We start from the raw sequence: 144,179 nt of genomic DNA, 5'->3' as shown, positions 1-144,179 counted from the left end.
TGTTGACAGTTTACCTGGCGGGTCTGATACACGTTCTGTGTTACTGGCATCTCAGCGCTTGGCAGTGGTCCCAGTGACTCTCGAAACTCAGTTTGTGTTTAACAAGACAAAAACAAATTGAAGGCCGCAGGGACACCTCTTCAGATTCTACCTTTCTCATCCGCTCTGTGCTGACACTAACACACTCCTTATTTTTCTTTGTTGTTTTTAATATGCCAACCTGAAGTCTCTGAGGTCCCTCTTTCTGTATTTGATTTCCTAAACTATTTAAATTCAATTCAATAGCAATATAACACTAAATCACAACAACAGTCATCTCAAGGCACTTTATATTGTAATGCAAAAATAAAATTATGTAGACACTAAATTGCAAGTTAGAATCAGGCTGTCTTCTTTGACTTTGACTGCTGACTGTCTTTCCTCTGAACTCAAGCCCCTTTCACACCTTATCTGCCAATCCTCCTTGGCTCAGAGATACGCCAGGAGGAAAAGGAGAGTAGAGAACGTGATGGCGTGTCTTCATGTGACCCCGCAGATGGCATGTGACAGCCAGCTCAGCCTCATGCCCTGCTCTCTTCTACTCTTGGCAAACAGACCACTGAGCCTTTGTGGAGCGGAGGGAAAGGGAGGAGTAAGACAGGGAAGTGAAGGAGAAAACAGGTGGGGAAGAAAAACATTCAAAGATAAAAGATGACAGATAAGGATAAAATGTGGTTATAGAGCCACAAAGCCTCACAGATGTTTGTGAAACAGTGATTGTTTCCACAGATTTGTGTTTCTGGACAAAAGTTTTCTTTTGTTTTCATATCCTGAACACAAATTTTCATCAGACTGGTCTCATCAATTAATATACAAGGGAAGAATTTGGACCATTTAAGAAGAATTTTTCCATTAAAATACATCAGTTTCAAAGTCCTGCTCAGTTTCTCTTAACGGAAACTGTCTCGCTAAGAGATTCTAAAAAATGTAAACTAAAATAGCCATGCAGCTCAGACTGAGGCAGACTCATCCACACCTCCAGATCCAAGCAAATGATGACACAGTGCGAGTGGCAACAGCTCATATTCACACACAGTCAAAAACCTGGCCGTGTATCAGATGCATGCTCGCTTATTTACTGACACAGAAGCTCACAGAAACAAAGCGATGTGGTGAACTGCATCATCAAATAACCATGCAGCCCATGCTAGCATGTTTTTGTTAGAGAAACCATAACCAGTACAATTCCACACAAACCAATGAGGCAAACATTTGGTGAACATGTACAAAACACTTTCTTGGATGGGGAAAAAATGAGTCATGCACATGCTTTTTTGCACTGTATACATACAGACGGGCAGAATTGAGCTGAAGCAATCGAATTCCACACTAGCTCGGCACACTAAGTCATCGGGGCCGTGTGGTTGACCTTCTGAAAGCACAGACGGGAAGTGAGTTGGGGAAAAGCTTTCATTATCTGCTCATATGAACATAGCGATGCATCACTCAGCGTCCCTGGGTGAAGCTCTGAGACTGAACCAAATGTAAAAACCTTAAAAGTCAGACTAAAACTGTACAGAGGCTCATGCACTACTTTGCTGTTCTATTTTGCTTCTTATGACATGATTGAACTCAAAGTAGGTTACCTGAAACAGTTCAGCTTCAGTTAATTAGTAAAGCATTTCCAATTTGGCTCATTGAGGTTTTAGAAAGATTTCTTTTAGGCGAGCTGGGCTTACATGGACTAACTATGGCGAGTTCTGCTGTGTTTACAACTTCAAGAGACTATGCTTGGCATGAAAGACGCACAAGCCCGGTTGGTTCATAAGAAATAATAATCACCTTAAGTCTTATGATAACAGCTTGCATTCTTAGAAAAGATTCCTTCTTTCCCCACCCTACACAGAAGATCAGGCTCAAGGTATTTCATTGTTGACTTTCAGTTCTACTTCATAAATTGGCAGTGAAAGGGCAACAAAGCATACAATGATATTGTTTTCCTGAAACCCTACACTTACACGATCATAACCACAATAAATGATCAGGAACATGATCTGCAGCATGTAACCAGATCTCTCCTGACCAGGTTAATAAAGAAAAAACAATTTCAGTGACTGCATTTCTTTCACTGAGCATTTTCACAAACACACACTGTCCTCTCTGGTGCTGGCAAAGGGCAACGACTGAAGCGATGAGATGTCACAGGTTAAGTCTTAATATTTAACAAGTCTTTGACATCATTATATTCTCTCTATTGAAAACAGACAGGCTGCCAGAACATAGATGTGTTCGCTGAGCAGAGCAGGGCTTAGGCTAATGGCAATGAAAGCTAGAATACGTTCTCCTCTGCCATATGGAGCTAAAGTGGATTACAAGACAGAGGTATTTTGCAGTGACTCTTACCCTTACCCTTACCCTTTGGACCTGGAAGCAAACACCGACTGGCCAAGCTTTTACAGGTATTATCCCTCACCAGTGCAGCAAAAATTGTTCCTGTTTACAGAGAACATTCACAGTGGCCACATCTTTTTATCCATGTGAATAGCAATGATAAAACCCAGGATATTAAAGGGTCTACCACTACAGTACACAAAACTGTAGACACACGGGCAATGCTAGTCTAAAGTGATGGATTGAAAGAGATTTTTTTTCCTTAACTTGAAAACCAACAGCAAAAAGCATTAATCCTGTTTTATTTTGGTTTGTTAAATTTAATATATTTTACTGTACTGATTTCAAATACTCATACTTGTTTTGACATATTGTGTTCCACTTTACTGAGCTGTATTCTACTTATTTAAGGTATTTTGTGATAGGGAATGCTTAACATAATTGCTAACTGCTACAACAAGGGAATGACGCCACAGGTAATTAACCAACTATGTCCTTTTTTTTTTGAAGGGGGATAGACTCTACGTACCCCGCCCCCCAAAAAAGAACTCGTTAGGCTTGTTATTAAATGGCCTCTCACTACAAACATTTACAATGCAGCTGCATTAAGTAGAGCCTAAGTAATACTGTGTAAAGCAATGAAAACACTGATCCACCCTTAATAACTAAATTAACGCTGAAATCAATATTTAAAATGTAAACAAGTAACTTATTAAAAATTGTTTTTGCTGGAACTGCTCATGTTGTTGTGGTTTGTTGTGTCCTAAAGTAATGTAGTGCTGTTTTAACTAAAATCCAGGAAGACTAGGACAGGTTTGTGGGACTACTAATCGGGCTCATAATAAATAAACAAATAATACTGAAGCACCAAGGATCTGTTTGAGGTGATTTGGAAAGTGTCTACATAGTTTATCTATAACTGAACACAGGACCTGCAGTTTTTAGATGAAGCCTAAAATATCCTCCTCAACACATATCATTACCACAAACTCAGGGACCCAATATATTCCAATATTAGATTTTATAAACTGTCTAAAAATAGTATAGGCAGAAAACGCTTAAAACATGAACAAAAACATACTGCTACCATAATATGCAGCGATTAAAATTAGGGGAATCCACGCTTTGTATAGGCTCAGGCTCTCAGCTGCACGTGAGGCGGAAAACGCCCATAGTAACAGGTTCAGAGACCCTAGCAACCAGAAACCCTTTATAAGCGAATGAAATATAAAAATTGCACAAAGCTCTAGAAATATTTTCAATAAAGACAGCCTTTTGTGTAGGATAAGACTTGTGTTTTAACCAGAAAAAAATATCACCGTGCTTGCCAAACTAGAAAAAAGGGGGGTAGGTGGCTAAGTGGAAACAAAGCATCGCGTCCAACAAATAAAACCGGTTTCCTTACCTGTGAAAATGCAGTCGACGCCCCCGGTGTCCGAAGGCTCGACCGAGCGTGGAAAGAATGTGTTTCCATGTAGTCCAGCAGCAGCAGTGAGTCTTTCTGTGAGTGATAATGACAACAGGCAGATGGGACGGGATGAGATGAGCGAGACTACACTCTCCTCCGCTTTCAGTCCACGTTATCCTTCTCACCTTGCGGCTGACGTCACTCCGCCGGGCTCATCAGCAGCGACCACATGACGTGCAGTTGTACCTCAATCTGCTCCTCTGGCGATTTTTAGCTTAAACCTCAAAAACTAGCGTTAACATCAAAAACACCAGGGAAAGGTGCAGTTTTTTGCAGTTTCTCGGTAAAAGGATGATAATTATTATTATTATTTTTTTAAGTGAAATGTTAGCATGAATATCAAGATAAACAAGTTAGGGGAAGAACATTTATACATATAACTATTTGCGTACTTGACATACATATAAAATATAAATTTATATTAAGAAAACAAATATTTTCTTTACTGATTGCTCACACGTGAGGAAACTTCAAGATTTTATATCGCTTAATAGACAAATAGGCTAATTTGATAAGAGCCAAAATGATCAGTAACACCGAGAACCGTGATAATAAAATGATGTTTATTTTTGCTATTTGTTTTAATTATTACAACAATGAATGTTAGATTTCAGAGCTTTTCCCATCTTTTCATTTAACTCTCTCCAAATAGTGAAGCTTATCAGATAAAAGATATATATGTTTTTATGTAAACTAACCTTTTGCTCTTTCATCCCCTTTATTCATGTGGATTCTTACAATAGTGTAGTGTTTCTTTGTAAAACTGTATCATATTATAAAATAAATATATTGTTTCTGTCACCTTGGTTCAACTTTTAATAAGCTCTGGAGGGGAGATTCTGCTGGTATCCGCCCAAATGACCTTAGCTATTAAAAAGAATATAGGGCTTTTATAGCTAAGGCACCATTTGTCTAAGCTTTTATGATGCAGAAGTACATTTGGAGAGCAGCCTAACCTCTAATAGCTTATTATTAGTCTCTAGGGTAAAAAGCAACCCATAAAGATGACTATACTGGCCCCACTGACTATGAAAAGTTGTGTGACTATATGCAAACTCTGCATAGATAAAGTATATCATATTTTCAGATTTACAAGAAATCCTTTTTACTTGTCAGTTTACTATACCCACATGGTTTTAGTACTCACAAAAAATAAGTTTCATAAGATTGTAAACAGCTGAACTTCTGCAGCTGTCACAATGAATAGCAGCATTGAATATGAAGAGTCTGACTCTGGATGACTAAGCAACAAAGCAATGTTGAAATAAATCTCACAAGCATCAGCTTACTGGACATTTCAGCCCTCTTTCCCTGTTGAAGGCCATAAGATGCAGCTAAAAATATAAGCATTTCCGGTAAGTGTTACTTATGCCACTAGTTTTTGTCAGACTGCCATTTGCGAGGTCAATAACCAACCTTCATGCTCACATTAAACAATGAATCAGCTGTGTAAAATAGCACATTCACATCCAAAGTACCATCTGTCTAAAATTTAGACCACTACTTCCTGAGATACATTCACAGCTGTGTGAAAATGCTACATTATGGGTTATTTTCAGCTTCAGCTGGTCAAGACTGTAATATCTGAACACCTGCTGCGTGAACTGAGATGAAAATTTGTACAGGCATCCATGCTGCCCACAGGATGACTGGTTTATGAGCAAGCACCCATTGAACTAATGGCATTTCCATCTTTCTCACCTGGGTTTTGGGTGCTAACTGATCCACTTTTGTTTAGCTCAAAGCACCACTGTGACTAAGCCTATCTTTCATTCTGCCCTCTCACTGCAATCTTATGTGAAATTCATCACGCTTCGTGCACACACTAAGGCACAAGGAATGACTTACTTCCAGATATCTCATTTCAAACATACTGTAAAGCCTGGTATGACTCATTCACTCCAACCCTGCAGCAGTCTGCTCACAGCATATAGGTGGAAAAGATCCATCCTCCTGGACAGATAAATTCCTTGTGACATCCTGTTATTGTTTTTACTGACCTCTCAGCTTTCCTACAGACAGTCTGGATCATTGCAAGTCTCCCTCTCTTTGTATTTCTGCTTGTGTGTGCGTGTATTTCAGATATACTGAGGAAAAAAAGCTGGCAGAGAGCGCCCCACAGCAATAGAGGGCACGGAGGGCCAGTAGAGCTGTCTGCTCTCTTCCTGCTATTGTTTCAAGGACCCAGATGAGACTATGCAAGGTTACGCCTCCTGGACATCAGCTTGCTAACCCTCCTGTTGGCACGCTCCTCCTACGGCTGCTGTGCGTTTCCATGGAGATTGAGAATTTGGCTGCAGATGACTGCATCACCTGCTGAAAGGCAAATTGCAGACAGTAATAAACAATAATCTAACCTGAAATTTAAAATCTGCCCATTAAAAAAACACAAGAAAATGTCAGTGGTAACTCATAAAAAGAAATGTAGTTCCAAGATGGTGTATTTCATTTATGTGATTTATTTGATAATACTGAGGGTTTTTGTTTGTTTCCGTGTTTGTTTTTAGCTGTGATAATCACATGGCTGTGGTAATTGTAGTTTCTTTCCATCTCCTCCTTCTTCTCCTCCTCTGTGTCCAAACTGAAATATCTCAGCATACAAATTGCATATAACTACATATGGATTTCCTAAAAATGCATATAGGCATCTATGGTGCCCAGAGGATGGATCCTAAATATGTTACATTTTCTCATATCCATAACATTAAATATATTTCAGGCCAATATGTCATGTATGAACTAAGATTAAATTAGCATTTGATCCATAGCAACACTTTGGGTTTTTTGAGTTTTCACTATCATTAATTAAAAATATGGCATTTGTCCAATATCTTTGCTCATAAATTACAACAATCTCACCAGGTTCAGTGGTGCAACACATCAGGGAGCAAGTGTTGTGAGCATGGACTCAAAAAACATTATGGCCTATTATATATTTCAATTTAATTTAATTTATATAGAACCAAATCCCCTCAAGGTGTTTTGGACTGTAAGGTAAAGCTCCTACAATAATATAGAGAAACCCCAAAAATAAGACAACCCCTATGAGCAAACACTTGGCAATAGGGGGAAGGAAAAACTCTCTTTTAACAGGAAGAAACCTCTGGCAGAACCAGGCTTAGGAATGGGCAGCCATGCGCATTTATGGGTTACACCAGGGAGTCAAGCACTTCTGATTTAGAAGTTTTTCTTTTCTATTTGAGATGCAAACAAATTGTCCTTCCATTTGGAAAGTGAGCTGTAAAAGTCACAGATAAAACTGTAAAACAAATCCTTTGACTTTACTGTTTCACTGACGATTGGTAAACATTTATGCATTATTAATACATTTAAAAATCATACAGAATTAGAAAAAATCTTGGGCTAATTCTTTAAGCATGCTATGCTTCCATTAGCTTGAGCTGACTAAGTAAAGCCCTGCAGATCTGCTAATACACTGCATCAGGGTTTTGTGTGCATTGATGTGTCTGTGTGTGAGGGAGTGAAAGCTCTTTCACATGTTAGAACTCCAGAAGTGTGCATTTTTATTACTTGCATGTTTAAATTCCCTTTCTTGTTGGGTGTATGCATCCATGACCTCATAACAAGCAAGGCCAACGACTGAAACTCGATCTGGAGTGAGGAACTCTACCTGTGCTGACGATCAGGTTTGCATTCTTTAGCTGCCAAATTTCCTTCACTGAGTCATGCGTCACATTCGATGTTGTTACTTGGTTCATGCTAACAAAAAAGGCTTATTAATAGGGAAATTGTTGATGCACGGGATTTTCATTAGCTTACACTGACATGTGTGCATTAAGCTGGATTGCTAAATCCCTCAGGCCTTCAGCTTTACAGTAGTAGCCCTGGGAAAAGGGCCAGACATCTGCTGCCTAGCTCACGTCAAGCACGTGAAGCCTGCCCTTCTTATGTGGCATACTGTACAATGGATTCTCGTGTGAATGACCTGCAAAATCTCCTGATTCTTGGTGTGAAGGGACAATTTGTGGATTTTTATCAAGTGTATGAACTTGGTTTTCATATTGCATATTAATATTGAAGTAATGAAATGATCTTTAATAACAAATTTCTCTTTGCCAAATCTAATGCAGTGTGCTTTTTTAGGAAAAATAATAATGTTATGCCAAAACAATTTAAAGTTATTCATCAGTTTCTCACTTTATTTATCACGGTCATGCTTTAATGTCATGAATGTGGTTTAATGTGCTCAGACATATCAGACTTTCATTTGCATAAAATTATGGACTTTTTCTGTTGTTACTTTACAAGTGAGAGATTTAGCAGGAGTGTGGAGATTACATAAATTTTCAGACAATAGAAACTATTCAAGCTGGGCTGCACTTGCTATATTTAACCAACTCGCCTTTCATTCAGATTAATATCCTGCTTTGGGATTAACCCTCACTTGAACACTTTGAACAAAGTAGCCTTGGTGAAATGTGAGCTCAGCAGCGAGTTGCAGTGTAATTTGACAGGGGAATTAAATATGTCAAAGGGGATGGGGAGAGGAAATAACAGGCAAATAAAAGTGTGCTTTTTTCTTCTGAAGTTACAGCTCAGAATGAACTCAGTGGAAAAACTCAGTGGAATGGGAAAAGTGATGACCAGTCTGTCTGTTGCTCTCCTTCTCGCACATTGGCCTCATGAACAGACACTTAGATGATTCAAAAATATTTAGTAAAAAGTATATATTCTCTCTTATCACTTTATTATTTGCACCTTATTAGTGTTCAGCTGGACCTTCTTTTACCTTTAGACCCATGTTATTCTTTGTGGCATGGGTTCAACAAAGTGCTGGAAACATTCCTCAGAGATTTTGCCGATACTGACATGATAGCATCATTCACTTACTGTAAATCTGTTGGCTGTAGATCTACGATGTGAATCTCCCATATTCCAAAGATGTTTTATTAGACTGAAATCTGGTGATTATGGAGTGAACCCATTTTCATGTTCAAGACACAACTTTGAAATGATTTGAGCTTCGTGACATTGGAAGGTGAGCAAGAATACTCAGGTAGGCTTTGGTGTTTAACAGTGCTCAACTTGGGCCACAAAGTGTGCTGAGAAAACATCCCCCACACCATTACACCACCACCATCAGCCTGAACTGATGCTACACGGCACTCTGGCTTCATTCTTCCATGTTGTTCATGCCAAAATCCGACTCTACAAATGATGCAGCAGAAATGGATTTCAGACCAATCTTCTATTGCGACACTTTGATAAGTTGCATCATCAGTTTTCCATTCATATTCAACAGCAGTGGCACCTATCAACAGACCTGAAGTACTCAGACCAGCCTGCCTGGCACCAGCAACCACGCCATTTTCAAAGTCACTTAACTTAACCTCCACAATTTTGCTGTACATGTACAATGACAATAAAGGGCTGTTCTATTCTAATCTATTCTGGCTCAGTTGGAACTTCAGCAGGTCAGTTTGACAATGTCTACGTGCCTAAATGCACTGTGACGTGTAGCATCACATGGCAGCATTTCAACTGCTGCCACGTGATTTACTGATTAAATAGCAGTTGCTAATAATAATGATGATGGTAATAATCATAATTAACTAATAAAATTATTTTGTAGGTTTTATGCTATTCAGTCACGAGACCACAAGATCAATATCAAGTCGTCTGCTTATAACTTTAGCATTTTTCCCCCACTTTGTTCACAAATGGAATGAGAAAGTGTTATGTATGTTCAGTTTTCAATCTTCAGTTAGTATACACGCAAATTTTAATGCATTACTGCAGCGCCATCTCATTCCTACACCAACTACTTGTTCAGCAGCTTGTAAAACTATTGCTCAGTTGCTGAGGTAAGTAGAAAGTGTAAGGAGGCATTGCTTCCATCAGCATCACTTTGCCGTTCGGGAAATGCAGTGCAACACCACACCAGCACCCCTCTGTGTCACAATGTGGGTACTACAGTTGAATCATAAATAAAATGTGATATCCTTCTCCACTTAAAAGGTTCTCCGAGGGCATACAGATACACAGCGTGTGAAAGTTATATTCCATTTCTCACATATTGGTAACATAAGCATTTTTGTGCTTCTTTTAGCAGCGTGACAATAATTATTGAATTGCTTCTACATGTAACTTCTTGAATAAGCCACTAGAAGGAGCCCTTGCCTTTCTGTATCTCTACATAAAGCCGCAGGCTGAAGTCAAAGAGCAATTGAGGGTGAAAGGAACGCTTTCATCATTCCTTTTTACTAATTGCTGGCAGTTCCCTGAAGATTTTTAACTTGTATAGGCATGAACTGTCACTATTGAGCTGTGAATAGCAGTAATATATGTAAAGCAAAGGAGCAGAGTATCTGTCTTGGTTGAAGAGTCAGTTGTCCAGGGAATAAGCAGAGATTCTTTCTTTTACTGCACACTCTTACTTTGTAACCTTTGTATATGATCCGGTTAACTGTGTTCACAAGTGTTACTTCTTCAAATTTCAGTCAGAATCTCCAAAGGAAGCTTTACTGCAGGGCAGACAGCAGCACGGCTCCAGCTGAGAGAAAATTACCCCTCTGCTGTTATTGCTGTTATGTGTTTTAAGATTTGGAAAGGTGCTATGTCATTTTTGTGCCTATTCAAACAGGAAGAGCAGCTTTCGTACAGTCATTGCCAGAAATGAAAGGACGTCTCGGCCAAATTCTAAACATAGGTTTACATTTAAAGCTTTAACAGTTACTGGCATAGCATACAAAGAACAGCAATACAAAGCCGAGAAGAAAAAGAAGCCAGAGGAGAAAATTTTTTTATTGTTGCCAATGCAGACGAGAGAGAATGACACAATGTTGAATCACAACATAATCTGGTTAAGTGTCAAATCTGCCAAAAGAATGCTTAGACCTTCAGATCTTTCTTCAGAGACGGAATATTGTTCCTCTCAGCATGTGCGTGATGATCACTGATTGCATTGGCAGGGTGGAGAGGAGCTCAATATTCAGTTCAAGTGCCAGAATCTGACACAGAGTGAAGATGGAGCCTGCAGCCAGTGGTGGGCAGCAAGTACTTCACTTATCTTAATTTTATGCCGCCACCTCTACTTCACTATATTAAAGGGTGAAATATCATACATTTTACCCCTACTACATTTATCTAACAATCATTGTTACTAGATATGGTTAACATCATGGTTTTATATTAAAAACCCCATCTTGAGCCAATAAAGTGTAAAATGTTGTTAAAGAACAATTCTGGGCCTCTCTGTCTCAATTCCTTATAAAACACTTTTTCATTGAGGTCTGTTGTCATATTTCACTTGTCTGTGTGTTCTTAGCAGTACTACCAAAGAGACCCTTCAAAGTAACTCTTTAGGCATTAACGATCTCATTTTTTCCCTCTTTTCATACATCATTAATCAGCTCACAACCCGTCTAATTTCTCACTTGCAATTCCCAGTAGATCAGCCGCTCTCAGCACTGGTCCTGCTAAGTGTCCTTTCCATACTATTCCATTCTATTGTTTTTTTTCCTTTTCTTAATTTTTACTGCTCTTATCTTGTACTTTCTGCCGTGACCAAAAAATTTCCCGCGTGTGGGACTAATAAAGGTTTGTCTTATCTCATCTTATCATACATCGCACATAGTGCACATTAGATACATATATCTGCGAGCCACTTTGGAACTCGACCTCAACCGCACCTCCACCTTTCATATTGTGTCTACTTAAATCAGTGTCAGGTCTGTTATCACTGATTGCACTGATACAGGGGTCTTGCTGCTCACCTCCTGAACTCATGCTTCCCACATTTGTGCATGGAGGGGTGGGGAGGTCAAGGAATGAACTATGTCTCCGAATGCAAAATCCTGCAGTTTGATATGACTGTCATTTTTTAACTATAGTGGAACTTAATGAACAAATTTTAAGCCATTCTAAATCTGTGGATGACAATAAGGTCTTACAGTAAATTACAACAACAGCAACAACAACAAAACCAGATAAAAAAAAAAACCAATCTGTCTAAAACCAATGCACCACTTTCCTTGTGCTTGGAAGTCTTTGTTTTGTTTGCTTAAGTCGATGTTACACATCAGCAATATGCAAATAGCCATAGTATAAGTGCACTCAGGAAATACAGTCTTGTGTGAATTCTCTTTCCTGGGGCCATAATAATGACACTGTGTTTTCTGTACTCAGAAGAATCGCTGGTACAGCATAATTTCTGCAGAAAAAAAGTCCTGGTATTTCTAACAAAAAAAAAGAAAAAAGTCATGGGTGTACTAGTTGTAATTTTTCTAGAACAAAATGTGTGTGGTGAAACGTCTGTCCAAAAAGTAAAAGTCTGCATAAAGTGGTCATTTGTTTTCACACAGAGATAATTTTTATATTTTGTTTAAGTCATTGTAACCAGATGAGTCTGTACTTGAGAGGTAATAAAAAAGTTTGTGAAAGTAACCATAAATATAAAGTCAATTGTGTGCAGTCATTTCTCTGTTCATTAATCTCCATCCATAACTTAATTTGGTGCATTCACAGTTCATTTCACCTTTAAAAGTCTCTGCCTGCAGGAGATGTTCCCCTCCTTTGGCGCTAAGGGACAACATGTGTCATTTGCAGCTGTCACTCACACACTCTTGCTTTTGCTTTGAGACTCTATGCAGGCTGTAGAAGTCCCCTCTTAGTTTTTTTTTTTTAAGCGCTTTGCATACTGTTACTTCATCTCGATGTTTTAGCTTCAATGTGCAGAATGATGCATGTGCAGAATTTGACACCAGACGCTGAATCTGAATTTCAAAATGTGTATATGAGCATAATTTTGTGACATAATGACTAGTTTGGAAATCTAACTTGTCAGTGAAGAAGAAGATGTCTTGCATAAAGTATTGTTGCATATTTAAACTGTAAAAAACTATAGTATGATTTTAAAGCCTGTGACTAATAGCGTTAACAAAACACTTTGTATGCTGAAGTTATTGATCAGGTAGCAGACAGAGATTAGATGGCATACTTCAGCGCACCTATCATGACAGAGATGAGGGGTGGCTGAATCTGGGTGAGGGGTGGTTTGGGGTGATTCAATCATACTCACACAGCTCAGACACACACTACGTTAAAGCTGGCAGCACTCAGACACCGATTCTGGATTTGTAATTTTACTCAAGATGATACAGAAAGAAGAGAATGACAACAATTACTTTTTGCACTCAGCTTCTGCAGTCATGCTTTATGATGGTATATTTAAACCTCAGCATGGGATAATTTTTACTGTCTGAAATGTTGTTTAAAAATTGTTTTAAAAACCACCTTGGCTTTACATGTCTTTCTTAATGTGTTTCCCCTCATTATTTATCAGTTTAAGATCACAAAATAAGCAAGAATCAAATGTTGATGAAAACTCTCTTTCAGCTACAAATATATTTACAAAGAGATTACATTAGTTTGAGTTGCAAAAATAATTAGCACGGTTGATACTTGGATATGGATCAAGCAATGTAGCTGGGTCAAAAAAAGAAGTCTTTATGGACCTTGCTAGGTTATGTTCTTCCAAAGGTTCTTTCAAAAGTTATCTTATTTTTATAAAGGATAATCAGGTCAATTATGACAATTAGAGCCAAAATTTACCTTCTTCCAAAGATGCAAGAAGCATAGAGATGTTCATGCCACGATATGTGCAATCAAAATCTTACTTAAACAGAAGAATACAAGCATAGGGTACCAGGGTGGGGAAGTGGTGCACACCGTTACCTCACAGCAAGAAGGTCCTGGGTTCAAATCCAAACTGGGGTTTTTCTGTGTGGAGTCAGTGCGCGTTCTCGCTGAGTATATCAGCTTCCTCTCGCAGTCGTACATTGGGGTAAGTTAATTGGAGATTCTGAGTTGGCTGTAGGAGTAAATGTGAGCTTGAAAGGTTGCCTGTCTCTGTGTGTTCTCCCAGAGACAGACTGACAACCTGTCCAGGGTGTAGCCTGCCTCTCACCAGCTGTGACAGGTTCCAGCACACTCTCCAACTCTGAATTGGACAAGTGGAAGAAAATGGATGGATGTACATGCAAATACAAAGTAAGAATTTGATATGTTGTGCCACTATGTGTAATAATATTTTGGGTGGCACAGTGGTTAGCACCTTCGCCAGACAGCAGAAAGGTCCTGAGTTCCTGGTCTAAGAACTTGTATGTTCTCTCCACTACTCCAGCTTCCTCCCACAGTCCAGAAACATGCATGTCGTTAGGTTTAGTCATTCTAAATTGGCTGTAGGTGTGAGTGTAAATGGTTGGCTATCAGCCTGTCCATGGTTTGCCCTGCCTCTCAGCCTATGATAGCTGGGACAGGCTCCAGTGGAGAAAAGCAGTACCTTGAGAACACTTTGAGAAATATTACATTCACTTCAATACTCAGTGTAAAGCCCATTATGACACTGACAGTCCTGTTTGTTCACTCTGTTGTAAACCACACGAAGCAGCTCGATAATATATGCTGCAGCGCCCTGCAAGAAAGGACAGTATGTGACTGTATACATTACATTATGATTAATAACGGTCTGATTCATATACAATTGATTGAAAAAAATTAAGTGGTTGATAATAAGAGCACACTCCATCCTCACTGATGTATTAATATCTTAATGGGGGAGTTAACAATATGGACTCATTGCTCGTGGCAGCTTCTTGGCGCCAATCCAGTCTTCACAACAGAGCGAGAAGACAAAGATATGGAGATGCATAAAAGAGAGGGTGGATCACTGCGGGGCAGAAAGACGTGCTGTGTACTGATTTATAATACAGTTTTAATAGCATCACACAAAGAAAAATGATCTTCCCCGAGTTGCTCTTCCAAGAAGAGTTCAGCCATAGCATTGGGTATTATCTGTCTGTCTTCTGGTTTCATTAGTCAAGCAGTTTGTCTTTTTTGTCCTCTGCCTGCTTTTTTAAGCTATGAAACCAATGAGTATGGAGAGCTTCTGACTGCAAACTTACTTTCAATTCCATTGCTTAATGATCAGATTAATCATTTTTAAACATGCCACCATAAGCAGCTCCATGCTCTCCTCAACAAGGTTAAAGAAATCAGCTCCACATGACTTTCATGTCTGTCTACTGAACTTAAAGCTGGAGCCAGAAGATGGTGAGCCTAGCTTAGCACGGACGCTTAAAACAGGGGGGAACGAAACCTCTTTCTCTGCCTATACTTGCGGGCTTTGTTTTTGGGCTATCAACAAAACAACTACCCCTTTCTGTTCCTTGGGAGAAGTGGGCCAAGTGCAAATCCATTAAATATGTAGAGTAAAGTCTTAAGCTTGCACAACATTTACAGCCACCATGGGACCTGGAAGATTGGGGTTAAGAGGCAAAAGGGGGGCACATAGGTATGAACAAATACTTAACTCCATCAGCCATTGCTGACCCAGATTCTCAGCTAGGGTGTGTGGTGTAAACACTTTTACAGTTTACATCTTTAGGCACAGACGTATCAATAAAGTCTTTTGATTATCATGTTTGCGAAGATGCAAATTAATTTCACATTAAATATGTAAGTGCCTGTTAGCAGTTCTTACCGTAATACTGAGATCATTTCATTTTTCATCAGGTGAAACATCTCGCTGAAATAATACAACCTGTTTGACAGTACTGTCCATAGAAGCCAGTTGGGTAGCAATAGTAAAAGAATAGTAAAATTTTTGGAATTTTCCCTTTCAGATTGCACAGAGAAGCATGGATGAAGAATGGCTTCACATATTTGTGGAAGGCCTCATTTTGTGCAATGACACTCATAAAAAAAGAAGCCATTTAGACTTTGCCTGGAAAAGAGTGATCGCTGCAGTTGCCCCCGTGCCACTGAGAATGAAAAAGGAGCCTCAGCGAAGCACAGGCCATGTTTCTCAGTAAATTTTAAGTACAGCCTATCCTAGCGATGCAGTTCGATGAAGCTGCAATCAATTTAATGTGGCTGCATAATGATAAAAAAATGATTTGCCATGAATTTAGTGATGGATGGTGAGCATTTCAAATGTGACACTTAAGTGTTTTCTAATTACAAGTGTGCTGGTAAGTAAATCATACAGTGTATCGTCCTGTTTGGTTATATTGTTGCTTTTATATACACATATTTCCATGAAAGACGTTAAAAGTTTGAAAACCCACTTCAGTCTGCGAGAGATTGTTTGAGGTGTATAACCAGAGATAGATATGAGACAGAGGAGAGAGAAAAGATATGTGCAAGAATCGAAGATACAGAAATAAAAAGAGTGACACAGGAATCACAGTGGCTCGTTTCCTTCTTCATATGCATCACATCTCTTCCAAGGTCGACTTTTTGAGTAGAGAGACGAGGTGTCAAAGACAAAGTCAATTTCCTATTCAGCTTCAGACTGTTACTGACAACTCCTGAGCCTTAAGATGAGTAAGAATACTGGCAATTAATAAATGTAATGTAAAGCTTACAATAAATATTCTCTCATTTGGATAAAAGGTTTAAATCTAAATTAAATGTAGCTGGAAAAGAAACATTAGTGTTATTAGAGCTACAAGGCTGATGTGTAGGGAGGGGCGAGAATTAGAAACAGCTTTATTGGTCAATTATTTTGACTGCAATAAAGATAAAGACCAGTAGTGGTTTACACATTCACCTAATAAATAAAACATTCTCAGTTTAATCCCACACTGTAAAATGTAATTCTAGCTGTTTGTTATTTCAACATATTATTCTATATCAGTTTGACGATAGATGACTGAAGTTGTTGTTATAACATAGAATTACAAGTTAAAAACGTCCCAATTACACCAAAAAAAGCTAACTTGAAAACTCATGTCCAGCTAAATCAGAAACTTATGTGAACTTGACAATGCGGGTAAGTTGAGCACAGCAGGATTCAAAACTGCCTCACGTGACTGCTACCGAGGTGCATCATGGGGAATTGGCGGTTAACGACATGCTCGCTTTACTTGGACGTTTTCTAATCGTCTTCTTTGGAATATGCTTTCAAGGTGAGTAACATTGGTTATAACTATAAGGAAAGAGAGCTACAAAAGTTGGAACATGTTTTGAATTTATGGCATGACGTGTGTTTTTCTCTTTTACCGAAATGTTTGCTTTAGCTAATGTAACTTTAGCCAACAAGGTCCAGCTTGTGTGTCATGACCAAACTTGACCTAATAAACTGACATATGGCCTTTTTTATGGGTTTAATGTGGCGCTGACCAAATCACAAGTATTGTGCCGCTAGCTTTAAGGTTGTGCACTCAACCACTGTTGCGATATTAGCAAGCTAACTCAGCTAATTAATAAAGCTTATTTCATATTGTCTCTGTACTTGTAAATTTCTTTCAAGTTCACAGGCTGTTGTATTTTGGTGGAAGTTCATTTTGGCAATATTTCCAATAACTGGCTGGGTTCAAAAAGACCTTTTTGGCAGGACTCGGATGCTTGTTGTCATCTGTTTATCCCTATGTAATCACTTAAGGTGTTATTAACTGCTGCATGCTAAGCTGCAAGAGTGCACTGAGGACTGAGACAAAATATGGTCTACAAACCAGCATTATATTAGTTTTTATCAGATAGTCCTCCAGTGTGCTTATTTTTTGCTTTAATTATATTGTGCAGTTATTTGTTACCCTGAAATGCTTTATGCTTAACAACAGTTCACTATTTTGACTTATTTTTGAACTCTTGTGATCAGTATGACTAGATTGTGTGAGTTTCCATACTAAACGAGCTGTAGTGATAAAATAATTGGCATCAGAGACACTGATTTTTGGCATGGTATACTGCAGAAGTTTTTTTTTTTTTTTGCATAATTTACCTTTTAATTAAACTGCATTCTCTGTATTGTAACAAAACTAACATTGTTTATATGTCAGAAAATTAGCAAACATGAATAAATGGCGAAAACAATATAATTATAACATATATTTTTATTTTACTTATTTTAGGTCTGTGAAGCCAAACTTGATGCTGGGGATTTATTTTTGTCAGTGGAGTCAAATGGTAAGTTACAATTTGTGCATTTTGTCATACTGGAAACACCTCAGATTATATTGTAATTTAATAGCTCTGTAGAACAAATGATATAAAGATTGTAGTGTCAGGGTACTTCTTAAGAAGTAATATGGCACTATTGATGATCACATGCAGGTGGCATAAACTAAATATTCAGACGTGTTACCAACAAATGATTCATTAACAAAAGCAATGGAGCAGACTGTTTAGGTTCTTGTGGTTGTAATAACATCCATAACTGCAAGTTTGTCATTAATTTATTTTCACAGGTCTAGATGATCACATTTGACTTTGTCATTTAAATGAGGTGGACTTGCAAACTTTGCGCTCTTTGGGGTAAATTGCTGTCCACTACATATACACAGAATCTGCACAGTATTTCAGATCTAAAAAGGGAGTATGTAATGGACTTGCTGGCTTTAATGTAAAAAGCCTGTTGTGTAACTTTAATGAGGCAGTTGGACTAAAACAGTATTGCTTATCAAGGTAAACATCTGAGGAATAAGGAAACTGTTACTTGTCCTTTTACTCAGTGTTCTTTTAATCGCACGTTTACTAAAGTTTTACATCACATAAGTCATTTTCACAATCATTCTACTTTAAAAGATTTCAAGACAGAGCTTATTGTTCTCTGAACTTCCTTGTTTGCTGAACGGCAGGTAAAGTGCATCTTTTTGTTTGTTTGCTTTTGTGTGTTTGTGTTTTCTCTAATGAGCCTCAGATGATGGTTTGCTTAAATTTGGGTCTCAAAGAATCTTTTTTTAATTCTGCCTGTACTCTCCACCCCTCTTCTTCTATTGCTCAGGTTGAAGCAGAATTTGCCCGTCTTACATCTGTTGACCTGAAAGGGTTCCTTTTTGCTGTGCTTGACCATTATGGAGAGGTTCGTGGAGCTGTACAAAATCAAGAGCGGCATAGAAAGGCTAACTAGGCTCATAAGATGCTTCGGAGATGATGTAAGTGTTCAACTGCGAAATCTAATCCTTTGTTTAAGTTTTAGGTTATCCAGTTCAACTGATGAACTCATTGAAAGAAAGCTGATAAGTAAAGTCTGTCATCATATTTCACAACTGGACATTTAGTGTGGTAACTTTTACAGAATCTATGTATATTGGTGGTAGGTTGGATATCATATTCTACTTGAATGTCCTGATAAGCCTGATTCAAAATCTCCAATGATAATCATATATTGATGGAATTATGTATCAAAAAGCTGTGAATTTGGAGCTGTCTACATGCTTCATAAACACTGTTTAAAAAGTGTTTTTGTTTTCTTTTTGACTTCTTTGACCAGAGCCCTACACAAAGGAAGAGGACAGAGGACCTCATTTTCTAAAGGAAGATCCCTCACACACTTTCAAGACTGTGAAGGTTAGCATTGTTTCTTTTAGTAAATTTAATAATGACAGCACCACAGTGGATTTTAAATTAAAAAGTACATGTGTACTTTTTCCTCACCAAATGTATTATTACAAGATCTTTGACACTGGATTTGGTCTGGGTTTCAGAGAAACTAACTGGCAAGCTAGCATTGATATTATTAGTGTCTTGTGTTTATTCATGTCTTCACCAGGGTCTTTGACATTTCGCTGCTGTACTGTTCACTTCAGCTTTACGTTTGATTTCTCACATTGTATATTGTAATGGCAGAGATATTAGGATATTTAAGGGGCTGCAGTGGCTGCTACAGCTGTGGGGGGCAATACTTTGGTGAAATGTCCTGGACCCTGGAAAAGAGACTGTGTAGACTGGGTAAGCAATTAAAGGTTACTGGCCGAGAGTCATTGGGCAGCTGGGTAAAGGTGGATGTTGATATTCAGTGCCAATTATGCAACCTGTTCAGCCATGTCTATATGCTCTTTTTTCATGCTGTTAATATAGGGGGAAAAAATAAACTTTAATCAATAAACTGATTAAAGAAGCATTGTCTATGGAGCCATAATCTGATCCTGTAGTGTAGCTGCAGTTTGCACATTTCATGTATTCTCAGCCAGATTTGGTTTAGAGCACAGCCAATATTTAGCATAAATAGATTTAAATTCACACACTGGTGATGGCAAGCTACATTGTAGCCACAGCCACCCTGGGGCGCACTGACAGAGGCGAGGCTGCCGGACACTGGCACCACCGGGCCCTCTGACCACCACCAGTAGGCAACAGGTGAAGTGTCTTGCCCAAGGACACAACGACTGAAACTGTCGGAGCCGGGGCTCGAACCGGCAACCTTCCAATTATAAGACGAACTGTCAACTCTTGAGTCACGATTCAGTCATCCACCCATGTGTGTGAATGACTGAATGTGTAAAGCACTTTGGAGTCCTTAGGGGACTAGTAAAGCACTATACAAATACAGGCCATTTACCATTTAAATTGAAAATTTTGTTTGAATTCTGCAATTGAAGACATGCTCAGTTATTTATGAACATGGTCTTTGTTTAAAGCAAGAAATGGATTTGTAACATGGGGGTGCATATCTCATTCTGAAAAAACTTTAACAACTAATAAGTGTTACCCAAAGCCAATCACCATCATCCAAAGCATCAGTATGGCTCTTCTTTGGAAAGACATGAATTGTTAAGCACACGGGATATTGTGTAATTGTAATTGTGTAATTTTTTTTTTTTTTTTGTCTTTGAACCCTTTTATAGCCGACAGGTATTGAAGACACGTTTTCTAAGAGGATGAAAGTTGGCATTGCGATGGTGAAAGAAGAAGACATCGATGTGTTGGTTGTCCTTGAGGCAGCAGTAATCCTGTCTAATCTGAGGGATGTCTCAAGTGCCATTTCCATGCTGATGGGCCTTCTTTTTGCCCTCAACATACACTATCCAAAGGAACTTAAGGACATCTTTGAAGTCATTCAGAACATCCTAATGAACATTGGTGGAAGGCAGTGCATCTCACTAGTGCATGGTCTAAGAAACAGACTCTTGCAGAAAGCCATGCAGAACTGTAATTGTATGATCCTTAGTGTTAAGGACAGTTTTTATTTTACTGTTTGTTTTTTTATTCTTGCAAGTTCTCATTCTCACTTTTGTATGTCACTAAATGACTACACTTTACATTCCAGATTAGACAATTACTCATTTGTTCATGGTTTAAGAAACTTATGTGAACAACAATATAATGCTGGACTTTGCAGATGCTTATCTCATGCAAGTCAGTAGTTTTTCCTTTGTTTTGCAATTGAGCAGACTCAAACTAATGTTTCTGAAATATCCATATTATCAAATGTTTCAGAAGCATGCAGTCATTTTCAGAGATATTGGTTCTGTGGAATTTGTTGCAATTGTAAACGAAGACAAATACAAGAGTTTGATGTCTTAGTTGTTATAAACTGATCTTTACTGTCACTTATCAAAGGTTTTGTACTATTTTAATATTTCAAGTTTTATGCTAACAGGTGTGACTGAGCACAATGAAGTTTAAAAATTTTGTAAATGTAAAGAATAACTTTTCTAAAATAGCAAGTGTCCCGTTGATACATTACATTAATGCAGACTTTATGTTGTTACTTCACAAGAATCACTACTGCTCCTAGAGTATTGGTCAGAATTTCATCTTCACCCAAACTGGGCTCAAGACCAAGTTCAAATTTATTGTTTCACAGGGAGCAGCCTTTGAGTTTTGATGGATTGTGAGCCTGATGAGCTACGTCACTGATTTTTCTGTTTCTCAGATGACTAAGATGGCACAATAAATGGTGAATGTTGGGTGCTCATGAGTAATTGTCTTGTCATGTTCTTAAAACAAACTTTCTGTATGAAATGATCAGATAGACTTTAATGGAATCTGTGGGGTTTTATTTTTTTTCTGTAAACAACAGAAAATTAATTTAAAGGAATGTAGATATTTAAACCTGAGATCTAAGATAAACCTAACAGGTAGTTTTGCTGAAATGGATGTTAGAAAGCCAAAAAAAAACAAAACAAAACTTAAGATGTTTAATACACATTTTTCTTTACATCCAGTCAATCAACTCTGATAATTAAAATGAAACTGATTTACAAGTTCACTCAGCTACCTTAAGGAGCTCAGTTAATTAATAAACTTAAATCAACTTAGCTAACAGATTATGTTAGTTAAGCTAAAATAGATTCCTAAGTTAAAAGAACTACTAAAGTATTTGAATTAACTAAAAAACCCAAGTCAACTGAACTAGGACAAGAGTTTAAACAATAGATTATTTTAATTTAGCTGAAAGGGTTTTCCCAAGTAAAGATGACAATTAAAGGAGTTGAACTGACTAATAAATCTCAGTCAACTAAACTAAGATGAAAGTTTAGACAACATGTGATTTTTCATTGAGATAACAATTGGTTGTGTTATAAGAACAAACTCTATTTCTTGACTTAACTTAAAATTTTAAGGCAGCCCTTTACCTCATATTTTTAAGTTGAAACAACAAGTTATATTTTACAGTGCAGGAGGAAATACAAATCCCTCTGGGGTTACATGAGGAAGGGTAACGCGGCGCTGAAAAGGCTTACCTCTCTGCTGCGTTACCCCTACACTCTTATTGTGTAAAGCGGCTTCAGGCGACTGCTGTTGTGATTCGGTTTTATATAAATAGAATTGCATTCAACTGAATTGAACTGTCTGAGCTCTCAGGACGTCTGACCAGTTGCTCCTACATATACAAAAACCACAGAGCATTCTCCATGGTTGTCCCTAAGTTGTGGAATAAATTTCCTTTACATGTTAGACAGCTGTCTACAATGTCCATTTTTAAAACTCATCTTAAAATGCATTTATACTCTTGGGCTTTTGATCCAGAATCAGGCACTGATCTTACTTGTTATTTTTATATTTTAGTTCTTTCTATCAGTGTTGTTTTTATTTATTTTTATCATTCAATGTATTTATTCCCTTTCTTTGTACAGAAAAAAAGGGTATTCCTGTGGCTGTTTTAAAGTGCTTTATAATTAAAGTTGTATGGCATGATACTCGCTGTGGTGACTCCTGTGAATAAGGGAGCAAAGCCACCAAAAGTAGCTTTAATGTAGTTATTTCAGGTTTACAGGCTGCAAAAGTAGTGCAAATGAGTGAACCCAAGAATATAGATAACATAATTTTATGCGTACCTCTAAATGTAGTGATTTAATGTCATGGAAAAGTAAATAGCCTATAACATAATCTGCACCCAAGACCATTCTGAAATCTTTGAGGTTTTTCTCTAATCATATCTGAAAAAGCAGATGTGCAGACATCACCTGGAGAAGAAATTGCAGCCATAGTGCTAAAAGATGGCGCACAGTTCTTAATGTGGGACAGCTCAGGCTGAAATCTGGGACACTCATTAGAAGCCTTTTCTAAAGGCCTAAATCAACGCATGAAATCTTGTGGTAAAAAACGTCTCTGGTCTCATTAAAAAAATTAAAACAAAAATCAAAAACCTGTTAGGCCTATGTGTGAGACATTTGAATCAACAGGCAACCAGAGGGCTGTGTCAAACTGCAGAGTGTTACACTGTTTTACGTCACATCGAATCATGAGATAATCTAAGCTACTGGCACTTTAGAATCACCGGATAAGCTAATGTGTCCAACTTTGAGCTCTGCGGGGACAATCGTGCCACCTACTATTGTGAACAGGAAGCAATATAGTTCAATTCAGTTCAGTTGGTCTGTCTGTCTGTCAGCCACCCACCAAATAAATATTCAGTATATGAAGATGAATACTACTGATTATCTGTATGTAGATATATGTTTTGTGTCCATTTATGTGATTAAAGACATCTCCAATCTAAGAATGGCCCTTAAAGAAAGAAGTAAAAAAAATAAAAGCATATTTTACATGAATTATCATAGCAGCTTGGCTTGTGAAAGATTTAGTTCCTCGGAATCCACCTTTGAACACACTTGTGATTAAATTGTTGCCTGTCAGCATTTACATAAACGGAACTCACAACAGTCTACAGTTTCCAGCTGTTACTAACACATCCATGACGTCACGCTTGCAACTTCCTGTATGAAGACTGTCCCATTTTTATAGAACCACATGTGTAAAGTCGAATAGTTTCATGACTAATCTTGACACCCAACAACACAGACTGTTAAAAGACTCTAATTCAGTGATCTCACTTGAAAACTGTAGTCAACTGTCTTAGTGTGCAGTGGGTTTATTGAGTATAATAATAATAATAATAATAATAATAATAATGCTTCACAGGACAAGATCAGAAACAAACAATAAATGAAACATTTAAGAGATCAAAGTGAAACAATAAATAAGGTATAGAAATTCTGCCATAACAAAAAGATAAAAGGGAGAAATGAAGATAATTAAAATGAAAAACAGGTAATTAAAGAAAATATAAATCATCACTAGGAGAGGGTGATCAAACAAATCTAAAACATGACATAATTCAACATGGTGTCAGGACCCGGGCTCCCCAGTGGATTCTCTGTTTCTGTGTGTGTGTGTGTGTCTCTCTCTCTCTATGCTTTGTGTTCAAGATTGTCCATAGGCAGGGCTCCTCTTGAGTCTCCACCCAACTCACCTGTGGCTGGTTCCCCACATGTGGAAGATGAGCAATTAGGGGCTCCTACTTAAGGCGTGGGTAGACGCCCAGTCATCACTGGAACATTGATCTGGATTGTGTGGAATGGCTGCTGGCTTGGTTTGCAAGTTGGACTCCCTCCTGTGTGGACCCCCCTGAGTCCTCTTGGACCCTTCCCCTTCCTGGATGTCCCCCTCGCCAGTCTGTGTATTTTCACTATACTGATCTACCTGTAAATAAAAACTTCAGTCTGCCTTTGTGAGCTCTGCCTTTGAGTCCATTCACCTAGTGCCTGACATGACATGTGGAGCTTTTTCAGTGGAGGCTGAAAAAGGCTGTCCATAAAACACATTTCTTTAAGAAATCCCAGTAGATGAGCAGTTTCTGAAATACTCAGACCAACCTATTTGCCATCAACAATCATGCCAAGCTCAAAGTCATTTAAATCACCTTCCCCATTCTGATGCTAAGTTTGAATTTCAGCAGGTCATCTTGACCATGTCTACATGCCTAGATGCACTGTGTTCCTGAAATTTGATTGGCTGGTTAGATATTTGCATTAACGTGCTATACACGTACTGTGCACTCTACAGTTGCCTGGAAAAGAGTGATATATATATATGTATATATATATATATATATATATATATACATATATATATATATATATATATATATATATATATATATATATATATATGTATATAGTCTCTTTTTTGATTAATATAGTTTCACAATGATCATTCTGCTTTTCTCACTTTCAGCAGTTTTAAAAAAAATCCTTCACATTTCATTTTTGCATCTGAACACTTTTTCTTCTACATTATTCCCACATTTTTGCAGTACTCTTTCCAAAGCCAGTAATGTTTTTCATAAAAGTATAAAACCATTTGGTGTCTAAATCTTGAAACAATGGTCTTAGTTTTTAAAACGTCTTGATGCATTCTCAATCATCCAGGAAAGCAAATCTCCAAAAGTTGATTCTGTTCATCTGGACGTAGCGTTTTGTGGGAGAAACGTTTCGTCACTCATCCAAGTGACTTCTTCAGTCTCAGCTGACTGCAGGTTTCCCCAATCTTATAAACAGTACATTTGCTTAATGACTGAAACCAGCCCAGTGAAGGAACAATGGGCTGGGAGGTCAGTTCCTTAATCATAATTATGCAAATTCTCATGACCATTGATCAACAACTACTGACCAAAACCCACTGATCAACAAAAAACATCTCTCTCTTACATCTCTCTTCACTTGCATCCCAGTCACGGAAGCGTTGGAGGTAGTCCGTAAGAGATTACAGGATGACACCAACCTCAGCAACAGGACCACTCTCAGCATCGACCAAGTGTGTTTGCTTTTGGAACTGTGTCTTCATTCCACCTACTTCACATACAAGGGTCAGTTCTACAGGCAGAAACATGGGTGTGCCATGGGCTCCCCAGTTTCACCCATCGTGGCCAATTTGTACATGGAAGAAGTGGAAAAGAGGGCTTTGCTATCCTACCCTGGAACACCACCAAGCCATTGGTTCAGATATGTGGATGACACCTGGGTGAAAATAAAATCTGAGGACGTACTACATTTCACGGATGACATTAACTCGGTGGACCGACACATCAAATTCACCAGGGAGGATATGAAAAGTGGCAGGTTAGCCTTCTTAGACTGGGAGATTTCCATCAGTAATGGGGGACATCTAAAAGCTGACGTGTACCGTAAACCTACACATACGGATCAGTATCTAAGGTTTGACTCTCATCATCCACTGGAGCACAAACTGGGTGTCATCAGGACGCTACAACACAGAGCGAACACCATCCCCACAGACACAGCGGCCAGGGAGGCAGAAGAACAGCACATCAAGAAGGCCCTGAGTAAATGTGGTTATCCTAGCTGGACTTTTGTCAAAGCTGGAAAGGCACTTAAAGAAAGCTCCAACCGATCCAGGAGAGAAGGACAACCGCTGCCCAAGCGAAAACCTGTAGTGATCCCATATGTGTCAGGAGTATCGAAGCAGTTGAGACGCATTTTTTCTAAACACCGGGTCTCTGTGGCTTTTAAACCCCAAAACATGCTGCGCCAAAAACTGGTCCACCCCAAGGATCGGGTCCCCCGACACAAACAGAGTAACATAGTGTACGCTGTTAAGTGCCAGGAGGATTGCCAGGATTTATACATCGGGGAAACCAAACAACCTCTGGCGAAGCAGATGGCACAACACAGAAGAGCTACCTCGTCAGGCCAGGACTCTGCAGTCTATTTACACCTACAGGCCAGTGGACACTCTTTCAATGATGAGGATGTACACATCCTGGACAGGGAGGAACGCTGGTTTGAGCGCGGAGTCAAGGAGGCCATTTACGTGAAAAGGGAAAGACCGTCTCTGAATCGAGGAGGGGGCCTAAGGGTACATCTTTCGCCATCTTACAATGCTGTGATTGCAGCCATTCCCCAACTCTCTGTGAATGGTACTCATGGCCATTGATCAGTGGTTGTTGATCAGTGGGTTTTGGTCAGTAGTTGTTGATCAATGGTCATGAGAATTTGCATAATTATGATTAAGGAACTGACCTCCCAGCCCATTGTTCCTTCAGTGGGCTGGTTTCAGTCATTATGCAAATGTACTGTTTATAAGGTTGGGGAAACCTGCAGTCAGCTGAGACTGAAGAAGTCACTTGGATGAGTGACGAAACGTTTCTCCCACAAAATGCTACGTCCAGATGAACAGAATCAACTTTTGGAGGGTCTTAGTTTTTATTTACTGATCACAGATTTGGATTGATTAACTGCAGGGGTGTGTCTAGGAAGGGATAAGGGGTGGTATCGCTTCCCCTTGTGACTCCCCACCAAAACCGTTGCACTAGAGTACCGTTAATCTTACAATGCCCAACACCATTGGATGAAAGCACTGATTGGATGAGTAGGAATGTAGCTGAGTACATTCAATCAAGTACTTGAAGTAGTACTACACTGCTATCTGATTTTTCTCCACTGAATTCTGAATACAATTACTTCACTTTGTACTCTATACTATTTATTTTAAAGCTTTAGTTGCTTATTATTTCTGGATTGCACTATTATGGATCAAGTTACTTAGAAACTTGATCCAAATATTTAAGGTCTACAAATACTACAAATATTTAAGGTCATGAACATTACAAACATATATATATCTCAGCAATTCAATAATTATAACTTACTAATTTTGTGTATAGCAGCAGTCCCCAACCCCCGAGTCGTTTGGTACCGGGCTGTGAGAGTTGAGGCTCGGGTGTGAAATTTGTGGTCTTCAGGGTTTTTATCTGTTTTTAGCGTTATTTTTTTTAAATTGTTTTTATCGTTAACTCGGTTTCCCTGGGTCTTTTCCCGTGTCTTATGAATAAATCTTCTTTTTTTGGTACCGGTACTGGTCTTATTTTGTTATATTTATCCACACACCTTAAAGGCCAGTCTGTGAAAATATTGTCAGACCGACAAAGGCGCAAAAAAGGTTGGGGACCGCTGACGTATAGGATCCTAAAGTTGACTTTCACATGTATACATTTACTTTATGCACTTTAAATATATTTGAATATACAATCTGTGAACTATTAAGCTATTTAAATAGGATTATAACCTTTAAAGAAGTAAACAAATCTATTATTTATAAAACTGTTCATCACAAGGTTATGTTTAAATTCTCTTACAGCTCCACTTTTCGCATAATAAATCTGCTATAGGACGCTGGGCTGTGGAAGATCTTGAGAATTTGTGGTTTTTACAGCAGTTATCTACACTTATCAAATATTACTGACCCAACATTTTGGTTTCATGCTCCCTTCCTCCCCTTTCCGCTGTCTTCATGGTCTCCTCCTGTGCCACCCCATTTAGAAAATCCTGGAAACGCCCCTGATTGACTGCCCTTGCATAGTTGCACACATGTGAAAAACCTTTTAACTGTTCCTGCAGTGACATTTGCGCCAAAGCGATGGAGAAAACCCGTAATGTATGTGAAAGGGTGCCTCCGCGGGCCACCACTCCGTGCACCACTGCCATCCACCGTGGCTCCATCCGTGCTTCAGTCTCCGCCTCGTTCTTAGCGCCGCCCTCAAGGAGTGACTTGGTGTTGAAGCACAGAGAGAGAGCGAGAGAGAGGGACTCTGCAGACTCACACACACACAAACAGAGACACACACACTCTGAGCTCCTCACACCAGCTGCTGTGTCTTTACTAACGGGACAACTTTAAACCTCCTGGATACCACAGTGGACCCTCTGCTTTCCCCTCTGCTCAGTGTGAACACCCCGGACTGAGGTGAGTGCAAACATCCACACATGTTGCCAGCTCTCTTTTTAATTTCGGGTGTGTTTGCCGTGGACCGCTTGAAACTAAACCAGAAGATGGAAGAAGGGAATTTTTTTTCCCCCCGTGGAGGAAAAGGGGGCAGTAGACAGGCAGGAGGAGAGGCATGTCCGGCTTCTGTTGGAGCACTCCGAGCTAGCGCACTTTACCGCCTTTAGCGGGTCACCAGACGCTTTACTGAGCTGTAATTAAACCGGTGAAAAGCGTCGTTTCCGCTGCTGGCGCCAGTAAACACAACAACACGGGTTGAGCGGCTTTAACATCTCCTCATGGATGTTGGTGTAACAGCGCTGCGGTGACACACATGGCTCTCCCCCCTCCTTTAGTCCGGGAGTGCTGGCTGGCTGCTGCTGGGACACCGGGACTGTTTGCAGCGGGCGAAGCTGCAGATGTTTATTTTGCATTTACTTTGTGAGTTTGTGACTCCCACAATCCAGGCTGAACGGACTGATGTTCAGGCTTTACGTGCCGGCGAGCAGAGTCTTCGTCTTAACTTTTATATAGGACATTTACGTATGTGCACTCATACGGTTTCCGCTTTATTGTGACTGTAGCATGCTCACTTATTCCTCCCCTTTATGTGATTTGAAATGATTAGTCTTATATGTAACCCATATATGTATGAGTATAATAAAGATGTACTTAAAAAATGACCCTAAATGTTATATTAAATGTGCAAACTGCCCCTTTTTGTCCATCAGCAGTGCAAAATCCTGCAGAATAACCAGCAAATGCCAAAATCAGCCAACATTCCTGGCTCAAAGTCTTCAAAATATGGTGACTTAAAATCACTAACAGTTCTTTTCATTGCTCATTTGTTTGATAATCACTTTATCCATTAAAGGATTTGGTCAAATATATTCAACCAGGGTATGAACATTAGCTTATACTCCCCTAAATACTGCCTTTATCATGTCATATACACCCACCCACACCCCCAAATCCCTAAATTCATCCAACAGTCTAAAGAGATTCACTTCACAATGACCTCAAACAGAAAAGAGCTTGAAATTCTCATGTAAGCAGCTTTAACTGGCAAATATGTTGGCTTTTTTTTCTAACATAAGTGACTAAAACGTTTCAAAATGGCTGCTATTTTTATTTCATGACTACAACCCGTTCTGTGCTGGCTACAATGCACATCAGGCCACATTAAACATCTGTTTGACCCTCCCAGTGCTGTGATGACATCAGTAGTGTCCTAATGTGCTGCTTCCAGAGATGTGCACCAAACATCATCACCAGCGTTCATCTCGTTTTGTGCCAGGTGTACCCATTGCTAAGACAGGTGGGCTTCTTGCCTGGTTGTGTTACCTTTAAATCTTTGATGTGTGGAGACATCCTGAACGCTTTCCGCCTGCTGTTCCTCTCAGCATCTGCACCGGCTGTTGGCTCATGTTGGGGAGTGACGGTTCACTCTGCTATACTGCGTGCATGTCTGCTGTACATGCATGCGACAACACAAGAGCGACGAAGCGTGTCTGTACACGTGAAACATCAACACCCAAATCTTGGACTCCTGCAGGTGTGCATCACAAACAGGAGTCCGGATTGTGCTGCTGCTAAGTGTACTGTGCAAGTTGGTGCTTAACTAGATAACCACTGACTACCAGAGGTCAACTGTACCAGCTGAGCTCACTCTGCGATGGGATGCAGATAGAAATATAATAAACTTGAGGGTGCGACCCTTGTGTGACAGGTAGCAGGAAGGCCCCAGGAGGGATCAGAAATAAAGAGCAGTTAGACGGCATTCCTCTGCACAGTTTCATTGCTGGATCCGAAAGGATATCTGGATCCAGATTAGCTTGCAATATTTTCTTGAAGAAAAAAGTTTGTATTTGTGAATATATGAGGCGACTCCAAAAGTTTATCACTTCTAAATTGGGGGCAAGCTGTGCCTTTAATGCAAATTTGGCCACACTGTTTTGAGTAATAATGACGATAATCAATCGAACAGATAAACTCAACCCCCAGCTGTTGTTATTTCAGGTAACAGCGACTGTCATCCCATCAGTTGCTGATTAAAAGGTCACACATTAACAAGGTCAAAGGTTAAACTGGTTGAACTTTAAGCGAAGCGCTAAGATGTAAAGTCTATATCTTTGAAACATGTAACATGTGGCTGTGAACTGATTTTAGTGTAAAAGTTAAATTTTAGCTGTGAAAAACAAGCAACTGACAAATATTAGGGATAAATTAAATTGAAAACTGTATAAATCCATTTACAGTGAAACCCCCAGAAAAAGTTGAAGCCTTGTAAATGTACTGTAACTGCAAACTGCCTTTACGTTGGATTAGATCGAAATCGAAACTGTGCTGATAATGAATTTCTCTCTCTGAAGTTATGCGCGGTAACTGATGCCACATTTGAGCGTAATATTGCGATGTCTGCTTGCCGTTATTGTTTAGCTCACACACAAACCCACACAGGCACATTAACGTGGCACTCGTCCACATTACCAACAGCAGTTATACAGAGTAATGGCAAAATTATATTCCTGTGAGTGTCTGAGTGAGTCGTCTCTGATCTCTAAGGAACCCCATTGCTATGCTTCACTACTCCCTCCTCACTGAAGAGCTGCCTCCATATATTCTCTGCAGCTTTGTGCCCTAACTGATGTTTAATTATTCCAACACGGTGATTTGACTGCTGCTCATAAAATATTGAAACAGAATCAGCCCTGGAGGCACGCTGAAACACTGGCCTCGCTTGATACTTAAATAGGACCTGCAGTGAAACGGGGCATCAAAGCGGGTCAGCAGAAGCGTGAAATAAAACCTGTGTTTCTTTGTATGAATTGGAAATCTGTTTCTCAGCCACTTGCTGCTAAACAGGTCTTATCTGAGCTGCGCCCCAAACCAGTGCGCTTTCTTACTATGGATAAGCGATTATAGTAGATCAGCGCTCTGATTACAGCTAGGAGCAGGCACTGACTGCTAATCTGTGGTCTTAATACTAAGACAGGCAAATCGCAGGGCAGCTATCAAGCCTGCTTAGAGGCCCTCAAAGTCCACAGCCGTCTCCTAAGGTGTAGATTTGTTGATTTTTGTTGCTGTCTTCAGGTTGACTTGAAAGTGGGCTTGAGTGTGAATGCTTTTATTTTGCGGTCGGGTATAAATCACCAGGGAAGGAATGCTGGTCAGGTAAATTTGGTTTAAGTGCACTTTCAGACCTCTAATTTGTTTGCTCTGCTCTAAATCTGTAGGTGATTTTGTAAACTTGGAACTTTTCACTTTGCTATGGTTTCTTGTAAGGTAGGGAAAATCCAACAAGCCAAAATATACCAATGCAAACACTATGCTCACTGGTCAGAAGAGCAGAGTAAGATGTGAAGCAGAAGGTTCTGCGTTCATAGTGAGACCTTGGTTTATTATCTGCTTTGAGCTTACACATGACCTTTTTTGATTGATCAAACAGGTTGGCTTTAAAAAAAACTGCATGATTGCTTATTAGGTTCAGTATGATTTAGTAATCCTTCATCTGTCTTTCATCATTGCACATTTTCACTTGTGTGGCGTTTCTGCATGTATTCATCTAATTTATACTCTCCTCTGGACCGTCTGTGAAGTGGTGGGCTTCAGCTGAGTAAATACTTAAGTGATCAGTGGGAGTAATGGCGGATCCCCTGCTGACTGATGCTAGGATATCTTAACCCCCCCACCCCCCCATGCGACCGCTCACTGAGAGGATAAAACCACAAACATCAGTGCTTTGCAGAGATGCGCGTTAGCTTCTTTAGCACCACGCAGCCCTAATCAGTCTGCTCGGTGGGTGGAGGTTTGGCTGCAGAGCATTTAATCTGCAAATGGTCACTGTCCACTTACAAAAACCAGCAACTCCAAATGTGATTGTTTTTTTTGTTTTTTTAAGATGCCACCTGAATTGAACCAACCTTTTCATTCAATTTTGGTAATGGTAAAGTCGACACAGTTCAGGTGCAGAGAGCTGCGATGTGCCTCTAAGCTGCTGATCAATAAGACAGTTGCACACCGCTTAATGTCCCATCGTGGGGACAGCGGTGTAAATGGATTTGTATTTATACATCACTTTTCCATCCTTACTGAGAACTCAAATGGCGGTTGTACCGCCACCTTCTCGCTGCATTTAGCAATTTTTTTTCTTCTTCTCTCGCTCTCTCTCTCAGAAAAGGCTTCAGAGAAACATGTACTCCTTTGTACTGACATTACCTTTTTTTTTTCTCAACGAGGTCTTGCTCTCCCGGCGCAGGTACAGCTCTCCCTCTGACTCTGCTCTTTCCAGCAAGTGAGCGAACAGCGAGCTTTTACCTCTGACAGAGTGCACAACTGAATGGAAGAGAAAGTATGACACATTCTTTGGTGTCTACGTTTCTCTCTCAGTTATCATTGTACATCTGCAGCCACGGTCGTTAACTTGTTTTGTTGTGTAAGGTGATTTTGAGTCCCCGGCACTTGCACGAAGCTTCAAATATCCACTACTGAAAGTCCAAAGGCCGCAAAATGGCTTTCGGGACAGTGCTGCTCCCGCATAGTGAGCTTTTGAAAGGGCCATAATTGTGTTTCTAGTGACTGTCAAAGCTCAACCAGAGTCCCCTCACAGCGAGTCTGACAGCTTCTCATGGCTGGTTAGCTCTGAGTAGCAGCTCTACGTCTCTGCCCAGGCTACATTGTATCCCCTGACCCTCCCTCTGTCACACACTAACCACAGGGCCTCATCTCCTACACTTGTTGGTCTCGCTCCTCTGCTGTATTTTCTGAATATCATGGAGGGGGACCTGCATGACTTTGAAGAGGTAGATGCCCTTAACACTCGTCATTGATGTTCTTATAGCAGAGCTAAAGGTTCTATTTTGACTTTTCTGCTGTTGCTGTTAAAGCAAAAACAACACATCTTTATAGGTTTTCATGCTTATAGAGTGTCTGTAAGGATTTAGGGTTTTGACTTTTTTTTTTTTTTATAACCCCCCTGCTATAAATATACACCTTTCAGCCTATTTCTCTATGCGCTTTTTTTCTGCAGAGACAGACCCGCCAGAGTAGTCAGTCAAGCAAGCTAGTGAACAGGAAGTGAGCTCATAGAGTTTGAGGCTTGCACTGTGCTCAGGAAGGCATTTGACTGAGGGGGGATTGTAAAGGTTTTTTCCTCACATTGTTGTGTGAAGCACACTGAGCCTCTCTGGTCTTCTTTGAGTTCAACATATGCCTCTTTGTATACACATGAAATTCTTGGATTGTTTTGTACTCTATTGACGGTATTCTATCCATAACCTATAGATACCAGGCAGTAGTAAATAGACTCTCAGGTGAAGGCTGTGAAATAGTCGCTGTTCACAGAGTGTCGTGCTTTTATTCTGCTCTCCTGATGAGCAAAATGGCTCTTAGATTAGACGACCACAGCTGTTGCACTTCAAAGGGAAAATTCAGCCAACATTGAAAGTGTTGTTGAAACCGTCCTTGGGTCTGTGTGTGTGTGTGTGTGCATCCCTGCTTTTTGATGGCTTGTTTTTATGAATTCTCCCTGCACTGTTGGAGATGGTCCCTTTAATGTCTGCTTTGCTCTGTCTTGCTTCTCTGTCTGTGCCCTGCACCCATTGGTCTAAAATTGACCGCATGCTCTGGTGCTTGGTCGTGCCTGGTCGTGCCAAGGCTGCAGTTGCACAGTAATTGTGTGTGTGTGTGTGTGTGTGTGTGTGTGTGTGTGTGTGTGTGTGTGTGAGTGAGTTGTGGTTTGAACTCTTGCATGGTTTCTTCTGCATTGAGCTTGCATGACCGTAGATGCATCTCCAAGTTTCTCCTTTTTCTTTTTCCTTTTTTTTTTTTTTTTTTAAATTTTTTTTTATGAGCAACTGTGCTCAAATCACACATATATATTTTGCCTGTTGGTGTTCTGTGAGCTTAAAAATAGGGATAACTGATTCTCTGTAGCTTTGATTCCTTAACTGTAGGATATCTTCAAAATGTTTGCATCTGTATCTCTTTAAAAATTGATGAGTGAGCACAAGTTTATCTGAAAGCTTCCTTTTAGTAAACCTCACAAGAGACCAAATGTTTTAAAAGTGCATCAGTGTCTAGACATGATGTTGATGGTGATCTACATGTCCTTGCTGATACACAACACTTGCAGCATTAATCTACAGAAAGGACAGGGAGTAGAGCGGTACCACAGTTACAGTGATGTGGTCATTTCTCTTCTGCTGTGGTTCACAGTCGCTGCAGGGCTGTAGTCCTCCAGCTATCTAATTACCTCCTCTAAGGATGTTTTTATGTTTTCCTGCCTTATCTCGAAGTTGTCTCAAAGTGTCTTTGATTTGTGGTTCTTTTAAAATGATTTTTTTGATGTTGCAAACGTTGATTTTATTACCATTCTTCGTTCATTCTCATCTACTTTAATGTAAAGAGTGGCATGCTTATTCCATAATTATGTGGGGCTGTGTATTCTTTATTTTTACAGGTAAAAAGTTTCATTGAGATTAAAACAAATACAACACAAGTAAAAAAAACAGTTGCAATATTCCATACAGACAAGTGAGCGTGATTAAGAAAACACAACATTTTATAACATTAACGTGACAAATTTAGACTGCTAGTGTTATAATTGCTTTTTCTAAAAAAAAACAAAAAACCCAAAAACTCAGGGTCTGGTTGTTCAGCTGAATTGCTTCTGATGATCTGCCTTCCTACTTATTTGCTTTTGTTCCAGTCTGTGGTATCATTTACTCTTTCATAAAGGTTTTTACCTTTCTTATTTATCATAATGTAATAACGATTTCTATCTTTTCTTTTGTCTTGTGCTATGAATATAAGCAACTGAAATATATACCAACCCTCAGTATTGGTTGGTTGGTTGGTATTTGGGGCAGTGATCTAAGCAGAGATGCCCAGGCCTTCCTCTCCTCCAGCCACATCCTCTGGGTCTTTTGGGGAATACCAAGGTGTTTCCAAGTCAGCCGACAGAGAGATTTAATCTCTCTAGTGTGTCCTGGCTCTACCTTGGGGTCTCCTCTTGGTAGTAATTGTGGGAAACACTTCACCTAGGAGGTATCCAGGGGACATGTTCTTGAAATGCCTGAACCCACTCAGTGGCTCCTTTCAGCATTTAGGACTAGCTCTACTCTGAGTCTCTCCTGAATGACCAAACTCCTCACCCTGTCTCTAAGGGTGAGCCCAGACACCGGTCGAGGGAAGTGTACTTCTTCCGCTTGTATTTGCGTATTCATCTGGCCATGATGAACAGCTCATCGAGATGATCACTGTGGGAGTGAACTGCCCAGTACATTGGAAGCCTCCCTTGTGTGCTCAAGTTTCTCTTTACCACAATTACTACAGAGCAGACACTGCAGAGGTTCTGCTTCTGAAATATTTCTTATATAAGTCTTTTTTACTTTAAGGACCATTTTCATTTGTTCCTGTGAGATATTTTCTGTTTTTTTGACTCAGCTGCTGTGATTTCCTGTTGCTGCTCTAGCAACTAAATTTAATTTTACTTTACTTGACTTTAACTTCACTTTATAGTCTTTTTTCCATTATTATTTTTCTTTTTTAAAGTAATCAAAGTATCAGAGTGTAACTGTAACACAAAGAGTGGCCATAACAGGTCAAGAAGCAAGAACCCCTTCCACTATATCTCTATTCTCTCACCAAATACAACCTTAGCCCCTATCTCTAAGAAACACATTTAATATTCATATGTTGGTATTTTTCTATTTATCAAAAGCCATATTGTTATTGCCATAAAGAATAATATTGTTATCAATGTTACATTTTGTTGGTCAGATGTGTTATTTGCCTTCACGTTTCTGCAAATCTCCAGAGTAGGGGGGCAAAGTTGGCGTGAACCATTAGGCTAAAACATCCACATGAACAGGAAGTACACCGGGTGGAAATAAAGTGGAATTATCCTTTAGCAAACCCCCAAATGACGCATATGCTCATTCATCTTTCCCTCACGGAGGAGCATCAAATTGCCCAGCAGGAAGAACAGATTGTGGTGCTCCTCTCTTTTTCTGCTTTTCTGAATCTAACAAATACAGACGGATATTTGCTTTGTAGAAAAGTAAAATGAGAAATCAGCACGTAATCTCTGACTCTCGCTCTGCCCGCAGTTACTGGGACGGTGCAGGCTCACTGCGTACCCATCTTGGTTTAGTAGCGGATTAGAAGTGACACTTACTGCAGGCTGGCTGACTCTAACCCTTGTTTACTCTGGCTGGGTTTTAGCCGGGGACTCAAACCGTTATTAAGCAGTGAAATGACTCGAATGTAAGGCAGAGAGGAAAGAAAGAATAGGAGGGAAAATCTAGCAGCGACAAAAACCCAAAGAACAGAAGATATTTCCTGAATCTGCCTGGCGATAGAGCACACTGTATGACTGCAGCAGGGTGGGTTATAGACCCTCGAGGCCAGGGCGTGTCGTGGTCAAACCCTTATATAAATAAACAAAAAGATGGTTCTAAAACAAACACAAATTGCTCGTGTTAGTGTGCAGCGGATTGACGAGTAACTCCACCCAGGATCCGGAGCAGACAGCAGGCGCTAAACATGAGCTGCTGTTGTGTGGAGACGCTGCAGGTCAAGCTTTCCTTTGCTTTGGCGTGAGGCCTTTTGTGAGACGCCCCCACACTAGAAAAATGTGGTCCTACAGAAAGCACCCGTTTCAGATACGCGCCCAACTCAGAACTTGAGGGAAAGAGGAGCAGTGTGATGTTTTCTAAAGGAAAGTTAAAAACCCCAGGTGTAAGCTGTGGGTCTCTCTCTCTTTCTTTTTTAAAGCTCTAAACCTGCATGCTTTTATACTGATGTAACAGAAAGCAATGGGCTCGTGTGGGCAGGTGAAATAAAAGCTGTACATTTATACTAAAGGAGCGTCTCAAAGAATGAAAAGAGCCGTCACGCATTAACGAAGATGACAAGCAAATGCAGCCTACAGATGCACATAACAACAAAGCAGAGTAAGGAGAATAATTAAAGTGTTTTTTTTGGACGTGGCAGGGACATGAATCTTTACTGCAAAGTGCCCGCTGGTGAGAGGAGGTGAATTATACTCCTTCAAAGTTTGCTTAATGGACTATAAGACAGGAATACAGATGACTCACACTAGATCAGAGGACTTAAGCCTCTTATACGCAGGGAACTTGTAAAAAAATCTGTTAAATTACCTGCGAAAACCAGTAGTTCACACCTGCTGTAGGTCCCCCAGTGTATATAGAAATGACAGCTGTGTTAAATATATTAAGATATTTTTGTAGGACATGCCATATGTCTCGTCTGACAATAATGACAAAGTGAAATCGCATCCTGTGAAGTTTTTGACCACTCGTAGCCCTCCTGCCATTTATGTTCACTGTTTGTCTCTTGTGAATGAGGCAATGGAAATTCATGCTATTACGCTAATTGACTGCTGGTGCAAATGGACCTTCAATGGCCGACCCAGTAAAAGACCCCAAGCTTGTGCACTTTGGATGTAATGAGTACAGGACAACTTTCAAAACTGGCTTTACAAATATTTTATGAGGAAGGAAATGCATTTAGACATGAAAGGCTCGCTCCATTTATTGATTAGTGTCTTTAATTTGTGTTGATTAGCAGAAGACTCAGGATGATTTTTGATAATTGATTAATGGTATTTTCAAGCCAAAAATATATCAAACTGTCTTTGTGCGCAGCCTCTTGAATGTGGAGTTTTTTTTCTGTTTTAAATAGTTCTGTGCTTTATGGTAAGTCAAACAAATTAGCTTTTTTTAGTACTAATTTCATAGACCAAATGCTTCAAAATGATATCAGTCCAAGGTGAACAGAAGTTTGTGTTTGTGTACATAAAATCTGCCCTTCTCTATGCTATGACTGGAACCGTCACTGCTTTTGTCCTCATTAAAGCCATGGAGGAAGATTGCTGCTAATCTTAATACACCCCCAACCTTCAACCTTGTGTTCTAATGAACCCCTGCCTCTAAGTAAAGCAGATAACAAACTAAAGCACATACTACCAGATTAAAGTGGGCCAAGATGGCTTCTGGAAATTCGGGATTTCTCCTGCATGGAGGGATTTTGTGGCGTCCCTCCTTCAAAAAGTTTTAAAAATGGTCTTCTTGCTAAATATGTGCTATGCTGACACACTGGACACCTAGAATAGTCAGATCCACTTTAGTCAGATTGTATACGTTTCCCAGTGAAGTGACCAGAAGTCAGGAAGACTGACAGATCCTGGAAGCATTTCTCTGAGTGGCAGTCCAACCTCAAATGTAAACCAGTATAGCTGCTTGTGCACGGCAGAAGATTGTGCATAAACCAAAACTAAACAAATTTTTTTTGTATGTATAAATACTTCAAATGAACAAAAGGTTTGACTCCATCTTTCCCCAACATGTATCAAGCTTGCTTTATATTGTGAAGTAAACAAGGAGGGCTGGATTTATGACTAAAAAACAAACAACACATCGCATATTGTGCAATTTGGCTCATTGGTTAAACATGTCAGCATTTTTGCACAACTCTTATACTTCAACATAACTTTCCGTTGGTTATTCTTTTCATGTGTTCGTAGTACACCTGCTTTCAGTTTACCTGTTTATTTACATCATTTATTTACATCTTCTATTTTGGGTAAATACACAATTTAGAGAGGAAGACAAATGAGTTAGAAGTGAGAAAACTCATTCTCGATACCAACCACAAGAAACCCGTGAAGAGCAAACAAAATGTTTTTCTAGCTCTTCTTTCCTTCCACTTTTTATTCACATCACAAAAAGGAAAGAAAATGAATGGTACAACTCAGCCTGGCTGAAGTTTTGAGAGACTTCATGCCCATGCAGATTTTGTTGTACATTTAAGTTGTTGCTTTTTGAAGTTTAGGTGCAGTATTTGGATGCCTGTCTGAGTAATGACTGGTGACATCTGCGTGCTTCCTTAGAGAAGGCTGTCAAACCTTCACAGGCAGTATGGAGTGTAACGCGTCTTGTCCTGTTTAAACTTCTTTAAATTTTGGGATGAAGTAAAGAGCGTCTTCTCCCTTCACTCAAACCAAGAAAAAAACAGGAAGAAAAAAAAAAACAGACTACAAAGCCTTGTGGGAGCAACCAATGTAAAAGAAGTTTAAGGTAACATTTATTTAGTTTTTAAATATGTATAATGTTCTAAAAATCTATAAAATCTACATGTTACAAGGGGTTGGAACTCCTTTTTCCTTCAGAACTGTTGAACTGTTGCACTGAGACTGTACACTGTCCGTACATTACATTTTAAAATGCAAAAGCAAAATTATTTATTGTTCTCCTTGAAAATGATGCGAAGTGATGTGAGGCACGTCCCAGCTGCCGAAATGCAGAATTGAAGATGCTATAACCGTGGGACTGTTGATGCAGTGTTGAGCTAGCTTTTTCAGGCAGGACCATGAATTAAATTAACAGGACTTATACTCTGCACGACTGTAGGGCCAGCAGTGTTTTGATGCAGCCATAAATATGTTGGTCAGTAGGTCCCTGCAGGATCAGCTCTGCCAGAGAAACACAGATTTACTGCAAGATTGCTGGCTCGGTACTTACAAACATAAAGTAAACAGCTTATGTTGACATAAGCTATGTAACTGGTGTGCTTATGAGTTGACTTGAGCTTATTGCGTCACTTTCTTTTTTTTGAAGTGGGAAATCGAATTGCTTTTGAACACTAAAACCACAGGCACTAGAGAAGTTTTAATCTACTTCTGGGTGCAGACGGTCAGTTGAGGCATCCTGTGGCACATCAACTCCTTGCTTTTGTCGATATGCAGCGGGCTTTCTACCTCTGCCCTGGTTCATTACGGCAAGGGAGACAATGACCCAGAATCAAGTTGACCTGAGTGCTTTAAATCAAGGCTTCACCAGAGGAAATAAATTCTCTCCCCAGCAGCACGCCCAGCGCCAACTAGGACAAGTAATCCAGACAGAATAAAATCGTCCTTTTAGAGGGCGCTGAGGGAGAGAGGAATGAAGGAAGACACAATAGGCCAAGAATGGAAGAAAGGAAGAGAAAAAGAAAGAGGATGGAGAGGTATCACATGGGAAACCAGTCAGAGCACTCCCACAGAAACTAAAATAAATAAAACAACCATTTGATCTTTGTCTTCTTCACCTCTCTACAATTTGTTTTCCATATTTAGATTTTGTATTGAATGTTAGTTTTTAAGCTTCCACAGTGTGTCTTTAGTCCTCTCTCTCTCTCAGCTGGTCATGGCAGATGGCCGTCTCTCCCAGAGCCTGGTTCTTCCTGTTAAAAGGGAGTTTTTTCTTCCCACTCTCATCAAATGCTTGCTCATAGGGGTTTGTCTCATTGTAATATTACTGTAGGGTTGAAGCGACGGCTGTTGTGATTTGTCACTACATGAATACAATTGACTTTAGTTAAATTATCTAAAAGACCGACCATTAGAACGTTTGCAAGCATGTCTGATGGGATTAGCAGACTTGTTTACTTACTTTGATAGTTCTTAATTTACATCACCAGTTTTAGATGATATGTAAATGAAGAAATGTTCTTGTAGCCAAGCATGGCGTGTGAATTAATGGGCTTTAGAGGTGCTTATAGGAGCGATGGAGCGAAAATACCCTCAAAATTCTATGATGGGATATTTCAAGGAAATATTCTGTAATGATTTTTAGGATGAATTAGAAAAAATATTCAATGTTTTATCTGCGACTGCAGCTTCCAGACAGCAGCATTTATTGTGCAAACAAAGTGAAGGGCATTTTCTATCTGTCTATCCCAATGAGCTACTGTCACTGATGACAGAATGCTTAATTCAAAGTGTTAATCTACTGACACGAGGCGCCACCAGCAGCAGCATTAAAGTGCAATAGTAGTTACACAGTATAAGTCAAATGTAAGTGCAAAAATAGCCTTGGAAGTTTTAAGTAAAAATATAATAGAACTGCTTAACATTTCAGTTTAACAGTCACTAAAATAACTTAACTTATCAGGAGGATGCACAATATTGTCACATAGATGAATATATATCTGGTAGGTCTCTAAAGTCGCCACTAGGATCCAGTCACCTAGTGGTGCAGATCTGAAACTACACAGGCATTTAGGTGGTAAGGCATTTTGCTGATTTGCTGTCTATTGCTTTTGATGTCAAATCCTCTCCAGCCTTAGGTTTTTGTTTTTTTTTTCCAAAAAAAAGCTAAAAACAGTATTATTCGCTACTTCTTTTAACACAATCAGGTAGTCGTACCATTTAGCCACATCGGCACCGTTTGCTCTTTCTATCATATGGAGTGCAGGACGTGAGAGCTCCAGCGATGCTCTGTTGACTCATTTGTTTACAGTTGGGCCCCTCATCACCGGCTGCTGGTTATCTCCTCCTCGCGTGCCATCATATCCCGGTTGCTGATTGTGTGTTTGTGCCTCATCCAGTGAAACAAGTTTCTACTTTCCTCCTTCAACAGGAACAGTTTTTCTTGAATATTTTGCAAAGTACTCTGTTGAAGTTGTTCCCTTTTTTGTTACCAAATTATCATTGAAGGCTGACATTTCTGGGCTTGTGCTATTGTTTTGTTTTTTTTTCTGTTTTGTTGTTGTTGTGTGTGCTAGAAAAGATATGGCACATTCTAGCTTGTGGGCAGATTTTGTTCCTTTTAGACCAGGGTTGGGGAACTCCAGGCCTTGATGGCCGATGTCCTGCAGGTTTTGGATCTCACCCTGTGTCAACACACCTGAATCAAAAGATGAATTCATTATCAGGCCTCTGGAGAACTTCAAGACATTTTGAGGATGTAATTTAGCCTTATAAATCAGCTGTGTTTGATCAAGGACACATCTAAAACCTGCAGGACGCTGGCCCTTGAGGCCTGGAGTTCCCCCACCCCTGTTTTAGACAAACCTAGACTACCTGTTTTGGAGTCTGTGATAGGCTAAGCAACCAGCTGCTAGTTTAATGTAATATAAATGGCATCTCTTCAAACTGCTGACGGCAGTTTTAAAAAGGTAAACAACACTATTAAAATTAAAGGTTTTTGATGTTTTGTACTGAAAGACTTTAATATTCATCCAATTAGGGCATCAAACGAGAGACATTTTAGTAAATTATCCACTTATATGTTGAAAAAATATGAAATTACCCAGGTCTACTTATACAAAATGTCTTTTTTTGTGTGTTTTTCTATTCATGCATTTCTCTGATAAAACTTTATCAAAGGTGTCTCAGCTTTTAGTTGTCTCTTTGTGGTGTTTCAGCTCACCACTATAACCGAGAGAGACTACCTGTTTTCAGTATTTGACTCCAAACATCCATTAACATCAGCGTCTTAAACCACACGTGTGCGTGCGTGAGTGTGTTTGAGCGTGTGTGTGTGTGTGTATCTCACCAGTGCCTGTTCGGTTTTCTGTTTATCTGTTTACATACAGCAGCAGCTGCTACTCCTCTGCTCTCTCTTCTGCTGCTGAGTAACAAGGTTTCCTCTTTACTCTGTTTTCAGCGAAAAAAGGAAACTGCTGCTGTTGCTACTGAGCGAGTGGAGACTGGCGCCCAGAACATAACACAACATAAAACACGGACAGATCGGTTCATTGCATCAGAGCCCATAAAAACAAAATTTCCAAAAAGTGTTGGTCTTTGCGCCGCGTTTATTTCTACATCTGTGGGGAAGTGGAACGTCAGCACATTATAGACAGATCATATTCGTACTTGCACGGTTAATTGAAAACTGCAGTACGATACAGTGCCTGTCACTGCACTGAAGGTGTGATTGTGTGCGTGTGTTCCTGGCTCTGTCGAAATGCAGACCTGCCTTTTGTCAGTTTGACCACATAGACTTTAGTTTGACACATCCAGGGGTCGTGTTTCGGTTAATGAATGTGTTTTGTCAGAAAGGTCAGGTGTCGAATCTCGGTGTTGCAGTCAAAACTAACGGCTTCCTGTTTTAATTGCCGTGTGCTGTGTCATTAGACGTTTGCGCCGTGTTTCTTCAACACTAGATAAGGGCTCAGAATAATTGGTAGTGTGTGATAATGAGGCCTCTGGGGTAAAGCTTAAGTCTCTTTAAAATGCTGTCAGATGAGTTAAAAAGCTGGTGTCACTGTCTTGTAATTATCAGATGATGCCACCTCTTTTATTTAATAGTTTTTGGCTATCCCTTTCCATCATTAATGATAACACTGCAGTACTTAACTTGCAGAGAACAATCAAAGAAACAACACTGCTGAAGATGTCGGAAACGCGAGGTATCGTGCACCTCTATGAACCTCCCTGGCTGCACGCAGGTGTCTCAGCTGCACAGCGCTAACAAACCAGCGCTGTCCAAATCAGCAATTAATGGCTGCAAGACATCACAGCTCGACTTTCTCCAGACTTTATCAGACATGGAAGTACCCAGCCAGCTATGAATTACTTGTTGAAGTATTGCTGTTACAGTCTAGCAGTTTTACCTGCTTACGAAAAAGTGACAGTATACTGTTAGAAATAGAAAGTAATTATATTAAAAAGAGACTGTACAGTCCAGGGACTGCTCTGTGACAGGCTTATGGAATCTTCTAGCCTCCCAGCCTTTCAAACACAACATAATGATGGAGAGCATTTGAATTCCAAAGTCTGCGAGGACCAACTTCCTGGTTTAATTTTAACTGAGTGTACTTGCTGTAATTGTTTGGCCTCACAATTTAAATAAAAGATGTTAGATGTGTTTATTTTTGGATTTACCAAAAACTGATGATGTAACAGCCAGTATAATCTTCTGTTTTCTGCCTATATACACTAAGCTACCAGTCTCAGAAATTACTTTGTATGATTTTTAAGAAATGGTTCTTCAGACCAAGAAGTTAATAGGCCAACAGTTTGAAATTCATCACACAACAAGTCAGCTAATGCAGTTTTAGAGTGGGCCTACACTTCTGTTGTGATCTAGGTCTGTTTATACTGCCTTTCTGTCATTTCCCCATACCGTAGATACCTCTGACATGACCTCATAGTGTCACAAATTTCCCTCTCCATGATAGGGCTGACATGCTCCATCTTGTCATGGAGAGCAGATTGATAGCCCTTGTTCTGCTGTGTACCCTTAGTAGACTCCATGTTGTTTTCTTCATAACTTTATCAGCCTCTCACATCACTGTGGAGGAATTTTGCCCTAGTTTTCATTAGCGTTGCTTCAGTTCATTGAGATTTGTGGGCATTTGTTTGTGCACAGCTTTCTCAAGGTCCCGCCACAGCATTACAGTCAGATTGAGGTGTTTTTTGTTTTTTTTACTGGGCCATTGCAAAGCTTTGATTCTTTTTCTTTTTCATTCTGTTGCAGATTTGCTGCTGTGTGTTGGATCATTGTCTTGTTGCATGACATAATTTGGGGCAAGTTTTAGCTGTCGGAGACGCAGCGGCACATTTGAGTCTAGAATACTTTGGTATACAGAGGCTTTCATGGTCAGCTCAATTTCTGCAGAGTTCCCAGGTCCAAATCATCACTGTGATTGACAGTTTGTATAAATCAGCTTTTAATCTCAATAACAAACATGATTGAGCGATTTTGAACATTCCCAAACCAAAAGCCAATCAAGCGCCGTCTAAATCATTCAGCTTTTTTTTTTTTTTAATTACAGCTTTAAAAAAAAAAAAATCTCATAGGTTTTAGTTTATGTGAGGCACGTTCTGGTTTTGTACAGGTGACCACATTCCTGCATAGGCCAATCCCTGCTGTTCCTGCAGTGTGCAGCTTGAAGTGTCCTAGACTAGTCTGGATGAGTAACACTACGCTGAAACACAGAACAACAAAATTCAAATGTCGGGCACATCTGAGGGTGAAGAGCATGGCCTTCAAAGTTGATCATCCATCCACTTTTTGGTAATATTTCCCCTGGCAATCATTCCCAACAGGCCAAATTTGTTCAGTCTTTTTCTAATTGTACTCTTATGAATTTTAATATCTAATGTGCTAACTGAGTAGTGTAGAGTTTTTCTGAGCAGTGCGTGGTCTGACCTTGGGAGGAATTTGCTGGGATTTCCACTCCTGGGAAAATTAGCGACTGCTTTGATTGTTTTCCATTTGTGAATAATCGGCCTCACTGAAGAATGCCGAATTTCTAATTGTTATAAGCCTTACCGGACTGATGGACAGTAACAATAAGATCATTGCTCAACACTTGCTCATGATCAGGAAATCAAATGCATGTGATTAGCAGCACTCGGCTTTAACTTACCCTCTGAATTCTTATCAAAGCAGTAATGGTGTTTTTGGTTTTTCACTCACTGATTCTAAATTTTGGGTTAATGGTTGTTAAATAAATAAATAGTTGGTGTATGTCATGTTTGTGCGTAACTGATTTTAAGGCCCACTAGGGACCAGGCTACTTTCATTCTGATATGTAAAGCCTTATAACTGAAGGAGAGTGCTTTCTCCTTACCAGGACTATATATATCCTTATCAGTCTTCATTAGCACTTCCTTCCAGATTAATCCATTAATATATACCGCATACTTAATACCAAGTGTTCTGTTATGCAAAATGTCCGCTTTGCTCTCCTTGAGTGCAATATGTTATTTGAGGCCGTCACCTTCAGCAGTGCCAGTGAAAGGCACAGTATGCTGACAATTACTGTGCAGTCCTAATGGTATGGATTTGTTTTTTCTCTCTCTGATGCCATCAACACTTTTGTATGGCTCAGTAATGAACCCAGAGCTGGCATTCGCTTTGTAAAAGTCTTTGCCGTTCAGCTAAACTATGAAATAAGCAGGGAGTCATTTCTTTTTTTTCTTCTTCTTTTTTTTAACCAAGAAGCTATATTGCTCATTGTGGACATGAAATTGGATTGAGCTCTTACTGCGCAAATGTCCTCACAAAATAATCCCATTGTACTTTTCCAGAAGTGGCATAAAAAGTTGACATAGACTGAAAGAGGCGCTGTGCAGCGCTCAATCCTCCATTTCACACCAGAACCTCAGAGAAATCCTGTAATAAATTTCCCATTTTTACTGTAATTAATAGTGAAATTGTCTCCTCTGCCTCTCAGTCCTGACAGGCTTTCTGCGGGGAGTTAAATCCTCGTATCTCTGCAGTGAATGATGGTGTGTGTCACTTGTGCGACAGCTGTAACTCCCTCTACCGTCTTGCTGAACGGTTTCGGTGGTCTTTTTAATCTGCTTGGCCTGTCGATGGCATTAGCAGGTGATTAAATGAATTAGCCTGACCCGGAGACATTAGCACTGGGCTGGAACTCGGGGTGTGAGGGATTGAGGGAGCTGTGGTGGTGATCGGGGAGGGCGCAGGCTCTTTCTGCACACACAGTTTGTCATGACATAGAGGGATTTGTACAACTTGCATGAATGCGTGCACACGTATAGAAAACACACAGACACGCGCTCTGTCAGACACAATGGAGCATTGTATGTGTGACACTACCACTACTGTGTCTCCACGCAGTACGTCCTGACACAGCACACGCCCCCTCGCTGCTAAATGTCATGTGAAGTTACTGACATGATTAGTGTATCAAAGTGTGCCAAGTGTGTATACTCACGGTGACAGTTACGTGTTGCGAATGCTCCAGGGTTGGAATAATTAAACAAGATAACGTGTTTGATAATCATTTGAGTCACTTTTTGATAAAAAGATAACTTTGTAACTTGGGTTATCTTTGGCCTGCCCTAATTTTGAATCATTGCAAACGGAGCACCTTTGTGGTTCATTGTGCGTTATTTTTGGAAACAGTCCAAAATTCTGATGGAAACTGCTGTGCGTTAATGTTTCCGTCCTTTGATGAAATGCTTTGTTGTTGATGTTTTGCCGTCTGGTTGCACGATTTGTGTCTTTTGACCTTTCTGGCTTTACATCTGCTCGTGACAGGCAGAGACGGATCAGGGCATTGCAGCACATCATGTACAGAAGCGTCCACATTGAGAGAAAGCGGACACATGCATTGAGTGAGTTGCTGATTGACAGGGTCATGGCCGTTGTGGGTGGAGCCTTCTTATTTTGGCAACGGTGCTTTCAGGCTGAGAGGGCAGCTGTGAAACTTTATACCTTTTAATTGCCATCTGTTGAAGTAAGTGCTTGTTAAGGTGATCTATTCACTACTTGAAGAAAACTCTCATTGGAGTTACAAGAAGTGTATTTGTAATGCATTATGAGGCCATTTTATGATGATATTAGGCATTCACGATGGAATAAGTGACTGAATGTGAAGTCATTAAAAAGATAGTGGCTTCATTTGAGATATTATTAAAGTCTTTTATAAGCTGTTAAATAGAGAGGTGTGCATACTTGGCATATTAAAAAAACTTGTTTTCAGTGGGAAAAAAATGACCTCTATGCTGTTTTTAGTCAGCACTGATTCTACTTGAATGCTGACACTGCTTTTGTAGTCAGCCAGCATCCATTTAAGCTGAACACTAATCTCTATTAATTGTGTTAAAAACTTTCTTCGTCAAAAACATTTTAATGAGCTGCTGAGTGGGACAAAAGGGTGATATGAGGGGGAAACGGCCTTTAGGTGTGGGACCACTGGGCTTCGTTTTCAACTTCAAACCTGTTAATTTCTAATTATTTATTTATTTATTTTTTGTGAGCAAATGTGCATAAGGACACTGATGATGGTGCTCAGAGAAAAACATTCAAAATGAGTGACTGACTTGGAAATTCTAATAGATGAAATGCCATTTTGAAGCAACGAATAGAAAATCGTGCCTACCTTGCATTGCCTCAGTGCATGGGGGATTAACTCTGTGTTCATTTGTGCTGCTCCTCATAAGCCCTTTCTTACAGACTACACTGGGTGTATCTACGTGGGTGGAAGAGAAGGTCTTGCATTTTCATACAATTAGAGGAAGTCTTCTAATTACAGATAAAATGCTCAGTCGGTTCCAGCTTGGGCTGTGTTTGTATTATCGTAAAAATGTCTGTCCTGGTCGATCATGGTGTCCAGTGAAAACAGCAAGTAGAGTTCAAGTCTACAGTAACTGATTCCTGCGCAGATACCTCAGCAGCTGATGCATCAGTTCACAGCAGCGCAACAAAGCTGCCAGTTTGTTTTATTATAAACATCTAAAAGCAGGGGTGGGTTACTTTGTGGACAAATTAGAGGATAAAGCATAAAAAGTCTTTAATCTTTCATAAAAGGTGTTTAACCAGTCGAACACTTTTTAATATGAAGCATTTAGCGTGCATTAGCAGCAGCATAATGCAGGCTGTGTTGCAGACAAATGCTAGTCATTAGCTGTATCAAACTGACACGATTGATTTAAAGAGCCTTTCTGTCATTACCACCGAGGAAGTCCTGTGAGTCTGTCTGTCGGTTGGGATGCGTGAAAGAGATGCACACAGATATTCATCAGAGTTATATCAAAGGCTTTGGAGTAGATGATAAGGATCTAGTTTGGGGAATTTTTGGAATTGAATTGTTTTTTATCTTTGCACTGACATTTCACGCCATATCTTCTCAAAAACAGCTTGATGTTCTCAAGGAAAAAAACCATCACAAACCAATCTGGATTTCTTGGATATAAGAGGTTTTTGCACAGTGTGGGCTTAGCAGAGTTATGCACTCATGCTCGCCTCTTGTTATAAAATGAGAAATACACTGCATGTATTTGAACTACATCTTACTACCCCCCACAGTGCCCTGTCCTTTTCTTTTGTTGGTTGAACTCACAGTTTTCAAACTTTAGATTTTACTTCTGTGTTTTCATATTCCTGCTTCCATAGAAGCTGGGTTTGAACTAACCCAGCAGCACCTGCCTGTGTAGCAGACGTGAAGACGGCACAATACAGAGTTTTAGGAGTGACATGGATAAATGCACACAACTACTTTCCACCGCTGCCTCAGTGACCTGCACCCACAGATGGTGGCTGAATGTGTTTCCACCACATTGACAGTTTGGGTTTATGGCATACTTTCCTTTCCAGACCAGTTAAATGGTAATCTTAATTTCACAGATGGTCACAGAAATTCATTCATTTGTCTAAAATGTTCTCCATCGCTTACACATGGTGTAATTTGATCTCAAAGTACACAAACTCTCATTCTTGTGTGACAAAAGTATAATTTATTAGTTTATTTAATATTTAAATAACTTTCAGTCTCGATCTTGGATTGAATCATTTTTAGTCTATTTTGTTGCAGTTTTTGTCACAAAGTGGAAGAGTGTGAATTTGCCGTCGACCTTGAAATCAGTCGACCTTGAGTTGGATTCTCTTGCCAAATAAAGTATATTCCTCTCTGCTGCTGACGAACACGATTCAAACATTATCCGGCATTATTATCCGGCATTATATGGAGACAAAAATCCTGCCAGGCATTTAAGAGGTTTAGATGAAATCCTGCCAATGGAGTATTATGTCCTGTACTGTGGTGTGACACACTCACGCTGCCATTATCTATATGTCTATAACCCTTAGTGCCCATTCACCTTCATAATGATGATGGAAAGTCCCAAATGACCTCAGTTCAGCTGGTTTCTGGAGATGCTGGTGGCTTAAAGCTGATGTCAGTGCTGCTGCATACACACACACACACCAATGGATGAGGCCTTTGTTGGAAGCATTTATTCCTTGCTTAAGCATTTTAACACAATCCCAATAAATGAGCAAACTTACGAACACCCACTTTAACTGACCTGGATCATAGAGATGCGAGTGGTCAGTGAAAGAAAATACGTCTCTGTTTCTTTTTGAAGCTCGTCCTGCGCGAACAGTAGTAAACAGCTTAAAGCTAGAAAAAACCCAAACTTAATTTGTTAGGACATATTGCTTTTTGAGGCCCTGCCTTTGCCTTTCATGTTATACCTTTTCTTCTTAGACTTGAAACAGGAAAGTCAATTATGGGTTGAGACTAAAAGGTTAAATGGAAAGTCTACTTCGGAAGGATTTCCTGTCTATTACTTTATGAGGAAAGAGTGTGTTCCTAAAATCCAGGCTGCCTATGTTTTGTAGTGGCCTCGCCTGCAGTTCTGTGACATTGCAATCACAGCAAAACAGGGCTTTTGTTGTAGCAGCTGCCAATTTATGAAGACAACAACCTAGCCTGAATAAATTCAGACTGTTTATTACAAAACTGTTTGAAAAACTGTGTATAATTGCTCTGTTTTGGGAATTTGAAAAAGCAGGTCAGACACCGAACGTGAAGCAGCTGCTGCTGCTAGTAAAGTGTTTGTGCTTCACGTTCAGTGTCTGTCCTGCTTTTTCCCTTAATTGTTATCAAATGTATGCTGTGTCTTTTTCACAGAATGCGTGAGCATAGTGTAACATTCGTATCTGCAGCCAGGGAGCCGATTGAGGTCAATCTGTGATTTGCAGCCTTGGCCCCGGGCGCCAGCTGTGATATCACCAGAGGCTTTACAGTCACCAGAACACCCTGTGTTTTACATATCTTCACATGGTTTGTCTTTGCCTCCTGTGAGGCCATCGTATCAGGTACAACTGTTTGCCTTGTCTGATATTTAAGTCCTGCTGAAGCACCTAGTGGGCCAGACGGTCTCCCCTTGAGGCTGCGAATGATTTATTCTCTACTATCAGAAACTGTTTAATAAACACCAATCATCTTACAAAAACAAGTCGACATATCAGCGTGTGGGCATCTTTAAGTTTTAGAGGCTGAGTGAAATCATCCAGTGGAAATGCCTTTATATGCTCTGTGTCACTGCTCCCAGAATATAGCATGATAAAGAGCATGCTGTCAGCAGTTTTTCAGAAGATGTCGGCTTCAGAGATAAACTGTGCTTTTTATGGATTTTGATGTGCAAATTTCAAATGTAAAAAAATCTGATTGGCTACCATTTTTATTTCATGTCTTTTTACATGTTACACCATTTTCATCTGGTTATGGTCACTTTATATAATAATATTTCACCTTTATTCATTATGGAACAATTTAAAAATCAGAAAAAGGTCTAGAGAAGAGAGAAGACTTTATTTGAAACATTATATTAGAATACACCCCGGGGTTTTTCCACAGTTCACAGAAAAACTTAGTGACCAGTGTGTTAGCATGCTAGGATGTTGTGACACGGAGGAACGTCGGTTTCGTCAGTTACTCAGAATATTATGACATCCACAAATGTTCATTTCACCACTTGCATATCAGCCTTTGTATGTTTCCTAACCAAACTAATTTAGTTATTTAGTAATGTACGGTGCCAATAGAGGAAATGCAAAGGTTATAGATGTCTCACTGGTGCAACTTTGATGAGTCGCAGTACTATCAAACGCATATTGTGAAAGAAAAGTAAAAAGTTGAAGTGATTTACTACTAGAAGGAATTACAGAGCAGAAATCAAAAGTTTAAATCTGACAATTGCGTTTTACACGTCATGTAGAGCCCGATCTGAAAATTACCACCCACTTATACTACTGCCATTTGCTTTTTCAAGGGTCAAAACGTATTTTAGTCATTTCTGGTTCCTGCCAAGAACTTTTTGATTTACTAACATATCATGAAAACCAGAGCCAAATGACAGTTTTAAGCATCATTTTCATTTTCAGGGACCCAAAATGAGCAAAATCCAATGACATTTATTTTGGCTGTAGACCAGTGCAACATCTTCATGAACAATGAGAGTGCTGCATGGTTTAAGCACTGACTTTTACCATCTAACGAGAGAAAAATTCACTCCTTCACTCCTCACATCTCCTGCTTGTGCATGTTATTAAATAGCATAGTGTGTGTTTTGTGCCGTCTCCCTATATTCGCCTTCTTTTTCCTCTTACCTCCAAACTGGTTGCAGTAGACGGCTATCCCTCTCAGTCATCCTCTTAGGGAGTTCTTCATTCCCTCTGTTGTCAAGTGCTGCTCATTGGTTCTTTACATTATAGTATAAAGTGTCTCGCATTGACTTTATACTGTACATGACAGCAGGGTCACAAACTCAAGCAAGCGAAGCTTCTATTGCAAGTTGTTCCACTTTGACATCAAAATAGCAGCAAGTCTGTACATTCTGTAGCCCAGAAACCAGTGCACAACCAGCACACTGCCATACTTGAGAAACGTACAGAGGAGCTGGCAGACATTTTTCACTCCTGAGTACTTTAATAAAAGTTCCCCCAAAAGCTCCACCATATGGCTGCCTGAGAGGCAAATTAAAAAGTTCACATTTTGCTGCTTGTAAAGTTAATCACTGCTGATGCACAGTAACGTAAAAGGACAGCCTGGTTAAGCATGTGAACATTTTGATCAACTCAAAACTTCTGTCAGGGATTTTTCCTGGGATTTTGACAGCTGCACAGTTGGATTTTAGTCAGAAACTTTGTGAGCCATATGCGTGTTTATTCTGTGGCACAATCTGGACAACTGATTTAATTAAAATTAGTTCTGTTAAACAAGAGGAAGAACTAAAACTTTACAACAGATGGTATATACATATATGTGTTAAACTACATGTGAAGTAACACAAAGTTTAACATATCTCTCATCAACAGTTGGGTAGGTTTCTATCTTCCTGTCTTTTCTGTCACTTGGTGTGTGTATGTGTCTGTGCGTGCGTGTAACATCATTACCTCTGCTCTGATTCCCCTAACTTGATCAACAGTAGCTCCTGGGTTTCATATTTCCTGCACTAATGCCATTGAGCATCAAAGATAGCTAAGGAAAACAGTGGACGCTCTGTGTTTGTCACACATCCCTTCTGAAGTTAATTCGCTTTGCCTGCTGCCCTGACAAATCGCAGCGAAAGGGAGAGAGCATGGGGTCAGTTGGAGCTGAGACTAAATATCCACTCTCAGACCCACTCCACAGAAACACTGCTGTCTGAACACCAATCAAAGAAAGTCAATTATTAGACACTGGAAACCTGTTTGGAACTGTTGAAAGAAGAAATTAAAAGTTAAAGTAGATTAGATTTTTTCCCCCAGGTCCTAAAAAGAAAATAAATTGTCTACTGTAAGACATAAAAAGCAGAGACAGCTCTTAGCCAAGGACTTGCTCAGTGACCACAAACTGAAAAAGGAAGACTGTTGCCAAAAGTTGTGGAGAAGACCGACTATATGTCCAGTGATGAGGATGAGACACGGAATCACTTGCCCTCATTGATGACCTTCTTCCGCCTGTCGTGGGCTACGTGTTGAACTAGGCCTTAGTCATGTCTCTCAGCCTTGCCATTAGTGTTCGCTGCCATGTTGTTTTGGGGTGGTTTTGTTAGCATTTTTCCAGGTGGTGTCCATCTTAGAGCAGTTTACCTTTTACTGGGTGTCGGTATTCTGAGCCATAAAGGATATCCGGTTTGACAAAGCTGTTATAAAGCCTGACCTGTGTTCAGCAGCTGTATGGGCTGGAGTGTTGCAAATCCTCTGCATGCCTTGCCAGGCCTTGCACTGCTGTCATTTTGTGCTGAATTGTTCTCGCTGTCAAGGCTGTGAAGGTAGGCAAGGCCTTGACATAACACAGAGGACCACTTTTAACTGATGGGTGCACAACACCTTGGTTTTGGAGGTGTTGATGTTTAGAGCTGTTTGCCTGTTTCCTGGCAAAGGTTTCATTTTCCTCCTGCAGACTGCAGACAAACTGTTCTCTTTAACAGAAAAGTGTATTTCAAATGCATATTTCAAATTTAATGAATTCTTAAAGTTAAATTTACGCCTGTGAGAAGCTGACGAGATGATGCTGCTTAGCATGCACAAATATGCATTAACCTGAGTGACACATGCATTTATCTACGCTAACAGAGCATGCGAGCCAGCTTTTTCCTGTTCCGATCCGATACAGATACCTTAGCTCTAAATATTTGCAGATACGGAGCACTGATCCATTACCAGTTTTAAACAAGAAGCACTCTTGAGAGCACAAGTCTCCACCAAAAGAAATATATACTTATTCAGGAACATTGAACATGTATTCAAATTGCTGAATGAAATGCAAACAGGCAAATGCTACCAAAAAACCAACTTCCTTGGTGGAGGTGTTTAAGATGCTGTATTCCTCACTCTGAAGACGGGGTTGAGCTGTTCCTTCGTGTATAAGGAACTCAGGCTCGATTTAAATATTATTTACTTTCTAGATACAAAATGCAATATAGCAAATAAATGCATCCAGGAATATGTATGATACTGCAATACTGTACTCTCAGGCTAAAAAAGCCCATTTTGATCTGGACGGGCTCATTCACAGTACCTCAGAGGAAACTTTAACATTGTAAAATCCAATATGTTGTAAAATAAAACGACTTCATACATTTTTTTATTTTTTTTAAAAGAGGTTTTAGACCGAGTTTATTAATCGACATTTCCCTCATCTGCTTCATTTGAAAACTCGTGATGTTAGAGTTAAATCCCGAATCTCACACTCATTTCCCATGATTTGTGCATTAAATGGCCACTTTATTAGGTACATCTGTTCAAGTGCTTTCTAATGCAGATATCGAATCACGGTCCAGCACAGGCCAACACCTCAGTACGTTTAGAAATAGTAGAGACGAGCTGTTGAAGTTCAAGCCGAGCATCAGAACGGGGAAGAGAGGCGATTTAAGTGACTTTGGACGTGGCACGGTTCCACTTTCACGGATGATCAGAAATCTTTTTCCCCCTTTTGTAACCGAGCAGCAGTGTTGCAAGGGCGTGTGCATGTGTGAGTTTATTATCTCATCAGTTCGTTCGCTAAAATCAGCCCCTATAAACCAGAAACGGGCGGCCGTCTCTCTGGCTGCAGTTCAGCTGAGCAAACTTTCATTTCGCCTATAAAATAGGACAGTAAAAACTTTAATGCTCTTTGCTAAATATATAAAGTATAATATGAGCAAAACAGTGAAGTCTGCAGGTCGTTTACGCTTTCTACATATAAAAATAAAACTCATCGCAGATGAAGTTGTGTAGGCGCGCTGCTGTGTGTGACATTGTTTATAACCCTTGTCTGTAACCTTCCACATCATCCAAGCGGTGTCCTTATTACCCAGCATGGTGCATTTCCTGTGTTAGCAGTGATAGGCCTCGGGATGAGCTTCACGGTGTGTTTCATGTCCTTACTTGAATGCATGGGCCTCCTTGAGGAGGAGCAGGAACAGATGCTTCTGACAGAACAAACAGTATCACACAGTATTTATGCACCGAGTTGATACTATCACAGTACTGTGGGAGTAAGTAGTAGTCTGTCAGAGCATGCTCACAGGCAAAACATTAATAATTCTTTTAATGAAGTGTGTAGTTTTTTTCATGTATGTATGCACGGCATATCTGTGTAGCACTAATATATACTTAACAGTATACAGACCATCTTAAAAACCAACAAGTGAAACTGAGACAGGAATTCTGCGTTCACTGTCTGTTTCCTAAACGACCTCCGGTGCAAGAACTGCCAACAGCTTCGATTTTAAATTCCTGCAGAATAATCTGAGACCCTGCAGCTAATCCTCCTGCATCGACCTTTGAGTGATGACCCATTCTTTGCTAAGCATTTACTATCACGGCCCGTTGTCTCCATCTCCTCGGTTTTAAGAGAGAAGCTGTGAGAACCTGCTCACATCTTTGTGCTGGAAACTCTTATGCATCTAAGAATCAACGGTGCGTCAAGGTTTACTTTCATTTTTGTGCTGTGATGACATTTTTGCACCGCTCACTTGGCTGCCACTTGAGAATGTTAACGGAAAACTTCTGTTGAGCCAAGCGGAGACAGACGCGCTGTGCTGGTAAGCTGGCGACTGAAAGTGATGCTGTAGGAAGTGATTGTGCTCCTTGCTTCCTGTCCGTGTTTTTAGCACTTTGGTGCTGCAGAGGAAATGTAGAACGAGGTTGGTGGAGGCTGAATACATAAAGCAGCGATTTGCATTGTGGAGCCTTTCATCAGGGGATGCAGCCAGACTGCACAGGTTTCACTGGTGAACAGCTGCGGGCACAGGGAAATGCTTATCAGTGGTTATGTGATAGTAAGTAACAGAAAAGAAGCCAGCATGTGTCATGCACGCAGCATGCAGATGTTGACATTTCAAGCTATTTACTTAGTGTTGTTTGTTTTTGGTGTGCGTGTGTTTGTGTGATAAATGATCAACGATCGCGTGATAATCCTGCCAGACTTGATGAGAAGTTTTTCTGGCCGTGGCGTTAAAATGTCCGTACATTGTTGTGAGTGCTGTTCAAAGGAAGTAGCCTGACAAAACTCAATCACTGCACTTTCCACTTACTGTTCCTGCATGTTTATTCTTTATTTACTCAGCTTAACTTTTTGCAGCTGCTGATCTTTATACAATGACAAAAGTAAATTGTCTCCTTTTTCGGTTTCACCACACAGTTAGCTGTTTTTTCTGCATGTCCACAAAAATTACAAGAAACTGAAAAATGGGCTTTTGCTGGTTCACTCATGGTGCTGCTGTCAATTGTCAGAGAGAAAAGGAGAGATGCATTTTATTCATGTTTACATGAATGCAGCGCTGACATGAAAAGTCCCCGCGTCAACTCGCTGCTCCGGTGCTTTTTTTCTCTCTCTCATTGTGCTGGCGCTTGCTTGTAGTGTTCAGGAAGCGGTTTGCCTTGATGGAGGATGGTAGAAAAACCCGTTAACAGCTCACAAAGCAAGTGGATCACCAAGACTATGACCCATGCAGTTCAGTTAAACATTGAAACCGTGACCTCTCATTCTTGCTCTTGATTCTCTCTTAAGTGAAAATATGCAAGTTAGTGAAAGAAATGAAGCGGTCATGAAAAAAAATATTGATTTCATATTTGTTCATTTGTTCACAACAGACAAAAGAAAGTAGACTCAAACGGTGGTTCGGTGCCTTGTTAAATGGTAGCTTGTTCTGGGGTCTGTTTAACTAGGACACCAGAATGCAGCTCTTTGCACTTTGCTGTGGTGTGTCAGACCAGCACTTCTTTTAAATGTCACTGTGTCCCAATAGACTCTGCAATGTAGAGCTTTTACAACTTTAAAGTCCAGAGTCGGCTTGAATAACAAGCATCAAACAACTTTCACGTTTTATTTACTGGTGTATTAAAGTTCCAGATGATAAAAAGTTTATAGCTGGCATTTTGTGGCTCAGCTTTTCCCTCCGTCTCTTCTTCCAGGTCGTTCACTGCCGCTGAAAGGATGATAACGATCGTGGGAGGAGGCCACGGCCGGAGGTGCAGCCCTCGCTAGAATCCTACTTCTCTTCCAGTTTACCCCTTTACCATCGCCCAGTGTTGCTGTCCACCCCACCCCAACCCGGCACCATGGCCAACCACCTGGAGCTGATCCAAGAGCTGCAGCAGCTGGACAAGGTGCCCAGTCTGGAGAGACTGCGGGCGGCCCAGAAGCGACGCACCCAGCAGCTGAAGAGATGGGCTGTGTATGAGAAGGAGATGCAAAACAAGAAGCGAAAGGCTGACAAGAAGGGACGCATTGCCAACAGCCTCCAGCAATCAGAGCTCAAGAAACACGTGTCGTTTGCCGCCAGCGTGGCGCTCCTGGAGGCTTCGGCCAGGAATGATCCAGATGAAGGTAAGACCAGTACAGAATATTAATGATACATGCAGATCAGAAAATAAAAGGGTGGCTTATTTATTTCTGCTTGCCTAATTACAACTAGTTTGGATTCATTACATCAAGTATACTAAATATTTTGATTTAGCGATGAAATAAAGGTATTATTTACGGATGTGGCGCAGAGTGAGTACAGCTGGGGTTATTTCTTTCTTGCTTGCAAGATGACAGGAGGATGAACAGGCTGCACCGAGGCCGGGCGTTGCCCTTTTAATCTATTTATTTAACTTTAGTATTCCTTGCGCTCTGTGCTGTTTCAAAAATAAATAGTTCAAATAAAGTTTTGCTCATCTGAGCTCAGACTTACCCTCGACACCACGTTTGAATAATGACACTAATTTCGGCCTCACCACACTACTTCCCCTGGATATCAAAATGCCAAGGTCAGGAAAACGATTAGCTTGGCCTGCCCACTTAAACTGCCAGTGGAAGTCACTCCATTCCAATTGAATTTGTTCTGCTAGGAGACTGTTTTATCATTGAGAAATAATGGAGTTGTCACACTGAGATGAAACTCTGCCAGTCTTTTAATTAAAATTTCTACGGATGGGGCCCCCCTATTTGGAGATAATAATTGTTTTCCTCCAGTACCGGCAGCCCCGTGTTGCTGTGGCTGTGCTAACAGTGTGTCGGCGATGCAGGGATGATAACGGGCTGCTATCGCTTAGATTTTGCGTCTAATTTAACGTCACTGTAACTTGAAATTGGATTGAAGTCTGTTTTATTTATTTATTTAATCGTCACAAATGCAGCCCACAGCGGTGCTACTGTATATTCTTTGCTCATGCAAGCTGTCTTCACAGATAGGACATCCCTCTCAAGGCTGATGTATGTTCACAATAATTTTTACAAGGCTGAAGCTACTCTGCAGTGTCTGTACACACACATGCACATGGACTGTTCACTGGCACGTATAAGCTCCAGCTGGAGTGTGAGACACTAGAAGTCTTGTGATGTCTACAGGGGTCTGCTGGATTTTATCACGGCGTGTAGCCGAAATTAAGCTTTGGTGTAAGCAAAAGGAAGTTACTTAATTGGGTAAAACTGAAAAAGAAAATCTTTGATGTTGTTGTTGTTTCTGGTTTCATTGTTGTGTGTGATGTGAGAAATGGTTTGAGCATCATTTCGGGGCTTTTATTGCAAACTGCTGCGCTGTGTGTATTTCCCAGAAGGTCTGCTGAGGCACTTAGACTGCACCAGGATGTTGGGGCTGATCGTGTGATTCTTTAGATTGGTTTTGAGAAACCACACGAGGAAGCAAGGAACACACAATGTCTACTCATCAATACTGAAGGTTCCCTTTCGGAGATGGTTTAACAACAACAGACATTTGTCCACAGTCACACACTTACTCATGTCAGATCGAATGAGTATTTATACACCACTGATAGATTTCTTTGTTTTGACCTTTTCAGGTGTGTAGAAGCTTTTCTCAGTGTCCTCCATGTTAAGGATGCACACATACAAAATCCTTTATGACTGATTCTTGATCAATTTTTCAAGTGTAGAAAAAGGAGGTTTTTAATTTCAATACAGCTAGACGGGGGATACATTATTGCTTTGACTGTACACTGTGTCCCTTCTCCTTTTGATGCAGTTATCGATAAACTGGCTAATTAATTGAGCATTAATGCTTTGACTTGCCGGAGCTGCTATAATGTGACTCCTTGTGGTTGCAAATGGATTAGGATGAAGTTAGCAAAAGTGAAAAGACTTCATGTTCTTCGGTGACACAGTTGTGTCGTGACAGCGCTATACAACGAGCTGCGATTACCACCTCTAAGCACAAATTTATTATCTGAGTCTGAAGACTGTTTAGAAATAATAAAAGAGGGCTTGCATGTGTCTCAGGTGTACAAAAGCTCCACCATCGTGAGTCTGATGTCACTGTTTTGCACAACTATCAGAATAACATGCCAGCAGAGAGAAAAGGAATTTTCCAAATTTAGTGTGCATGATTTTGATGGTTCTCAGCTTTTGATTCCCTTTCCTTCTCCTTATGTCCTGCAGTACTTCCCTATAGAGATGTCTGCTATCACTGCTGTCTAATGAGAGTGACCATGAAAGAGGCAGGGAGGGAAAAAAAAAAAGGGAGACAGGATGTAGTGTTGCCCACACAGCTCCAGTGGCAGCTGGCTAGCTTAGGAGCTTGATAATCTCCTCTCTCATTCCCTCTGGTCCCCAAATGCTCGATCAGGCGTCATGAGTCCACACACTGTGCTGCTCCAGCACACAGCACCCTTTTTAAAGAAATGTTACATGACAGTATCATTTCAAAAAGGCTTACATATATATATAAAAAAGGAAATCGAAAGTAGATGAAATGATGGGAAAAGGTTGAGGCATTTTTAGAAATCGGGGCTGTTTATTGGACAGAAGTTAAACCCCCGGTCGGCCTTAACAATGACTACAAAGGCGGCGTTAGCAGGAGCGAGTTGACGATGAGGCTGGGAAGAAAAGTAGCCATCATCACCTCTTTTTCATGAAGAGGGCGGAAGGGAGAGAAGTAAATACAGAGAGACTAACTTTGACCCAGGAGTCGCTCTAACAGCCTCAAGGCCACAATAAGATGAGAGGCTGGGCTGACTCATGTTTAATCCCTGATTGGTTGGAGTAGGCGAGCTGCTTCCTGTGATTCTTTGCCTGCTCTTTTTTTCTCTCTCTGTGGTTTGGGTCAGAGCTTCAAAGTGCGTTGGCTGGAGGCGGCCTGTGATTGTGTGAGGACATGATGACCAATATTATGTGTGATAACTCCTATGCATGCTTTATAAATGATGTTTTTTTGTGTATTTTCAAGATTTATTATATTGACTGTTATTAAAATCTATGTAGATGCAGGTGTGCAGGTGTTATGCTTGCATTTAAGTGTGTGTGTGTGTGTGTGTGTGTGTGTGTATGTGTGCATCCGTGCGTATTCTTGTCATTATAACTTCCTGTCTGCTGAGAGAGGAAGCAGACTCACCAGACTGTGAGAGACACGGGACGGGTATGGTGAAACTGCAGAGGGTATGTTGTACATTTATGTTTAAGAATGTTTGTGTGTGTGCGCGCGTGTGTGTGTATGCAAAAAGTTTTTGTGTGGTTGTGACAGAGAGAGAAGAAAGAAAATTTGAGCTTACGTGAATGCAAATTTTGAGTGTCTGTCTCAAGATGTGTGAAAGCAGCAGTGAGTAGGAAAGTGCTGGATGCAAAGGGATGCATCCCGAGTGTGAGTCCATTTCTTCGCCCTGTGGTTCGCACCATCCTGAACCCACTGCCCTCTCACAGTGATGAAGGCTGATGACTGTGAAATTACTGTGAAGCACTTTGGTGTCTTTTATGCGCGCCTCTTCGGCAATTGAGATGGATGGGATTTCTCTTCTCCAGAGAACTGCCGTCCTGCAGAGGAGCAGCCAGTGGGGTCAGAAGGAACTGTCAACAAAACTCAAAGACAGTCAGCGTGGTATGACCTGACATTTCCTCCTAAAACCGCTGGGTAATCTGATGCGATGGCCCAGGAGTCAACAGTATTAATGGAAAGAGGGGAAAAAAGTAAAAGTAGAACTGTAGAGGGGGGAAAAATGTCTGACTTAAAGCCTTTAAACGCCGTCAGAAAGCAAAAATTGACAAAACAATGGAGGCATTTGGAGAAAACCAACTATAATAAGCGAGAGTGTAAGTGGGTGAAAGTAGTGTGAATGAACAGGACATTCAGTAACTGCTTTTCAGTATCTTGTGCTGTCTTTCTGTTTTCAATGTCTGTTTGTAAAAGCTGCTTTTTTGGAAAGAAAAGCTTAGCACTTCAAACCCCTGCTTATCTTTTATCTGTGCTGCTGCTCAATCGCAGTACAAACTTTTAGATATTTTGGTGCAACATCTCCCTCACCAAGCTATCATACATGCCAAGAAGGAAGCTGTAAAACGGATCTGAAAAGGGGAGGAAAGTCTTGTGAATGTGTAAAATGCACAAACATCTGTGGGGAGAAATAATCAACTTGTTCTACTTCTAAATTTGTGCCTCTTCTTCGTTCTGTGAGAGGGCTTCGGCTTTTCTGATCATGTGAACGGCAGCAGTGACAGAAGCAGTGGTGTTCTCTTGAACCCAGGTTGTGTTTTGCAGCTTCTTTGCCTTTCCCACCCCTGAGCTCTATTTATTTTTATACCCACTCACGTGGCAACACCCAGCACGCTAATTACCACTTATTCCCTACTGAAAATCATAACTTGTAACTCAGCGTTTGAAAAGCCACACTTAAAATCCACATTCCATTTTTAGCAATGCGGCTTTTGCTCTTGGTTCACAACCTTTTTTTCTTCTTCTGCCATATCATCATAAAAACAAAGAGGAGGAATAAATGTGGATTTCGGGATAGAAAAATACTCCTGTAGCGAGTAACGCCTCTTGGAAGGAGAATTCACATGTGGCTTTTCCCTCGTTTCTTTTTTCTTCATATTTATTTGTTTGCAAATTAGGTCTCAGAGGAGCTTTTGTCTTCTTCTGCTGTCTTATTAGACTCATAAGGCCTTCCCCTCAGAGGCCTCGGCCAGGCTTAGCTGCTCCCAGGCATATGGCAGCAATAGAGTGCCATTAAAAAAAGAAGGCAGCACACACATAAATACTTCACATCAGATGTCACCGCTTGTCAAGAGAAGAGTGACCTTTAACAGTAATATCTGTTCAGTCTCTTTCTTTCACACTCCTCAGTTCACTGTTTCCAGCTTTCTCTCATTCTTTATTTTTTATCTATAGGAGGAACAAACTACATACTGGTTCATCTCTACATCTGGTTTCACACACCAACCAACTCTTTCTATCGAAACACATAAGAAATTGAAGAGCCCAGATGGTTAAAAGAAGCTTTGTGTTGGATTTTCACATCCAATGACCTTCTGCTTATAGAAAATAAATCTGTTCTAAATGATTTAAGGTGGTTGAATGACTTTTGGCAGCACAGTGCTTGGATTCAAAATATTAGATGAACACATCGCAATGTAAAGGCATTTCAGACAGCAAGAGCAAATGGCCAGCATGGCTCTTTAGTTTTTTATTATAGGCTTTGATTTTATTAGCAATTTTCCTCTTCTAATCACTGCATTGTCTTGGAGTGAACCGTGGCTAAACAGATTTTATGTAGTCGGATTTACCGCTGCAGAAGCCTCGAGTGTTTCTGCACAACTTATATGATACAGTTTGGGTTTTTGTAAACTCTTTTGCCATGAAAATGATTGAAAACCATAATTAGTCACATTTAATTAAGAATATCTGCCATATGACTCAGTGACACTAGAGTAGAAATAGATCTAAAAAATATCTAATGTTAATAGGAAAAATGGCTTGGTGCCTAGTGATTGCTTAGAGGTTAAGAGTGTAAGTTCCTCAACTACTGGTTGACCACTTTAGCAACCTGTCTCCAAACAGTTGCAGTCCAACTTCAACCGATGCAGTTGCGGTCAGACAGCTGGACGAAGGTTCATAAATGATTGTCATATATTTTTATAAACACACACAGATTGCAATAAATCTGTATTAGTCTATGCTGTGAAATTATTCAATAGACTTGACTGGTTGCCAGTCAATACTGGTTGTATTCTGGTTATATTCCTATATAAACACACACACAGGTTACCAAACAGCTATACTGGACCGCATTCGATAGAAGACCGATAACAGACTGACTCGTCTTATTGCATTTCTGTCACCATCTTGATGCGACAAAGTTGCTTGAAGATGGTAATGGACTGCAAATGGTCACAAACCTGGTCCCTGTCTATGACACAACTGTTTTAAAGAGAACCTGATTGCACATGGTCGCATTAATTTCAGTCTCCTGCCACTATTTACCATAAATAACTCTACTCTTGAAAGCAGCTTGGTGTCTTGTGGGTTAAATGGACTGACTGTTTTGTCTTTTGTTGCCTCACTGCATGGATGCTCATGATCACACACAGTGGATGACTCTACTTCGTGTCACTCTCTTTAGAAAGAAAAAAAAAAACAATAAAAAAAGTTATTATAGTGCGAGGGAAGAAAAATAACCTCCAAACTAGCCAGACTAACTCTGATCTCACTCTGTTCATCAGATGGTGTCATTAACGTGTATTTTCGTCAAGATGAAAGAGTAATGAGCTGAGCAGATGAAGGGGAACCGCTCACAGGTCGTGCCATGAAAAAATAAATGTGCAGTGATGATGTAGGTCACTCTGTGAGATTAATGTCACTGCTCTGTGTTAGATTGCCGTGATAATGTCGGGCCAAGACAAAAGAGAATTGGTAAACTTCTGATGATTTGCTCTCACAGACATAAAAGGATGAACTTTTTTACCAGCCACTAAAAGCTGCCCGAGGCTTATTACCTATCCCTCCTTTCAAATGCTTTATAAACCACTAGGTGTGATATAAGACCAGTGATATGACAAGCGATTTAGCCGTCCATTAGAGGTATGTAGACTTTAATGTGTCCTGGATTTGCTTGTTCTTTTTTTCCCCTGGATTTCTTTTTATTTAATAGTAAGGCTGTTATTTGATGTTAAACACAAACTCTACTAAAAAAAAAAGAGAGAAAATTTTTGGATCTTTTGTTTTTCTACTCAGGACTAACTACTAACCCAGAACATGAGGTTGTTTACTCACATGTTCATTTAAGCCGGGGATGACCTGTGACATCTGTGGAGTAAGCCGGTGAGCCGGTGTCGTGCATCATGTGCTGAAACACAGGTCACTAAAAGGGTGAGCGGTCTGTTAGGACATGAGTGTTGCATGTATCCCTCAACAGTTACTGCTCTGTCCTGACGTCTGTTTGATATACTTGAGTTGCTTCATTGTAACCAATAATTTGAAAATCTGTGAATAAGTGTCTCTGTTGTGCAATATTTGTGTCTAATATTTGCTGATTTAGTGGACAGAAAAATAATTACTGCTAACTTCTTCTGTTTATTTTCTGTTTTATGATTTTATATTAGGTGGACTCTTTGATCAATTTGGTAGATTGGAAGCCTTATTATGAAACAGTCACTTTGTATTTGCTTTAAAGTTACAGTCCTAAAGGATAATAATTCATCTTGATGCAATAGAACAGTGTTGGCTGCGCTGTGAGACTTTTAATTAGTCATCACACGGTTAAATCTGTCAAGCAAAACTTCTGCATTCACTTCATCTAATCTGCATCATAAAGGTCCATATGGCACTTTTATGCTTTGTTCATTTATTCATTGACTGAGACGAGTTTTTTTTTTTTTTTTTTTTTTTAAACTATCCCTGCATCTTTGAAAATATGCTACTTTACTCGAGGCTAAATCAAGGCTCTTTCACCATCGGCTCTTTGCATTCCCCCCCCCCCCCCCCCCCCTTTTTGCCTCTTCATCCTCATAATCGTTGATTTTATGTGACATTGGAGTGGTTGATTACTCAAGTGGGATCTGGCATTTCATTTCCACGAGCAGAGCTGCGACAATGAGGCGTAGCCTTGCGAGGGTGGCATCTATCAAATGCTCCTGTGATTAGGAGGACTAGTTTCATTCGCCTGACTTCAGTGGATTCTAAGAAGCTGAATTTCTTTTTTCTTTTTTTAACATCTGAACTGCAGGACTGTTGAAATTTTGGATGTATTTTCCTCCTCCTTTTCTTTCCTGGTTGGCCTTTTGTGGTTAGGGTGGTTTCTCAGGCTACCTGCAGGTTAACAAAACTCTGATCTTTCTCTTATCGTTGTCATTATCTTTTGCTGCCCTTGTCTTTCTCTTTCCCTTGGATTTGTCTTCTTCGACTCGTCAGACGGAGCTCCTCGGGCATTGTGTGCCAGAGAGAGCAGCAACAGTGGCACTGCTGTCTCCTCTCTGTTCATGTGCCTCAGCCTGGCCGAAGCTTTTGGGCAGGGGGGGCTGAATCATCTTGGTCATGTGACATAATTTGGAATTCACAATGCTTGATACAAAAGTAGGAGCAACATTATGGTGCTGGACACATCAATGAGGCTGTGCTGAGGATGAATGTCTGTGATATGGTGTCAGGAATTGGTCCAGTCAGAAGGGAAGGATGCACTGAAGCGGGGAATTATCAGAATTTTGGCTTGTTTGGTCTCGTGTTCGGACACAGTTTTGTCTGTGTAACTGCTGCACAACAACAAAGGGTTATTGATTGGAACTGACCACTGAGTACCTCTGCTACATTGTGCCTGTTACTTTCACTACAGCACGCTTCTCTTCTGTTCACTTGGATTTCTTTCTCATGTGTGCACCTTTTTCCAAACTTGCATGCAAAATGTAATTATTATACGTGGTATTACATATTACATCATTGTTCTTTCCTATTTTAGGCACATCTTAACTGAACCGTGGTTATTAAGCGGTAGGCTGCCAATGGGCTCGCTAAGATCTCCCTCCTCTTCCCTCTTTCACATCAGTCAATTCTCTCGGGAGAGCCCCAACTCTCAAGTTAACTCTTATTTCCATGGTAACTGAGGCAGACAGAGAGGGCCACGCAGCCTTGGCCCCAAGCTACTCAGCTGCAAAGGCACAAATTTTGCATCATCACTGCTGCAGCTCCATGGCATAGCATGCAAGAGGCTGTCGGATGTGGTTGTGGCAACTAGGTTAACTTGACCTCAAGTATATCTGGCGTGGGTGGACTAAACCGTAGACAACACATGTTTGAGATTTATTGAAAGGAAAAGCTCACAGGCCACTTTTTTAGGTACACCTTGCTAATACCTAGTTTTGGCTTCAGAACTGCCGTAATTCTTTGCGGCATAGATCCATCAATGTGCTGGAAAACATTCCTCATAGATTTTGGTCCACATTGACATGATGGCATCACACAGTTGCTGTAGATTTGTCAGCTGTACATCTATCTCCTGTGCCACTTTGGCCATTTGAGTGTAGTACTTGTCATGTTCAAGAAATTACTTTGATGCGATGAGAGCTTTTTTTTGACATAGTATGTTATGCTGCCGGATGCAGCCATCAAAAGATGTGCACACTGTGTTCATAGAGCGATGGACATGGTCAGCAACAATACTCAGCTCGGCTGTGGCATTTAAACGATACTAAGGAGCACAAGGTGTGCCAAGAAAATATCCCCCACCTCATCACACCACCAGCACCAGGCTGAACTGCTGATAGAAGACGGGCTGGATGGTTTCATGTTGTTTACACAAAATTCTGATGGTACCATCTGAATGTCGCAGCAGAAATTGAGACTCATCACACCAGGAGATGTTTTCTATTCTTCTGTTGTCCAATCGTTGTGAGCCTGTGCAAATTGTGCCCCCAGTTTCCTGTTGTTAAGCTGGTGTGGTCTTTTGCTGCTGTCGCCCACCTGCTTCAAGTTTTTGCTCTTCTACCTTGGCTGTAACAACCGGTGATTAGAATTACTGTTGCTTTCCTCTTAGCTCAAAGCGCTCTTCTCTGAACAATTCTCCTCTCGTCTGACATCAACAAAGCATTTCCACGACTGCCGCTCACTGGATATTTTCTCTTTTTTCAGACCTTTTCTCTGTAAACACACAGATGGGTGTGTGCAAAATCCCAGTAGATCAGCAGTTTCTGCAATATTCAGACCAGCCTGTTTGGCACCAGCAATCACGCCACATTCAAAGTCACTTAAATTACCTTTCTTTCACAATCGGATGCTCGGTTTGGTCTTCAGCAGGTCGTCTTGACCACCTCTGCAGCCTGCAGGCATTGACGTGGCTGATTAGATATTTGTGTTAATGATCAGATGAACTGCTGTTTCATCATAGCCACGGTGTTACAGGTTTGGAAAGTGCACATGTGCTGTTGAGTGATAGTGTTGTCAGATCAGAATATTTAATCTGATATTAAAGAGTTGGAATAGCACTGCTGGTATTGTATTTGCTGAAGCCATCTTAATGGAAATATACCAGGAGATAACAGGAAGCACAGCTGGAAGAAAAATAGGGAAAATAAACATTGTAGGATCCTAAATGGTGAAATTGGAACCGAGCTACAAATAAATCCAGCAGCAGGATTGCATCTTATCAGTGGCTGTGATTGAAGCCCACCTGCCTGCACGGTGGCTCGCTGAAGGCGTTTAAGCATCAATGTGGATCGAGGTTGAGCCACCGTTGCCAATCCCCCGAGTGCTTGTTCAGCATCCCGCTGCTCCCCCGCTTCTTCTGAGCCACCTCATAATATCTTAGGTTGTCTCTCCACATGCCCACCTTCACAGTGAGTGAACAGCCCCCCACCATAAATCCTTCAATAGGATTCTGGATTATCCAACAAGGATTAGACCGCAACAAACCAAAAAGGGGCAGCCACATTAACAACACTTAGACTGATAATGTTAAATCCCAGAAACATTTTGAATAGCTTCTTAATTGCACGTGCTGAAAGTCAGAGGATGTTATCCATGCAGAAGGTAAAGTCTGATGTGTTTTTGAATCTAGACAGTATTTCACGTTTTTAAAAATTAAGCTAAACACATTTTGAAAGGTTTCAAGGAACACAGCCCACCTTCATGCCGTCTATATGAGGTATTACCGAAGCCATAAATCCAAACAGGAGAAATGGAGCTGAACTGCGATGAGTAAATGGCAACCGCTGCAGCTGTTTACAGCCTGAGGATGTGCCAATCAATACAGAGAAGAAGCCTCAGTGGAACAATAATCGTCAAGTGCCAAGTGTAACATTGGAAGTAAAATCAACTCTTGAGAATTGACTAATTCTATTCTTGTAGTAAAAAGTTTGAACCATTCAGTTCATTTCCAGGCTAGTTGGATGTTTGTGGGCACCACCCTTATGACTAGAGGTGGAGGAATGAGAAATTAAAAGGCTGATGATGCAAACCAATAATTAAGTCTCATCATCCATAAGGCTGGGAAGCCGTTAAGTTATTGTAAACTCATCTGCATGACTGAAGTCTGTGTTAAAATGAAACCAGTAATGAGACCGTATCTCATTTTGGACAATCTTGTGTAGGCTAAGAAAATGTTTAGACGAGTGCACGAGGGAGTGAACGTCTTTGTAGGTCATCCATCCTCTCCTGCTCGAGAGAAAGTGGAGCTGGTAAGTGTCCGTTTAAGCAATGGCACATGTGAAGTGTTATGAATAAACTTTAAACAATGTCTAGGTAAAGCACAGCAGCTATGGATAAAAAACAGAGCGCGTGGGGAAGCAGTCACAATTACAATTAGTGTGTGTAGATTTCTTTTTTCTTGTGTGTGTCATAAAGTCATCAGACCGTGGCATGTTTATCATATGAATTTGTGACCTCCACGTGTAAAATTTTTCTCAATTATGTCAGTGTGTTTGTATAAGCAGGAATGGTTGAGTAGAACTGAGTAGCAGTTGCTACTCAGTTATAGGAACTAATGTGGTGGTTTAGGGCAGCTTGGCTTGAGGTTGGGGATCTATCTGGAGATGGGAAGAGGATCAGTTGAAATGTTTTGGAAGCTTTTTAAATGATTGTGCCTCTCTCCCGTCTGTCTCTGCACTGGATGTGATGTGACTCACGATGAAGCCTCGTTTGGTTGGTTTTCTCGGTACATCATATGAGCTCTCACGGAGAAAGTGATCATTATGATTATCGTAGTTTAATCCGTTCTACCTCTACTTTGGCCCACATACCTGTAGATCTGTTATAGAATAACACAGCTTCCCCTCCTCCAGCTTTTTAAAAAATAATTTCTGACAAGGATGGTGGAGAAAAAGACAGGAAGTGTGTGATAGAGAGCAAAACTTGTCGTATACATTGACGTATACCACTGGTTTTGGCGAAACCATTAACTTGTCATTTAGTGCTTTCATTTCCAAAATGTAACTTAAAGAGCATGCTAATTCTTCAAAATAAGAAGGTGAAGATTGCAACTGTTACACTGTCATCAGTGCTGTTATTGCCTGCTGATGTTAGCAATTTGCTAAAGTACAGCGTTAAAGGGCAACAGTGATGCCTGTAAACCTTCATTTATGTGGACAAACACACGAACGGGGCAAAAGCTTATTGGGTTGTGTGTAATAAAAGCATCTCTTTCCCTTTTATCTTTGACTGTCTTCAGACTTAAAAGCCAGCCAGACTCTTGGCATTATCATATTAAAATGAACTGAAAAGCCTCAGCTATTTGAAACAGTGCTTATCACCTGTTTGCCTAGATGTGGACTTGATTTCATTATGTTTTTAGATATTTTTATAGCTCCAGCTAACATTTGCTAACCACAGGATGGGAGTGGGATTAAATTCTGGGTTCATCATGTTAGTGGACCACCTGAAGGATGTGTCTGTTAATCACATTATCGCATGCCTGTATTTGTCCAGCTTTTGAGTGCATTCAGTGCAGTGTTTCCAAAACCAAAACTTGAGGTCACTGGAGAATGATCTGTTTATTCTGCTCCAGCTTTAATTTGCTCACCGAGACCCTGCGAGCACCTTCTGCATCCCAATCCACAGTTTGTTTGGTCTTTCTGTTGCTTTCCCCGCGGTGCTATCTAACTACATCTGTTAAGGCAGCGTAACATACAATTAAAGTCGCTTTATAGCTCATCATGTGGAGGATAATTATAACACACAGCGGAATGCTAATTATATTAATGATCTTCTTTCCTAACGTCCTACTAAAACCAATGTCATTTAGCTGCTACTTATGGACACACAGAGTGGCCTACTTTTCTGCACAGCTGACAGGAAGACAGAAACGGCTACCTGGCTGCCTGAATGCCTGTGTTTGGAAAGTAACTGTTCATTTGCTGCACCGACATTGTTTGGGGCTATTTGGTTGCATTAAGATAAAAATATCTAATTTGTAAGAAATGATTCACTCTGGTGAGCATGTGCAATGCATCAGCCCCTTTTTCCATTCTCATTTTTAATGCAGCAAAGAAATGATTGAAATGGGGTGGTTGCAAAAACCTAACAAAGCTTATCAGCCGATCTCTAAAATGCTCCAAAAGACACCACGTGATTGCAGCTTTTTAGCAGTTAGCTAATGTTTATCATGACTTGAAATGTTTTCATGTTTTCTGTTAATTCAACTGAAAATGTATCATCAAGATGCACGTTAGCTGAGAAGCCGTAGTCACATTAGCTGATGAATGCTCCACTACGTTCATCTGATATTTCCTGACTTTTTGTATCCATAATTTGCAGCTTGGCTTATAAAATGGGTTCTTTGAGCCTTTTTCACTGAAATGCTGCAGCGCAGCTGAGGTGAGGGAATCAAAACAGTAAACTGAAGATCTGAAAGAAACTACACAACTTACTAAGTAAAGCCCCTTTCAGGCATGATGCATGATACATACTATAACTAACTTTATTGATCTTTTTAAATAACGCCATTCAGACCCGGGCGACAGTGACATGCACAACCATGATATTGGTGTTTGTTTCATAATGTATTATTCAATCTCAGTTGTCTTAAAACATAGTGAAAGGTTTTCCAATGTTTTAAAATAATCGCTTAATGTTGTCAGATAAATGGAATGTAAAGCACGCCTGAATGTTTATTTATATTTCACCTTTTACATTTAAGTTAAAACACATTTGCAAACGAATAAAGGGCCGAAATGCAGAAGTATAGAAAAAATTGTATCAAACAAAATCCAGTCTAATCATGCGGCCGCTTTTTAGAGGCGCCCACATATCTTAGTCCAGTGAGAGAAAGTTCCAAAGTTTAGAAGCTACATCCTTCAAAAGGATAATCTCCTTTTGACTTGAGCCTGGAGTGAAGAACAAAAAAACAGGCCCGACATCAGATTTTGGCCCGTGATGAAGGGCTGCAGTATTTTTTTCTTCTTCTGATTCTTTTTTTTGTCATGGCTGCTGCCTAAAAAATGAAAAGCTCTCAATGTGATGATGAATTTTGAACTGCATCCTGAAACTGGTGGCAGGCCCACGTAAAGAAATGTACGTTTGTGTTACATATGAAAGTTTGGAGATTGTAAGTGATTTCAACAACGACGGGATGAAATAAACCGCTGAGATGAAAACTTAAAGCCTAGCTCGAAGATGTTTACAGAGAGTAGAGTGAAACTCAAGGCAGATGTAACATTTCACAATTCTCTGGGTTCATCACTAGAAGTGATGTTTCACATACAAGTAGTGAAATCATAAATTGTTTATAGTGAGTGTATTGATTCTAAGTTGTTTGTATACATATGTTAAGATAACTGAAGATGGTTGTTTTGGTGGTTGGTTATTCAGATGGATGGTTGTAATTTATTTATTTCATTTGATTTATTTTGTTATTTTTTGTTTAAAAGAAAATCAAGCTGGGCATAAGTGCCTACATATTTGGTTTGGCTATGTGTTTGATTAGGATTAGTCGTCTAAATCAGTGCAGGAAGAGGCAAAAAATGTAAAAGTTAAACATTTTGGGAGGGGGCAGGGGATATGCTTATTTTGCACGGGGAATGTGAAGTGGAAATGGGGAAGTTGCTCACATTACTGGATGCTATTTCCTTAAAAAATCTGAGAGGTTTCCCATCCATTATTTTTCATTATTTTTTTTTTTAAGTTTTTGCAAAAAAACTTAAATACATTTTATTCATTTTAAATTTTAGTGGAAAAATGTCCTTTTTTGTTAATAGAGCCTCAAGAACCCCCTCATGGTATTTAATCTGAATCATTTTATAATGTTTTACAGTGCATTAAAATACCAGCCTAGCATTTTATATATTAGAACCGGCTTCCCCTCATATCACAGTTTTAGAGGGTTTATAAAGGGCTGTGAGATGGTGGGTATATTGGATAAAGCACTCTAATCGGTATCAGTGTGGTTTAAGAGATATTGTGGCAGCTATTATTGCAGCACAACAAATATTTGTCTCTTCAATATAAAAAGGGACACACTGGAAAGAAAATCAATTGTCCATTAGGAATCATCTCAGACCTGAACCTCAAGCAGGCTCTCTCATATCACAGTCTTTACTCGATCCTCACTTTACTGGTGATTCCCTCTTATCAGTGATCAATGGGTGTGAGATATGACCAGATTGACTGGATTGGTGGCAGTTAGGATCATCAGATAAACCCTTAAAGTAAGAATATCCATTCTAATAACTGTTCTTCTTTTGTTCTTTGAATGACATACAATAGAATTTAAAATAAAAGATAAGAGCATCTGTGCATCCGTTAACTTATCAGTGATCTACAGAGTTTTGTGAACTGAAATAAGTAGGGTCTTAAAATGAACCCAGAATGATCTACATCTGTATATCTGCATAAAGGGAAGGCTGTTCAGTAGATTCAGCATGCAATGAAATGATCAATGAGAACTCTGTATATTCAGATGAAAGTGCACAAACCTGGTGTGTAGAGACATGTATTTAAAATTTAATCTCAAAACTCCACACAGTGTTTAGAAATGACTGCTTGTTTTTGCATGAATGTTTAAAGGTAGCCATTTATTGCTTTAACAAACACATAAAATTTCAATACAGCTGCAAATGTAAAACTGAAATATGCTGCTGTATTGGAAAACTGAACAGTTGGTGCTGTAAACTGTGCAGTTTTAAATAGGTCTGTGTTGAAAAAGAGGTTTTCTACTGGATAATTGACAAAGAAGAAGATTGAACTGGACATTTTTGCAGTATTTTATGAATTACTGGTCTATCAGTTGTGAAACATGACTTAAAAGTGGCAAACAAAGTTTCAGAGCTCAAGTTGTCATCGAAGATCTCTTCTTTTATCTGATCAACGGTTCAAAATGTTTCAGTTTACAAATTATATATGACTAAGGGAAACCCGAGCACCAGTCTTTTTCTGATATTTGTTAAATGTTAACAGTTGTTTTTCTGTCAGTCGACTTTCTGCATTACTTAGACTATTATTCAAACAGCACCAACTGTCCGCTGTGTTGCCAGCTCTGTGAAAGCACCCCTTGGTAGACCTGTTGCTAAATGCTTTTATCACCTTAGTGAAATGCTCACAATAACAGTGCAAACACATTTTAGCACGTTGATTCGCTAACCAGCCATAAAAAAAATTTGCACACTCACTAGTTTTGCTTTATTTGTTCATAACGTCTTGAACCAAATTTACCATACAGTCCATCCTGTGGCACACCTGCCAGGTCTGAACGTCATGGAAATCCATCTAAGACTTCTTAAGAAAACCACAAATGTGGATCTTATGATGATGTTAAAGTGAAAGGTCCTTGAGACGTATTCTTTAGTGATAACCCCAATTTCACAGATATCCGCCCAAGATTCTGATCTGTGAAATATGTTCTTTGTTTGAAAAGAATAATGGAAGAAACGCCTCAAAAAGTAACTGTTTATTGATAATAACGTTGATTTTAAACAATTAAATATCAGTATCATGTAATGTCACATACAGTATATGGACAAACGTATTGCACACTATACTCTACACCTACAGGAACTGCTCAGACATTGAAACCCATGCTACGAAGCTCCTGGTGCACAGATTTTGTGCTGATTTAGAGAACAAGCTTTAGCTTTCACAAATGTTTGTAAAGCCAAAGTGCATGGTCAGGTGCTTGACTTTATACACCTGTGACAATGGGAGTGAAAAAACACTTAAAGAGGTGTGGCCCAATATTTTTGTCTATAAAGTAGATTTTTAACTATAAACTAAGGGTGACTACCATGTATTTATAATAACCATGATACATAAAAAATAAATATAGATGTTATGTTGTTAATTCACATATCATTGCAAATAGTAGCAGTGGTAAGTGAACTGGTTACTTACCACTCCAGTGCTACACTACTGGATCACTTTATACTGTAGTAATAGTTTGGTAATAATAGTACAACAGTTTGTTTACACCACTGTGGTACTAAAAATCAATGGAATTTGACCACATTGCTGCTATTTTCATATCATGAAAGCCCTGCTCTAAAGGAAGGAGTCTGGTTCTATGTGTGTGGCCACATTACACTTAGTGGGTGTATTGCTGTGGAAGGAAGTCGAGCATTGAGTGAGAATTTGTTTGCATGAGCATATGATGGTTTGCGCTCACCCTTTGCAATGGTGTGCTCTTAATGTTGAAGTCCTGCGTGAGCCTTTATCATCAGAAGGTGTTGGCCGGCGTATTTGAACAGGCACTGCAGTAATATGTATGTGTATTATGCACAGTGGAGTACTTAGGGCTTTAGTTTAGGCGTAGCCGGCTCATTTATTCCATCTCCTGTAGACCAGCGAGCCTTGTGATCTTTGCTGACTTGCTGTGTATTATTATCAGTGCATTATTATCATCTCGAAATCACCTACTGGAACTACTCCTTCAAAATGTCATTTTGCTAGCTTTAGGCAGTAAAGAGGAGTTATAGCTCTAATAAGAGAAGACTTGGAAAACTATAGAGTCCTTTTGGTCCTGTAGATATCTCATAGTTTACTTCAGAGCACGCGTCTTTGTTTGGAAATATCTTCTTATCAATAATCTGTGTTCAGGAAAGTTAGGACCTAAATAACTGGTGTAGGATTTTCCTCCATCTCCAACTCACATTTGAACACACACACACACACACACACACACACACACACACACACACACACACACACACACACACACTGTACTTGATGATAACAGGAAGGAAGGGTGGGTTTCTGTTCCTGCACCGTTATTTGTTGATGTATCTTTTATCTTTGGGGAAGCATCTCGTCCAACTCCGTCTACTCCCTCAGTGGGAATTTATGGGACCCACCCAGGAAGACGTGCATGGGATTTGTGTTAGTGGATTGTGCGGTTTGCAGATAATTGCCATGGTGATTCCTGCATGTAATGGATTGCTTTTTAAAGATTTTTCTGTTTGTGTGTTTGCTCCGTCCCACAGGGTACTGGTACAGACTGATAGGAATCACATTCATGGGTTGTCGCCAACTCAATCTTACTTTCTGCGCTTTTCTTTCCCTCCTGTGAATCTTTTGGTACTCCAGAATCTGTCTGTATAACTTATGACTGCATTTTACCCCTTATGGCCTCACTCTACGGTTTATATGTTATATATCCTCTGAAATTCCCCTCTCCCTTTGTCATAAAACGGCTGTGCCATCGGTGAGATAAGTCCATGTGCTGCTGATCAAAAGTAGAGCAGCCTTCTCAGTGTTCCAGTGTGATAATATGGTATATTCTTACATTTTTATCACTCGTGCTCTTGTATGTTCAGCATTTTAAGGCCAGCTGATTGGTATATGGATATGATGATGTGGTTCTTTCAAGAAATAAGAGAAAGATCTGCCTGTATAGTTAGATTATTGCAACTTCTTTCAGACAGAAAACGTCGATTCGAGTGTGAGATTTTTGAATAAAAGCCAGCTTTCCTTCATTTATCCAGGTAAAAGTCTTATTGTGATTGAGATCTTTTTTTCAGGAGAGACGTGACCAAACTGCTGAACTTTCTTTTTTCAAGCACAGTCGACTCACGTGTTTGAGTATTTGCACGAGGGTTAATCTGTCTCTGTGTTAAACCTGTGATCGACTGGTGATCTGTTCAGGGGTCACGACACTGGCTGGATAAGTGGTTAAGAAAATAGATACATTCAGTAACATTCAGTTCCTTTAAACTGCTACAATGTTTTCTGACAATTAGACACAGGAGACACAAGTTAACTAAAAAGTGAACTTGGAAAGTAAGTCAAGCGGTTCAGTTAAAAATAGATCAGTTGGTTATCGCCTGTTGTTTTTTGTTTTTGTTTTTTTTTGTTGAAGCTTACTAAAGCTGCTAATTGACTTTTTAACAGAGCTTGTAATTTTAATTATAGAGATAAAGTTTTGAGGTTTTGGTGTTATTTGTTTTTCGTCCCCTGTGAAAGCTAAAATGCTCACAAAGTTATCTGTTAATTACAGTATGGTAATTAGTTTATGGTGCTAAAAGGGTGTTATTTGTTGTGGGTTTTTTGATGATGTTTGCTTTCTGTGGTTTTTTATTTAAAAAGTGTTTCAGCGATCGATCTTTCAGCGGGGAGGGGGTTTCTTTTGAACTCTCGTTATTGCAAACCACATCACGGAGATTTGACCTCAGTGGAATTTTATTTGAAATGAGACGAGTCAGTCACCTCAGCATCACTAAGTCACATATACACAAAACAATATTGATGCAAATAAAATGTAGAAAATTTGATTCATTTCTTTTAAACAACAGCTGCATGTCTGTGCTACCTAAAGTGTGGAGACGCTTAACGAGAAAATAAAATGTGCTCCTGTTTGGTGAGACATTTCTATTTGTTGTTGTGTCTGTCTCTGAATTTTAGAAGGTCTATGGTCCTATACTTTATACACTCTCTGCCCTTTATATGCTTTATTGAAACTACAGTTTGCATAAATTGTAAAGAATCTGAATTTCATGAGCAATTTAATGAATTCTAACACAAATCGAGTCAGACAGGCCAAACACAACAACATAAAATACACATTAAATGATAGCTGAAATAAAATACCAATAGCATGGTTCATAAATATTAAGTGACAACACTCCTCCAGTGGATTACATCCATTGTTGCCTGACGTTTTATTTTTCACACCTCTCCTATCGTCGCACATCATAACTCCAAAACATATTCACCCTGTCACAGAGAGAGCAATTTTGCATCGATGCAGTTCAGGCTAAAAACCAATGGCACATTACGCTGTCTGATGTGTCTGAGTGTGTTTGCGCTGTCTGCATGCGCATTTGTGCATTTTCACGTATTTATAAAATGTATAATTTCCACAGCTATCAGACTTCTGCTGCCGACAAACACTATTAGAAAACTGGCACCTTCTGATTGCTTTTCCAGACTTAGACAATGAGAAAGACAATGTGTGTGTCGACAGTATGTTAATGCAGAGGATAACCTGCAAATAAAAAAGTGAAGGAGAAATTACATGCTCACAATCATTTCTCATAGGCATCGGTAAGGCGTAATTGTTTTTACACACCTATAGATGCAGGTATATGTCGATATATGTGGACAAATGTTTAATTAACTTATTAAAGAAATTAAAGATTAAAAAGATGTGGGGCTGCCAGGACAACTTCAGTGCGCCACGGCATGAATTCAACAAGTATCTGGTGAAGTAGTATTTACAGCAGAATGAGATCAAGTAAGATTAATAGCGGGGCCGGTGAAGAGTGATAGCTATTCTACCGATATGTTGAGCAACAACATATTTGAGACTTGCCTGAGGAGGTAAATGTATTCTGGTTTCCATTAATAGGAAATGAACGGCCAGTTAATGTAGTTTGTAAAGACGGGGCTGATATATTGGCTTACACACATGCCATTAATGTGTGTGCAAACAGTGGTACCGTGGGACCTTAAGCCTGTGATCTGGTTAGTGTGTTCGTCTGTGATGCAAAGCTGCATGAGAGGCATGTGGCTCTAGCAAATATTCTGTGGAATAAAACCTTTTATATGAAATGTACTATATGAACAAAAGTATTGGGTCACACCTCTTGCCTAATCATTTAATGGCCATATTCAACCAGAAAGCTGGTTATACCAAATCTGTGAGTATTTCCTTGTAGAAAATGCTGAGTACCTCCCAGCTGTAGTTTGGGACTAGATTGCAGCTGAACTCTAGCATCCCTGCATGTAAGAGAAGGTGAATAGCTACTTTGAAGAAAAAAAAAAATCAATATTCTTTCATGACCTCCTGAAGTCCTCTCATTACAGCTTTGCACTCATCACACTCAGTCGGTAACTCGTGGGTGTAGTGAAAAAGGGAAATGGACTTGTATTGTGCCTTTTTTCCCTTTTAGTCGTTCACAAAGTGCTTTACACATTTTGCCTCACACATACTCTCACATAGCACTGGCAACTGAGCTTTCATGCAAGGTGCTCGTCTACCATCCCGAACAACTTTGGGTTCACTTTCTTGCTCAAGGGCACTTTGGCATGGAGACAGGAGGAGGTGGGTGTTGTGTAGGCAACCCTCTCTTCCCCATACAGACAATTTAATTTGTAAAATAAGAATCAGGAAAGTGTAAATAAAGTCAGAACAGTGGATGAGGGTTCTATCCTGAATGCGTTTGCATCTTCGTCTGTCTTTATATTTTGCTTTCTTTCAGATGTCCTATGACCAAAATAGAGATATTAAAGTGAGTTTGTCGTAAGATTCTCAAATAATCTAATTATTTTAAATAGACAGTGTTTGTCTTTGATTGCCTTAGTGGCAATTTAAACGCAGTCTGAAAATTAGAAGAGACAGTGGGCATGTGTCGGCATTCAGTCGGTGCTTGATTTGTTACTTAGCAGAAATATTTAGCTATGAGGATGCTGTTATTCTGTGCTGTGGTCAATCACACTGAATCCTCAGGGACTCTAATATGACTAGACACATATTGAGGTACTCCATTTGTATAGTCTGACTCACACATTTCATCTCCTTAATATAAAGAAATTACCTGGAACCGGGGCCACTTTTTAACTTTGTGTGCTTGATGGATCCAATTTATATTCAGCTATAGTCTGCACACCTAGCCAAATGAAGGACCTTATTCAGAAGGACCTTTATATTTTGAAATCCAGGAAAACAAAATCCCTCTCTCATTATAAGAAAATAACAGAGGATGTAGCTGCAAAGTGATGCTAGTCCCATAGTTCCTCTGAGGCTTCGTGTTTACAATCCGGTTGTACACTGTAACAACACAGGGCTGCAAATTACAGAGCCCCCATGGCAACATAGGTGGGAAAAGATCAATAACTCATGGCCACAAGCTGGTAAGGTGTGGGCACATGATAACTCAATTGTGGCTACATGACACTGAATCTGTTGTTTACTGCACACTGGACGAGCTCCATGCATGAAGCATAGATACATTTGATTTGGATTTATCTTATTTTTGGGACGCATCATAATATCCCGCAATGTTTGTCACGCTTGTTGCCAGACGATTGCACCATTCACCTTATCGCTAATGTGCTAATCTCCATAAAGCTTTAGTCTGACACATATTTTAGTCTTTAGTGCCCAGGCACAGACTTTCAGAGTAAACAAAACTGTATTTATGAACAAAGCATTAATATTTACATTATTCTTTAAGTGGAGAGAGCTCTTAAGGCAATTGCTTTTTAAAAGCACTGATAGGAAGGGCTTCTGTTTGAGGGCAAGAAAGTAACCTGTTCAGTTTTTTATGATGTATTTATATTTATCTGTGACGTTTGATCAATGTCTGCTTTGGTGAAAAGCTGTCGATTCCACCTCACAACATTTTTCAAATTTATTGCTGCCCGATGTGTAAAAAATAGGCTTGTAATGTTTAGCGCGGTCAGTAAATAACATATTCTACATCTTGTGGTCACCATTTACTTGTCAGTTTCCTGAGCCTTATTAAAAGGCAATAAGCAGGTTTTTGCTTTAACTCATTGTGAAGTAAATGTTATGCGTATATAATAACACATGTTGTTAGACTGTCTAAAACCTCCTAAAAAGCCTGGATTGGAGAACCAAAACTGGGAAACTGGATGATGATTTCATTTCCCTGTGAGCTGTTGTTAGCATGGATTCGTAGATCTGCCAAGTTTTTCCAAGCACTCACTGTCACCCCCAGAAATTGTCAATTTCTGATATATGCAAATTATTATTATTGTTATTTAGTTATTTATTTTTTACAAGTGCTAAATTAAGGACGTGGAGATTAAAGCAGAAGTACGTCACTCAGCATCAACCACACAGTCTTAGCTGTATTACATTTGATAGTCATACATGTGCATCTCTTTGTCAGTTGCTACTGTAATGTCTAGTCACAACTCACTTATCTTCTCCTAATGCATTACTAACTTGTGGCCATCCAATAAAATATTAATGCAGTGCAATTATATTTTCCCACCCATGTCACTGGGGAGGAAAATGGAAGGAAACGAGGAAAGTGTTTATGACGTTTATGGGATGCAGTCAGACTGAGCGTGCACTGTATAACCTTGGTTCAGTTCTCTGAGCACTCATCATTATTTCCTCTCTTAGATTTTGCACAAGTGCGTGATGCTGCTGTAGCCCATTTTCTTTGGTTTGGTTAAGCGTCTTTGGGTTTTAAGAGCAACTGACGTTGTAGACGTACTGTGACGATGCCAAAAGTGTTCAAAGTAACATATGACAGTTATACTGCTGTGGTGTGGGTGAATATCAAAAGCTTAATTGAGGTCTAATAAATGCAGGTTTTAGGAAGCTGTATAATAGAAATAGGTTGATAATGGCTGCACTTTAATCATTCTATTTTATTATGGAAAAAGGACTCCCTGAGCCACATTTTACTCAGAGCACAGTGTTCTTCCATTATGACAGTCTGCCATTATTTTTAAGCAGTGCTTCAATTAAACCCCCACATAGAGGAAACAACTCAGCCAGTGTGCTTAAATACCGAACCTTCCACTTCCATTTGTATTCAGCTTCTTATCGTGACCTCCCTCTGTAGCGCACCCTGCCTCCCTGCTCTTTATTAGCTGTCACAAAAAAATGCAGGTCATATCATGGGCGTTCGCCTGGGAGCTCGAGCTGTTCTTAACTTTCAGAAGATTTCTGCCAAAAGATGCCAGGCGCAGCTCCTCCCGAAGACCCTGCTTTTCATCTGCTGCTCATTTTTCTCATGCAAAAGGTGCTTGAAAGGAGCTGAAATATACTCGTACTCAAAACAAAGAAAAGATGGCACAATCTAAACCGTATATTGATGTTATAACAAGCAGAGAAGTGAAAGATCTTTCATCTAGGCGGGTTTCAATTACTACTCTGTACCCCAACAATAGACTTTACAGTTTGAGATGACAGGTTTATTGATTGGTTGGTTGCTTGATTAAGTTTTTTTTTCTCCTCTCACAGAACACACAGACTGTTCTTTCTTAATTACTTTACTAGAGTTGAATGTAAATCAGAGGTTATATGGTAAAGACAATGGACCTGCTCAGTATTGATTGACATTTTCTGTGGTAAGATACTGGGTATCTCTCCCCATTAGATGACCAGACGTGGAGCAAACAATGTTACAGTTGTCAGCATAGCAGATAAATGTTACCGTGTGAGATGGATAATTGTGCCAATCGGGGAATTACTTAGATGTTTAAAAGGATAATTGCATTCCTGAATATGAGTGATTGGCATCTTGTTGTGTAAAGTGCTTGAATTCATGACACATTATTTAACGCTGTTGTTTAAGAGACCACTGTTTTCTTTTTTTTCTTTTTTTTACACATCTGTGGAAATTGTTTGTCTGAAATTTACACGTTGTTACATTTTTAGTGGCCAAGATCAGTTGTTACAGAACAAAAATGCACATCTGAGCATTCACATCAAAATTTGTCAAATGAGAAAAAGGAAAATGTTATTTTAAAATAGTCTTTATAGAGAAAGTGAAGCCTGATTTAGGTAGATAGCTGTACAAAGATTATTGTGAAACGTGCACATGCTGTGTGATGTCAGTGTGTACAGAGCCATGATGTGATAATTACCATCTCATGTCTCTCATTTCTCTCTCTCAGCGTTCAGCATCATAATCTGATTGAACCACTCTCGAGGTGTCTTTTGTCTGGGAAGATGGCAGCCATAACCCCCCCCCCAAAAAAAACAAAAAAAAAAACAGGAGTAATTATGACACTCAGAGGAGCCCTACGTACCACTTCCTGTTCAGGCTGGCAGGTTTAGCAATCAGACAGCTGGCACTTGATATGTTGTGAATTGTGGCAGTTTTATCTGTCTAGGAAGACAAACTGTGTAATCCCAGGCATTGTTACATCATCATCATCTTCCGTCACAACAATCCCCACCTCACCCTTCACCCATTCCTCTGTATTTCCAAGGTCAGTTGAGTAACATCCTGGCTGGGCTGATAATTTGAGAGATTGTCCCTGCAGAGATCCATCATGATTATACTGCAGGATTAATGGATTGTAGATTGATTGGTGATGTCGCCTTAACTAAAAGGTTAAGTTGAAGTGCACCTGCAGCCTCTTCAGCAATTAACAGGAATTAAGGTATATGGGGTGTTGTCGTGCTTTTAACCTGGATCTGTTAATTTGTTTATTCTCCGAACAGCTGAATAACCACGCAACACACGTGCCTCACATGCGGCGATAGAAACAAAAAGATCTTTCAATTCTCAGCCACAAAATGGATTTTAATTATGCGAGTGAGACATGCAGGAAAGCAAGGGGTTAAATTTATAAAAGGAAGTGCAGTTTTTCAGAGCACTTGAAGACATCCTGGAAGTGTATGTGCAACGTTCACCTGTATTTATGTTCCTTTTCTTCACTTTGCCAACAGTTCGTTACCTGCTGAGGAACAATGTGAGTCCAGACCTCTGCAATGAAGATGGCCTTACAGCTCTGCATCAGGTAAGATTATCTGTCTCCACCTGTCCTTCTTTATGTCCATCTTTGACTTTTCTGATGCGTTTTAACTCTGCCTGTTTTTTTTAAAGAAGATTAAGAACTTGATGTATAATTTGGGTCTCATTTTTTTAAATCCAGTTTTTATAGTGATTGTTGAATTTCCTGATTAAGACATGCAGAATATGTCAGTATTTTATGAGCATTATTTAGTCATATACACCCCCAGCTCTAAACAAGTTGGGATGCTGTGAAAAATAAAGCTATATTTTATTCACGATTGAACATAATAAAATATATCAAACATTTAACCTGAGAAAATTGTCCATTTTAAGACAAATATTACCTCATATTGAATTTGATGGTGGCAATAAATCTAAAAAAAAGTTGTAAGGGTGCAACAAAAGGCTGGAAAAGTTAAAAGAAACAGCTGGACAAACATTTTTCAACTGATAAGGTTATTTGGCAACAGATCCAACAGGTTCTATTGTGAATACAATATGGATTTATGAGATTTGCAAGTCATTAAAGTCTGGTTATATTTATATTTTATGTGAAATCCAAACATGTTTGGAATTCGGTTTATATGCAGCACTTTTAAAATATGCACCTCAGTAGAGTTTTCCTGTATTTTGTGACAGTCTCTTACCTCTTTATGGTCTGCTCTCTGTGTTGTATAAGAACCAATAATCCATGAGATTGCATGCTGAGGTGGAGAAAAGAGGAACATGTCTGAGGAGGAGGAAAAACACCTCCCTTTAGAAATAGAAAGACTTGGATGTCACCAGGTTGTTGGTATGAACAAATATTGCAAATGCAACCTTTTCAAAAAGGTTGTTAAACACGCAAACAAATCAACCACCTAGAAGAAAGACTCACCATAGACTGAATATAAAATATAAAAACATAGTCTAACCACTGTGGCATCACGCACTGGCCTGTTAGTATTATTGTAGGGTCTTTACCTTACAATATAAAGTGCTTTGAGGCCACTGTTGTTGTGATTTGGCACCATATAAATACATTTGAATTGAACTGAATTATAAAATCTTATCTTAGTGCTCAGTCACATATAGTTAGAAAGCTACAATTTCACTCGACAAAACTGGAGGGCAGACTTCCCAACAAAGTCACAAGGTTGAGTTCAGTGACCCGAAGTTTTGGTAGTAAAATCTGGCAAAGTGATTGTGGCTTTAATACTAAAGCAACCTTTAAAGAGTTCATCTGTTTTTATAAAGGAATTTTTTGGACTCAATGACTATTTAGAGGCAGCTTTAAATGTTCATTTGAGGAACTGCAATTTTATTTCAGCCCTGAATGTTACCACTGAGCTTCAAGAAGCAAAAAAAGGCACCAACTGGGGAGGTGAAAATAATAATTAGGTAGAGTAAATGTTCAGAAAAATGCATAATTGGGGCAGCGCTGACATTTACTATTATTAGACACATAATATGTGTAAAACGTTTTTTAATTTCTTTGTTTTGATCATGTGTTTTTCATTGAACACTGTAACATCAAGGCTTTTTCTACCTCCACCATCACCATCTCTTTGTTGAAATGTAATGAAATAATTTCCAGAGAAATTTGCCTGGTTGGGAATTAATGTTTGAGGTTTTCTGACATTGAAAAAATGATTTTTAATAGTCCGGAAATGAGTTCAGTTTTGGGGAAATGAATCAATTTTTGCCGTCGGATATTCATAGAGGATGTGAGGCCTGTTTTCACTTGCTAATGAAAGCCATTACTGACATGATAATCAAAGCTTCCTCCTCAACCAAATCAATGCTGCGTGTCACTTTTCATTTTAAACTTCTCAGTAAACAAAGGATCCATGTCTCATTCGATAACAAGTCAACCTTTGAATTTAAAAAATAAACTTTTTTGTACCCCAGTTGTAGGTTTTCTGACATTGCCATTATCCAGTCCCAGTGTCCATCGCTGAACTGAAAGATTCCTGGAAACATGGGAGCAGGAGAGAACATTTTATTTTGCAGAAAGCTGGATTATTGAAGGAGCAGGATGGCCATAAACTTGCTCACTGCACCAGTTTGTTTGTCCCTCCTGAGCTGAAATGTCAATTGCTGGAGCAGCTCGTAGAGTAAACTCTAGATTTTATTTAGGTCTGGATGGCAACTTTATGGGTGAAAAAGCAGTTGTTTACAATGTGGAAGTCATCAAACTTTCTCAACCTTCCCCAAGTGGGGTCACATTTTAATGTAAAATAAAAACAAACCTGACTTCCTGAGTCATGACATTTAAACATTTCAGAAGGCCCGATGCTTATTTATGACTTTGGCTTCCCCTCTGCTCTTTAGCTCCTCGTCCCCCGCTCTTCTCGTTTGTCTCCCTGTGCAATTTCAGTGTACCCCTGACAGTTTATGTCCTCTCTCCTTCTTTAGCTTCTCAGTCTGCTTCAGCTAGAACAGCCGTCCTTTTCTCTCTCTCCTGGTTGTTCACAGCCTAATATCCAGGCTCCTGCTGAGAGGCGGTGAAATGAACAGGGGAAGAGAAAATTGAAGTCCATCAGTCACCAACAGTGTGACTGCTGTTTTTAAAAGTGGTGGGCTGCCAAGAGATCAGATTGACCTTTCAGCTTTGAATGTGTGTGTACCTGGTAATCTGCTATTTGGATGGGTCAGCCAGTGTCTTCAAGATGAGACCTTTTCGTGACTATGAATAGCAACACACATACAGACACACACACGCATGCGCTCACGCTGTAAAAGAATTACAGTAACACAAAGGAAATTCACACAAATGCTCTTTTGTGTTCATTTTGTCATCTTGCTTTTCAGAAGCTAGATTAAGCAGAGACAGAAAACTAGATACTGAAATGGATGTTGGGGAAAGAAATGAGTGTGAGAACACACACATACACACACATACAGACACACACAGACACCCGACAGAAGGTGAGATAAATGAAGGAAGGTAGCAGTGATGTTTCTCTAAATGAAGTGTCATACCTGTCCTGGACTGGTCTCACTTCACTGACTCGAGACATTAATCAGGAGACGTCCTGCAGGGGGTCACTGTATGTACAATAACACACAACTACACACACTGCAGTATTTACTACAGTTTTTTTGATGAATGCATTCAGATTCCTTTAGCTGGGATGTCTAAAATCAGCGTATATGCATTTGTCTGTTTGCATAAATGTGAGTGGAGCGTGGACACGAAACACAGCCTCAGTCCTTCATTTTAAGGAAAACTGCTGTATTGGAAGTAGTAGGCTGCCAGTTCAGAGGGCTCACACAGAAAATATCTGGGGGGGAAAAACTTGCTTTCACTGTTTCTGTCTGTTAAGTATATGCAAATACACAGTATTACAGTACTGCCATACAGGCAATAACAGTTTTGCCCTACAGTGATTTACAGCATTTAAACATGTTTACTGCTCTTTTTTTATAAGTTCTGACATCCAGAGTTCAAATTAACACCCAGCAAACTGCCAAATGTGGGTAAATGTTCCATTTAGTGGATGAGCCTCAGGGGTGTAGCTTCCACTCTGGTGGGTAAATGTTCGTGCCAAAATAATCATGTAATAAAACGCAGCGGTGAGAGCCTCTAATGTGTTCTGGTGTCATTTTCAAGCACCCTGCTATAGGGGGTCAAGTGTGACAAGTTTGATGAGGAAGCTTGTTGAGTACAATAGTAAAGCATGCACTGAGGGAAAATCATTATTTGATCTCCTGCTGAATTTGTATGTTTGCTCACTTACAAAGACATGAACAGTCTCTGTTTTATGGTGGTTTCATTTTAAGGGACAGAGATAGAATATCAACCACAAATCCAGAAAAAACACAATTTCAGCTTTTTTTTCTTTTTAAAGTTAAAATTTGATCCTATGGCCTAGTAGTTGAAGAAAGCCTTGTTGGCAAGTGGTAAGACATTTCTTGTCTCATCTCAGCTGGGAGTTTGGCCCACTGCTCTTCTCTAAATTCTCTAAATCTTTTAGGACAGCAGTCCCCAACCCCCGGGCCATGAGTCGTTTGGTACCGGGCCGCGAGAGTTGAGGCTCGGGTATAAAATAAAAATAAATAAAATAAAATCTTTGTGCCCCTCAGAACCCGAACCCAAACCCACAGACACATTTTTGTTTTCTGTCTTTTTACATTTACGAGCTTGCATACATGTTCTCATTCATTTTCAGTTGACCTCCTAAATGTGATGTTAATTGATGAGACGAGGTTCAACATGCCACCCACGCCGATTACCAGTCATGACTAGGGATGGGTATCGTTTAGGTTTTATCCGATACCAGTACCAAACCGGTACTTTTGAAACGGTGCCGGTGCTTAAACGGTGCTCGAACCGGTGCTTAAAGAATGGAGAACACACACTTTGTCCAAAAACCTCTTATGTTTAGCTGTTTTTTTTTTTGTAAAAAGATAACAATGTTAGCCTTTTCTGCAGCTATAGGGCATATATGGTATCACTCTTGGCTGGAAGCAGTGCTTAATCAATGGAAAAAACACCAATTTTGTCTAAAAACCTCTCATGTTTAGCTGTTTCCCACTTTTTCTTTGGTCATTTTAGCCTTTTTGGCCAGGGTGAAGGGAGTATCTGCCGTCAAACAAGAAGACAGCATTAATTTAATAATGTGGTTAGCCTACTCAACGTAAATTACACACGAACAACATAAAGCTACTCGCCCAGAGAAGAACGGCTGCTGCTGCCATCATCATCCGTCATCATTTCTGCTACACTGGCAGGGCTAGGGGCCAGGACTCTCCTCTTCGGGTTCTTGGGGGATGTTGCTAACTCCAGGTCCGATAACAGGCACCACACCCGCAGTAGATGTGCACGGTGTGAGGTCTCGCAGCAAGCCATCAAATACGGTGCATTTCTCGGCTTTTAACAAAATGCTATACGTCGCCAGGTGTTTCATCAGGTTCGAGGTGTTACCTCCTTTGCACAGTATCACCTTAAAGCACTTGTTGCAGGCTGCTGAGTTTGCATCTTTTGCTGTGAAGTACAGCCAGACTTTTGACCGCTTCGCCTTGGGCATTTTTAATCTGTAGCTCTGCTCTAAAAGAACGTATGTACCTGGGCCCGCCTACTATGCTTGCAAAGGTAATATGATTGGCTAGAATCCAAAGTGTATGACATCTCAGGAAAAAAAAAGCACCGAAACAAAGCACCGAAATGTGCGCTGCTTTTCGGTCTGGTTACTACCGTTTATGTCAGAACCGGTGCCATAATGGCACCGGATACCGGTACCCATCCCTAGTCATGACTCACCTGTCAGTGGAGCCAGAATCCAGGAAAAGGTCACCAACATGTAGCCACACATCTGAAAGCATATTGATTTGCTCTCCTGATATTTAGACTGTAGTATTGATATTTTAACCTTCTTTTAAGTCGTTTACTCAGTTTACTCACTTTGCCAGGGTTTTAATCGGTTTTTAGCGTTATTTTTTTTAATCGTTTTTATTATTAACTCTGTTTCCTTGGGTCTTTTCCCGTGTGTTATGAATAAATCTTCCTTTTTTTGGTACCGCTACTGGTTTTATCTTGTTGTATTTATCCGCGACACCTTAAAGGCCTATAATTCAGTTCAATTTAGCTGCCTCTAAAGGAAAATATTGTCAGACATAAACCGGTCTGTGGTGCAAAAAAGGTTGGGGACCGCTGTTTTAGGAAGCTTCAGGTCTGAAGACTGGCTAAGCCACTGCTTCAGCCGCTCCTTTGTTGCCTTTGTGATATGTTTTAGGTCATTGTCATGCTGGAAGACCTTGTCCCATTCACACTGGTCCCTCCATGTGGAAAAGTTGCCTTGTACCCCTAGCAGAAAAATAGTCCAAAGCATAATGTTTCCGCCTCCATGCTTGACTGTGGGGATGATGTTCTTTGGGTCATATTCAGTTTCTCTTTCTCCAAACACATTCGAGTTTGATTGATCGATTGATTGTATCTGTGGGCCACAAAGGCATAGAGCTAGTCTGTGGGAGCCAGAATTCTTGCTGAAAAGTCATTTCACTCAATGTTTCTCTCTCTCTCTCTCTCTCTCTCTCTCTCTCTCTCTCTCTCTCTCTCTCTCTCTCTCTCTCTCTCTCTCTCTCTCTCTCTCTCTCTCTCTCTCTCTCTCTCGAAAAGATTTTAAAATAATTAAACAAAAATACGTGATCACAGATTCCTTTCCACTTAATCCTTTTCTGTATCATAGTGTTTATTTATCGATATGGTATTGAGCTTCATTCCTGTTTGCGATGACCACTTGCTTGGTTTCTAAAGTTTAATACTCACTAAGCAACCTGACATTCAGGGTTTTAAACATTTCCATGGTGACGGTGACCTCCACTAATCAAAGACATTGCTGTTTCAATTTAGGATTGTGGCTTTATTTCTTTTCGTGAATAAAACATGTTTACGTTGAAACGAGGGGGAGCTCATACCATTGTTTCACAGAGCTGTAGCTCATAGTAAGTTTGCATTTAATGGTTACATAATCGCTCATAGTTATTGGGATTTTTACATCAAAATCTCCCTGCTGAGCTCCGTACTCTATGTAAAGGGTTAGAGTGAGTCAAAACATTAATATCAGACACCTAGCACACTGTTGTAGGCCCTTGTTAGCTTCAAGCATAAATTCTTAGTTATTTACTGTTTGATGTTTTGTTTTCTTGCTGTTAGATAAAAGATAAAACTTTCATGCCTCTGTGGTAAATATGAGCAGCGGTTTAGTTTAGCATAAAGACTGAAATCGGGGGAAACCACATTCATGGCTCTGTGTAAAATGAGCACTTTGTTTTTCTGTATGATGCAACAAATGAATCACCTCATCCAACCCTTCTGAATTTGTCTTAGCTTTTTTCAGAAACAGACACACTGTTTGTCTTCCTGACGCCCTGAGTGAACGCTTCTGCCCTATAGGAATATTATCTACATATGTGTTATGTACCATAAATCGTATCCGTTTCTTTTGTTAAAGTGATGTATTAACCTTTGGAGTGCTTTACAGTATCTGAAATCTAAACAAGGATATTTTTGATTTGAAGTTATTCTGAGGTAGAGGAAAGCAGCGTTTTTTCTATTTTTCTTTTTTTCCTAAACACACCTGCCTTGTGTTGTCCCATATTTGGGCGAGCCACAGCTGTTTTCTGGCTCTGAGTGTTTTGCTAGGTGGGGGCCTCCATGTTGTCGAGTGGGCACGATGACCCCGAACAGCAACAGACTGCTGGAGTTGCATTAAAAAAACATTAGCTGTGTTCAGGCAGATATTTATGCAGGGAGACAGACACTGGTAGCGAGATGACTGATGTTCGTGCCGTATAATCATTTGCAGGGTTTGATCAGGCTGAGCTGTAAAATTGTGAGTCGGCATTCCTGTGTGGTTCCACACTTTTCATTAGTCATTCAGCTCTTCATTACTTCAGCCTTGGAGGACTCAGACATGCCAGCCATTCGACATCATCTTCTTATACTCTGCTTCCAAAATTCAGTAATAACCTGCTTTCTTTCTTATTAATATACTTTATTTGATATACTATACTTTTATATGCATTTTTTTCTTTGGAGATGCAGTATGATGGAGGTGGGGGGGAAAAAACCCAGAGGAAATGAGACACGGGAGGGGTTTAAATTGTGTTGCACTCCTGAAATCTCCTTTTCAGGCTGTATATGGTGATCCATTGATGCCCCACTTCTTAATCCATTTCATTTAATTCTCTGCAGTTCATCAACAAGGCATCTCTATTTTTTATTGATTCATATTAATGTACTCTTTATTATTTGCATTATTTCCTCTAGCTATAGTAAAATTTAAACCCCCTTCAGCTCCTGCGATATCAGCTGTACTCTCAGCGGCTTGGCCCTGCTCTTGCTCACTTAACCCCTCGGTATTTTGATTTAAGTACGAGGCCCGTCACCGCCCGCCCTCTCTGCCCCTATTCAAATTCTTGGTCTTATTTCCTCATCGTTTCGCTCCTCGACCCGAGCTGTGGTCCTCTCAGCCCACGGTAAGACTGTTGCTGTTGTTTTCCAGGCACACAGAAATAATCTGGGCCTTTGTTTGAGCCATGCTCCCATTCTCAATGCTTTGCATGAATGGCACATTATTTTCCTGTTTGCTTCATTGTCTTTAGTTTAGTACTTTCCTAGCTCGTGGGTGAAAGTGTGTGTTTTTTGTTTGTCACAGGAAATGAGATTAGCCAAGCAGTTAGCTAGCAGGTGGGCTTAAGCATGTGGGTGTATTCAGAAGGCTGGAGAGATTAGCCTAGATGTTAGCTGCTGTGTGTAGGTTGCAGCCTGTTCTTCTGATTCTGATGACATCTGTCAGGACGTTGCTGCCGGCTGGAATAAGCCAACACATCAGTGTACTGAAGGTCTTTGACAAGCTTGTGTTCATTTTTTTTTTAATTATCTCTTGCAGCTTGCTAATTACCAGGCTCGGATGGAAAATGAAACCCATAAGTTGTTCACTGAATTACCAGTTTATCAATTTATCACCCTCATATATGCTCACACATGCATCAACCGACACACGCACGTTTAAAAAAAGGAGATGTGTGACTCATGCACTTCTGTCTTTTCCTTTTGAATTTGGTTTCTTTTCTAACATTAACACTGGAAGTCATTGACATACATAGAGCAGCCTTCACAGAATACCACTTCTGCTTTTGGCAGCTTCAGAAGGAGGTCATAAAGATACTTTGTTCCTTCTTGCTAATTTTGTCTGACGCCTCGCTATTTGCATCACTGATAGTAAAGGCCTCATAGAGCTGCTCACACATAATGTACACGCACAAGTAAAGAAGTCTGTCACTCCAGGCCTGTTGAAGATTTCTTTAGAAAAAATTTGCATCATGAGAAAAAGAGAAACGTCTGAGCGCACCTCCTCCGGCGCTCTGTGACTGGATCTCCAGGCTGTAGCCTTTTATTTATATATATATATATATATATATATCCTACTGCTTGCATTTTTTTTCTTCTCATACACACATCATAAATCTCTCAATAATTTTTAAATTCAGAGCACACAATCATGGTTTTATTTAAAAATAATGACTCAGGAGACTTGTTGGGCTCTCAATATCCAGATTTCCAAGGCCAATAATAAGTTTGGATTGTTTCACTTCGTATTTAGTCCAACATTGACTTACCAGACTTCTTGTTTCACTTCCTGGTTAAAACCACTGATATTTTTATTTTGGGGTAGCAGCACAAGAATCATACATTTACTAAGTTTGCTAACTTTACCATCGGAAGAAACCCTGTTGCTTTAAACTTGTATTTGGTTCTTTCAAACCATATCTCTGTCTTAATTGTTGATTATGTTTTTATGTTGATGATTTTCAATCCATCCAAAATGATCATTAAATAAACAGACAGCCTGTAAGGCTTTTTGCAGATCAGGTGCAAAACTTCATTTCGTAACTTCTCATCGAATAATCTTCACAATGAAAATCTTCCCCTGCACTAAAATGTTTCTGAAAGGATGTGTTTGTCAGTTCGACATGTTTCCAGTCAGCATTCTTTTTCTTCTTCTTTGCATCCATTTTACCTCTTATCTGTCTTCCTGCTGTCTGTCCTCGGCATCTGTGCTGTAATTTCATTTCCTCTCTGGTGCTGTATATTAATTCACGTACTCCCCCACCATCACACGCTCGTGTCAGATGTTCCTTATCTGAGCAGCCTTGTAAGTCAACACTACAAAACTCCAAAGAATGTACACAAATCAGTTTCTCTTACGTCAGTGTGGTTTAAGAGTCTTTTTTTTTTATTGTTGTTGTTCAAGCATTAAGATTAAAGTTTTATCAGAGAGCTGGAGGGCAGCGTCAGAGAAGGAGTGCAAGTAATGGAAAGAATGGAGATTGAGGGTTTGTTTTAGAGCCAGAGGGGATGTACTGTACAGAAGGTAACAGTCTGAGCTGTCACATCATCTCACAGACACAGCTGAGCTATAGTTGGTTTCATGACATAGATAAATGATCCTAAAGGGATTTTCTTTATCGTCAAATGTAACACAAGTTTCTGCTCTCTGAGTTTGAGTAGAGTAGGCTGCTAATTCTTCTAAAATTACTTGAAAGCAGGGACTCTATGTAAATGATGCTGAAGAATGGAGTCTGCAGTTGTTGTTTACATATCCCAAAGTGACTTTCTTCTGTCTTCTAATCTGCCCCTCCTGCTTCTTCTTCTTGGCACTTCTATCCAGTTGGCTTATACTTATGTTTTTGCCTCGCTCTGTATTATTGCCTTCCCTTCTTTCACTCCTACTCTGTGATACTAGAAATCTCTAGAGATTGCACTTTAGCTCATCTTTTATGCAAATCCACAAAAAGAAAAAATCTCTCTGCACCTCGACCTCCCAACGTTTATATGATGATTATGTATAGTGTGGTGGAAATTCAAAGATGAGGGGGAAATTTGAGAAGTCCTGACGTTCATTCTAACCGCTGCTAAAAGACGATGCAGAGTGTAAAAAGGGAGCCACTGGCATTACTGGGTATAGTTATTAAGTGGAAAACTGATTCGCGGGTGTAACAGAGACATTAGAGAGACATGGTTAACGGTTGTCAACAGGAGAAAAACATTTTACTAACTACTTTACACCCCTGACATTAAAACTTTTGTATACTTAATTTGACATTTTAGCTTAATTACTTAAGACCTTAGAAATGATCTCTGTCACCACTGTTGCACGGGTGCTTTTAGCTGCTTCCAGCTGCTCCCTTATTTCCCAAGGGACCACCACAGCTGGGTTTAGGTCTCCTCCTGGCCTCCAGCTGGGGATCTTTCATGCATTAAAACAACTGTGTTAACCACTACACCACAGAGCCACTGTCAACTAGGGGGCCAAGTCCTGTTGATTCTCTCTCGCTCCTTTTATAACTGACATTATTTTCTTTTGCCAAATCTTGTGCTTTTCCCCCCCTACCTCTTAAAACAGCTTTGATAAGTTCAACTCTTAAGAAGACCCTTTCAACCAAAATAATTACCATACATTACTCTTCTTTCAAAAACCAACACAAAAAAGAATGTTGCTTTGCAGAGTTATTCATACCCTACTAACAATCATCTCAACAATTTCAGTCTGGTTTTCGGCCAGTTCACAGTACAGAGGCACCCCTGGTCAAGATCACAAATGATCTTCTGATGGCAGCCGACTCTGGGTTGTTAACCATACTTGTGCCTCTTGATCTGAGTTCTGCCTTTTGATACAATCTCTCATGATATTCTTTTAAAGAGATTAAAGTCTGGTCAAGTCTGTAAGTCTGTAAAGCATGTACAGTGAAAACATTTCAATTCACAACCTTGCCCAGTTGTTAGTGGTTTTCCCCAGGGTTCTGCCTCAGGCGTCTTTGTATTTATTATTTATCTTTTACTTTTAGGTTACATTATTAGGAAATTTGGTATTCATTTTCATTCTTATGCTGATGACACCCACCTCTACCTGTCCACGCAGCCTAGTTCCACTCTCCCACCTGATTGGGATTGTCTGCTAATTTTCTTAAATTAAAGAGTGACAAACTGAGGTTCTTCTGGTAGAACTAAAACTTTTTTGAACAAATGTGCTAAGCTCGCTCTGTGCATTGACACTTCTCAAATCGTTCCTCCTTCCCAGATCAAGAGCTTAGTTGCTGTTTTCCATAATGCCGTAAATTTTGAAATGCACATCAATAATATCACTCAGCCTGCATATTTCTACCAATGTGATATTGGTCGGCTTCATACATCCTGTACATCAGTATTGGTTTTCTTGGACGTGCTCTGGTTATATATCATATTTATTAAAGTAATGCCTTCAAAAATCTTAATACCCTCTCTGGCTTCCCACACAAACTTCTCTATAGGGTTCAGCCGGTCATAGCCAGAACTCCTTCCATAGAACGTATTACTCATTTCCTTCAGCAGCTGCATTAATTTTAAGATTTTGCTTCTTACTTTCAAGTCTCTCCACAATCTCGCACCTCCATTTTTCTCTCACCTTCTGCACATCGCCATTCCTTCCTGTACTCTCCTCTGTCACTCTTATTATACCAGCTGCCTGGCTGTCCACCTTGGGCTTTTGAGCTTTCTACCAAAAAGCTTTCCGCCTTCTTTGGAGCTCTCTCCTGCACCACATTTGCAACATTGATCCTGTCCCTGTCTTTAAAGCCAGCCTGAAAACATCTCTGAAAACATGTCTATGCTGTTTGATTTTGGTATGTAGTGAATTTTAATTCTATGCTGTCTTGCAGCTGTTATTTTATCCATACTGTGGTTTTAATTGCTTGTAAGTTGTCCTTGACCATCTTGAAAGGTATCAAATGTAATATTAGAGGTGAAAATTTAACAGAATATTTCAGTAAGATTTGCAGTATTTCTGACAGTTCAGGGAAAAAAAATACTGAACATCAGTGACTGCAGCTTGCAGACAGCAGCATTTATTAGTGCAAACAAAATGAACGCATTTTCCATCCTTCTGTTCTCCAGTGAGCTCATGGATCATAGACGCCCTGATTCAAAATTGGAATCTGTTGCCACAAGGTGCCAGCAGCAGTAATATAGTGCAATATTAGAGATACAGGTATACATACAAAGCATAAGCACAAAAGTATCCCAGGTAGTCTTTTCCACTGAAATGCTCAGCATTTCAACAGTAACAATAACTCAAGTAATTTAACCTTGTAACTCTTCAGGACCCTGCACTATGCTTGCACATAATAAAATTGAAATGGAAAATCCCTAACCTTTAACCTTTAACCTCTAAGCCTTACCCATCAAACATTTGCTCTTTTTGTTGGAGGTTTGTTGAAGTTCACTTTACTAAATCATCATTGGAGGCTGACGCGCTGCTCTCGTTGTTGGGCATGCCTGGGCTTTAAACACTGTTCTGCACTGTGCCATTGATATTATGATATGACAGTTGTATGTCACAGAAAAATTTACTCTGGTATTGTTCCTACCATCACTGTTGTTATACTACGCCGTTACGCTTGTGATTAAACCATAGACGGCAGATTTCAGTTGTGATTGATAAGTTGTTAGTTAATAAGTGAGTGGTTTCATAGTGACATTTGACCCTCGTAGTCGCATCTAGTTCTTTAAAACCAAGATGGCCAAAGTACAATTGCTTCAAAACGAGCCTCCAGAAACCCATGGATGATGTTACAGTACTTAGTCAGACAATATAGAAGCTAACACTAAATCCACCTTTAATGCCATACTAATCAGGTAATGAGTAAAATATTACCAACAGTCCATTCTCTTATTCCAGATTGAATAATTACCTGTACAGACAGATGCCAGAAATTTCTTATTAAGAATGCGAAATTATGTTGTCTTTTTTTTTTGTTTTTGTTTTTTTATTTGTTTCAGAACCTTCACAGTGGCATGTGGAGTAGATGGTGTTCAAAAGTCATGGGTTCTGTTTAGAAGCCAAGGGATTGGAAGCCAATATGAAGAAAAATGGCTTAAAGGGAGGTTGGCCTTTAAGGAAAGGGAGCTTTGTATAAGAGAGTGAAGCTGACGGGCTGTACTAAGGAAAAGTAATATGGAGCACAGCAGGTTCACTCTAATTAAACTGCTTATATACAAGTGAAAGGACCTATAGCCGCTTAAAAACAAGCATACGGTTGGTTTAACAGAAAATGTCTATTTTTTTTCTGCTCAGACTTGAAGTGATTCCCATCGTATAACGTGCACATAGGTTTAACCTGTGCATGCAACAAAATGTTTCCTTGTAGATTATTTTCTCAAGTAAACAATTCGCAATCAGATGAAATAAAGAAGAGTCGAAAACCCTCACATTTGAGAAGACGGTGCAAAAATATTTTTGCAGGCTTAGTTGAGACAATTAACATTTATGTCACTTTAGAAAGTGTTAAACTGCAGAAAAGTAGAGTCTATCAATAATCTGAAGACATGGGATGGTAAGCTAACAGAAAATTGTAGTTCACAAACTTTGACTAATTTTTACCCAAATTGCAGAATTGAAGTCAGAATATAATCACATAGGAGTTGAACAGAGGAGCTGGTGATTTGATGGATTGCAATCAGGGATTTAGAAAGTGGAAACAATTTGAGACTTGTGTGTTAACATTGTGATTCCCAATACATGCTGAGATGGCTGCTGCTCGCCAAAGCCTTCACAGTATAAGCGGATTACTGAGTGGATGTATTTTTTTTTCTTTCTTTTGTTGCTTGTTATCTTTATTTTTTTCTATTTGCTGCCAGTCCTCTTTCTTTTATTTTCTCCTCCCCCCCCCCCTTTTTTTTTCTTCATTGAAGCACTTTTGGGTTTTTTAGCAGGACTGTCAGCAATCAATTTGCCAAAGGTGATTTTGCATTTGTTTGTTTTTTTGTGTGACGGATGTCTCATTTCCTTTGATATAAAGGTGTCCAAGGGTTCTTTGGTATAAAATGAACAAACAAAACAAAGCAGAAAAATAAAAATTGGTTTGGAAGGTTTGATTAAAAATGTCATGGACCAGATTCACCAGTGCAAACAATAACAGAGGCATTAGCTGACGTGCCCTTTTCAGACTTTGGAAACAAACTGTTCGCCCTGAACGTCTTGGTTTTCTGATAATATCTGACCCTCCCACTGTGACAAAGTAATTCCATCCTTCACTTCAGCACTTTCCTGCCTCTTTCTCTCTTGGTTTTTGTTATCTGTCCTATCAGTCATCGTGGTCTTTGTTCAACAACAAGTTACTGCCACACTCACTAATTAGCTCTGATGGAGCAAACTGCAGCTGCTGACAGCCGTCTGATTGGAGAATGGTTTTCATGGAAAATTCTCCTTCCTATCCACCCTGTAATCACACCCAGTTTTACAAGCAAAATACTCTGTGACCCTCTGCCTTTGTCCAGGAAACAAACCCACACAATGGCTGAGAAGTCAGGATTAATGTGTATAAAGTTGCTTAGTTTTGTACTCTAGGATAGCCTAATAAAAATACTATATAGATTTCACAAATGAGTACTTACTTATTTATGGTTTTGTTGTCATTCTTGAATGATTAAGATGCTGAAATGTACACCTTGACTGCACCACAGCTTTTTCCTCCTCACTTTTTTATTTTACAAACCATCATATTTTTTGTATTTTCCTTACTACTTTTTTCCCAAGGTTTTAGATCAGGCCTTTAAAGTCATATTTCAAAATTGGGGGTTAACTGTTTTCCACAAGGGTGACCACTTGTTTGGGTAAGGAGGGGATAGTGGTGAGCTGCACATATTTTATTGTTCTGTTGTTGTGTCTTCCATCGGTCCATCCATTCATTCTCTTCCTCTATGTGCAGTACCCACAATCCCACACTGAAATTCAAATCCTGAAAATACTGGGCTATTAAATATTTTGTATAAAACCTGAACCAAATCTAATCTTGTCCTCCTCCTGCTTTCCTTCCCTCCCTTTTCCTCTGTCTCTCTCTCTCTCCATACAGTGTTGCATAGACAACTATGAGGAGATGGTGAAGCTCTTGTTGGACCGAGGAGCCAGTGTTAACGCTCAGGACAACGAACTGTGGACGCCGCTGCATGCTGCTGCTACCTGTGGCCACGCAGGACTTGTTAAGATACTCATCGCACAGTAAGTCATAAAGATATGATACATCATGATTTCCTGCAGCACAGCCCTTATCTTGTCTGAGATAAAGACCACCACCACGAAAGTCTAAATATGTTTTTATGAAATCTAATATTTAACTCATTATGTTTCAGGAAAATTGAGTAATGGCACTGCCTTAGGCTGTAAAAGGTCATGTATGCAGTGAGGAATAGTAGCTCTGTAACAATATAACATCAGATTTTTGCTGGATTCAGCTCAGCAGGTCAGTTCTGGGTAAATATTGAGATCAGCACGTCACAGCATTAAGGCAACAAAAATAAACAAACCGAACAGTTGCAGTTCGAGACTGAATGCACCAAAATGTAGTTAATTTGTTAACTATTAGTCATAAAGTTTAAAAGACGTGTTTCATTTCTACTAAACTTTACTTGCATTATTGCAGTTCGTGAGAAGAGGCTTACAGTTATGATACAAGATATAAAGATTTCTGTGAACATCAGATGTATGAATAGCTCAACAGGCCACAGAATAAACAATACAATTTGATTTTGGAGTGGGTCTGTTATGGTTTCCCATATTATTGTTCATTTTGTTGTGATAGTGGGCTCATACTAAGGGACAGATTTTCCCGAGGAGGCTTGAAACGCTGTTTCTAACTATTTTTTTGGTGCTCCTGGATCTGTATGATGTTATAAAGAGAGGATTTTAATATGGAAGCCCCTCCCACCTGCTTTTCAGCTCTTCTGTTTGTAAAGGACAACCAATCAGAAGACCTGGCTTAAAGACACAGGAGCTAAAAGGTTTGCTAAGGGGCCAGTATAAGATAAATCATGGTTCTTTTAAACCGTGAGCATAATGAATCCACTTTAGGTTGAAAGTTTAAATTGACCAGCAGTATAATGAATGGCTGTGATGGTTTTCCAGGCAAAAACATGTGCTTACATGATAGTCTAAACTTAATAGCATGGCATATTGTTGCCATGCTGTCAAATATACAGGTATAACTGCAGCTACTGTCCCCAGTGAGCCACAGAGGCAGTTTGGAGGAACCTGAATTTTTCTTGTCCAGACAGATTTGATTTTTCTGTTCCAAAATCAACAGAAGCAACAATTAATGCTAATGCACCCATTAGCTGTGACAAATTATACAAAAAAAGAGTGAAAAACATCGTGGAAATGACACTAGCCTCTACTAAAAATCAGTGTTATAATGATATTTGAAGATAAAGCAAACCCACTGAAGGTCAGTAAAGGATAATACTGAATTATATCCAGCCGCAGGATGTGTAGTGGTTTAATAATGACACAGATTGAATTATTATCCAACTTTGATATGCAAATGTTGTTAATAATTCAGTAACACTGACCCAAATTCCCATAGGCGAAAATGTCCTTGTTACTGTCTTTGACTGGATGCAAATACGTGTAAGAAGTATAGATGACTCATGAGTTCACACATTGTGGACATGTTTAATTAGGATTTAATTAGACTGAGTTTATTAGGCTTTAATTGCATCCTAATGAAGCAATAACAGCGAAACACATGTACACACAAAGAGACAAAACAGGCAAATTAACATACTGCACGTGTACACATTGGTATTGTTTCTTCTTGTTAACATGACGGGTTGAACTGCAGCCTGTATGCAGAGACTTACAAACACACTGCTGCCATCTGTTGACGTGCAGGACTCGTCAAAGCGACCGTGCTGTGACGTGGATGAAGTTAAAAACTGCTGAATGAGGCAGTGTCATTTGTTCTGGACTGAAAGACGTTAATTAGCTTCTTCAGTTAGTGCTGTGTAATGCACATTTGTTTTGTCATCCCCGTCCAAGACTTTGAGTTATAGATTGTTAGTTTTCAGCATCTTTGTGTGTTACAGTAGGTCGGGACATGAAAACAGGCCGGTGTTACCCTGATGACTAAAGTTGTTTTGGTTATTTTTAAACTTTTGAGGACTTTGGGATCACAGATGGTGCCATGAAATATAATATATTGAACACTTTTTCTCATTGAGTCGTTAGCCCTGCATATTGTACATTCAGAGCATTTATTAACTCTGATTGGATTTGTTGAAATATTCATCCGCTCATTTCCCACAGTGGCGCAGATCTGCTGGCAGTCAACTCCGATGGGAACATGCCCTACGACCTGTGTGAAGATGATCCCACGCTGGACATCATTGAGACGGCCATGGCCAACAGAGGTAGAGAATAAATGCTTAAAGGGGAAGTTACTGACAGGAAGGTTAGACCGATGAGAAAATCTTTTAGCATGTTTGGAATCAGATTCAGTCTGTCTGCAGACTGTCACACTGATAACTGAGAGAAGATTACGTAGTTATGCGCAGGAGTAATGATGTTACACAAAGTTCGTTTATGTTGGGATTATTCCAATTAAATGTAACTTTAACTTTACCAGCACAGGTGAGTTTTTTAACCATCATTGTTTTTGTAAAACATTTCCTTTTTCTTTTTAGACTCACAGTGAACAAGATATTTCCAGGAAAAACAACATTCACTTAGTTCAACCTGTTCATTTCCTTCCCTGATTACATCCGTTCATTCCTAGTCGACAACTGTGTATTTTGCCAAAACGCCAGGAGACTTACCAGAAGAGGCTAGCTTGCTAACTCAGCCTCAGCTTCTTAGACTTATTGAAAACACAGCCTACCGCTACCTTACTTTAAAGCTTATGTTAGAAATGTTAAAGTTAAAAGTTGTATCCAGTCTAAAAGTCATTGTCTGGACAGCAAAGTTCATGTATTGCAGTATAGATCTGCTGTTTTAGTCTGAATAAAACTGTGACAGGTTATGTGTGGACTTTAAAGCAGGCAGACACAGTTTAATCAGCTTCCTTGTACTTTAACACTTGGACTGTGTTGTTACTTTTTGTTACTTTAAGTGTGAGCGCTATAAAAAGCAGTCGTTTAAGAGCCCAGGTCTATCAAAAATTAGAGATGAGATGGAAGGAAGATGCAAATCTTATTTTAACCTTTGCGGCTTGCAGCTTTTGGCAGTCTTAACGGTCTACTTGTCATAAGAGCAGATTGCTGAAGAAGATGGCATCGGAGTTGTGACCTGATATCACACGTAGTGTCAGGCACAGTTTTATGATTGACACTGTGAGGAGCTGAAAGTATTCACAGTTCTCTCTCTCTGTGCCAGCGGGGTGCAGATTAGGATACTGTATATTCATGCTGTGTCACTGTAAACAGCTGCAGACGCCACAGTTTGTCTCTGCGACATGAGTGAAAGAGAGTTCAAGGAGATCAGCACTGACATAACTGCACATCAGTGATGAAGGAGGGGGAAACTCGTGCTGTTTGCATTTTTGTCTGTTTGTGCGGTGTGAAGAAAGACGCGTACAAAAGCTGTCGAAGCAACAGACAAATTTATTTACACTGGAGTAAAATCAAGCCTCTTAACACGAGCTGCTCTCAGTGTTTTGTTGTTGTTTTCTGGTAAATGGTTACATCCTCAAGCTGGCATGTGTTCTCACGGCTGGAAACAAAACAACAAAAACGAGCAGCAGGGGGTTTTCACTGTACTATTGTAAGAACTGGCTGCTAAACTGTGGCTCATTTCAAATATCATTTTGCAAAATGCAATTAAAAAGACTGCAAAAAATTTAATTAATTGCTTTCTGATTACAACATAGTTTAATGGTGTTGCCTTTGGGCCATAGACTAAAACAAAGACATCACACAGACCTCTAGTTGTATTAGTAGTTATTAACCAGGAAACGGGGTACAGTTGGGTTTTTGGCTAACCCTAGTTATGGCTTTCTAGCTTGGTTCTTGTTGGTTAGTGTTAAGTCCTAACCACTTATGTCTGGTTAGCAAAGCTGGTATGCCAGCATTATACACTTTCAAGGCCCGTCAACATCCCCTGGCAACCCCTGATTTGCTGGGAAAAATGTGGCAAGTGGTTGTGTCAGTTTGGTGGATACATGTTGTCATACCAAAAAGCTCCTGTTGCTTATTATAAGGTTTGCATAGAAGAGTTTCACTTGTCTGCAAACAAGTGTGATGCAAACCAAAACGGAGACTTTTTGCCTTCAAAGTAAAACTGGTGCTTTACCGTTGCATCCAAAACATATTTCAAAAAGTCCTGCTTTTACTTTGAAGGTGAACAGTCCCCAGTTAGATTGCGTTGCGCTTTTCACAGTTTCACTGTCACTTGTCTTCCATGCAAACTACAGGCCACCATGGCAATATCTTAGTGACCAGAGCAATTAGTGCAGCCTACCTATTTGCAAGCAATTTCACGTAGCAACTGCTTGTCATGGGCAGTCACTGACTTAGTCAGACCCTAGGTATGTGTGGCTAGTCCTAACTAACTATGGTTAGTGAAAAATGTGTTAAAACCAAACTCAGCCAATGAAAAGACTGAATTGTGATTTTTGGGGCCAGCATGACACAGCTGTTGACTGAACTGCAGTTTGGTTTTTTTTCTGCTTTCTGCTTCTGCATTGATTTTGTTTTTATGGAAGATGCTGCTTGCTTTGGACAGAACAAGCTTTCTGTTTTTCCTGTACAGAAGCAGTCTAACAGGCTGTAGCTTCATACTTACTTTATTAAAATGAGTGAGTGTGCAGCACAGTTTCCTTCTAAGTTTTAAAGTGTATTCTTTGCTTCCTGGATCGTACACACATATTAATCTTTCTAACATCTTGTTAACACTGTTAACGTCACCTCCACTTTAGAGATTCATCTTTAAAAAAGACAAACCTCAGTAGTACATGAATCATATCTAATCCTTCTCTTCGAGTCTCATACAGAATAACATTCAACGTGTTTCAGGACAGCGTGCTGCCTCACAAAAGTCATTGCTTATTCATATGCTCACACCTGCTTGTTTACCAGTACGAGGCTGTTGGTTGGTGTGCTTCACAAGTGGTATCAAAAACAAAAAAGTAAAGAAAAGGTGAAACTTTCCTAAGTTGGTTAAGGTGCCCTTCAGCACACTGCTAAATGCCAAATGCATGTGTGGAGCTGGTGGGGGTAAGCAGGAGGAGACTGTAGATGCAGGGTGCCGAAGGAGAGCATCAGGGGTGCTCAGTCATATTTCCCTGGTTAACTAAAGCTCGAGAAGCCCGATTATTGCACTCGTAAACAAGTTTGCAGTTAATAATTTTGATCTTTTTAACAGTACAAACAGGACACATGAAGCCACATTGTGTGGATGTGAGGCATTATTGAAAATGCATAGAGACGGAGAGCGGGGGCTCTCAGAGGGAAAACAGACACTTGAAAATGAGGTTCTCAGCTTACAATAGGATCTCTCAAGCTGCAGAAAGCAGATAGCGGTACAGTAGGTGAGAAGAATGATTATTAAGCTGATCAAAAGGAGCGTGGTGCTGCTAATTGCTCCCGTAATGTTCTCAGCACTGTACTGCTGGATAAGACTTCTCTCCCCTGAGACACTGCAGGGATGGGCACACACAGTCAGCCTCTCTCTACACACACACACACATGCACGCACGCACGCACGCACAGCACTTGATATGCAGCATTGACGGATTCAGTGCTTCCTTGATCCTTCCCCGTAGAGCCCAGTTCATCTGTGATGAGCTGCAGAGATAAGGAGGGGATCTGTGTATCTGGGTAAAATAGAGTGGGGCATGACACCTTTAATGCATTTTTTTAATGCCCAGTCAAATCCACACATGCAATAAAGAAGGGAAGATGGTAACACTTTGTGCATATTTTGAATATCGTTGGCCTGTTCTGCATCGCTATTTGAAAGGAAAAAGTCTCACGATTCCAGTGCAGCAGCAGTCATAGTTCCTCAGGTTGTACTGTGTAGACAGCAAAATTATAGCTTCTTACCTTTTCTCTCTTCTATGGTGGCACATGATGAAATCACTCTGCTGCACAGTAGTTTCACTCTAAGAGCCAAAAATGAACATGCTTCCAGTAAAACAATACAATAAATCTTAATGGCTTAAGGTTGTGGAATATTGATGAACATGGATGTTGTGTTTTGATGCTGAAATCAGTTCACGTCCCCTATAAAAAACACAAAAATACCACATAATAGTAGAGCTAGACTATTGTTGGACAAGCCCCTGCTCTCTGTTTCTTCTGTTCAGGTGTTAAATTCAAATGATCCAGAAAAGTGTTCCAACACCTTCAGTTATTGAGTAATGAAATCTGATTGGCAGGTTAATGCATACTACTATTCAATGTGCTGAAGCCTGGCACTGCTTCCGGTGAGGGCCTGGAGGTACCTGCTCAGTAATAAGAAAATAATGACATCCCATAGCCTGCTTACACCTTCCAGACATCCCTTTTCCCTTCTCATCCCTGCGATGCGTTCATGGTGCATACGTAAAGGTGCAGTCGCAGTACTTAAGAGAGAAAAGTTCCAGACCACTTCAAATACAACTTTTCAAACAGCTCAAAACGTAACCCCAAACATACAGACTGTTCACAAAATATATATGAGCTAATGTAAAGTTGCTCCTTCCCAAAGAGAGAAAAAAAAACACTTTAATTGCAGCACTAAAAGAGAGAAAGGAAAGGAAGACGGCTATGTTTAAAAGAAGCATTGCTGAATAAGTGAATACGTCCTCATTTTTTTTTAGTTTTTAAATCAGATATAGTCTAAGTATACTTAGACTATATCTGATTATACCTAGTATACTAATTATACTAAGTATTAGTGTAATACTGTAAATATACTAATTTTGTGTTATTAAAAGGTGTGTGGAAATACCAAGCAGTTAGTGCAGGTCAACTGGTTAGTTTGCATGTCTTTTATCCCGTCTTCCTTCTCTCACCCCAATTGATTGTGGCAGAGGGCGACTGATGTTGTGATTTGGCGCTGTATAAATAAAACTGAATTGAATTGAATTATGCAGTATTGGGATAAAAATTTATAGTGATGGACTATGTTGGAGTGGGTACTAGGGTACTGTTACTGGGTGACGTCAAAGCTAGCAGGAATTTATATTTATGATAATGATGCTGATTAGACTTACTCACTGAATTTTACATTTTATACTAGTTTTATAGTTTCTAGGGGTTGGAAATCAGCCATGTAGCATGCATAACATCTGCTTATATCATGTGGAATTCATTTCGCCAAATCCACAAAGAGCATTGAATAAGAAAAAAGACTGGAGCTCAAAAAATTCGTTATTATGCGACTTATTTCTAAAACCTATTTCCAAGTAATTAATTCTTCACAAGATTAAGAATAAGTACATTTTCATAATGTAAGTAAAAAGAGATACAAGTGGCCTTAAGTGCAGTGTAGACAGCTTTAGCCAGCTGTGCAGCCATCACAGCTGTCACTGTCTTTATTACTGTACTATTGCAGGAAACTGCTATAGGATTGCCATACCAGATATCTGCTGTGGTAGCATGGTTACCCTTTACTAGGAATTGCAGACATTTCAGTTTAAGAAAGGCTCCTTTCTGCTTAACACTGCAGTTAGGAGCTGTTTAAACAAGTAGCCCCTAAGACAGAAAGGACACTCTGTTGCCTTCTGTGCAAAAATATAACTGCTTGTGTATACTTGAATGACATCATGTCCTCATGTACTGTATGTTTATACAAGCCTGCTGCATCCACACACACACACACACACACACACACACACACACACACACACACACACACACACACACACACACACACACACACACACACACACACACACACACACAACATTGAACAACTGGGTGAATATTTGACCAGATCTTTTGTCCAACCTCTATGAACTGTTTGGTTAGGTTTTTCACTACGCCCGATGTTCTTGTCTGTTCTCATTTATATTGTTTACTTAGTTAAATACAACTTTATAACTCAACAGGGTATTTGAAGCACCTGAAACTAATGTAGTCACATTTACTGCCAGTTATGTACGTTTCCTGAAAAGGCTAAAAACAGGGGGAACAATCCTTTTTGATGATGAGGAATATTTTCTAGATTGTACATCCTCTAATCCTTGTGGGAGTTTTTTTTTCAGGCTGTGGCGCATCACTGCAGCAAAATCAAAATATGAAAGAGGTAGAATTTGTGACACGAGTATCTGAGAGACTGTTGTTTTCTGACAGAAAACACAGAAACACAGAAGAAAACATTTGCTGGAGGCATGAATTAAATCGACTAAAAAGGGGCTGTCATTTCCTTGATCCGTGAGCCTTTAAAACCCCTCCAGGTGACTCTGATTGCAAATTCAATTCACCCTTTTAACTCCCTTCATCGCGACTGTTAACCTTCACATGCGTGGACACCTGCTAAAACAAAAGAGCGACATTGCAGTAGGAGTTGTGGATGACTGACTGCCATTGCCTTTAGCTTTAGGTGACAAATTTATTACTGAGAAAGGTCACGGGGCTGAAATCCTAACAAAGGAAAATGCGCAGTCAAATATGACCTGGCTGCTTCTACAATTTATTTCAAGTTAGAATGATCAGATCCAGGGGAGTGTCCTCCGTAAACAGCATTTTAAGGATGAATGAGAATTCAATTACCCATTTTTTTTTTGTTAAATTAGGGCAGGATGTTTACTTTGGTTGTGTAGATATTTTGACCCTGTGTGCCAGATCTCTTCTGAGGTTAATTCACATATTTTGATAGTTACACTGCAAGAATACAAGAGACAGTCTTGACTGACACCTCTTTCAATTAACGCTGAATGTTACTGAGCCGAAGGAGGATAATTTCTTTCCTGAAGTGTGGCAGTCTAAGTATTTAGCCCTACCTGGCAGCAGGAAGATGGATGAAAGGAGGAATTTAGAGGGGAAGTGACATCCAGAAACACCTGGGCCAAACCGTCTTTGCAGACAAACCTCTTTGCCAGGACATAGAAGGACAGCCAGCATGAGAATAAACTACTCTGCTACCTGCAGAAAATGGTCACTTTATACTTTCAGATGCTCAAGTCCAAATGTTTGCAGCTCTGCATTGATTTTGCAGTAAATAAATGCATTTTAAGTTGTCAAATATTTAAAAACTTTTATGTGAAGATTAAATTCACCTTCAACACTAGCATTATTATTATTTTTTTTTTTTATTACAAATACCACATTTATTTAAAAGATTATCAAACCAATATAACAAAGAGCAATTATTTCTGCTTTGCTTCCAACCTACTGTGGAAACTGTTGCTGGCAGAAAACATCCTCCTTAGATAAAAAGAAGGCGTTACAGTTGCAGTTTAAAGAAGGCTTTACTAACTTTTTACATTTATTTTCAGGTACGTGTCTCAGAGGTATCATACCCAAGTGGGTTTCGCCTCACATCAAAAACTGTCCATTTCAGCAGCCCAGGCTGCAGTTATATATTAAAAGTGTCAGAACCAAACTCCCCTGCGATTAACTCTGGCTGCTCTGCCTGCATGTTTGACTGACAGGCATCACCCAGGAGATGATCAACGAGACGCGAGCGTCGACGGAGAGGAAGATGATAGGAGACATTCAGGAACTGCTGAGTCAAGGAGAAAAGGTCAACCAGCAGGACTCTCAGGGAGCTACTCTGGTAAGTTTATCTGCTTTGATTTTCTTCTAAAAATCTCAACTAAACTCAGTTTAAAACGGCATCCCTGAAGTTCTTGCTGCTTTAATATTGTAAACATTTAATTCTGTTTCTGTGGAACAGAATGTGCTCGCTAAAATGATAAAATTGGATGCATATACTGCATAAATACACTTAGATTAATGTAAAATGTGATGTAAAGTGGCAGAGTTATGTGCTCAGGTTACTCAGTGATGGTGCACTGATTTGGCAAAGCTAAGCTCTGTGTGTGGTGTTAATAGGCAGCTAATGTAGCTGCTCCACAATACATTGTCTGAGATATAATTGACTGTGGCTTTAAATTAGCTACGAGTGTTTTGTTACTGCGGGTAGCTTCTGTTAGAGTAGTCTGCCTCAGATGAGGGTAGAAATTGCCTTGAGAGGTTAAAATCTTCACTGCGATATCATCTGGACCACAGCTGCTGCTTTTGCTCTTCAGACATAATGTTTTTGTATTATTAAAAAAGGGAAAGCAGATATTAAGATTGCTACATTCAAAGATTAGGAAAGATTAGCAGGGTGGACACATGCATGCATTGCAGCCATGCAGTTAGTGTGTTGCCATATCACTGCTTTAATTGTCTGTATGCTCTGGAGGCTTCTTCCATTTGTGAATCACCCAGAGGTTTCTAATATTGGGGTTTAAGCCTTTTCTTGCCATTTTTGTTGGGTTATCTAAGCAAACAAATCTTGGTGCAATAAAGAGGAAATGATTTTAATATTATTTTCTGGGCTGAAGCCATTTTTTTCAAGCTAAGCTTGTTAAAGTGGTCCTATTGTGCTCATTTCTGGCTCCATAATTCTACCCTTGGATTCTGCAAGAGTAGTTTTGGATGATACACATTTATAAAATTCATCTGATTCATCTTACACTGGGACTTGGTGCAGCGCCTCAGTTTATCCACTGTCTGAGGAAAGAAAAACGATGTTGTAGCACACTTTAAAGCAACTTTCTTCTGTTCAGATGTTTGCTTCCCTCTCATCTTCCCCTCCTTTCTTCTGTTTCTCATATAAACAGAAGATCTGCATAGCAGATGAGCAGATGAATAGACTGCAAAGCAAGTTCAACATGCCAAGCTGGCTTGACAAAACCCAAACCCTCAGTCGGGATCAACTTTCTCTGTTAACCCAAGCTGCCTCCTTCTTCAGAATCAGTGCAGGCTCACGTAAAAGTTGGTGTTTACACATCATTTCACTCTTCAGAGCTAAATGGCTCAAGTGAGCATCATCTACTCTAATCATAAATATTATCAGATGAACAGAAGATGGAGAGCTATAAAGAACATAAAAAATATATCAGTAAAATGCAACCGTGTTGCTGCAAAGAAGACGAGAGAAAATTATATACATAATGTATTTTAATGCTCGGCCCGGTGTTGATACTGCTGTTTGTTTCTAAAATTAACTGTACATTAGAGCTGGGAAACCTTCTACACGTTTAAATACTGAAAATTATTCAGTGTGTTCAGGTCTGAGATACTCCCTTAGCATAATAAAGGAGACATGGAAATCATTTTAGTTTAGTCAGCAATGAAATTATTTTTATTGACTGAATGAGTATTCAGTATGTAATTAATGGATTTTTTTTTTTTGTACATTTTTCTTGTAGCTGTAATTCCAGCAGCTATAAAAGAGGCTCAGCAGCAGATTAGCACCAAGAACATAAACACATTTTCTGCATCACAAACTGAAAGTAGCCCAATTTCAGCAGTGCTCCTTTCATGCTTTAGTAAGGTGTGGCTCAACAGTTTGTATGTATAAAATATTAGCAGAGACAGAGAGAGCAGAGACACTGGAAAACTCTTGACTTTAAGCTCAACACAGCTTGCTGTCCCCCCGTAGTACACCCCTCAGGGCTTCCTGGCTCACATATAGACCTGTGTGGCGGAGATGACCATGTTGGGGATATGCATTTTTATTAACATCACAGCCAGGAGTAGAAAAAAGCTGTCTGAATTGGCTCATTTAAAGCAGTCTGCATGAAGCCTGAGCTGCTGGCTCATAGGGATTATTTGGATATATGCTGACCTCATTACTGGAAACTTTGATCTTCTTTAATATTACGTATGATAGGAAATGAAGAAAAAGCATTTAAAAAGGAAGCAGTTAGAAATAAAATAAGATAGAGAGCTAAAAATGAAATGAACCCTCCTACCCACCGGGTTCCAGATGATGTGCTGCAGAGACACAAACCTCTCGCGTTAATATCAGGCGTCACAGGTCTGAACAAAGAGGGGAAAAAAAGCAAATGGTGTGTAAATATTCAGTGGACCGTCTTTATTACAGATTCACCTTTTAAAGATTATGTGCTCTGCAACACTGTCTCGCGAGGCCGTAAAACCTCCAAAGCTAATCAGGCATTTAGAGCCTCATTATAATTTTTTAAAGGCAAATCAGCTGTATGATTTTAAATGGTCTGAGTGCTCCAGTTATGAATGCTCAGTATACCTGCAGTCATTATTTAAACAAATGTTAGATTACAGTAAACCTGTAGTGATGATAAAATTGCATTTAAGAGGAGTGGGAATAGATGACGAGAAACATAAAAGCAGCATTTCATCAAAGAAAACATGGTCACATTGGATATTTGGTTTTCAGTAGCATGTGTGCTCCTGTTGGCCTTTTGTGTGCGTTTTATGCCAACCCCTAAAGTTTATAAGTTTGATGCATAAGTGTGATTAGAGCGATTAAGTAGACAAGAGAATGAAAACTAATAAAGGCCCTCATGTCTTTATGCTTTGCTGCATAGTGCAAAGGTACGCGAGGATTGTGTGTACCTAATAAATAAGTCCCTAAATTTGTTTTGTTTAGCACTTTAGTACAGTGATGCAATAAAAGTCAAGCAAGGTACAAAAAAAATCATTAGCACATAATTTACTGAGTAGAGCGTATAATGTCAGATGCCTTAATGAAGTCTTTATTATGTATTAGGGATTTAGCTTCACAGGGGAAACACAGTGACGGATCACTGGATGGAAGTAGCTAGGGGATGGTAGTATCCCAAAATAACCCCGTTAAGCTTTAAAGTCTTACTACAGATTGTGTGATTGAGCTGCTTGTCCCTTTGCTTTCTACATCCTGTTAATCTTCATTCGAGCACGATGAAGCAAACTAGAGCATGCCTTATTAAAATCCCTGGCACAGATGAGAGGAAGAGACCCTGAACTGACAGGAAGTTATGTAAGGTTAATCTTTTGTTTTCCAGTGAAATGCATTTTTATGATCCTGTTTTGATGTGCAGGCACAATGATTTGTATGCTTTGTGACTTCAGACAGATTGAGAAGAGAAATATTTTTCATTTTTGTTGGAAGTTTATGCAAAAAAAGTGTAAACAAAGTAAGGAAAAGTAACAAGTGTCACATGTTGTTCTCTGTGCCATAAACCTGACAAAGGACACATAAACACAAAGTTTATATATAAAAATACACTCGCTGGACACTGTTAGGTACAGTACGCTTTGCTGGTGCTAGGCATGACCTCCTTATATCTTTAGAAGTGCCTTAATTCTTCCTTGTGTAGATTTAGCAATGTGCTGGAAATGTTTCTCTGTGGTTTGGTTGTGGATGGATTGATGTCTGGTGACTGTGCAGGCCATTTGAAGACAGTGAGCTCATTGTTATGCTTAAGAAACCAGTTTGAGATGGTTTGAGCTTTGTATCCTGCTGGAAGAAGCCATCAGAAGATGGGTATGCTGTGGTCATAAAGAGATGGATATGGTCAGCAGCAATACTCGGGCAGGCTGCTGCATATAAATGATGCTTAATTGGTAGTAATGGGTGGCCTAGAGTGTTCCAAAAAACATATCCCCCATATCATTACATCACCACCACCAGCCTGAACTGTATACTATAATACTGTGCTACTATATAATAGAAGCCAGGATGGATCCGTGCGTTCATGTTGCTTAAATTCTGGCCCTAACATCGCAATGTTGCAGCAGAAATCGAGACTCATCAGACCAGTGGATGTTTTTCTCAATTTGCTTTTGTCCAGTTTTGGTGTGCAAACTGGACCAGAGTGTTCAGAGGTGATCTTCTGCATACCTTGGTTGTAATGAGTGCTTAATTGAGTTATTCTTGCCTTCATCACCTCGAAGGAGTCAAGCCATTCTCCTTTGACCTCTCACATCGATGAGTCATTTTCACCTAGAGAATTCACTTTTCACTTTTACAGATCATTCTCTGTAAACCCCAGTGACAGTTGTGAGGGAAAATCCCAGTAGATGAGCAGTTTCTTAACTAAGTGCACCACGTTGTTGCCTGCCTCCTAACTTATGGGTCTATTATTGCAGTCCTCTCTTTTCAATTACTGTCATCTCAGGTTTTGTTTATTTTTAAGAAAACTATAGTTTTAGCCTTGTGAAGGAGAATGAGTGAGGCGAGTTAAGTTTCACATGTACACAAAGCATTTCAGACTGGAAATAACAAGTGAAACGCATTGTTAAGTTAAGATACGGCGATGGAGGTTATTTCAGTCCTTTAATCACACATTTAGCTGCATGTCGTTAGATTGTGGGTGAAAACGGAAGACAAGAGAGTACTTGTCCCGGCATGCGTTTGACCAGTGGAAGGGTAAATCAGGACATGTTGCTGGTGGCACTGTGGGAGGAACTGGAGTGCTCACAGTATGCTGACATTATGAAACTTTTGGCACGGTGACACGGGCAGTGTTGCCCAGTGTCGGTCCACCGGTTTGGTTCGGAACAAAAATCTCAGCAAAGACTCTGATGGTCCCCCGGCTTAACCTGTACTGTCAGCATGAGGTTGACATTTCTGGTTTTGAGTGAAACGTCTCAGTAAGCGGGACAGACTGTTATTAGATCGGGTTTAGATGTTTTCAGCGGCTTTTTGTCCAGTCCCGCCAAAAGGTCAGATTTGTCATTTGGCTAATGCTAATGATCTTTTCATTTGCCTCAGGTTTGTCCTATTATTACTTGTCGTCCTCAGCCTCATCTGACACTGACTTAAATGAGGAAGTTTGTCCTTAATGAGGAGGCTGTCTTTTAGTTTTGATCAATGTAACCACTCTTTGATGGGATGCACCGGTACATTGGTTTACAATTACAGTGATGTTTTCTGTTAAACTCATGTGTTCCTTAGTTGTATTTTTATGGCATGTTAGACAACTTTAGCTTGTTTCCTTTAGCTAATTCTGTGTGTCTCACAGCCTTTAGATGCCTATAAAGGAATGCTGGGATTCGATATTCGGTCTTCTGGAATGCAGATGGCATTTTCCAAAAGATAGACTGGTGAATAGATGGTGCTTTTTTTAAAAGCTCTGTTCTGTTATCCCAAACATAACCTACTTCTGCGGTCTCCCCAAAAGAGGCAAACAACATTAAGTACAGTTCCTGTAAGTGACAAAGCTGCAAACCAAACTTTCATGAATGTCACACCACTTGCCAACTTCCCTGCTGCAATAAACATATTTTTTACCTGTTTGTTATTGTTCAACCTCACAGCCACAGTTTGTGTGGGGCCTTAGAAATTGGCAGAATGAAAGGGCAAGTGCTGCCATCATATTATATTTTTGTTTTTCAGGCATTCGGTAATTTGAAGGCCAGGAAAGGAAAATATTCAAAGGAGGTTCCAATAAAAACTGAAAATAACAATTTTCAGTTTGGTGATTTAAAAAAGCAAAATGAAAAAATGAAAAAATATTTTTGCTTTTGTTTCCTCCTAAAACAACATTTTGAGGTTGTTGAAAGCATATTCTACTCTGAGACACTTTGAGACACTCAGATATTCTGCTGCTTCTCTTTTAAATGTACAAAGTGGAGCTGAATTAGGTCGTTAGTTAGTTGCTATTTCTTATAAGCAAAATGCTGAAAAAGACTTGGTGTAAAAACTTGATGATTCTGTCAGAGTAATTATACTTTGCATTTTTTCATTTCTCTTTTCTCATCTGATCTCTGGCTCTTTGTTAGATTGGTTTTCTTCCTATGTATCTAATAGGACCTTCTCTGTTAGGACGAACGAGTTCTACTCTAACATCGCTTCCTTAACCTGTGGAGTTCCACAAGGTTCAGTTCTGGGTCCCTTATTATTTTTCTGTCTATGTTGTTTCTTCATCTGCCATCATTCATCCTTTTCTGACATTTCTATGTCATTGACATTAAGCTGCATATGTATTTTAAGCCTCACCAGCTGAATAGGCTGTCAACCCTGGACCACTGTTTAACTAATTAATGGTCGTCTAGCCGTTACCTTCTTCTAAACGTCAACTGAGAACACAATTATAGCTCCTCCTGAATCTTTTGCTTCTTTAGATTCAGAGTTCGGGATGTCTGATCATAGTCTGGGCTTTGATTCACCTGTAAAATGTATTTCTTGTTCCTGTTACCTTTTATTTAAAGAAGATTTCTAAATTAAGATATATGGTCTCCTTTGCTGAACTGGAGAAAATTGTTGATGCTTGTGTGTTATCGTGCTTAGGTTGCTGTAAAGCCCTTTTATAGATAGATCATCTGTTTTATGCCTCTAAACAATAAAAAAGTTATTTTTAACAAAATGTTGCTATTAAAATATTCTAGTTAGCGAGCTCACATTAATTTTTACATGGGTCCCAGTAAATAGCCAGGCTTCAAATTATTTATCCCAGCTTCACACTAATCACACTGAGGCTCACAATCTTCGATGACAGGCTCTGAATTTGTTAGTTGTTCCTCGCAAGATGAAAAGACTTCTGGGACAGAGCCCTTCAGTCTGTTGAGACTTTTATTGATTAGAACTTTTGAAACTACCTGTTTACTTTATTATTAAACATTGTTTTTATTATTGGGGAGCACGGTGGTGCAGTGGAGTTTGACTCCACCAACTGGTTAGAGCCTTTCTGTGTGGCGTGTGCATGTTGTTCCCGTGTTTGCGTGGGTTACTTTAATCTTTTTAATGTTTGTTTTCAGTTTAGTTTCAGGTTTAGGTTTCGTTGTCTGAAAATGGTAAATTAGTTTCAGTTCATTTTTTTTCTTTATAGTATGTTGAATAGGTCTCTCGGGCAAGATTACAAATTTCCTCTGAGTGATGACATGTTCCAGGCTAGGACAAGAATTAATATCTTAACATTAACAGATTAGGTTGTTTCATGGAGGCAGGCTCAGCCTAATTTGATCAGCACCTTGAATTGACCACAATAATCTACATCTAATTTAACATAATATTAGAAGATGCACAGTAATAAACTCACATCTTTAAACTTAGAAGCAAAAAAATACTTTATTTGTAGATTTTTGCAGGTGTAATGTCTCACATAGTAAGCAATTGTAAGTTACCACTATATAACGTTCTTTGGCATGTTCATTGCCACTTTAGTATGAATTTCACATTATTTTTTTGCATGCAAACAGTAAATCCTGAGCACTGGGGGAAAACAATCTCTATTCCCTTCTCTGTTGTTGCAGCTACACATCGCAGCAGCAAATGGCTACGCGCAGGCTGCAGAGCTGCTGCTGGAGGGGGGGGCTCGTGTGGACCTCAGAGATTCAGATGGATGGCAGCCTCTTCATGCTGCAGCGTGCTGGGGTCAGGTAAGGAAAACACAACAGGAAAGAGATAAGAGGCTCAGGCGCACACAAAGGTTTCTGGAACCATTAATACAAATTGCTTCCACTGTTGTTGTTGTTGTTGCTGCTTTAGATGCATGTGGCAGAGCTGCTGGTGTCTCACGGAGCCAGTCTCAATGCCAAGACCTTCCTGGAGGAGACTCCAATTGGTATGTTTACAGTATACTGTAGCACTCACTTGTCCAGTGCACCTGGTAGTGAGTTCAGGGGGAAAAAAAGCGTCGTCTCAGCACGGTCTCATTTCCAGGTGTTCACTTTTATGTTAAGCATTACTAACAGTGTCCCTTTTACCCATGTTGCTTTAAGATCTGTGTGAGGACGAGGAGTTCAGAGCCATCCTGCTGGACCTGAAACACAAACACGACATTATCATGAAGTCACAGCTCAAGCACAAGACCTCGCTGTGCAGGCGAACGTCCAGTGCAGGCAGTCGTGGGTATGTGCTGACATCTGTTGGTGGTAGTATGGTTACTACAGGCTTTGTTATTTGGAGAAATTAGAAAACAAACAAAACATCTGTTCTGTATACTTACAGCTGTATTTACATTTAATAGGAGAATGGTTGATAGAAGTCTCCGCTGATATAATGACATAATGTCTGACATAATGAAGCTGTCAGTTTAGCGTGTGTACAAGTTCTTCTGCTCTTTAACTGTCATGTGTAAAAGTACCATATATTGTAAGTTGTTATTTTTCTAGCTGCTTTTTCTTACTGGGAATTCCACTTGTGTTCACAGAAAAGTGGTGCGGCGAGCCAGTTTGTCGGACAGACACAACCTGTGTCGTAAAGAGTACGAGACTGAGGCCATCGTGTGGAGGAAAGAAAAGGAAGACGAGGATGAGAAAGAAAAGGAGTCTGATCAGGAGAATAGCCAAGTAGTTAATGTGAGACTATTTTTAAGGATTACATAAATAGCTCTATACAGTTCTAACTTTGGTTTTTTGGGTGGGTGGCTTGGTGGAATTTACCACCCCCTCACACACACGCTGTCAGATGACGATGTGTGTGTGAGATATTTTTAAGCACAGGTAGAAGGGTTTTGAAAAGCAGAAAGATGATTCTTCCCACTCAGAAGCTGAAATGTCACATTTGGATGAATCAGACAGAGGACTTCCTCCAGCACCCAGGCGCAATTACACAAAAGGAAACCCACAACAGAAAAAAACTGAAATACTGTCTTCCATTATCAGTAGACTCTGTTGCCGGTGCTGCTTATTGTAACCTCAACTTTTTACACACATTATCTGCAGATTATCAGATGACATTCAGAGAAATGTTGCTCTGGCACAAAATAACTCTGAACAGTTGGGAGATTTTCTCTTTAATGAAGCAAATAAATTGGCTTTACATCTTATTTCATTTGAACTTGGTAAGCCTCGGCAGCAGATCAAAGTTTGCTGATCTGCCCTGCACAGTCAGGCCTTTGTGTATTTAATGATCTAAAAGAAAGTCTTACAGAGAGATTAAAGTAATCCTTATTGATGTCTTGCAGGTCAAGCCTGTTGTCGCTGTGGAGCTGCCCGACAAGTCCAACCTACCCACCATCCTCAAAGACGGCAACAGCAAGCAGAACGGCCTAATCTCCACGACAACATCCATGCCACCTCAGCCTCCCTCCAATGGCAGCACACCGACGTCCAGTAAGGGTGGGGTTGTCACCATCCAGCCGTCCCAGGAGGAAGCCTGGCCAAAAGAGCGCCCTCAGACTCTGTCAGAGCTGAAAAAGCAGCGAGCTGCCGCCAAGCTCTTGAACCACCCTTTGTTTAATGGTCACCTTGGTAACGGCTCCACAGACTCCTTCACTGATGCCAAAACCACCTCTGAGGATCCTCGCATGCCGCTGGTCTCCTCCAATGGCAACGCCGTATATTATACCCCGGCCAGTGGCGACCCACCCCTGCTCAAATTCAAGCAGCCTATGGAGGAGGAGCAGCCGAAGGTGCGGACCTGCTGCTGCGTGTCATAGTTGGTGTGTGGTCATGTGACTGTTACCAGAACAGGAAATGTTTGCACTGAGAGGAGGGAAGCAAGGAAGGCTCTGTAGAAGGGAGGAGAAGAAAGAAGGAAAGTCTTTGAACATCCTTCACCACTCCCAGTTCAAAAATGTCTTCAAGACGGGCGGCCCGATTAAAGTATGAAAACATTTCCTTTCACCTCCCAGTCTCGTAACTCCTTCTTTAAAGTGCAGCTGAGAAGTGGAGAAAATTCCTTTCATGCATGGAGTCTCTTTACACAACAAATGTAAAGACACAAGAAGTGGTCCCGCTCTCCCTGTTAAAAATCAAAGAGGATGGGGAGTGTTTTTTGACAGAAATTTAGAAGTAGGAGAGAAGATCGCAAGGTACTGAATCCTCTACTTTCACACATGGAAGAAACTTTGTCTGTTACCCCACAAACAGATTGGTATCATTTCATTAGAACAGCATTTCTTCCAGGATAAACTAATCTTGTTATCAAACCACATGTGGCACATTCTTGTCATGTTCAAACAAGCAGGACAGTCATCCTGGAAGGGTCCTGATATATTGTAATACACCGTGTTGTTGTAGTACAACACATGAGAAAATGCAAAACATGGCAAAAGGAGATCTGTGACATCTCTTTCCGTGTTGACATGCTGCCTGAAAAAGTAAGGGAAAGGAATGCCATAAAACAGTGTTAAAATACTCATGAAGTGTACTTCTACAGTGAGAGATAACCGGAAGGAGTAAAAGTACTGCACTAGTGTTTGAAACGGTCACTATATTCCGTCAACTATGCGTCACCTCACCGTCCTCTCACGTGGAACCTAAACTGACAGGTCGTGCTTTGTTTTATGCATTATTCACTTTGTGCTCACTCGTATAGATAATTTAAGCAAACATGGTTGAAAATTACTGTACATGTTTTATTTATGAAATGTAAAGTGTAAAGAAAAAAACAAAACAAAGAAAAAACATGGTTTCTAAAGTCGAGTGTATTTATTATTTGGATGGTGTGTGGAGAGTGTGTGTGAGTTGGTGGTGGTGGTGGTGGTGGTGGTGGGGGGGGGGGGGGGGGGGCGAATCTCCCCAGCTGAGCACCTTCTGACATGGAAGAACGGTTCAAATGAAATGAGGGTTACTGTCTGCGTTATGTACATGTAATTAAAAAAACTCAAGCCATCGTACTGGATGGATTCATGAATATGTCACTACAAATAACAGTGTTATTTGTTTATGTTTTTGTTTTTTTCCTGGTGGCCATTGTGTGGCTTTACTTCCCCCGAGTCACTGTATTTGTCTTCTAAACTGAAACTGTATGTTATGTAATGATTACTGTAAATGAAGAATGAGTTTTCAGAAGATACAAAATGAATGCTTGAGACCTCAGTATCTTTGGTATGTAGCGAGCCCAGGCTGTTATATCAGGTGTCACGCCACCCCCCGAAAAAACAGTACTACATGTAGTGGTTTGTCTGCTGAATTAAATGACTATTTCAGCATTTTAGAAACAGTTGATGAGAGGAGCTAGACCCAGCAGTCAGCATATTAACACCCAGACTCTGAAGACGGAGAGATTTTTGCTATCAGAAGTTGTAGTCTGAGAAATATTGAGCAGTTTGCACCTCTGCAAGCAAAGGGTCTGGGAGCAAAGGAGGAATGCACTGACGTGAATGCAGTGGCAAAACAATGAGCTATTGTTTGAAGACTTTTTTTTAATCTCTCTGCAGGATTGTCAGATTGTAAATGACAGACTCGCGTAACAGGAAATCTCGACTCTGATATCAGTTGTCTGGATTTCTATTAGCTACACTGAAAGTCTTCAAAAACTGGTCATTGCCACGTCATTAGATGATAGTTGGTGTGCTCACAGTGACACGTCTTAGTTTAAAACAAGCACATGCAGAACCACTAACCACAGTGTGTCGTGAGCAGGCTTGCCTAAATGCAATAAAGCCATTAACACTGCAGGTGTCCTTTTCCTGCCTTGACATGTCAAAAGCGAAAAACATTAGTGAGACCTTGTTTTCTTCACAGAGCAAGATGTTTCTCTTTGTTTCAAGTCTTCATGGTAAGTTAAGGCAAGTAGTTTCTATTTGTCGAGACTAAGAAGGAGTTTAGTATCAACCTTGTCATCAAACCTGCAGCAAGGAAGCCAGTCAGACTACACCCGGGAATGCGAAACTATTCCTTAAATTTAACAGCTCCTTTAAATGTGTTTGTGCCAAAGAGTCTTCCATGAGTTGAAAATAATTTAGTTTGGCGGAAAGCTTTCTGATGCCGGTGTTTGTTTCTGATGGCCGACTTCTTTGAAAATGTGATTACCTATAATGCCACGCCATCACCCTTCTTCCTCACCACATCAACTGTACAGCGTTCGAGTATTTGTACAGACAGGTTTGTAAATATGTTTGTATCAGTACTCCCCCTGTTATGTTCCCATGTTTTTGCATTTACATGTCTGTGTTGTTACTGTTGATGAACATATAGGAAACTACAGTTAACCATATGGGTGAATAGTGTTAGCAGACTTTTGGTTGTACAAAGGGGGGGGGGGGGGGGGGGGGGGGGGACTGTGCGATTAAGTAGACCCTCAAGTAGTCCCAGGAGTCCAAAATGTCTGCAGAGTCGAGCGCATACCCAGATATCGCTGAGTGTTAAGACACCAGTGTCTGTGGTGCATTTAAAACTGAATGATGGAACTTTTGTGCATGATTTTTCTGCAATGGTCAGTTTGTTTTTCACCTCAACTTGAGGAAGTAAAAATGAAGTCAAACAGTTTGCCATTTCCCTTATTTTAGGTACAGCGACGTCATCTTGTTTTGAGTCAGCTTACTTCGGGTAGCTGCAAACAAGTTGATAAAAAAAAAGTTCAACCCTGTTTCCTTATTAATTAAATTCAATCGAACTGAACAGGAATTTGTTCAAGAAAAGTACCGACTGCTCAGTATGAGGCAGAAAGGGACAGTAGCCTGTTTCAAAAGTTACTTGTGATCTCATGACATACACAGATCCAGGCTTGTGTTTAAGGATCAAATTATGAAGACAAAACTACTGATTTTGTAATTACTGGAATATATTGATGGTTACATTAACATATTTTGAATAAAATGTATATTTTGAGAACTTTACATGGTGAATCTGAATCTGTTAAGCTCTTATACTGTTACAGTTTGAGTTCAGATTTCCTGCAGGCTGTGGACATGAGAAGAAACATTTTTCGTTTTCTGTTTTTAATCCCTGTAATCACAACCATTGAAAATGGAAAATAGGTTTTGGATAGATGTCAAAAAGGAGCTATAATAAATAGTTCATATAGAGATGTATAATGTACAGTTGAACTGGTCACTAAACACCAAAAGCTCCATTATTTTCTTTAAAATCTGGTTCCTACAGTCGGCTCTGGATGTCTGCTGTATTTTGACATCTGCAGCGACTTTCTGTTCTGAGACGAGCAGAGACTGTGCCGTCCTTCATCTCACAGCTGTCAGGGTCTTGGCCTGAGTTCAGCTCCCTCCTTCAAGGATTTTCTTTCCCTTGTTTTTGCACTTCCTCTCATTCACTGGCTTTAGGTTCACCAGTTTATTTAGAACAGCAGTTGTTACCTAGCCTAGATGCTTTCTGTTATGAGTACTCCAACCGGCCACTTTATTATGTACGCATTGCCATTATAGCACATATGTAATCAGCTACTCATATAGTAACAACTCAACTTTAGGCATGTAGACATGGTCAAGATGACCTGCTGAAGTTTAAACCAAGCATAAGAATGGGGAAGTACACAAGTCACTACGAAAGTGACTTGGTTTTTGTTGCCAGGCAGGCTGATCTGACTAATTTCAGAAACTGCTGATCTACTGGGATTTTCCCACGCAACCATCTCTAGGCTTTTCAGTGAATGATATGAAAAAGAAAAAAATATCCAGAGAGCAAGAGGTTTCTGGGTGAAAATGCTGTGTTGATGTCAAAGGTCAGACGGGAATGCAACAGTGATTTAAATTCAGATGGATCCATCCTGCCTTGTATCAGCAGTTCAGGCTGCTGATGGTGGTGTGATGCGTCTGGTCCCCCTAGTATCAAATGAGCATCTTTAAAATGCCACAGTCTGAATATTATTGTTGACCATGTCCATCCCTTTATGACCATAGCACATCCATCATCTGATGACTGCATCCAGCAAGATGGAACGGCATGTCACAAAGCTCTCATCATCTCAAACTAGCTTCTTGAACACGATGCTGTCACCGGATCTCAATCCAGTAGAGCACTTTGAGATGTGATGGAACATGAGTCGCATCATTAATGTGCAGCCGACAAATCTGCAGCAACTGTGTGAAGAGGGCCCAACCAGGTACTAGCACAGTGTAACTAATAAAGTGGCTGGTGAGTGTATAGACTATTACATTAACATATATACATGCTCCTAAACTAGGCAAATTATGTAGTGTTTGTACTAATAGTTTGGCCTTCTCAGCGGCTCATGGAGTGAAAAACAATCAGTGCAAACATTTAAGTCATCTTACAGTCCTTTAAGTGTGCTAAACAAATGTTTGCAGAAATCACTCTTTGATTTGGGCACAGTCACTATGTCTAAGGCATATAGACAGAGGCGAGGACAATGGTGCTGGAAAACGCATGATTTGGACAACATTAGCCTCCTCTGTGTTGCCTGGCTTTGCTATTGTGCCCTAGCTGTACTAACTGGAGGCCAGCTGGCTGTGGTCCAGGTCCTTCAGTCCTCTTCACTGTGGAGGGCAAAGTGGATCGGTTCCAGAAAGAGCATACAGACACATACTGACCACTCGGCTGGCCACATAAATGGAGGATGCTGATAAAAAGCACTGGGAACCAAGCAGGAATGTGGTCCATAAAGCAAGAAAATGAACCAGTGGCAGGAGCTGAATAGTCCATGGGATCAATGAATAGGTTTTTGCACTAAAAGGGGAAAAAGTATGCAAAGGAAGGGTGGATGACAGCTTTAAAATGGGCCTCCACTGGGAGGACGCCACAGCTACTGAGCGTCCAGCCAAGACTGATAGAAGAGCTGCACAAAAAGAATGGATGGATGGAGAGACGGCTTACTGGGTCAGAGCGTCTTCTTATTCCCAGGGTCCGTTGGACCTAACAGGGCTTCAGTGGGTTATCTGACCTGAATTTAAAATGTCTAAGTCAATAAGTGGATGCCATTCTGTCTTAGCAATGTTGATAAATAACAGGCCGAGATATTTACACACAGTCCAATCGAAGGCAGCAACTCATTTTCAAGCATGACGCAGCATTTCAGTACTGAAGTATCACTTTAATGATCATATAAACCGGTTCTGAGTGATGAAACTGGGCTCTACATAAGACCTTATTGATTACTTAGATGCTTGACCACATGTGAAATGGACTGCCTTGAAATGATCAAGTGATATTCAAGGAATCCAGATGACTTTTCTTCTGGCACACCAAGGATGCTGGCATGTGCTGACATGCGAACCTTTGGATGAGCTGCCATGAAATCTTACACTTTCATTTTACTATGAGGGCATCTGACTGTAATGCAATCTCCGTTTGTTTGTTTGTTCTGACAGCAAATTCCTCCTCCACGATCAGAGTTCACCAAACTAAACAAGCTTGGCACACAGTTACATCTTAGGCCCTGAAGTTATTAAATACCATCAGGTTGTCTTTATGCACTTAAAACATTATGAAAGCAACAAACCACAAATTATACTGTAGCTGTACTGCATTAGTTTTTATTATTTCTCTGGTGCTTTGGCTTATAACAACAAAATTGAATGTGAAAGAATTTTAATGCTAATATTTAAGATAATTTACCTGAAATTTCATGCGCGGGATTGCTCCTCGATACATGCCCCTTCCAGTTCTTTCCTATATATAACCCCCCGCCCAACTACAAGCTGTTTGTCCTCGTTGTCACGCCCCACCTTCCCTCCCTTTTACAATTCATTTACTTCTCATTAGTAGATGGGGATCTGGCCTGTCTGGGAGCTGCCATGTCTGAGGCCTTCCACAAACCGCAGGCTCAATTCATGCTCAAGCCGTCTGCCATTATCTACTAGAAACACTGTCAAACCTAAATGAGGACACGGTCCCAGCTATTGAATTAGCATTTAGCTCAATCTTCATGTCAACACACACAAATTCATCAAGTCCGTGAATGAATAAATCCCTGAATATCACTTTGTGTCACTCAAAACTTTCCTTTTCTTGCATAGGCAACAAGGACAATAAACAGCGGGTTTGAGATTGAATTTTGGCTTATGCAACCGCTGTTTTGCTCTTTACACAGACTTTACATGCATGCTAATCTGACTACTTCACAAAGCACACACTAGAAATGGAAACCAGAAAGTTTCAGGTACCAATTTTTTTCTCCCCTGCCTACAGATACTGCAGTTTCGCATGCAGATATCTATTTATGCTGATTATGCTGAAAACCTTTGAAGCCTCTTTATTTTGGCGTGAGGTATCATTAACGGATTTAATAAAGAATCAAACAAGCAGAATGAATAATGGCATTTTATCAATAAAACCCTATCAATATTGATTCCATGTCATGAAACACACCAACAGCAGAGAAGGCATCATATAATTTAAACATTAACTTGAGGAAATGCTGTGGTGTCCAAAACCTTACGCTTTGTTTCAATAAACCTGACTTACTGGAATCCAAAGTCTTTCAACGCGCAGCAACATTTCCTTCCTTTAACTGGAAGTGTCTGCCAACAGAGAGCCAATGACCCAGTGCTGGACAGGGGTTGGTGGATATGTCCAACCTTTGATGTTGGACTCAGCCTCAGTCCTGTTGCCCAGAATTTACAGAACATGCAACACTTTCATCTGCAGTTAAATGAACGACTCAAAGTCAAAATAATTTGAAACAGTGGAAAGCAGTCTATGTAATGATGAGTAAAGGTACGTGTTTGCTACGGCTTCAGTTGGCTTGGTCATGAAAGCAGTCAGATCCGCCTGCAGATAAGTGATTATGAAATTGCAGAGAGTATTTGGTAACATACAGATAGTATAAAAGCAGAAGCCACACCAACCTAGAAGCTATGACTAAACCACAGCTGTTTTTTTTTTTTTTACTCATTGGAAAAGGGAACACTGGTCTACTAAAAAAGCAAATCAGTGAATATATGCAACACGCAAAGTAAATATACATCCTACAAATACTTCAGTGTTGTTTATCCTGTGCAAGCAGCATACAAGTACAGCTCAAAGCGTGCTTTGTATTGGAATCGAGGTCACACTTGTAACATTGTGACCTTAAACAAGATGAATAACCTAGAAAGTTGAACAAACCACTGACTTTCAGAGTAGGAAAACCACCAAATTAAAAAGCAGCTAAAGTTATTTAAAAGTGAAAGTCAGGTGCAACAGTTACCAGCACTTTCACTTTTCAGGTTACTCCAAATAGTAAACTTGTACACATACACACACACACACACACACACACATGCGCATATATATATATATATGTATATATATATATATATACCCTCATGCTGTATATTCTGGCTTAATCTGCGCATGAACAGTTTACCCAAAAACTAAGTTATCCTTCTTAGATTTTTTTTTTTTAGATATTTCAGGCCATTTTATCTAAGATAATGTATTCAGCCAAATAAATCTTCCACTTCCTTCTTCCAATCATAATGAAGAATTTCAAATCGGCCACTTGTACCACAAACAGTAGATAGTAGGTAAATACCAGTGTTCACAAAGAGTCTGTTAAATTTAGGCTTAAACAACATTTATCAGGTTTCAGGTTGTGTAGACCATGTTCTGTTTAATGTGTGATGCACATCATTTAAAGCTAATGTTTTTAATTAGCTACATGGTTACACCCTGCACTTAATTAGTATAAATATTTAGTTCCAACTAATCTGTATGTAAGGACCAGTTAGAGCTTAATGTACAACCATTTAAAATGTAATCGTGCATTAAACTTGAATGTCTTCTGACCTAAAACTACAAAGCAAAATTTTCACGTCAACTTGAGCTCCGTGGATATAAAAATAGATAAATTCATGTATTAATAGAAGTTCAGGGCAGTTTTTTCCATTTAACTAGAGGAAACTTGAGTTAACGCTGTCTGTGGGAGGCAAATATTCAGCACTGTCTTATTTATTCTTAGGTGCTAAAAGGATATAGGACCAAAAACACAACCGTGACTTCGATTTTAAAGTTAATTGCCATTTTAAACTCAGCCCACGTGTCGAGTTTGTGGTTGTGCTTAGAAAAGGTCAGAGCCGTCACGGCTTCATTGTCAATTTCTTTCAGGATTTCCTGCCAGCATCCCACCCTCTTTATCTTTCCTCCCACTCTCTCTCACGTGTCTATATCTGCCGTTCACTGTGTGAAGGTGTAACGACACAGTTTACTTCTTTTAGAAAATGGTGCAAGTAAGCAGAATACATTACCCTCATTACCATAGAGTATTCAGCACATGACTAAATATTGAGTGCATACATCAGCATTCTCTGATAACACTGGAATAAGGAAGTATGATTTACATTTTAAAACTAAAGCGGCTTTAGTTTCTGATCTGGTCGTTTTCGCCACTTCCTTCTTCAGTATATACTTATATTGACGTCTGTTTTTGCACTGTTGTTGAAAATTATGTGCAATTTTAAAGCAGAGAAGAAGAAAATTAAAAAACATTTTTTTATAAGTGTGTTTTATAATGTAAGTATGTAATCCTTTCAGCATATTATAATTCAAGTGGTTTAAGAGGAAAGTAGACTAATATATGTCATTAGAACATTAGAACTGAGCAGTGACAGGAGATCTTGGTCTTTGCAGAGCAGATGAGGTGAGCAGTGTACAATGAAGACTGATACAAACAGGAAAGATGCGAGATGCTGCAGTGCAATGGATTAAACACGACTTTGAACAAGGAGAGATGAACGTGACTCATGGGAAGAAAGAAGCCCGCTCACTGCTGGCAATTTTGGTCATGTCCACCTTGGGTTTTGGAGCAGACATCATAAGTGAGGGGTGGACCTGACTATTACCAAGTGTCCATTTGGTGGTGATACCAGTTAATGTTATTAATGTTCACAATCTTAATATATCCATTCTTTAAAAACTAAAAGAGGACTTTGAAGTAACTGTTGGGAGCCTAGACTCATCAGGAAAATGTTTACTGAGGTTGTAAATCAAGTGAGAAGTCAGGTAATTTTCTCAGTCGTCTGTAGAGTCTAACTTCTCTTTGCAACCAGAGGATTCACCCCCTGCTGGCATTCATAAGAATGAAGGTCTAAGTAACTAAAGGACTATTTTATATACAGTATATGTGCAGAGGTGGAGAAAATTCAGGCTTTGTTTTCTAGATTTCTACCTGCTGTAGCTTTAACATTTACATTTCTTGTCATCTCTTCATTCTGCTGCCCTTTGGCTACAGTCTTATCTCTCTCTAACATGACACCACTGATCTCAGATAAGTTTAAACAATAATAATGAGTGCAGTTTGTGCTAGAGCTGGGTTATCTGACAGAGCACACTGAGAGGGTTACAGTTGAATTGTAATCCAACTGTTCTGCCACTATAGCTGCTGTTATTAGGACATAAAACATGATAGTTTTATGTTTTAGCACAGAGGTCTTTCTATTACACAATTTAGTGAACACTTTTATAGTAAGGACTTCCAAAAAAAAAACAAAAAAAAACCTCGAGTGTAAAAGTGTGTAAGCTTATAAAGGAAGACTTTATGGTTTTAATATGACATTACATTAGATTGTAATCTTTAAAAACAATATATTTCTTCCTGGTTATTTTATTCCTGAATGTTTCAAATATATTTTCAGAAATAATGTTGTCTCCATATGTACACAAAATTGCATTCACATCACCTGGAGCTGAACTTGTTTGGTTTAATGGATGGATTCCATTAAAATGTGGAACATTTTTTATTGATATCTTTCAATTTCCACTTGATTTTATACGAGAACAGTGGTTTTATATGGGAGTATGTAAGTCCCATTCCTGTTAACAATGTGTGTTCACGTTGTTCCAGAGAACGAAATAAATGTTTCGTTTTAATGTATATATATTTTTTTATTTCGCCCATGTATTTAAAACAGTTTCAGGCCTCGCACAAAAAACTGAACTAAATTCTATAAATAATTAAAAGTTTCAGTTTCAGTAACCTGAATTTAAAACACACACACGTCAGCCTTTGAAGTCTTACGACTCAATTACATGAATCAGCACGGTTATACCTTTAAGTACCCCCTCCCTTCACTTCAGGCTTTACTATCTGCGGTTGCGCGTAAGCCCTCATTGGCTGTTGCTGATAATCGGTCAACAAGAGGACCGGAGGGATACAGGAGGGCACAGGGCAGCATGTTTACAGCTGCTTATGCCCGTAATTAGTTGCCCGGCACAACCGAGTCGCTTTATGAGATTGTTTAAAAATAATTATTTAGGTTTTTTTTTTGCTGCTTTTGTTTTTTGGAGACACTGAGCTCTTGTGAGTGCCGTCGATAATGCTTTTGTGTCGCACAGCAGCGGCTCTGGATCTGGCTTTCAAGTCACCGGGTTCGTCTCTGCTGCGAGCCAAAGCAAGCAGGCTGAAGGATGTTACTTTGACGCTGCGCACAGACCACTCGTTTCAGCGACACCGGTTTTTCTGCGCATCCGTCAGGCGTATCTATCTGCCCTCCGTGCACCTGGGTAAACAGCACCCGGAACTCATCCAGAACTGGGACGCGTCGTCTACGTTTGTAACCAGCACGGACTGGGCGCATTTGGACCGGGTGGCCGCTGTAGCTGTGCGCCGTGAAGGCGCTGAATGTACAATCCTCAGGCAGCCGCTGGTTTTCACACACGGGCGCCCAAACAGCAGGGGGGACCCGGCGGGTAATGTTTTGTTTACGGGTAACTGGGACGTTTCCAGTCGCCGCTGCTCCACCAGGACCATGCAGATCAGATCTTCATCCACACAGGCTGCCACGAAGAAGAGCGAGGAGCAGACTGACGACGACAAAGGGGTAATTTCAACCTTTAACACGAGCACACCACGTTTTACAGATCAACCGGTGAACACACCGTCCGGGCCTCTATCGCCCACAAGCAACAGATTCAAAACATGTTTATGAATTATGCAAAACAGCAGACGAGCTGCTTTTCTTTTTTCTTTTTGCATAACAGCCCTCATGTGAGCGAGCCTGCTTGTTATACAACACTACACGACGCGCACAGCTATGTGGGCCGCCTGCCTTTGCAGTGAATCCACGGTGGTGCATGTATAATTGACATGACTTCGACAAACCTGTACTCGAAGCAGCACAGGTGTCATTTTCAGAGCATGTTTGATCACACTTTGCAGTGTCAACAGCGAGCGTGCTCCCACGGTGTGTGAGCGGCGCTGAGTCACTCTCACCAAACATCTGAGCACTTTTAAACTTCGGCTTGCACGTGCTCTCGGTGGGTGGATGTGTGAGTCAGCATCAGTGATGCTAAAAGAGCTGAAGGTGTGTGGGCACAGGTCAGGTTATTACCGTGCGCTGTGTAACAGGTCACACTGGATTACATTACCATCATTTTTAGGTGACTCAGCAGCACATGGACACACCTACAGTGCTACAGTGACCATGCCAAGATCTCGAAGAACATGCTGCCTTGCTTTTTACCTTGTTCAACATCTCACTAGTTTATTAGAAGAGCAGCAAACAAACGCATGCAAGGATCTGTCCTGATAAAGGATCATTTATCAGTTTAAGGTTCTCATATATGAGAATTTGTTTTTGGACAGATTGAAATGATGTTTTTTTCTTCACTTTGACTTTTTAGTTTAAAAACTTAAACAGTTAGTTGAGGCTGACAAATAAATAAGGGAAATAACCAGGTTGCAACGTTACCCTTACATGGGATGGGAATGACATTCAGTTTGATCTGAAATTTTGAGATGAGGACACAAAGATGGAATAAAATCCTTTGTTAAAGGATGTTGTGTCCACTTGACATATGGTGTAGATCTTTGTTCACTTACAGGTCATCTTCTGATTGGTATGCACTTACATTCTCATAAAACGCGATAAAATATGAACCCTTTGTTAGCAAGACGTTAATACAAGTAAATCACCACACTGTTTTATTTTATGAAGCAGAAGAATCGGATTCAGGTTGAGAGAAAGGGATTAGATTTGATGCAGCGTTTAATACTGCTTTCCCTTCAGCTCAGAAATAGACTCTCAGAGCCAGAGCCTGATGTTTTTCAAAATCCGATGCTTATATTACCCACAATGCAACTCAACAGTAAAAAGGCTTTCATAGGTGGAAAAATGATAGCAGACTAATAGGAGTGGACTACAGGGGTTTGGGAACCCTGCATCAATGATCATTTTTCATGTAGCTCTCTGTGGAGCCACAAAGTCATTTCACATATAAAGCAACGCTCCCTAAGACATGTAAACAGTTGTATAAAATGGAGCTCCCTTAATTAAACCAGAAATTAAAAAGGGATGGTTAAATGAAACACACACACCCACAGGAACCTGCTTGAGCTTAACTTTGTTTCAAGGACACCTAGCAGGCACTTTCTGGGTTCTACTTCAGTCTCTAATGAGAGAGAGAGTTCCTGTTTTACTGTTTCTCTCCTGCTGTATGTATGGTTTTAGTGATGGTGTTTTAAAGTGGGACATCCAAAAGATGAAATAAGGTTATTAATGTTCCCTCTAAGCTGCGCGCGTGCGCAATTGCGCACTGCTGGCACGGTCTCTGCGCACAGAAAATCTGCGTTGCACACACACAAAAAAAATCTAACCTGAATTGAAATTAAAATGAATACTTTAACAATTCTGTTTTGCAGTGTTAGTCAGTAAGTGACTGGCTGCCCCGTATGGGATTAGAACGATGCCACCTTATCCCATAGTCCAGCCAATAATGCGATTCACATTCGTATATACGCAGCCAATCAACGTCGTTGACAGGCTATGACAGCGTCCTTATATGCTGACACCGGTGTTTTAGCTAGCAAAGCGGCGTGGCTGATGTGGAGTGAAGCCACGTTAATGACAACATGTACAACCATTGGAGATGTGAGCAGGACAGACGGAACAATTGACGGAAAAAGTGTGGACTTTATAGCAGTTTTTAAATTGTGTTGATAGGCCACGTAAAACCAGAGTTATGATAAAAAATATATGCAATGTTTGGTTTTCTTCCTGAATACTATCGTTGTTTATATTTACTGCGGGAAGAAACGGTAAAAACGGCGTTTTATAAGGAAAACGCTCGAAAGCGCTCTCCGCCTCTGAGCAAAAACAACACCAAAAAACCCCAACCTTTTCCTATTGGTGGAAAAATGTACCATGTCGACCAATCAAAAAATGATATGGCAACATGGCATTGAGTTGTTTAGGAAGGGGGGAAGTTTTAGGAGTGACGGAGGTGCTTTGAGATGTGAGAGATTTGCGACGTTTAGTGCAAATCTTGTGTAGTTAGTGTGTAGTGTAGTCAATAGTTTTGTTGTGTGTGTCAGAACAATGAGACGACTGCTGAATGTTACAGGTGTTACAGGAGTGATACATTTCCTGTTGTCAGGCCTGCAGGTATCAGGCTGTTGTTCTCCTTTATCTCATAGTGGACAGAAATTATTTTTTGGAGTGGCACAAATAATTTGTGTGGCATCAAATTTGATGCAGAACATTTGATTGTTCTGTAAATAGTTTGAAATGTTTATTTAAAAAACCGCCTTGGCTGCATTTTTAGGTAAACAGCTGCAAAAAACTTTGTTTGCATAACTCAGTTACTTTTTTGAAGAAGTAACTATATAATTAATTGCCCAACATTGGTCAATTTATACAATATTTTGCAGACAGAGAGTTACAGGACTCTCTCCCAGACCACAGACTCATACTCATAATACAAGTCAGAGCTTTATATTAAAAAAAAATTAAAAGAAAGAAAGTTGTGTTTTCAAAATTGGAGTTCAAGTTATTTTTACTTCCAATAGTGTTAACATGCTACACAGGTCATGAACAAGATTTTTTTTTTTTTTAATTTTCATTGTAAGTGGGCTAAAGCAGTTAATTAAAAGTAGTCTAACATAAATGTAAATGCTGTAATTTGATTCTTTTAACAAACCGTGAAACTTGGATGGATTCGATGCTGGCGTGACCACAGTGCTGCTGTTGCTCACAGTGATCCAAGGGAGTTTGCTCAGGGAGTTTGTGTGTTCGCTCAGACACATGAAAAAATTAGAGGGAACATTGGATATTGTGTTGATAATGTCCACGTTAATATCATAATCGTCTTTTGTAGGCTTTTGCATGAGTATGCGAGTCATTCTGTGATTCCAATCCAATTTTGTCAGGGCTAATTAATTTAGTACTAAAGATAATTAGTACTAATAATACTACTTCTAGTAGAAGATAGTATTGCGATACAGTGATTATGCAATACATCCCCAAGTCATTCCCAAACTGTTCACACAAAGTTGGGAGCATGAAATTGTCAAAAAAGTCTTGCTATGCTGAAGCATTAAGAGTTCCTTTCACTGGAGCTAAGGGGCCGAGCCCAACTCCTGAAAAACAACCCCACTCCATAATCCCTCCTCCACCAAACTTTGCACTTGGCACAATGCAGTCAGACAAGTACTGGTCTCCTGGCAACCATCAAACCCAGACTCGTCCATTGGATTGCCAGACGGAGAAGTGTGTTTTGTCACCTCCAGAAAACATGGTGATGGTGTGTTTTACACTACTTTATCCAATGCTTTGCACCATGCTTGGTGATGTAAGGCTTGGATGCAGCTGGTCGACCATGGAAACCCGTTCTATGAAGCTCTCTACACTCTGTTCTTGAGCTAATCTGAAAGCCAAATGAAGTCTTGAAGTCTGTAGCGATCGACTCTGAAGAAAGTTGGCGAGCACTGTGCACCTTAGCACCTGCTGACCCTGCTCTGTGATTTTTACCACGTTTCAGCCGAGTTGCTAATGTTCCCAACATTCCCCGTCATTTCCACTCTGTTATAATACCACTAACAGCTGACTGTGGAATATTTAATAGCAAGGAAATCTCACAACTGGACTTGTTGCACAGGTGGCATGCTATCACTAGATCGTGAGATCCTTACACAGATGTTTGTAGAATCAGTCTGCATGAATAGGTGCTGAGTCTTCTACACCTGGGGCTAAGGAAGTGATTGGAACACCTGGATTCAATGATTTGGATGGGTGTGAATATTTTTGGCAATACAGTGTATAAAGCCAGCTCACTGATTTGCTTTTCCACTTTGTCTTTGAGTTTTCTCTCCTTGACTGCGATTTAGGTGGCTTCCTTTCTCTTTAACCCTCCTTCATTTACTTTGTAAGCACCAAAATGAGTCACAAAGCAGGGACGGAACCCCTTTAGAGTGCCTGTGTGTTGTAATAAAATAGCCTATCAATTACCTAAAGGAACCGATGTGATATATTGATTGACTGGGTCAAAAACAGTCAAAGTTTTGCACAGTTATGGTCACAGACGCACTTGCTAATGTGAGATGAGATGCATTAAAAGCTAAAGATACATTTCACTGATAGCATTTTCAGTATGTACTAAAACATTTCCATAAAAATTGTGGCAGTGTAGTATTCGTCCGTTTTTATGGCCACAATAATCGTGTCGTGAGAATCTGACAGCGTGACAGCCCTGTGCATTGCATGTGAGTGTGTCTTTGTCCTTGCTTGCATGTCACTGTGACTTTGCATGTGTTTTCATGCCTCTGAAAAGCTGTTATCAGACACAGCAGTCCCACTGTTCCCCTCCTATACACCCTCCCTGGCACAACTCCCTTTAGCTGCTCGCTCACATGACCCTCCCACAGCGTTGCCTTCCTTTACTTTTAGCTTGGCCTTTCTCGCCTCTGAAAAGCAAAGGCCTGCTCCCTCACCCACCCCGGACTCTGCCATTGTCCATTGTTGGCAGCCCGGTGAATGTATTGCCAAGAGTGTGGCTTCATCCAGGAGCTTGGGCCAAAATTTAGCAAGACAAATTGTAGCCAAGAGAAAAGATAAGCCTGTTTTTCCCCCTCATCTTCCCTTCTTCACCATTGTTACTGCCTTCTTGATTAAGTGGCTGACTAAAACCCACAAAGAGAGTCTGCAAGCGTAGTCTCAATGCAGCCTAAAAAGCAGAAAGGGACATGAATGGAAGTTACTGTATGTAAAGGCTAAATGTCACACATAGCAATGAATGGCCTTCCGTTGCCTCTAACGGTCCTAATTTTTAAAAACAACCAAACATGTCACATTTGCAGATGTCTCAAAGACCATTCAAACTTCATATAAAAGCGCACACATCCACATCCCTGCAGGATTTACTTTAGATTATTGCTTAGCTGCTAACTGGACAGCAAGCTACATAAACACGTCAAGCTTAGTGGCACAATAAGCAGTCTTTTTTGAACTTGGTGAAAAAATAGCTGAATGCACCCGGGAGGTATTTCCTGTTGTGTGTGTGTGTGTGTGTGTGTGTGTGTGTGTGTGTGTGTGTGTGTGTGTGTGTACGGGTTCGTACTATCCTGGTGGGGACCAAAATCTGACTTTTACTATCCTGGTGGGGACTTTCTGCACCGTGGGGACCAAAATCCAGGTCCCCTCGGGGTTGAAAGCAATTTTCACACTCAAAATGCGGTTTTACTGTCAGGGTTACAATTAGGTTATGGTTAGGTTTAGGGTAAGGGTTAGGGTTAGGCATTCATTTTTAATGGTTAGGGTTAGGGTAAGGGGCTAGGGAAAGCATTATGTCAATGGGATGTCCCCACGAGGATAGCAAACCAGACATGTGTGTGTGTGTGTGTGTGTGTGTGTGTGTGTGTGTGTGTGTGTGTGTGTGTGTCTTCCTCCAGAGGAAGATCAAGTTTCCTCTTCAGCAGAGAAGATATTTGAGCAACCACTGGTCACAATAGCCCCAAGTCATCTAATACTAAGCTGCTCCATTTAATCTCCCATTTAGTCCAGTATAAATAGGGAGAAAATACTTTAAATTAAAATATATTTTTTTATAATGTATGCATTATGATAACAGGGTGTGCAACAGTCATAATAGTTTCTTAGACAGCTTTTGGCTTCAGGGTGTGCCGTTTAAAAACGTTAAAGCTGTGAAAGTCGGCTGTCCTTTATTATTCCAACAAGGAGTCCCAGCCTTCATGCAACTCTTGTCTTTGTTTTGTGGAGCAGTGCTGTCATTCAGACAAATGCATTCAGATGATTGATAATTTTAGTATACTACTTGAACTTACAGTATAGCATTCTGGATAATGTACAGGGCTCATAGTAACGCAGTAAGTAGTTCTAAAGACCAAGATGCTTTTACATGGAATTTTTCTTGTAACTGTTACAGCAATACAAGACACTTATTTTTATTATTTTAGTTTTTTTACTCAAATCCGTTCTATCAATGTGTTATTAAAGCCTCGTGAGTTTTCTGTGTGGAGAGAAAAGTAGGTTGACACAGATTCTCCGTGTAAACACACCTGTATCATTACATGTCTGAACAAATAATCGAAAGTGGAAAAAGCGTGCCATGCTCAGAGGATTATGTTTTTATGTTTCTGATTAAATGGACAACTTGGTCCTTGATTTCTAATTTCATGCAGGTTTCAGTTTTGAGTCCTGATGTTTTGATATGACGACGGCTGTAAATGAAACAAACCAATACTGTAATATACGCATATATAAGATGTTTAATACAAGGTATGGCTTCCTCTAGAACAGTGTTTCCCAACCACTGTGCCGCGGCACATAGGTGTGCTGTGGAAGATTATCTGGTTCCACCCGATTAGTACTCTAAGCCAGCGGTCCCCAACCTTTTTTGCGCTACGGACCCGTTTATGTCAGACAATATTTGCACGGACCAGCCCTTTGTCGTGGATAAATACAACAAAATAAAACCAGAACTGGAACCAAAAAAAAAAAAAGATTTATTGATTTATTCATCAAAGACCCAGGGAAACTGAGTTAACAATAAAAAAGATAAGAAAATAACAATAAAAAAACGATTCAAAACCCTGAAAACCATAAATTTCACACCCGAGCCTCAACTCTTGCGGCCTGGTACCAAACGACTCACGGACCAGTACTGGTCCGTGGCCCGGTGGCTGGGGACTGCTGCTCTAAGCGATCAGCGTGAGTAACGGGCAGGATAATTACATTCTCTTCCACTAGAGAGCAGTACAACTACCTGCTATAATTAAATGGGTGCGTGAGTGAGACACTGCAGCAATAAATATTTGATAGATAAATATTTGAAAAGGAAAAAGTAGTAAGTCTGATCTGGGTCCTGGAGAAAATTCCAACCCAGTTGAAGGACCTAGCATGAGTAGTAGTCAGAAGAAAGCAAACAAGGCATACTGGGGACAATCCGAACTAATTCCACTGTGCCTGGTGTGTGGGGAAAAATTAACAATATGCTTTTTGTGACATTTTTGTTTGGTGGTGTGCCGTGTTTTTTGTTTTTGTTTTTTTGTTTTCTAATGTGAAATAAGTGCCATGGCTCTAAAAGGTTGGGAAACACTGCTCTAGTAAACCATCTGCACATGGACTGCACCAGTTCCTGTATCTGTTTCGGAGGAGTTACACTCCAATGCTGAAAGAGTGCAGTGGTCATGGTTTGTGGCTGCATCTGATGAATGTGTCATCGCAGCATGTCTGGGACTATATGCTGGTCAGGGAAGTGTCTGGATATGCTCCTGATCCAGAAAGGCCCGGGCCACTCTTGTAGTGTGGGCTCGGGCATAGTCCTGCTCAAACGACTGCAGGTTGGGGAGCTGCCACAAGAATGGCACAAATACAGTTTAAGGCATTCTCTGGATTTCTGTTCCATCAGATATCCACCAAGAACACTGTGCTCTCATGGATATGCAGAGCTGCAGCAACAGCTCAGAGATGCTCGCAAACAGCCGGGCCTCGGTGGTAGCACTGGTGACAGTGTTGTGCATATTCTGGGCTTTTGTGCTTTGATTTCACTGGCTTCAGATTTCAGTAAACTGAACCATTTCTAAGGTGTGTAAGTGAGTTCATTGGTGTTCAGTAAACACATTCACACAATCCATTTACTAAAACCTGAAAACTACTCACAGATTTTATTTATTTTAATATATATTTTTTAAAAGAAAGCTTTTTTTTTTTTCTATAGATTCAAATGATGTACTTAAAATTGATTCAAAATAAAGGTTGAAAACTTATTTCACAACAAGAAACTTGTTTCTTTTTGACCATCTGTTGAAGCTCTTACCGATATAAAACCATTACGGCCTTAGCCATAAGGCCAGATGGAGGGTTGTGTTTATTTACATGCTGTTTCCAAATGCAGGCGTTCTCAAGTGTCCGCCGTCACTGCTCTGCTGCAGTCTGCCGTCCGCTGTGGCCTGAATGTCGTTATTGTGTGTTGCAGTTTACTAATCTGCTTCACACACACTGAGTGACCTGCCTGCTCCCTGTTACGTGTCGGGCAGCTGGACTGTGTCTGGTGCTTGTTCATCTTGGAGTGGTGCGTGTCTGGGCTCACAAACGCAGCCCGACGTGTGTGAGAGGCTCTTTGTGTAGCACAAAGTGACTGACATTAAGTGTGTGAGAGGGAGAGTGATAATGTGATTCACTTAAACAACGCAGACGCAGCAGCCTGTGTTTAATCAGCTGACTCGGCTGCTCCTTGAATAGGAGGGTCATAAAAATTGTCTTTGTTTGACCAGCTTGCTCCACATTATGATAGTACTTTCGTTTCTATAGCTGTCCTAACAAAAACAAATATGGCATTTCAACATCATTTCCAAGATACGACTGTTTGTGCAGAGTTCAGGCTCACTAAGGAAAGTTATTTTGATGTATTTACAGTAACCTTTTACCTGGATGCTTTGAACGTTGCAATAAGACCAGCATGTTAAAACCAGGCACTACAACCACAGCTCCCGGTAGCTAACCAGCTAAGCAACATTACTCTGTAATGACATACACAAGTTAAACGTGCTGACAGCACAACAGCAATGGTGGAAAGATGGAGGTGATGTTGTATAGTTGTATTGTGTTCTTCTTTCTTTTAATTTTTTTTCTTTTGTTTTTATGGATTCGGCTTCCAAACTTTTACACACCTGTTTAGTAAAGCAGTTCAGTTATCTGCAGATACTGTGTATAGATCCACAGCACTAGTCAATTCCACAGTTCCATGTGTTGCCAGTGATTGTGCTCTTTGGCTTTGTTGTGCTTGATGTCATAATACTCATATCAAAGTGATCTGCAGTTGTATTTGAATGGAAAATGAAATAACTTCAATTTAATTCATGGCAAGCGTCTTCTCTTTTTTGCCTTGCAGCCACCGTCTTTGTTGTTGCTTCCTATAGCAACAGAGACGGTATCAGAGTCCATCCTCCTGTCTCATTTTGTGCGTCTCATGTTTTTGTCCAGGATGTTCAGACTTTAAAGGAGGCTTCTACTACGTCATCGGAGAAGAGCCTGGAGGACAGAGAGCCAGAGGGAGGGAAACCCAACAAAACCCAGCAGCTTAAGAAAGTCTTTAAGGAATATGGAGCAGTGGGAGTTTCCTTTCACATCGGGATCTCTCTCATGTCTCTGGGAATGTTCTACCTGCTAGTATCCAGGTAACAAAACGTCCGGTCACTGCACGAGGCATTGGCGTTTACATTTCTGAAGATTTACAGAGATGAGGTCAAAGAATGATAAAATTGACTTACAAGTGGAAGTTTAAGTCGCCTCATATACTTAAAACAGTTTTACACCTTTGAGAAAATCTACAAAGAATACCTCAACACTTTTAAAGTGATCTGTTTTTCCCTTCTTACTGATGCCTAAGCAAAGGGAGCTACTAAAGCTACTATATTTCAATCTATGATGAAGTATCCCATTACTTCTGAATTAGAGTCTAAAAGATATTTACTATTCTAAAGAAAAGGCAGAGACAGTTTTGACATTGCTCCAAAAAACAATTCCCAACAATTAATCACAAAAAGTCAACAATGTCATGTATTAGCGACACTAAAATCTGATGTGGGGCAAAAAAATGAACACTTTGTTTCATTGCTCAACAGTAATGGGTCCTCAAAGAATAGAGTCTTTGTAGATGCACCAAACACTAATCAGATTTATGGAGAAGTCTTTATACTAGAGGATTTTCTGCTTTCTATTGACTGTGAAACAACAGTCCTCATTGATCCACAGCTGAATACCACATTTTCTGAAATCCTCTCGCAGCCATTTGGGACAATGTAGGAAATCATTAACTGAAGCGAAAACAGATGAAGCGCTAAGGGAAAGGGGAAAAAGTAAAATGTAAAACTTCTCTCGCTGATGTTATCCAGTCGTGTAAAAGCTTTTGAGTGTAAAATTTTCCTTTTAAGCCGAAGACGTGCTCGGGAAATGGATGTTGTTGTTTTTTTGTTTTTTTGAAGTGCTTTTGCAATGAGGAACATAGATTGGCAGTAAATGGGACCTATTCACGAGACAATAGCAAAGTATAGACAGTCAGCCTTATTACATTGGCCCTGGATGCAGACAATAAATTCATGCTCAAGTTTAATTTACTCGTCTTTCAAGGATTTGTTGTTGTGTGACTTGCAAAATATAAAGTCCTTGCGTTCTGTCTGTTGATGGTCATAGACGGTTAAAAGTCAAACAGCACAACACACCCATACTTTATCAGCTCAAACAATTTTCTGTCTGGCCAGATGCCAGAGGCACGAATATCAGAGAGGCCTGACAGATATAATCTGAGAGCTTGGAGATTTCCTTCTGTAGCTGATAATGACCCTTGAACTGAAAAATGACTCTGCAACTGTTGTGCATTATCACTGTGCAGCCACAGCGCTCAGGCATGTGGTGTGCTAATACAGGGCTGTGTGCTGAGCAAACAGCAGCCAGAGCGCAGACAGATCACTATATATAGCTGACTCAAACTTTCAAAGTTTAATAGGGTGGTGACTGTGTGCTGTAATGACTGACTCATGTTGGCACATTCTTTACATATTTGCTTCCCAAAGTAGGTCAGGTCAAAATGGCAAAACTATATCAAAACTTTTCTCATGAAGGCAGTGGTGCGTGTAGCCTTTTAAAGGCAGATCAGAAGTCATGTGCTAATAGCTTCAAGTTAAGAAGACGGGAAGTTAAAAAAACAAAAACAAGAAATTCTCTATTGTAAACAGTCCCCCCTAGTGGAGATCAAGATGAATTACAACTTTATGCAACAAGCAATGAGGAAACCAGTTTTAAAAACATGTTACATCATATATTATTTCTGCTAATTCACTACTAATGCTGTAGCAGAAAATCTTAATATAGTTTTGATTTTTAATTCATTTTTACATTGATAAATCAATCACGTAAATCACGTCATTCTTTATTTATTTAAAGGATTATGACGATAATGCAAATGTGCTGCATGGCCCAATATATTTGTGTGTGCGTGCGTGCGTGCGTGTGTGTGGTGGACTATTTTCACTCATGTGATTAAAAAGTTAGATATTTGGACAAAGACACATTTCTCTGTATTTTTGCCTCTGCGCACAAATCAAACAATCAAGATGTGTGATTGAAGTACAAACCCTCAGCTTTAATTGTAGGGGTGCTTCTTATTTTGAAATGCTCAAAAGTAATCGGACAGTTTGCTGACGAGCAGTTTTATAGCCAGCTTTCATAGAGAGCTTTTTCCTCCATTGTCCATGGTGTACTATTCGATAGCTATCAACTAATATATAGGCTATTAATTTAAATACTGTTAAATTGCATTTGGTAGCTGCTCACATGATCAAAATCTAAGTAAACCTCTCAGACAGAGCCAAAATATTAGATTGGTCAAATCAAATCAGCAATCATGTGCATTCTTAAATAGAATGAGAAACAGTGGGAAGAAAAAAACTCCCTTTTAATAAGAAGAAACCTCTGACAGGCTCAGGGAGAGGCAGCCATCTGCTGCGACACGGTGGGAGGGAAGGGAGGGAGACAGGACTGATTTAAAATCCACTTGTAGTGTTTTGCAGAGGCACACATACAAAGATTACTGTGGACCTAACTGTATATATACACACAAACACCTTCTGGTCCCAACTTACAGATTTCCTGTCATTTGTGTTCCCAGTGGGATCGACATGACTGCCATATTGTGCAAACTGGGCTTCAGCGAGGCGGTCGTTCAGTCCAAGATGGCCGCTGGAACCAGCACATTCGTCCTGGCCTACGCCATTCACAAGCTCTTCGCTCCTGTTCGCATCAGCATCACTCTGGTGTCTGTGCCTCTAATTGTGCGCTACTTCAGAAAGACTGGACTCTTCAAACCTCCCACACCTGCACCCTGATGGCCCCTCCTCTGCTGCCTCATTGAGTAACAAACATCTTTAATGGCCTAATGCCTGTAAATCTTTATTCGTCTGGCTTCAAACTGAAACACCTTTACATTTGTGAATTCGGGTTCCCTCATCATTTATCGCTATAACAGATCGGAAGTGATCAAATGCTTTACTGTGGTTTGAAGTCTTTGGCTCATCAAACATAAGGACTTAAATGTATCAAATATTTATTTGAAATCAGAAGAATGAACAGGGATCGTGTTTTTTAGGGCTGCCCGTCAGATTAAGCTAATCTCTCCTGCACTGTTCTCCAGCAGCTGACTCGGCCATGTTCTGGTGTTTTGCTCGCAACCCTCTCTGCTCATCTTTACCTTTCTTCTCACCTTACGTTTTGCTGTTTGCCTTCCATCTCTCTTGGCATCCATTTCCGATCCCTTCCCTCTTTCTGGAGGCTTTGTTCTTTTTTTTCCTTTCTTACAGTTTTCCCCCAAATACAAGAACAGAAGCAGTAACTGCAACGTCACTAATACGACTGCATTTCATTGCAAACTTTGGATGAAGAATGTTGAATTATTTGCTTTTCCTGATTTGACTATTTAATTAAAGAGAATTTCTCTTTTATATTTAGGTTGTTTTTTGTTGTTGTTTGACAATACTACATCACCTTCACACATATCATCTTACCATATCATTTGGCAGCTCTGTTCATATTTAAACAGAACAATAAGCAGAGAGAACTGGGACATTCACAGTAGCTGTAGTGCTACTGAGTGCAGTTTGATTATATAGCCTCTAATTTACAGTTGCTTTCTTATTTAGAGCCCTTTCTCATTTCGCAATGAAAATAATGTGAAATTTCCAGCACTGAAAGTTGTTTTTATCCCGTGCCATGGCATGATTGGCTGGTCACAAGAATGCCATGAGGGACCCTGGACTGGATTGACCGACAGGAGAAATAGAAAAACCAGAGTATCAATTTTAAAAAGTAATAATAATAACAACAACATTCAACGTTTGAGCTCAATCTGCCAAATGAACAAAGACCGCTCCTTGTACACCACCTTTACCCTCGGATGAGTCTCGCATGTCTCACTGGCTTTGCTGATGTTCAGATCTAATCCCTTTGTAGTTATGAACACTTTTGATTAATAACTAATTTTATTAGAGCTGTTTTATAATTTGGAAATCAAGATCCCAGAGTCCCAGAATTCAAGGTGTTTTAAGTCCAGTGTCTCCGTCTGTCCAAGTGTCTCCAGTCTGTGATGATCTGGGCTTCCGTGTTTTTGATGGTGATGGTCTCCAAAATAGTTTGCAGATCATTTTATTGCTGTGTCTGATCGGCCAGCCAACTCACCTGACCTGAACCCCACAGAGACTCAGGAGTATTGTCAAAAGGAAGATGAGAAACCCAAACAAAGGAAAACTAACTGAAGCTGAAGGGCCCTGTGAAGAAACTTGGGCTTCAAAAACCCCTCAGCACTGATCGCCTCCATGCCACACCACGGTGACGCAGTAATTCATGGGTAAAGAGCCCAAACTAAGCACTGAGAATGTAAATCATCATTTTCAGAATTGGGTCCTTTGTTTAGTGTGAAAATTAAACCAAAAGCTTGGGATATTTCACTTTGTATATAATTGGTGCAGAATATTTGAAAGTAACTTTTTGAATTAAATTACAGACTACAGACAGACTCAAATGTATTCTGTAACTTGCACATATATACAACTAGTCTCTAAGCATTACACCCATTTCTAAAACAAATCCCAGTTCTGACACCACAGACAGAGATGAGGTGCAGATCATCCATTATTCACCAACATTGAAGAGCACAAAAAACAAAACAATGATGTCCACAGGTGAGACATAGTTCCAGCTGCAGCTTTTATACACTGCTACTAAGTGTCTCAAGAGTACTTAGGCAACACACCAAGGTCAGAATCTTCAAAATTCAGTGGTGCTCTATGGAAGGAGAAAAAGAGGCAGGCCAATGAATAGAGGGTGAAGAGACACCGAGAAGTAAAAGTACAAACTGACCTCTGTGCCATACCATTGTATTGGGTTAAATACTGAGCTAAACTCCTAAAGTTAGCACACAGCTTGCCGAATAATCTTTTACATTAACCCTGGAGAACCCATGGGGTCAAATTTGACCCCATGGTTTCCCTAGAAAACCAATGGGGTCGGATCTGACCCCATGGGTTCTCCAGGGTTAAACACATACTACAGAATAAGCAAGGACTTTTAAATAAATATCTCCTCACATGGTCAACAATCTATAATATAAAATGATGTTCTTATTCCAAAACATCCTCATTTACACTTGGAACCTTTAAAAGATGGTCAGCATGCCCGGGGGCTCTGTTGGCCTAACAGCCTTAGGGAGACAACACACAGGTAAGAAACACAATCTTGCACTTTTAATGTTTCTAAATATTTCCCCAGGTAAAAGCTAAAAGTATTGTATTCTGTTGGCCTAACCAAACTTTCCATACTAATCTATATTTGTGTTCCTAGAGCAGACCTTCTGCAGCTACTTACAAGGAAACGCCTACAGAAAACTTCAGTCATTAAAACATGACAAACCTCTTTGCATGAGTGTGTGAAGCCTGATCATCTAATGAATGAAGAGGAGCGTCATTACATATTTGTTGTATTACTAATGATTGTTTTGAGACCACATTCTTGAATGTAATCCCTCTTCCGCTCTCCTGTTTATCTGCCATCCAGCATGAGCTTGCTCAAACATGACTGGACTACTGCAGGACTTCAAACAGAAACCAGAAAATTACCTGCACAAAAAGTCAGTTTATTTTTTTAAAGGTTTAGAGACTTTATAGAGATTATTGAAGGTTCCAGTAGAAGCAAAGCACTTCATGATTACAAATTTCATAATGATAAAGTTTCTAAAAGGAAACATTTAAAACAAATTATAAGGTATGCTGCAGAAAATTGTTAATTCTTATTTAACGGCATTTGTTTTTAAAGCTAAGAGAAAGAGAAAATGTTGCATTTTTTGTTTGCACTTCTTGTTTCAACCACACTGGGGAGCTCCTGAACTACAAATACAGTGCTACACCCGACTGTTCTCAGTTTGCACTCTTAATGTCTTTAACATAGTTCCCAGCACTATATCACCATGAAGTAGCATTGCTCT

The 144,179-nt window shown here is 39.9% G+C and overlaps 2 protein-coding genes across 2 annotated transcripts; both read left to right on the top strand.

Moving 5' to 3' along the window:
• The first annotated feature begins 28,405 nt into the window (after nt 1–28,405).
• ppp1r16b (protein phosphatase 1, regulatory subunit 16B) lies at nt 28,406–118,719 on the top strand. Its single transcript, XM_063473434.1, has 11 exons — nt 28,406–28,576; nt 57,532–57,946; nt 83,113–83,183; nt 98,555–98,700; nt 100,783–100,886; nt 108,050–108,174; nt 115,608–115,733; nt 115,843–115,918; nt 116,076–116,205; nt 116,507–116,654; nt 117,263–118,719. The coding sequence occupies exons 2-11, from the start codon at nt 57,679–57,681 to the stop codon at nt 117,734–117,736; spliced, it is 1,668 nt and encodes a 555-aa protein (XP_063329504.1). The 5' UTR covers nt 28,406–28,576; nt 57,532–57,678; the 3' UTR covers nt 117,737–118,719.
• A 9,313-nt stretch (nt 118,720–128,032) lies between these two features.
• Nucleotides 128,033–141,633, top strand: fam210b (family with sequence similarity 210 member B). Its single transcript, XM_063473433.1, has 3 exons — nt 128,033–128,737; nt 138,134–138,327; nt 140,817–141,633. Exons 1-3 carry the CDS (start codon nt 128,234–128,236, stop codon nt 141,031–141,033), a joined length of 915 nt encoding a protein of 304 aa, XP_063329503.1. The 5' UTR covers nt 128,033–128,233; the 3' UTR covers nt 141,034–141,633.
• Nucleotides 141,634–144,179: the final 2,546 nt, after the last annotated feature.

Source organism: Pelmatolapia mariae, linkage group LG5 (assembly GCF_036321145.2).
Source record: "Pelmatolapia mariae isolate MD_Pm_ZW linkage group LG5, Pm_UMD_F_2, whole genome shotgun sequence".
Lineage (NCBI taxonomy): Eukaryota > Metazoa > Chordata > Actinopteri > Cichliformes > Cichlidae > Pelmatolapia > Pelmatolapia mariae.
This window is presented reverse-complemented; position numbering and strand designations above follow the sequence as displayed.

What these genes read in the sequence shown, in the direction of transcription:
- ppp1r16b (XM_063473434.1), top strand. Translation starts at nt 57,679, where the DNA reads ATGGCCAACCACCTGGAGCTGATCCAAGAGCTGCAGCAGCTGGACAAG. An exon ending in ACTCTCAGGGAGCTACTCTG is followed by an intron (nt 108,175 to 115,607) that starts GTAAGTTTATCT and finishes CTGTTGTTGCAG; the next exon opens with CTACACATCGCAGCAGCAAA. An exon ending in CTGCAGCGTGCTGGGGTCAG is followed by an intron (nt 115,734 to 115,842) that starts GTAAGGAAAACA and finishes TTGCTGCTTTAG; the next exon opens with ATGCATGTGGCAGAGCTGCT.
- fam210b (XM_063473433.1), top strand. Translation starts at nt 128,234, where the DNA reads ATGCTTTTGTGTCGCACAGCAGCGGCTCTGGATCTGGCTTTCAAGTCA. An exon ending in AGACTGACGACGACAAAGGG is followed by an intron (nt 128,738 to 138,133) that starts GTAATTTCAACC and finishes GTTTTTGTCCAG; the next exon opens with GATGTTCAGACTTTAAAGGA. An exon ending in TTCTACCTGCTAGTATCCAG is followed by an intron (nt 138,328 to 140,816) that starts GTAACAAAACGT and finishes TTGTGTTCCCAG; the next exon opens with TGGGATCGACATGACTGCCA.